This window comes from Lampetra fluviatilis, chromosome 19 (assembly GCF_964198595.1).
Source record: "Lampetra fluviatilis chromosome 19, kcLamFluv1.1, whole genome shotgun sequence".
Lineage (NCBI taxonomy): Eukaryota > Metazoa > Chordata > Hyperoartia > Petromyzontiformes > Petromyzontidae > Lampetra > Lampetra fluviatilis.
Genome location: NC_136293.1, coordinates 2,395,842 through 2,540,020, shown reverse-complemented (window position 1 = coordinate 2,540,020; position 144,179 = coordinate 2,395,842). Strand labels below are relative to the sequence as shown.

The 144,179-nt window shown below is 45.9% G+C and overlaps 2 protein-coding genes across 2 annotated transcripts in view; one reads left to right on the top strand and one right to left on the bottom strand.

Annotated features, from left to right (window-relative positions):
• CORIN (corin, serine peptidase) overlaps positions 1 to 50,005 on the top strand; it is a 55,369-nt gene extending 5,364 nt beyond the window's left edge. The window contains exons 4-21 of the mRNA XM_078864734.1: positions 6,897 to 7,087; positions 10,459 to 10,575; positions 11,521 to 11,628; positions 12,406 to 12,516; positions 12,975 to 13,091; positions 14,203 to 14,280; positions 15,512 to 15,743; positions 18,033 to 18,178; positions 29,549 to 29,662; positions 31,358 to 31,471; positions 33,263 to 33,373; positions 36,895 to 37,039; positions 38,922 to 39,044; positions 40,187 to 40,236; positions 45,198 to 45,381; positions 47,446 to 47,717; positions 48,900 to 49,165; positions 49,829 to 50,005. Coding sequence (XP_078720860.1) covers positions 6,897 to 7,087; positions 10,459 to 10,575; positions 11,521 to 11,628; positions 12,406 to 12,516; positions 12,975 to 13,091; positions 14,203 to 14,280; positions 15,512 to 15,743; positions 18,033 to 18,178; positions 29,549 to 29,662; positions 31,358 to 31,471; positions 33,263 to 33,373; positions 36,895 to 37,039; positions 38,922 to 39,044; positions 40,187 to 40,236; positions 45,198 to 45,381; positions 47,446 to 47,717; positions 48,900 to 49,165; positions 49,829 to 50,005 — 2,656 coding nt within the window. The remainder of the gene's footprint in view (positions 1 to 6,896; positions 7,088 to 10,458; positions 10,576 to 11,520; positions 11,629 to 12,405; positions 12,517 to 12,974; positions 13,092 to 14,202; positions 14,281 to 15,511; positions 15,744 to 18,032; positions 18,179 to 29,548; positions 29,663 to 31,357; positions 31,472 to 33,262; positions 33,374 to 36,894; positions 37,040 to 38,921; positions 39,045 to 40,186; positions 40,237 to 45,197; positions 45,382 to 47,445; positions 47,718 to 48,899; positions 49,166 to 49,828) is intronic.
• Positions 50,006 to 54,547: 4,542 nt separating this feature from the next.
• On the bottom strand, positions 54,548 to 116,454 carry LOC144937544 (phospholipid-transporting ATPase VA-like). Its single transcript, XM_078864804.1, has 22 exons — positions 115,674 to 116,454; positions 94,466 to 94,670; positions 90,751 to 90,836; positions 90,524 to 90,630; positions 89,114 to 89,245; positions 88,862 to 88,989; positions 86,924 to 87,176; positions 84,764 to 85,074; positions 83,846 to 84,037; positions 81,659 to 82,274; positions 80,676 to 80,782; positions 71,927 to 72,053; positions 70,567 to 70,643; positions 61,596 to 61,703; positions 61,059 to 61,353; positions 60,279 to 60,355; positions 59,512 to 59,637; positions 58,602 to 58,802; positions 57,967 to 58,047; positions 57,041 to 57,145; positions 56,344 to 56,531; positions 54,548 to 55,929 (listed from the first exon to the last, which is right to left on the bottom strand). Exons 1-22 carry the CDS (start codon positions 116,150 to 116,152, stop codon positions 55,167 to 55,169), a joined length of 4,764 nt encoding a protein of 1,587 aa, XP_078720930.1. The 5' UTR covers positions 116,153 to 116,454; the 3' UTR covers positions 54,548 to 55,166.
• Between the last annotated feature and the right edge of the window lie 27,725 nt (positions 116,455 to 144,179).

The following is a 144,179-nucleotide window of genomic DNA, read 5'->3' as shown; positions in this document are numbered from 1 at the left end:
GAACACGAGAAATGACAGGGGGTAATTCCCCTGCTGCGATTGGAAGTCCACCGACATCTCGTGTCCCTGACGAATCAGTCTTGGTCGTATTCTGCGAATGCGCCTGCAGCGGGGTCGGAAGGGTCGCCGGGCTTGAAGGTACCGCAGCCCTGGCAGGCGCCCTCCGAACAGGCCCACTCCTCCCCCGCGGTGTCACGGTCGGCCTGTCTGGAACAGGTACGACAGGCGCTCTAGCAAGATCAATGGACGCAGGCGGGGAAGAGTCAGAGTCAGCAGCAACAGACCCCGGCGGAATGCCCAACAGATGGAAAATGACATCCGATATAATAGTCGCAGACGCTCCCGAGTCGACCAAAATGCGCACGTCCACACCTTGTATGGACCCCGGTACAGTGGACGAACCCGTAGCGGCCGCGACAACTCTCCGTGCCAATTTGCGCCACTGCGTAACTGAATGACAAGGCCCCGTCGATGGCCTTTCTTTAACAACAACAATAGGATCGCGCAACACAGGTGGTGGGTGAGGTGTAAAGCCTTGCCGAGTGTCTGGTGCGTGCCGACATGCCTGTTTCGGAGGTTCCTTGGTCGGCTTGTCCGGTGTTGTGGGTTCCTGCTGCGGCGGACCCGGGAAGCGGGCCCAGCAATCTTTGGCGTAATGGCCCCTACGGCCGCAGCGGAAGCAATCGGCCTCGTTGCGCCGAAGCGCAGGTCTTGCATCCCGGCGGCCCCGTCCCGATGGCGTAGCGCGCGGCCCCGGCCATGGAGAGGAGGCAGCCGTCAGCTCCTGTGGACCCCGCTCATCCGGCACATAGATCGCCCTTGTGGGGTCCCACCCCATCGCGCCTCCTTCCTTGACGGGCCCACCCGTCCATGCCGCCACTTGCTTCCAGCGACGGAGATTAAACTGCGCATCCAGACACTTTGCTGCCGCCCGGGACGTGAGCTTCTCATGCCCACACACAGGCATGGGGATCCCCAGATCCCGAGACAGCTCCAGCATTTTCCCCAATATGAGAGGCTCGAGCAGATCCTGTGGCGTGTCAGGATATGCTGCCATGGCCAGCTCCAACACCGCACCCCTGAACGCCACGGGCGATTCTTCGGGTGCTCGTTGTCGTTGAGCGAATCGCCGATGCGCGTCGTCAGGTGGCTCATAGGCGTCGGCCATTTCCTCAAAAACTCCACATAAAGTCTTCTTCTTATCGGCCGTTATGGAACGGAAAAATCGAACAGATTCGTCGTCCAGTAGAGTCGGCAACACTTCCAAGGCCTCCGCATCGGTCCATCTTGCTGAACGAACCGCCGCCAAAAATCGGCAGGCGAAAGCGCTCCAATCGCCCCTGATAGAGAATTCCTTAACTGTAGTAAGGTGGCGACTCCGACTCCTCTTTACGCCGTCTTCCAATGATGGTTGTTCTGGAGGCAAATTCAAAATGGCGTCGGCCCGCGGCGTGGCCAAGATGGCGGTTTGGCGCCGCGGAGCGCGCAAGATGGCGTCTTCTTGCCGCATGGCCAATGGCGGCGGCAGGGCAGGCAACGTGGCGGCCCGTGGAGCACCTTCTCGTTCCATCGTCGTCCTTGGCGTAACGAGGTGACATAGATGCGCCAGGACGTCCTTGAGTGTCTTCAGTTGTTCTGCCACCTGTTGCCATCTTTGGTCAGCGTCCGATGTTGTTGACGGACCCGCCATCGCGCCGACATCTTCCACGCCCGTCCCCGTGCTCGCCTCAGCAGGGCTCTCCTCCACCACCCCAGCAGAATCCGTGGTCGGAGGGAATTCGTCGTCGTCGGACGAAGAAGCCGATGCTGGCGCCGGGGGAATTTTCTTCCTTACTTGCTTAGACATGCCGTTTCACTTCTGACCCCAGTGTAATAAAAGACTTGACCACGATCTCTGGCTCAGTGTCCTTTATTCGGTCCGTACTGCGTTCCCACACGGCTGTCTCTCTTATTCTCTCTGTGCTGGTTCCGATGTCACTCCAGTCCACATCAGCAGCCCCGCTGCTGTTCTTGTCGCTCTTGCAGCCCCACAGCAGCTCCGCTGCTGTACTCTCACACAGCTCCTCTCTGTGCTGGTTCCTGCTGCAGCTCTGACAGCCTCGTGCTGTCTCGCCTTCTCGTTGCTCCTGCGACTCTTGGCAGCCACCTCGCTGCCCCTCACACACAGCCTTACTGCCTATCTCTGTCTGCAGCTTTACACCTCCCAGTAGCTCCCTACTGTTCCCAGGGTTGGCTCCCGCTTCTGACAGTGCCCCCTCGGCTCGTACGCCCGCGTGGCCCCACACCTTTCCATTCACACCCCGACTGCCTTCTCCTTCCGGTTTACCCGCTTAAGGACCCCCTACCTTTCACCCACGTCACCTGGCTCCGCCTCCTCGTGACGTCACATCCGGAAGGTCGCTTTCGCCCGCATTACACACGTATGACGTCACTGTGCCGGGAGCGTTACTACCATGTGGGTCTACACACACACATGACGTCATCCCGGCTGGAGGCGGGAATGACGTCAGGGCCGTTGCTGGACGCGTGACCTGATCCCAGTGGGGGCCGGGGGTCTAGGGGGACCTCGGGGGGCACGTGGACAGCAGGGGGGGCTTCGAGAGGGTGCTCAAGGGGAGGCGTGGCCGGGGTGGGGCCCGGGTACGCCGAGGCCCATATAAGCAGCCGCCTCAGGAGGTTGGGGCTGTTCCTGCGAAGAAAGAAGACGCCTCGTGAAGATGCCAAGAAGAGAAGGCCTACAGTGAGCGGACTGCCAGCAGCCACCTGGCTGGGTCACGCTGGAGTAGCTAAGAGACAAGTGTGTGTTAGCTAGGGTAGGTCGGTGGTCACCAACCTATGTGTAGAGTAAGAGTAACTGTTAAGTAACCGTTGTGTTTATTAATAAATGAGTGTTGCCTCCCAAGAAGTGTGTGCGCCTAAATTTAACCCATTACACAGGTAACGAGCTGAGATTAGGAGCACACTCTTAAAGGGAGTGCTCCTAATCTCAGATGGTTACCTGTATAAAAGACACCTGTTCACAGAAGCAATCAATCAGATTCCAAACTCTCCACCATGGCCAAGAACAAAGAACTCTCCAAGGATGGCAGGAACAATATTGTAGACCTACACAAGGCTGGAATGGGCTACAAGACCATCGCCAAGCAGCTTGGTGAAAAGGTGACAACAGTTGGTGCGATTATTCGCAAATAAAAGAAACATAAAAGAACTGTCAATCCCCCTCGGCCTGGGTCTCCATGCAAGATCTCACCTCGTGGAGTTGCAATGATCATGAGAACAGTGAGGAATCAGCCCAGAACTACACGGGAGGATCTTGTCAATGATCTCAAGGCAGCTGGGACCATAGTCACCAAGAAAACAGTTGGTAAAACACTACGCCGAGAAGGACTGAAATCCTGCAGCACCCGCAAGGTCCCCCTGCTCAATAAAGCACATATACATGCCCTTCTGAAGTTTGCCAATGAACATCTGAATGATTCAGAGGACAACTGAGTGAAAGTGTTGTGGTCAGATGAGACCAAAATGGAGCTCTTTGGCATCAACTCAACTCGCTGTGTTTGGAGGAGGAATGCTGCCTATGACCCCAAGAACACCATCCCCACCATCAAACATTGAGGTGGAAACATTATCCTTTGGGGGTGTTTTTCTGCTAAAGGGACAGGACAACTTCACCGCATCAAAGGGACGATGGACGGGGCCATGTACCGTCAAATCTCAGCCAGGGCATTTAAAATGGGTCGTGGATGGGTATTCCAGCATGGCAATGACCCAAAACACACGGCCAAGGCAACAAAGGAGTGGCTCAAGAAGAAGCACATTAAGGTCCTGGAGTGGCCTAGCCAGTCTCCAGACCTTAATACCATAGATAATCTGTGGAGGGAGCTGAAGGTTCGAGTTGCCAAACGTCAGCCTCGAAACCTTAATGATTTGGAGAAGATCTGCAAACAGGAGTGGGACAAAATCCCTCCTGAGATGTGTGCAAACCTGGTGGCCAACTACAAGAAACGTCTGACCTCTGTGATTGCCAACAAGGGTTTTGCCACCAAGTACTAAGTCATGTTTTGCAGAGGGGTCAAATACATATTTCCCTCATTAAAATGAAAATCAATTTATAACATTTTTGACACGAGTTTTTCTGAATTCTTTTGTTATTATTCTCTCACTGGTCAAATAAACCTACCATTAAAATTATAGACTGATCATTTCTTTGTTAGTGGGCAAACGTACAAAATCAGCAGGAGATGAAATACTTTTTTTCCCTCACTGTATATACACACACATAAGTGTACGGTAGCACATGTCAGAAGGTCAAGGCATTGTCGAGCCAATGCTGTTGATACCATTGCACAAAACCACGTATTCCTTGCTTCTCTAACTATTGTAACCAACCTCCCAGGTCTGATCTTACAGTATTTTTTGCTTCATGCATTCTCCATCCTGCACGTTGCCCATCTATTGAAACTTCCTCTGCCCATATTTGTCTGCAAATTTGTTTTGGCCCATTTCCTTCCAAACCTCGGAGCTGCATTCTGTATATGGTTATACAGTCCAGCGTAAAGGTGTGTCACTGATTTTCAGATTCATCCACAAAAAATGCACAAATTCAGGTGTAGATAGAATATTTTAATTGATCAAAACACGTTTTGTGTTGGACTGATCCATGATGTCACATCCATGTTTTCACGCCAAAAGTGGTGAAGGCAATCTGCCACAAACATGGCCATCTTTCCTGCAACAAGAGGGTGGGATGTTGACCAAAATGCGATTTGAATGATGGCAAAAAGTTGTTTTTAAAAGGCATGTCCACATAATATTCGGTCTGCGTTTGGGCATAGTCGGCGTGAGATGTCCTCCAACTCTCAACAGACACGGACATGAGAAGTCTCAGTGTGAAAAACTGCAATCAGCCTTGTGTGCTGCAGTGGCATGCGTAGGGACTGGCTGATACATTTCATGAGCATACGCGGGGAAGGGGCTTGTTGTGGGAATTGCTTAATTTAGTTGCACGCTTTTGGATTGGGCTGAAGGATACCGCTGGTCATGGCTTTCCCTGGGTACATGGGGTGCCAACAGTCATTTCTCCATGGACAAAACCTTGCTTGTCATTATTAATAGAATATTGTACCACGATTAACCTTGGTTAAATTGAAATATAAATGTATAAAGCCAAGGACTGCGATGAATTAAAAGTTATTGGGATAAATGTACAACTTTGTAGATGCAGGTTATAACATTTGTATTGCGAGTTATTTGAACTGAGACTTAAAAAATCGGCGATAGTAAATCTTAAACCATGCTTGGAGTTTTACCATTTATCCTTATGGTGCCAAGCAGAGTTTGAAATGTGAACCATAAGGGGAGCACGTTGAATTAATTTCATATACAGTCTTCATGAACGAAATGATTGTTTGCAGTCCTAGATACATATTAATAATCTTGATTAGAAGCTTTCGTGACTGCAGGATTTCATACTCTTAGGTTATTTCGATAAAGTCACGTAGATAGAAAAATAAATAAATAATAGTTTACGACGTTTCGATCGCAACAAGTGATCGTCCTTAATTTGAAGACTTTACCGAAATAACCTAAGAGTATGAAATCCTACAGTCACGTAAGCTTCTAATCAAGATTGAACCGCCTCTATGGGGAGGTTTTCCACACAACTCGGACATAATTTCAACCGAGAAGATGGATGCAAAATTTAGCAATATTTGGAAGGACGTCATCAACCAGGTAAAGTGTTAACAGTTGTTTTAGCCGAATCTCTGAGTTGCATTACATTTCTAAATTTTGTAAAGTTTGATATCTAAGCTTCCTTGTCACATTTATTTTCTCTATTTCACCCAAGCCCTCTTTGAATTTTATCCCCACCTTCTCGCCCCTTTGCGGCCTCCCCTCCCCCCTCTATATAATGCCCTGTTACAAAGGCATGTTTCTCTCTTTCACCTGAGGACGATCGCTTGTTGTTGTGATAGAAACGTCGTGACATATATTTTATTTATTTTTCTATCTACGTGACTCTACCGAAAGAACCTAAGAGTATAAACATTAGTAATGTTTTGTTTTAGTATCAAGGAAAACGGCACTAAAAGTTGCAACTTTTACAGCGCCCAAAATAGTGCAATTCAGGGAGGGAGAAAATAGAAGTCAATGTCAGAAGATAATGCTTAACAGCAGCTGTCATAAATTGAATGGCGATAAAACTGACTAAGTGTGACATGTTTAATAGCTAAATGCACCATATAACATTGTAACTCAATGGATTCAAATTTGACGCCCTAAAAGTGACATGTTTGAAGGTGAACGTATTAAAATGTTTACGTGATTTAAATGTTGGCTAACACACCTATATATACAAAAATATGGCACGGAATGGGTAAAACAGTACTTATGCTTTATATACACATATGTTTAACTGTTATCGAAATACATGAATAACAACACAGAGGAATACCATATTCGTTTTTTTTTCAAAACAATTATAATCAACAGTTTTTTTTTATCAATTACTCCTAAGATTTTCCTTGCACTTTTTGTAAAATTTACATTTTATCATTTTACTTATTACGAAATTATCACCAATTCTGTTGCGTTTTCTTCCACGGCTGGCTGAGGGCTTGCCAACTGAGATGGGCGTCGTTGCAATGCACGTTTTGACCCCCTCCACATTTAGAATCAGCATCACGCGTTTAGAGCATTTGGCTGCTATACATTTCCACCCGATAAGCCACTTCGTGGAACTATCACGTGTGGCCAGGTCGCTTCTGGAAAAGAGCTAGATATCGTTCAGTGGGCCTTACCTGGTAAAATAAAATAAAAGTTTAAAAAGTGTAAAGAGCTGGGAGACACTTTGACTCGGCCTTGCTTTGTGCTGCTCTCCACCCGCGCCCCCCAAGCCTGCCGGTTCTGCCCTGCATGTCCTACTGTGACGCCGCCCGCTCCAGCTGCGAGAGGGCCTTCACTCAAGTTGGGCTCGGGTGGCCAGAGTTCCTCAGCTGCTCCCACTTTCACAATGACAGCTCCGTTGCCGGCGCAGCTGATGAGCACAACGCCTGCTTGGCTGCCCCTCAAGAAGTCAGTGAGGAAGGTATACGGGCATCGTTGTTGATGCTGTGTCCTCACAGAAACTCGTTTGCCTGGACTTTGCTCATGCTTTATTTTTTAAAGAAACTATTTTGTTAGTTGATAGGTCCAGAAATTATCGTGTTAAAATGAAAGTTAATTTAGAGATTAAATTAGTCACATGCGCATCCATTGCTCATCAACTCGCGCTGGCCAGCAAAGTGAAGTATGTATGTTGAACTTCTTTCGCACAGTAAGCAACTAACTGTGATAATCTGAGGTGCGGGGAAGGACTACAAACTTAAACAAAAAATCAGTAAAAAAATAGTTTTCAATGTATATTTTAAAGTGCATAGCTCCAGTGGCTTCCTAATAAGTATGGCCAAGAAAGAAGCATGGCCAATTAGGCACCATGACTTACACGGCATGGGCAGGCCCTCATCCACCAGTGAATTGACAAAGGTCTGTAAATTATCAATCTTTATTTTATGTTAAGATAATTTGCAGAAAAAAAGAGACAATGAGCATAACTTGGTTACGACCCTCACCAGCAACAAAATGCCTTTGAAAGGTTTGTTTGACACCACAGATGTTTCATGACTGGTGTGGTCACATTCGATATGTCATACCGAGCACCCTAGCCTGCAATCAGTGTCGTGGGAATAACACACTAATGAAAACATGTTGACATTCGCACCCCTCCCCCGGTCTTGGAAAAAATATCCTTTCTAATACTGTGATGTGTGGAAATTTTGCTCATTTGTTTACCGCCCTGGGTTAATGTATAGCTCCTCCTGGGAGAAGCGTGTGAATTGAAGTGTACGTCATTACAAGGCTGTCTGTGGACAGAGCAGACAGGTGCTGGTCCCTAATTGCGGCTGACGTAAGCAGACCTCCAAATATAGCTCCTTTTCGTTGCTGATGCACTGGCAAAGTGGAGCAGTTTTTTTGGTAATTTTCCTCACGGAAAATATGCCATATGGGTTTTAAGCAATGCTTCGTCGGCTGTTCTAATAATTTCCCGACTCCCTTGTAGAGTGAGGCATTTATTTTCTAAAATGTGCTGCATTGACTGGCATGAATTGCAGATTAATGTGAAGAGATGTTATAAAATACCTTCCACACTGGGCCAAATGGTACTAGCAGAAGCCTCTCACAGCCTTAATTGTAAGGATGATAATTTTAATTGACCTATTAAATACTGTAGCATCGACTTTACCTCTAGTTACGAATAAAATGGTGTGTAAAAGAATCCAAGTAAATGAGGCAAAACATGGCTATTATCATCATGGCATTCGTTCAAAGACAAGGTGTTGAATGACAGATAACAGTGAGAACCAGTCGTATTCAAGTTACCACTTGAGTGCGAGGGGGATTCAAGCCAAAGGATTTCACTGAAATTTGCCAAGCCCCACGCAGGCCACCTTGGCGCTGCCAGGCACCGGCTCATGCCTGCCTTAATCCGTCGATCGGCGAGAATCAGGACGAGGGTAATGTTGTGAGGAAACGTAGGTTCAAAGTGGCGAGGCAAATCAACGAAAGAGTATTTTGGGTTTTGGAAAAGGGTGTTTGCACAGTGCTTAACGCTTCGCTAGATTTAACCGAAGTGTACATAGCACACTGAGTTGACGACCAAAGGATTTTTCCACTGCCAAACACACATGGTTTGCCTCCAGACTTGTTTCCATCCAGCCGGGATTAAATGCCCCGTCGCCATCTGAAATTCGATACTTACTATGGAAATAGAAAGTGCTCATATTACTGCTATGATTTAGTGGATTGCTCACTCTGAGGGGATGCAAGTGATGAATTTAGTCATTTAATTCACAGCTTTTGCTTTTGGAAAGATCATAACCAGATGTGACAGTCACATTCAGGCCTCTGTGAAACAAGAAATTACTAACATAAAAAATAAGCAAATGCCTATGTTTTAACTCTGCTATATATCAGATTCATGAAGCTTGGTTCAATGTCACCACAAGAACAGCCTCATCCATTCACTTACAGGAAAAACACGAATTACATTCCCATTTTTTATACATTCAGCTGCAGCATAGTAATATATATTTAACAATTTATTTCCAGTTCATGAACATGTTCATGTAATTGCAGTTAGATAAATATTGCCATTTAAGACGGTGTATCACAAAGTAATTTTGATATCGCAATGGTAGAAAAATAGCTTGTTTTTTTTCTCATAGATTTGCTGCCTGTTTATCTCCTTTGGTCAGTCTGCTCATGGCAATGATAACCGATTGCCAACTATTTTACAGAGTATCTCAAGTCCAAAACAACTGTGCTCTACTTTTTTTAATTCGTGTATGCAACACCGTATAAAGCTGTCATATTAACCAACCCATTCTTCCTTCTAGTCCAGGACATGCAGGCACCCATCACGAGGTATTCTTAGTTTCAATCATCAGATTCTCAAGTTTCTCAAGTACAGATTGTAGGCTTTTCCCCAATGGCAAACTGATGTTAAGTAAGCTAGACTAATTCACCATCACTCTTACCTCACATTGCACAAATGGGAATACTCAGATTTAAGTTATGAGTATGCAATGAACTCACAACTGCAAGCCTTCACCAATTCAGTTTGTGGCAAATATAAAAAAAAAAAATCTCAAGAAACTGGACTGCAAGATGAATTAAGAAAGTGTGCTAATGTTTAAAACCACCTGCGTGTATGTTGAACTTCTTTCGCACTGTACGGGCTAACCGGGGGTGCGGAGGAAGGACAACAAACTAAACAAACTTTATGGTGTGTCTTGAACCATTGTTGGACACAAATAACTACAATTAAAACAAGAAATTGACTTTAAATTAATGCATTGAAGAGCTAAAAGTGTTACCAGACCGCAAAGAAAACACAGGGACACTGTGACCCACTACCAAAGTGGTGCTTCCCTGCGGGATGTGCAAATTGCGTACAGCTATCTATAGTACCAGGACCAATGCTGTTGACGCCACTATTATTTGAGGCCCGTGATTGTAAATAATGTAGTTTTGTTCCCATAAAATGGATGCACTCTGCAGTGACAGCTCCGTACCTGAAAGATTTGCCACATTCTTTATCTTCGACTGCTAAATTGCGTGTTGCAGTGATGGGTCACAAAGACTTACAGGGAGAATGACAATCCCACAGATATATTTTACTCTAAAACATTATATATATATTTGAATGAGGGTATGTTTCATTTAAAGGTTAGCAAAGGACAACAAATATACATTACAATTTAAATTGATTTTAGAAAAAAATCTTGCGGATTATGTTTTGAACACAAATCGATATTTGTGGTGCAGTATTCGTGATGTTACATTAATGTAAGACTCATTTTCCACTCTCCAAAAGGTTAACATTTACCCGGTGTCATTGTGGTGTTGTGTATGGGGCAGTGGGTCCGTGCCTTGCACAGGGAGGCTTCTGGTGCAGTTCAACGCTCTGCATCTCCAAGAAGCTGGTCTGCAACGGCTACAACGACTGTGGTGACTGGAGTGATGAGAAGCTCTGTTGTGAGCAACACAGTGGAGACACACGTGCCTAATATTTGTGGAACAATGCATTATGATAAAAAGTGGACATATAACAAAATAATTTATGTAAAATTTCAGGTCGTCATGCTCATCACCAGCCACGAACCAACCAATACTGGATTAAGACCCCCCCATATCTTTGTCATCTCTGTGGACCTGTGGTGCCACACATTATCTCACTCCTCCACAGGAGTTTATCCTTCTTTGGTGCATTCCCTGTTTTCGTTGCCATCCCATTACCAGCCTGGTCCCATAAAATGCTGTGTTTCCTGTGCAATACCTACTTTGCTTAGGCGTAAATGGGATGTACATAATTTTCATTGGTATTCTCGTTCATATATTCCTCTTTCTGTCTCAGCGTAATTTTTCCACACATCTTTCAATGCTTCTTTGCAAACCTTTCAGCTCTTGCTCCATTTTCTTTGTCTTAAAGATTATATTTCTTCAGACATTTCAGCATGTTATATTCTTTGGGTCTTTCAGTAAAGTCACAAAGATAGGTTAAAAGAAAATAACAAAAAATAACTAAAAACTACGATGTTTCGATCGCAACACGAACGCTTGTGTTGCGATCGAAACGTCGTAGTTTTTTGTTATTTTCTTTTAACCTATCTATGTGACTTTACCGAAAGACCCGAATAATATGAATTCCTGCAGTCACGAAAGCTTTAAGTCAAGATTTCAGCATGTTACCTTCCTGACATAAACATCAATACAAGTTTGGCGTATACATATATTATTTGTAAACACTAATTGCATTTGTCCTCAAGGCCCACATTACAAACGTGACCTTTGTTTCAATGGCCTTTCATCTGGTTGCGAATTAATGTAATCGACGGACGGATGCATTGCTAACCGCTGCTTGCATGCGGTGTGCATGTCCGTGGCTCGCGCTGTGCGCCGGTGGTGAACCGGGGGCTGCAGCGTGCGGAGCCAGAGAATTCCGCTGTGGCACGGGCCGATGCGTCTCGCTCTCCCAGCGCTGCGATGGCTTCAACGATTGTGGGGACCTCAGCGACGAGACTGCCTGCCGTGAGCACAATAGCCGATAGCTGATGTGGGAGGCAGTGGGGGAGGGGGGGATGTTTTCAGGCCAACACCCAAGGGTCAGTAATGCACGATATTGCTGGACGTGCACCACCGTGCATTCCAAGAAGCCATTTGGGACCCATGACCTCAGTTCTACCTCTTAAGTCGACCGCCTCTTGAGGGACATTCGCTTTAAGAGGTCTTGCCCCTGTTGCAGGGCTACACTTTTGTTATCACCAAGTGTGTACGTGTTCAGCATAAGAAGCCACTTTCATAACGCCCTCACATTATTTTGTTTACCCCGTTATTTGCAACGATCCCGTTGTTTGCAACGATCACTGTAAATGTCGTGATCTCCTCACAGTGAATCAAGCATCCTGTTGGGCCTGTAATATTGCACACGCCAGCCCTTGATCTTCGGGTGTCAAATCATAATGACTTTTGTCTTCAGTAGTCTTTGCAATTAGGGGAAATGTGTATAAATGTTTCTTAAAAATTACACATTTAAATGCTCTGTTGACTGTTCTATAACCTGTGGAAATAGTCGTGACATTGTGGTATATATTATGTTATATGGGACCTATATAGCCCAGTTTTATTTCACAATGTATCGAATCCGTGGGCGAAAAATCACACCCCTTAAGAAATAATATCGTTTGGTATGCGATGCGGACAAGGACGACGTGTATGTTGGCCACAGTTCCCGCAGGAAAGCCTTACATGGGCCCGAGACCGACGTAGGCTGCTGTGCGCTTCCCTCACCTCGGTGCGCATCCTCAGATTGCGACAACGCGGTGTGGTTCCGCTGCGGAGACGGAGTGTGCGTGAGCCGTGCCTGGGTGTGCGATGGAGATGCCGACTGCTCCGACAGATCCGATGAGCTGAACTGCAGTGGGTTTCTCTCTCGTTACCATGCACCACTGTCTCGGATCAAACGATTCCTCAAATTAGGCCGATGTTCTATTGAGCTGTGGATAATTCTGTTATTGAGCTTTCAACATGACGATAATGTGTGTGGGCTGAGCTTTTGTACGATTAGTAATGGCTAATGGAGGGCTACTAAAAAAACAGTCCTCATATACTGCCACAGTGCAAGTTCATAATTTACCATTCATCAGATTTCATTTGAATGGACGTTGATAAGCATTATGTGGACTGTGGTGTGGTGATGCAATGGTGTTTGTTAACCTGGACGAAGGTTAAATTCCTGTCATATACTGAACAAGCTTACATCTGTAATGAAATATATATATTTTTACTATCTTTTGCAAATAAACATTGAATTATACCAGTTATATTAAACCAATGAGAGACATTTCTAACCAAAGATGATGATGATACCTGTGCAGCGTGCAAGAGCCATGGCATGCAGGAGTGTGATGGCGGGTTGTGCATCCCTCCCTCGTACCTGTGTGATGGGGAGAGGGACTGTGAGGATGGGCGCGATGAGGAAGGTTGTGGTCCAGGTGAGCCTCTAGTTCTTTTGCTTACCTACACAAATGTGTCCTTCGTCGTGAAAATATAGGGGTAGGTGATGCACTTCCGATTAGCACGGTTAGTTACATACGGTGTGAAATAATTTCAACAAACATACATATAGCAGTTCCCTTGGTTAAAGACTTTGATTTGAGTTCATCCAGTTGGGTATGTATGTTGAACTGTCTTCGCACCATACGTAGCCAACCATGACACTGTGGCAGAGCAATTGGCTCTGAATTGGCAGGATGCGGGTTTAAATCCTGTTCAGAGGTTGCCTTGTGCCACGATTTCTCCAGAGAGGAAATAATACCCCCACCCATGTGGGAAATGGGTATCTTCCCATTGCCCGTTTGAAAGCAGAGGTAAGTTTGCTTGAATGTCGCTACAGCAGCGGTGGTTCTGTGAAGATCGTGGTCTCAGGTTCAGGACCACCTATGTAGATGAGGATCACCTGATGCTCATTTGTGTATGGAGAAACTTTGTCTTTTGAATAGATGTGCACTCAATATACACTCACGGTTGTGGATTCAAATTAAACCTGACATTAGGTCGGTGGGAATTTTCGAGATGTTATACCATATTATTCTGAAAGGGATGGTCGAGACTGGAAAACAAGTGTATGCCAGTTTTATGGTAATTCATCCTGAATCTCGTAAACATGGCTCAATTAAACAACACTTCCCTACTGGCTTCTCAATACCAGGAGAGAAGAAACCCGTAAATAATGTTTATTGTATGGTAAAACAGCCACCATAATTGACATGGCACGGTGAGCCTATCATTCAAAAATGGATTGTACGTATGTATGTTGAACTTCTTTCGCATTGTACGTCACGCAACCATGCTAATTGGAGGTCCACAAAGGGTCCTCAAGTTGCTCGGATTAATATTCTATTGACAGGAGGAATGCTGCAGTAGTTCACTCGCTCTGATATGAACAGGCAACACTGACTTCCCAGCCATTGCCAAAATCAGTGATATCTGGACCGCACATTGATCAGTGTGGTGCAGTATGGGTCACGGCATAGTAAGGCCTCTAGTCAGTAGTATCTCGACAAAATGGATACACGTGATTGTGAACGTATTTTTGCTTTGCAGCGTCACCTTGCACGCACGAGAGCCGGTTGTGTGACGGGATTCCTGACTGCCCAGACATGCGAGATGAGCTCGACTGCAGTAAGAGACCTCGTGCGGTGCGCGCGTAAACGGCAATCTGTGACAGATGAGTAGCATTGTGGGAATTGCATAGGTGGGAATTGTTACACCCATGGATTAACTTCTAATTACCAATAAGCCGCCCTGCTTGTGACAGAATTTCATTCAGCAGTTCAGTTATTTCACTAAGCTGTTACATAACTGGGCTTTAATCTAGATCATTGAATGGTCATGATCCTGCGTATGTACATAAGCATATACAGTATTGGTATGACTTTTCTACTTATGCTGTAATGTCCTCGTTACAAATAGTTTTTTATGTTCATACTAACAAACGCTCATGGAACTGAATTATATATCACAGCCTAGTGTTTGGTAAATGGCTCTTCTTCAGTGCAGAAAGACAGGGACGTAAACAGATTGGGGTCCATATTTATAGCCACACCATTTACAATGTGCGGCCTTCAATAAACTCTGAACATTGAAACACAAAACGTTGCCCCATAGGTAGTTGGTTTTGTAAGGGGATATTTGGTAAAAAAAAAAAACCTAAAGAATAATATTAAAATGTAAACAAAAATGTAAACCTGTTTTAAGTTCAAGGATAACCCATAACAAAAAATGTCAATCTTCTAAAGAGCTCCAGTGTACAGTATGGTACTCCTGAAAGCTATGTGCCTGGCATCAATGTGCAATTAGTGCATACCCCTGTGGAACGCAGATTAGCCATTGATTTTAAATGGAGGCATGCCCAGTTCGATCCTATGTGAGCCATAACAGCTTTTTTCGGTGGCTAAGAAAAACATTATTGATTCATGTCGACAATAATTATATGATACATGCTATATAAAAAGTTAAGGTGCAGCCCTGAAATTACTCTTGAGCATGTTCCCCAATAAGACATCAGTGTGAGGGTCACCACACATTTGAAACCATTGGTGTTTGACAGCACGATGACGATGGGGGCTGTTTTCACATGTTGAGAATTGTGGGGGGTTGCACGTCAGGGGCCGCACTAAAGGCCACCAGGAGCCGCAGTGGCCCGTGGGCCTTGCAATGAAGAACACTGCTTTAGAGGTTATTCTTGGTGTACTCTTCCACACTGGCCAGACGTCGTGGAAGAGGTGGGAGTACCCACACTTCACCCGACCGCACGTATTTATATCACAAGTCCGGTGTGCTCAGCAATTCACCACGGCAAGCGTCTCCCCTACATGCCACGCACATTTTTCCGTTTCATCTTATTTTTCAGACCTGTGTGAACCAATCACCCTGGAGTGGTGCCTGAACCAGCCTTATAACGCCACGGGTTTCCCTAACGCCCTGGGACACGGCACGCAGGCCGCCGCTGCTGCCAGCTGGGAGGCCGAGCTTCTGCAGGCCCTAACCCATACCGCCTGCCATCCGCACATGACCTTCCTCAGCTGCGCGCTGCTCCTGCCAAAATGCAAGCCCAACTCCAGCCACAAAATACTTCCCTGCCGGTCCGTGACCCCCCTCCTCTACCCTTCCCCCCAACCCTCCCCCCCAGCCCCCCCCGTTCCCCCGCATCAGAGACGGGAGTTCCTCGGCCAAAATTAGAATCAAACCTACGTAGCATCCCTTGGAACTGTTGACCTTCAACGTGTTTCTTAAATGCCTCTCTGTCACTTGTGAGTAATGCGCTAAAAGTTTATTAGAATTTGCAGCGACGATGCACTGTGTCTCTTTGAGGACATGTACGTCTGAAAAAAACAAGGAAGAAAAGTCATGCACACGCATGGGTCCTTTAACGCTTTGCAATGTCAATTTGTCCTTGGGGGTATATGATTGTTTAATGAATGCGTACAATCTGTATTGATATGGATCATAAATATGGGCATTAGAGTAACAAAATGGAACAAAAACTGAAAAATTCTGAGAGATGCATGCGTGCGAATGGGTTTGCTTGCAGTTACACTCATCAACCGATAGATGGACACTTGGATTCAAGAATATATGCGGGCTACAGATGTAAAATTGACGGTTCTGAGCTAGTGTACTTTTCACACTAATAGCATAGCTTTTGTCCAAAATGGAAAATGCTATTAAGCAACATATTTGTGATGCCCTTATGAAAAGTCTGCAAGGATGTGTCAGAAACTCACTGGCTGTACTGTCATTGCCTGGAAAACTTGCAGACCAAGAGATTTGAGAGTTTTATTGATGTATATGATCCACCAATCCTTTCCCTCACTAAGCCTTGCTTATTCAGGTGCTCCATCGATTTAATGTTTGACTGTAAAATATAAGTAAGAAAAAAGGTTGCACATATAAGAATACCTGATGCAGGCAGTGATGACAAGGAAACTGGAACTATTTGGACATACATGTAGGATGGACAACAGGGGAATTAAAAGTGTGTTGTTGGGACAAATGGAAGGAACTGGAAAGAGAGGAAGACTCAATAGAGAATGGCTTTGACGACGACATAAGAAGATATTGGTGCCAGAAATATGTGGCACGACTTGGTACAAGACAGAGGAAAGTGGAAATAAATGATCAAATATGCAGTGGACACCGACGGGCTATCTGCCCATGGATGATGATGATGTAAGATATTCAGATTATAAATGTGTTTATCTAGATGACATTTAAGCAGAGCACCTAACTTACAATCAGAAGATCCTGACTTTAAAATCCCAGTTGGTGGTTGACTCAACCTCTGCCTGGGAGGTTTATTTTATTTAGTTTCACCCAGGGTGAGAACTCAAGAGACCATGATAGTCTCAGTCTCATTTGCAAGAGTGACCTGAGGCATTATTCTGCCAGTAGGTGGTGTGGGGTGATGATTGCTGCTTCGTGTAATCCCAATCGAGTAATTTGCGGGTAATTTTCAATTTTGGCAACGTTTGACAATGATGCCAAATATTAACCCTTTTCTTACAAATGACGTCAGGGGATCATTATCGCGTTCACCGTGAAGCAGACGGAACGTATGGTTATGGGTCCCGCAGGAACGATCTGGAAGCAGCAGCGGCGCTCATGCGAAGCTGTTCCAGGCACTATGGGAATGAGCAACGCGAGTGTCGACTGTGATGAGACACACAGAATCCAGCACCCTGAGTCAAAAATACCTGACACGCGGCCAAAAAAAAACCTCACAATAACACAGCATCCAGGAACATTGGTATATCAGAAATCTGGTCTTTGAGCTGATACTCATTTTATTGGTGACCCTCAGCCTGTGGTGGAAATATCACATTCCTATGGTAGGAAATAGTCAATAGGACAGCCGCTGTTGATTTAGAGTCTATCACGGCCAAGTTTAAAACGGACAACCTCCTGATTGTGAGTTAAGTCCTTTGCCACGTGTCACATGTGACGAGGTCATAATAATAATAGTAGTTGCTGTATAATTAACGATCATCATCACGATCCATGGGCAGAGAGCCCTAGGTGTCCACTACACATTTCGTAATTGTTTCCACTTTCCTCTATCTTGTGTCAATATGCTCAAGTAGTGCACATCTTTCTGACGCCAATCTCTTCTGTCGTCAATTAACAATATGTGTGTAAAGCACCAAACCTTTTTCTTCCGATATTAGGAAGCCACTGGAGCGATGCACTTTTAAATCTAGATTGAAAACTCATTTTATTAGAACTGCTTTTTGTCTTTTAATTTGTTGTCCCCCCCCCCTGCGCGGTTGGCTATGTACGGTGCGAAAGAAGTTCAACATACAGTAACACACATGCAACTTGTCCAAAAACGAATGTGGGTGCCGGTCTCACGACGGAGGCCTCTCTGTGCGCAGGTCCCTGTGTGAGGAGGTGCGAGGCAGCTGCGAGAGGCACCTCTTGGCCGTCGGCTTGAGCTGGCCCCCTGAGGCCGAATGCGGGCGTCTGTCTCAGTGGGGGCCGCCGGATGCGTGCCTCCTGCCAGACGCCAACAACGCGGACGGTGAGAGGGGGGGACGCCGGTGTGCCACGCGCGGCACCGTGCGTGATGCTGGACGTCTGTGAGAAATAGCTTCGTAAAGCTTTAAAGATAATAGGTTGTACCCTTTCTGGCAATAAAACAGGAGGTGTTAAGACGTTCACACACCAAATATAAACCGTTTGCAAGGAATCGAGTTCGGATTAACCACACGTACTTGTGATGAACATGCAAACCAAATAAAAACCTTCTGATTTCTTGTAAAAGATTTTTATTTGGTGTTTGAACATCTTAACAACTGTTTTATTGCCAGAAAGGGTAAAACCTATTCTTAATTTTTCATACTTTGATACTGGCAAAAAAGGTCCCATTTTGTAGCTGCTCTCCCCGAGCTATAAATGCCCTGATAGTGGCATTGTCTTTGTACTGTTCGCCTTTTGGCGTTCTCTGGTCTGACACTGGTGAGACTAGGCCCTAAAGAAGGCTGTCTCTGGTGTAGGCCAATCAGTTTGAAAGACAATGCATATATTATCAGAGCATGTTTGTATGCATGCTCACCACAAGTACTGTGTGGTTCGTGCAGACCTGATTCCTTGCAAAAATGTTTCTATTTGGTGTTTAAACATCTTAACACATCCTGTTTTATTGCCAGAATGGGTAAAACGTAATCTTATTCTTTCATATTTTGATACTGGCAAAAAGGTCCTGTGATATCTTAACACCTGTTTTATTGCATGAAAGGGTAAAATGTATGATGTTTTATTACTTCCCTTCTATGTATGATGTTTTTCATACTTTGATCCTGGGAAAAAAGTTCCCTATGACAGAGCTTCGTCGATCATCGGATTGATTCCTCCTCCAGCTTAAATAAAGATTATGATTCTGATTGTAACGGGAGCCGAGGGTGGACGCGAGTGAATTAGCTTCACTGTGGTTTCCTCTCGCAGTAGCAACGGCACCCCCCAACTAAATACTACACTACCCGTGCGGCGATTAAACTGTCTCCTCCGTTCAACAATTAATTATTCTGTCTTGTTTCACAGTTTTGCTCCGTCTCACCGGTACCGTCTCATTTTTAACGCCTTTCATATCTGTACTGTTTTCATGGTCTAATTGAGTGTCTTGTCTTTATTCTGTATAATTTGTATTGTCTCTATCATTTGTACTGCATGTACTCTATGAAAAATATTTACTTACCTCTTTGGTTCTTTCAGTAACGTCACGTAGGTATAAAAGTAAATAAAAATAAATCACGACGTTTTGGCGCAACACAAGCGTCCGTCATCAGGTGGGAAAGCGTAGTCTGCTGCTGAGGCAGACTGTTTTAAAAGGTTTGAAATGGGTGTAGCCCAAGGGTCATAAAGAAGTGACTGGGGCTAGTGATCTTAATGTGAGAAATTAGCATGTAACTGTAAGATAGGAAAGCGGCCTCCTAGACGAGGACACAAAAGCGGCTATGTTACAGGTCGGAATAACAGTTCCACACTGCCAACCAGGGATGATATGTCTGTCTGTCTGTTGTGCATGGCCCCGCCCCACCAGAGGCCTCCCATTGGCTCGGTGGCACCGACCAATGGGAGCGGTGGGTTGGGGTTGGTAGAGGGGGGGGGTTAGTGGTGGGGGGGGGCACCGCCGCGACTCGGGGGCCAATGAGGAGACGGGCGATGTTTCATTCACAAAATTGAACTGGGGGAGGGTGGCTCCATTCATAAAATGGAATCCTTGAAAAGAAAATAGCGGATCTTCGTGTTTCTTTCAACATTCCCAGCCTTAAGGTGATTCAGTTGTGGGTGGGAGGGGTGGGGCTGGGTGGAGAGGGGAGGGTGGGGAAGGAGGGGCTGGGTGGGGAAGGAGGGGCTGGGTGGGGAGGGGAGGCTGGGGAGGGGCTGGGTGGGGAGGGTGGAGCTGGGTGGGGAGGGTGGGGAGGGGGCTGGGTGGGGAGGGTGTGGTGGGGCTGGGTGGAGAGGGTGGGGCTGGGTGGGGGTGGGAGGGGTGGGGCTGGGTGGGGGATGGGAGGGGTGGGGCTGGGTGGGGTGGGGCTGGTCACCCCTTGGTGCCCTTATAAAACTCAACGTTTAACTTGCACACTACACTATACACGACACGATACACTACACTTACAGTGAGGGAAAAAAATATTTGATCCCCTGCTGATTTTGTACGTTTGCCCACTGACAAAGAAATGATCAGTCTATAATTTTAATGGTAGGTTTATTTAAACAGTGAGAGACAGAATAACAACAAATCCAGAAAAACGCATGTCAAAAATGTTATAAATTGATTTGCATTTTAATGAGGGGTGACATAAGCTGTTGTCTCTTGATTCTGTCAGTGTGTTTTTTGACCTTGATAATCACTTTACAATGAAGAATTCATTGAACTTCTGTATCACTTATTTTAGCTTCCTTTCTGCCACAGCACAGCCAGAAATATCCACAGCGTAATCCTTGCCGGATCGTTCTGTGCTTAAATAGAGCAGGCTCTCCATTGTTCGGGGCACTGACATTCACAACACAATCCAGATTTGCTCAAAATCAAAATGGATCTCATAATTTGCTTTATTTGTATTCTGTGCACATGCTATGAACTGACATTGATCTATGGAAGTAGTCATGTATTATCTCAAAACTAAAAACAGGACTGGCATGTAGGTTACATGTAAATGCCATATACCTCTGTGATTTTGAACTATGGAACACTTTAGACAGCTTTGCGGATTGTACGGTCCTAGTATCCGTTCATCCTGAGGGCTTGGTGTACGTGCTCCAACTCACTGGCTAGGTGGTGCTGGTCGGAGATGCAACGGGCCCTATGGTGTAGTGTTTTTATACGGGAATTCTTCTGGGCTGGATGGTGGTGGGAGTCAGGCTTTAGATAGGCATCCGTGTGGGTGGCTTTCCTGTAGACCGAATGTCCCAACGAGCCATCAGGTATCTTCTCGATCAAAACATCCAGGAATGGTAGCTTGCCATCCTTTTTCACTTCCATGGTGAATTTGATAGACGGGTGTATGGAATTGATGTGGTCTGGCAGGCCATGTAGTCAGATGACGAATGTGTCATCTATGTATCTCTTCCACAAGGAAGGACGTAGATGCAAACTAACCGGCTACCTTCAGAGATTTGTTCATGAAGCCATCCAGATATATAAACACAGACACAACTTCAACCGAGAGGATGGGTACAAACTGAGAAATCATTGGAAGGACGTTATTAACCAGGTAAAGTCTTAATTGACTGATGTTTCCATCCTACCTGCCTATGTTAGCTGTTATTTCCGACTTTCTGTGTCTCTCTCTCTATGCCTCTCTCTTAGATCTCTCATGCTTACCCTCCTTTTTTACAGTTGCATGCTAATTTCTCACATTAACATCATGCTAATCTCTCACATTAACATAGCCACTTCCGTGTCCTCATCTAGGAGGCCGCTCTCCTATCTTACAGTTACATGCTAATTTTTCACATTAACATCACTAGCCCCGGCCACTTCTTTATCACCCTTGGGCTACACCCATTTCAAACCTTTTAAAACAGTCTGCCTCAGCAGCAGACTATGCTTTCCCACCTGATGACGGACACTTGTGTTGCGCTAGAAATGTCGTGATTTATTTTTTATATTTTATTTTATACCTACGTGACTTTACCGAAATAACCAAAGAGTATGGATTTCTGCAGTCACGAAAGCTTCAAATCAAGAATATTTACTTTCTTTCTCAAGTCTTTGTACTGGCTGTATTGTATATGCTGTTTGTCTTATCTCTCCTTTCCCATTGTATATTTTTAGTTTGCAGTCCTTTTTTGTCCTGTCTAGTTCATTTTGATCATTACCCTTCATGAGAAATCTGCATAATGTGTATGATTTATAAATAATCGAATAGATGAATCTGCCTTGAGCACAGGAGTTGGGTTGAGTTCTTGCATTCATACCAGATACACCCTAGGGAAATGTTTTACAACCAGAGCCAAAGTGATCTTACAAAGCAGAAACGATTTCGATTTAAAGCTTTCGTGACTGCAGGGATTCATCTTCTTGGTTCTTTCGGTAAAGTCACGTAGAAGGGAAGTAATAAAATAATAAAAATAAAACATAATAAAACAATTCTCACGACGTTTCGGCCACAACGCAAGCAGCCATCCTCAGGCGAAGAATGAAACACCCCAAGCTTGGAGCGTATATTTAAGCTGGGTTAGAGGGGGGGGAGGTGGGAAGAAGAGCGCCTAAACAAAATAATTTGCATATCAAGAGGAATTCAGCATATGGAAAATGCGTAGGAGGTGGGCGGGGGGGGTTCCAAATCAATACTATGCCCGTGCATTATGCAGGATTAGCAGCATCAAAGGGGGGGGGGGAAGGGGGGGAGCATTAACAAAGGAAAGGAATGTTAATAGTATGTAGCTGTAGTTACTAAACAACCACGTAAAAAAACTACAGTATAAACTGCATGACAAACTAAAGTATAAACTACATAGCATCATCAGTAAACTTACTATACTCTACAATAAGCTGAGTTACTAACAGTAAGTAATACATGAAAAATTCTACGTTGTAAAAAATTATATAATATGCTTCCATCTAAACTTTATTCTCTTACATCACACGCGTCTATACCGTACTATATACTTCCATAGGCAAAACCAACATTAAATTACATACTGTATTGCTATAAACCACCCTATACCTTATACATTTTTAATATAACACTATGTATTATTCTACCCACCCTAATGTGTATCTGAAGAGATGCCGCGACTCTAAGGTAATACCGAACGCATTTACACTAACATCTGCTGCTGTAACTTCTTCTAATGCGAAACGAATTCTGTCTAGAACTAGCTTAGCTCTTATCTCAGAGAAAATCAGACTTACGCGCACCGAACTAGATCAGTTAGACAAGACACTCTACAAATCACACTTATCCTTGAGTGCAACAATGTCCACATCGGATTGGGAACATGTGGAAAAAATGACTGCCTCTTCAGCTGCCGCTATGTCGACTAAATGTAAGGACAACTTGATTTCCAAATTCAACCGCCTCTCAAACAAGAAACCGGACCCACACATTGAAAAGCTAGATGTTAACAAAGTCGTAATTAATCGCAGTAACAGTCCTATTTCTGAAGGTTTGAAATCCGTTTTAGCTAAAGGACTAAACTTTGCAGTCACACCTAGACACATACCAGTTAATGATATAATTGCTCGAGTAGATGTAGCTCTCAAGGGCTTGAGTCACATCGCTGCAGACGTAGCAAGATCGGAAATCTCTGTAACCCTCAAAAACGCTAAGATGCCAGCTAGCAACATCAGCAAAGATGAGCGTTTTGAATTAGCTCAATTAAAAAAGAGGGATGACATTGTCATCCTCTCAGCCGACAAAGGCAATGCCACTGTCATCATGGACAAAATAGAATACAACAACAAAATTCAAGAACTACTCACCGATGGCAGCTATACAAAAATAAAAAGAGACCCCACCAACAGCCTCGTCTCCAAAACCAACAACATCATTTCTGCTTCAACCACATTAATTGATCAGACCAAACAGTTCTCGTTGAAACCTTCTGCAGCCAGGCCACCAAGATTGTACGGCTTGCCAAAGATACATAAAGAAGATACACCTCTTCGTCCCATTGTCTCTACTATCAACTCCCCGACTTACAAACTGGCTCGTTTTTTGTCCGAAATCCTACGGCCTTTCACTGGAAAAACCACCTCTGCAGTACTAAACTCTACTGACCTGGTATCAACAATCAAGGGGATTGCCCTGTCCCCAGACGACCTGCTTGTCAGTTTTGATGTGGTTTCCTTGTTCACCAAGGTGCCTGTGCCTGACACCATCGCAATCATTGAAGACTTGGTTCATCAAGGACTGAATGCTGGGGTACCCCCCCTGGTGAGACACTGCTTAACCAATACATACTTCACCTGGAATGGAACCTTCTACAAGCAAATTGAGGGCACCCCAATGGGCTCCCCCTTATCTCCGGTTGTAGCCAACATCTTCATGGAGAAATTTGAGACGGACGCCATCCAGACTGCGACTCTACGCCCGACCTTATGGAAGAGGTACGTAGACGACACTTTTGTCATCTGGCCACATGGCCGGCCTGCTCTAGACCAATTTCTCGACCATATCAATTCCATACACCCAGCCATCAGATTCACCATGGAAGTCGAAAATGATGGCAAGCTACCCTTTTTGGATGTCCTAATCAAAAGGAGACCTGATGGTTCAATGAGCCACTCTGTCTACAGGAAAGCCACCCACACGGATGCTTATCTAAAACCGGATTCCCACCACCATCCATCCCAGAAGAATTCTCTCATCAAGACTCTATATCATAGAGCCCAATGCATCTCCGACCATGAACACATTTCCAGTGAACTCAAACACGTACGCCAAGCTCTTAAGGCTAATGGTTACTCCGACTACACAATCCGCAAAGCCATCACTCCAACCACCAAGAAAGATCCTGTTGAGGAGCCTTTCAAGACCATCACCTTACCCTACATTGCTGGGGTCACAAAAAAGATCTCCAAAATCCTGATTAAACACAAGATCCAGGTCCGATTCAACACAGTACATAAAATCCGTGATCTGGTACCGTCTGTAAAAGATGTGGTTCCAGACATACAGTACCCTGGTGTCTACAAACTAAGTTGCCTCTGTGGTAGCAGTTACATTGGGGAAACCAAACGACATGTCTCGGACCGCATCCGTGAACATAAAGCTGACCTGAAACACTGTAGGACAAACACCTCAGCCGTGGCAGATCACTGTTACAACTCAGTGGGCTCACATGACATTGACTTCTCCAAGACAGAGGTTATCTGCAAGCCATCTGGCTATCATGAGAGATTCGTACATGAGGCGATCCACATTTACAAACACAGAGACAATTTTAACCGAGAAGATGGATTCTGGCTTAGCAATCACTGGAAGGACGTAATAAACCATTTTGATACACATTAGGGTGGGTAGAATAATACATAGTGTTATATTAAAAATGTATAAGGTATAGGGTGGTTTATAGCAATACAGTATGTAATTTAATGTTGGTTTTGCCTATGGAAGTATATAGTACGGTATAGACGCGTGTGATGTAAGAGAATAAAGTTTAGATGGAAGCATATTATATAATTTTTTACAACGTAGAATTTTTCATGTATTACTTACTGTTAGTAACTCAGCTTATTGTAGAGTATAGTAAGTTTACTGATGATGCTATGTAGTTTATACTTTAGTTTGTCATGCAGTTTATACTGTAGTTTTTTTACGTGGTTGTTTAGTAACTACAGCTACATACTATTAACATTCCTTTCCTTTGTTAATGCTCCCCCCCTTCCCCCCCCCCCTTTGATGCTGCTAATCCTGCATAATGCACGGGCATAGTATTGATTTGGAACCCCCCCCGCCCACCTCCTACGCATTTTCCATATGCTGAATTCCTCTTGATATGCAAATTATTTTGTTTAGGCGCTCTTCTTCCCACCTCCCCCCCCTCTAACCCAGCTTAAATATACGCTCCAAGCTTGGGGTGTTTCATTCTTCGCCTGAGGATGGCTGCTTGCGTTGTGGCCGAAACGTCGTGAGAATTGTTTTATTATGTTTTATTTTTATTATTTTATTACTTCCCTTCTACGTGACTTTACCGAAAGAACCAAGAAGATGAAAGCAGAAACGATTATTTAGTTATTGTATTCCAAGACATAAATATAGTTAAATGTATCATACACGGTGTTGAAATGTTAATTACCTCACCTGGTATGCGGGAGGTCGTGGGTTCGATCTCAGCCCTGACGATGCCTGTATATTTCAAGTTTGCATGTTCTCCCCCTTGGTCGCGTGGATTTTTCTTCTGGTCATCCGTTTTTCCCTCCACATTTAGAAACGTGCGTTTCGAGTGTTTGGCTGCTGGAAATGTCCACCTGATAATCCACTTCGTTGAGCTATCATTGTGGCCAGGTCGCTTATGAAAAATAGCTATATAGCTGTGGGCCTCACCTGGCAAAATGTAGCTTATAGTTTGACATATTTGTATGCATTCATTTTTAAGGTCAGGCAAAGGTGACATAAGCTGTTGTCTCTTGATTCTGTCAGTGTGTTTTTTGACCTTGATAATCACTTTACAATGAAGAATTCATTGAACTTCTGTATCACTTATTTTAGCTTCCTTTCTGCCACAGCACAGCCAGAAATATCCACAGCGTAATCCTTGCCGGATCGTTCCGTGCTCAAATAGAGCAGCCTCTGCATTGTTCGGGGCACTGACATTCACAACACAATCCAGATATGCTCAAAATCAAAATGGATCTCATAATTTGCTTTATTTGTATTCTGTGCACATGCTATGAACTGACGTTGATCTATGGAAGTAGTCATGTATTATCTCAAAACTAAAAACAGGACTGGCATGTAGGTTACATGTAAATGCCATATACCTCTGTGATTTTGAACTATAGAACACTTTAGAAAATCAATTCATTGAGATTTGTATTTTGGAAAAAACAATGTATTTTGGAATCGTTACATGAATCCCATTGTTTGTTGTGGTTCTGTGGATATTAGAATAGCCTGGCCTATGTACTCATGTGGGTTCATGCATAACTAGTTATACATAACAGCAAAAAACGGTATAATTTTAGTAGGTTCGTCATACTTCGAAATAATAACGTTCACATGGATGTGCAATGTTGGCAAAACGACGAATTATGGCAGCGCTGAATATTTTGTGCATGTTAGTTGTATTTTATTTATGTTTTAACATCGCATTTCTGCTGCTGTATGCAGTCTGTTCACACTGGGGAGGTCAAGGGGTGCCAGAGGGAGCCTTTCAGCTGACCACACGTTTTCAGACCCTCCGGCAATAAAGCCTAAGTTTACTGACTTCCTGGGTAATACCGTACTTCTTCATATATCCTGCACAAGCCTTCTTTGACACGCAAATCTTTGAGCATAGTGCAGTGCCGAAACGTAAAAATGTGAACGAATGACCGCCTGGTGTACGATTCGAGCAACCAACTCCATTTGGTCAGAACATGTCTGCTAATGGAGGCTGCGACGTTTTCGGTTCAAACGGCCCAGCTACCAAGGGGTCCCGATGCATTAACAGACATGGTCAAGAGATGGCAGTAAAGTCGTTCAGGAAACGTGGATTCTTTAGTTGCGTGCAGGTGTTACACACACGGCATACCTATTTGACGTGGTGGCACATTTTTTTTAGTGCACATCGTCTTGTTTTTATTGAAAATTGTTTCTCAATATACAAAGTTCTCATTTTAACTGTTGTCATTCGAATGTCTCTGTAGTAATAGCTGCTAACATATTAGGGGAAACTTTTTTTTCTAATTATTTTGGTGTCTAGAATTAAATGTCTTAGTCTTCAAAAAAGGGAGTATAATAAATTATCATGCAGTGATAAATCTCGCAACATTAATACTCGAATGTGCTGTTGTATGAAAATATATAGTACATATATAAACAGTGTTATCAAGGAATGTTGGCTTTATGGACATTACAGTTATGTAAGGGTATGGATGAAGGATGGGGATTTGGTTATTATCGGTGAAAGGCAGCGTTGGCCCAGTTTCATTTTTTCTCTGCTCTTTGTCTGCGGCATCACAGCCTGCGGAACTGTCCACGGTGTTCTTCTTCTCCCCGGGGGTTTCGCACCCAGCTGTGGCTCTGTCAGCCCACTCCTCACTATGTGACTGCAGATAACTGGAGCGGTCAATTCACCGTAAGGGAAATAATTGTGGAGCGGTTCAGCCTCGCAGATAATAATAGGAGTTGTGGATAAGGGAGGGATAGATAAGAGTAGTATCGTATTTCATGCTTTTTAAAATACCATTTGACCGGTTTATAAATGAAAGATACAACGTTTAAGCTTGTGATATATGTAAGCTGTTTGAATATTTATATTATTATTTGAATTTATAGCATTTTCGTAAAAAAAAATTCCGTGATTCATATTTTTTACGTTTTGGCATTGAGCATTTGTATTCCTTCCATGGCCCTGCACAATGTGTTCGCACATTGTCTTGGCAAGCTCTGACCAGGTTTGAATAATGAGCTTAACGTTTCAACGCCCATATGCAAGGCAAGAAATCTGTGAGTTATTTGGCGGTGTGGCTACCCAGAAAATCCATGCTGCTACACAGAGGAGCATAATAGATACTCACGCTTGTTTGCGGGCTCCATTGTAACTCATACCACAGCATTGCAGGAGGGACAGCTTCTGGATTTTATAAAATTGAAGGCACAATCTACACCTCGAATTAGCACGGTTGGCTACGTACTGTGCGAAATAAGTTCAACATACGTATGTACATTTGAATATTAAAGGGTGGTCCAGTCTAACCTTGTTGGAAATAGCCTATTATACTCACGGATAACAACGCAGTTGTTATAAGAGAATGTTGGATTTTTGGACATTATGGCAAGGTGCCCCCTGCAAATGCCTGCTCATGCCTCTGCTGCTAGAAGGGCCTTCAGGAGAGGGCTCTATGTAAAACCCCCTTTGTAGGGTATTCTGGCCTAATCTCCCACACTGGTCAGATGTCTTGACAGAGGTGGGAGCACCTACACTTGACCTCATCACACGCGACCTGCCCATGAACGAACTGGCGTACAAGTTTCGGGTGGCACTGTGGCAAGATGTTAACTACTTCACCTGGTATGCAGGAGGTCATGGGTTTGAACCCGACCCTGACACCTATATATTTGGAGTTTGCATGTTCTCCCCTTGGTCGTGTGGAGTTTTATCCAGGTCCTCTGGTTTTTCCCCCCACATTAAGAAACATGCATTTAGAGTATTTGGCTGATATCGCTCTCAACATAAGCCACTTCGATGAGGAATCAATTGTGGCCAGGTGGCTTCTGAAAGAGAGCTATATAACTCAGTGACCCTTACCTGGTAAAATAAAAGTTTGAAAATGTTTTCATCGTTTATTCTGCTGGGTGAACAGAGGCAGGAAGGGGATTTAAGATACTTAATTATACGAGAGGAGTATCACTTGCATCATTATATAGAACTCAGTAATAGCGTGGATTCTCCGAATCACCCTGAACTTGATTCCGAAATCATCCTCGTGTGTGTTTATAGGGCCTTGCGTTCTGCCGTAATAGGTGCCCGCTAACAGCACGTGCCCCACCAGTCTATTCAGGCTATATGGGGAATATTTGTCTGTGTGTTCATCTAATCTTGCCACCATTTCCCATCCCCAATCACAGGAAGCCATTCTGTAACTGTGACTGATGATAACGACGATGATAGGGACACGCACAGTGGCACAGTTCCCTGTGACATACACACACACAGAAAACGATGTACTGCCAGCACCCCCCCCCTTCGTCCCCTGCGAGCGAGCCGTGCCTGGCGCCCGCGTGTCTTTCAGCCCGGTGCTCTCCGCTGCTGCATTTCCGCTGCGCCTCGGGCCACTGCGTGTCCGCCGCCCGGCGCTGCGACTCGCGCAGCGACTGCGACGATGCGAGCGACGAGCAGGACTGCGGTACGTGCGACGCCCGCTATACAGCAACGCTCACTGTTGCTACATCGGAGTCGCTGGGAAGGGGGCACACTCTACTACAAGCAAACTCTTGATTTGAAAGTCTCTCTCCTGTAGTAGGGACACCACCACCATCACTGTGTGCTGTGAACAGCTTCGCTCAGCGCATCCTCCCTTCAGCGATGGTAGACCGCGGTGGCGAGATGTTAACTACCTCACCTGGTATACATGATGGTCGTGGGTTCGATCCCAACCCTGACGCCTGTATATTTGTAGTTTGCATGTTTTTTCCGTGGTCGTATGGATTTTTCTCTGGGTCGTCCGGATTTTCCCTCCACATTGAGAAACATGCGTTTAGAGTATTTAGCTGCTATACATTTCCACATTTAAAACATCCTATACATTATTTTTTATTTTACCAGGTAAGGCCCATTGAGCTATGTAGCTCTTTTACAAAAGCGACCTGGCTACAAATGATAGCTCAACGAAGTAGCTTATCATGTGGACATTTATATCAGTCAAATATTGATAAGCCACTTCGTTTAGCTATTATTTGTGGCCAGGTTAGTTTAGATACCATAAGTGGTGCTTTGTGAAAAGTAATCGGTGTTTTTAAGTTCCTGCCACAGGAATGTGAAATGTATAAAACTGGTTCAATGCTATAACAATAGCCACGGCCTTTATTGAGTCACATCAATCATATTCACAAGTTCAAAATGAAGTGATATAAGAATTAGAAATCAATTCCTAAACCTGCCACTTTTACAACAGTACGTGCCAACACAAATTCTGCAGAAAATTCAGTTGGAAATCAAATGAAATGGATCAAAGGCATTGATTGCTAGAAGCTCAAATGCATTTTGGGTGTCAATATCAACTGTCAATATTTTAGTTTGTTTAGGGTCCCTTACGTGCAGCTGAAATAAATCTGTACATGAATTCTGTGCCAGATTTTTAGGAATGTAAACTCACCGAGGTAAATTCTCATGCTTTGAGGAGGGAACTGTTGTGGTAAGGATTCATATAAAGCATCCATCTTTATTATCTTTGAACCATCAAAAGCAGTGACAATGCTCCACAGTGCTCTATATTGATTTTAACAATAAATATCCACATAGTAGTGCAAGAATCCCACGTTTTGAATAAAAAAATATGAACGTTTTAATTACAGCACTGGAATTGTATTTGCAAATGTGTTAATAATATGTAAATGCCTTATACAACTCAAAATAATATACTCCTGAATGCTGCGAATAAATCTAGAGTGAAAAGATATTAGCTCCTCCAAGCCTTCATGTATTGTGTAATTATGAAACGTGTAGACCCATCTCTGCTTTGCCGTAAATAATAAAGTTTGTCTTGTGCGGATTTATACGAGTTTGAAGTTCTCATAAATGAAGCTGCAGGCTTCACTTCAAGCGTTACGGATTGAGCGGTTAGCTCACAATATCCTTGATGGATAAAGCAGTGTTTCTGGATACCCACTCTCCGCGTCGCTGCGTATGCTCCAGCTGCGTTCATCCAAATGAAAGGAAGTCCTCAACGCGGCGGCCCATGTTTCACAAGCCGATGATTATCCGGGATGGCAAGCATATAAATGAGGACAAAGCAATACACTTCATTTTTGCATTTTGCCACGGAACTCCCAGGGGATATTGTACACTAACGGAGGCAACCGTTATTGTGTTTCTACTGCAGAGTGCGCTCAGAGAGGGATGTGGGAATGCTTCTCCGACAAGAGCTGCATCAATCTCGACATGCACTGCGATGGCTTCCCAGACTGCCGGGATGAGGAAGATGAGAAATTTTGCTGTAGGTTTGTGTTGTATTACAGTACAGTATTAATGTCACGTTTCTGAAGGCGATTCCAAATGCTCGTGTGTTGAGCTGTATATTTATATGTGCATATTCACAATATTAATAACCCCCCACAAGCATCATTGCTCTGGCATTTGAGTGTTTACCACAATTTTCAAAGAGTTGTGTCACATTGTAATAAAAATAATCAAAACGCCTAAAAACATTTGTTCAGCATAATTCAATATTATCTCTGAATATTATACTTCACATGAGGTCAATACGTTAAAGAAGCTGCAATTAATTGGTGCACTTCATTCAACGCAACCACAATGCAACAACGTCTGAAAGTTCTCTTATTGCATAATTGAGTGTCATTGACTGCATCGCCATTAACCCCTTTTGAACGTGGTTGATTGTAGACATTGTGAGACATTGCATTTTATGTAATAACTTAAAAAAGACGGATATTTAGTTATTCATACATGATTTTTCGGTTAGGCCACGTAATGCTCTAACAACATTGGTGTTGTTAAGACTTTCACCACCCAATGCAGCCAACAATATTAACTGCAAGGGTTTAACTACGTGACACTTATTATTACTGCAGCTCACTGACAAGTTGAATAACATGCCTAAAAAACTAATATAGCGATTTTCTTGCAGTTAATTTTGTTGTTAATATTTTGATGAAACATTGCAATGTATTTTTTTATTTAAAGCTTTCGTGACTGCAGGGATTCATATTCTTGGTTCTTTCGGTAAAGTCACGTAGAAGGGAGATAATAAAATAATATAAATATAAAACAATATATTGGTTCTTTCGGTAAAGTCACGTAGAAGGGATATAATAAAACAATATAAATATATTGTTTTATATATTGCAATGTATGTATGCATTTTGAACTTATTTCACACCATACATGCTAATTGGAGGTGTACGACATGAAACAAATATGTGGATTTTTTTTTATTAAGATGTTGTTAGAAGTCAATCGTAACATTTGTACCAGTTATTGGATCTCTAGGTCTCCCCATAAATATAAATGAAAATAAATCTCTGGATTTTTTCTACACTGCTTTTGTCAGTGGCTGGCTATGAAACAAATAAACGATGTTGCCCACTCGTAGGAAATTGCAACAATTCTGTTATATTACTCTGATGAGCACGGTTGGCTGCGTACGGTGCGAAAGAAGTTCAACACACATACATATACGTAATAATCCGCGTGTTGTTTTCTGGGATGGAAAAATCGCACAACCTGGAAAACGATGCTCAGATTACAAGTGGATGTATAAATACGTGATAAACAAGGAGTTGTTGATATTGGAAAAGAAACCAAACACACAAAAGTGCAGCGTGCCTGGCCAGCTTCGGATTCCTGCCGTTCTCATAATTCATAATGCATGGTTTAGTTCACTTCTCTGAATCTTAGGCATTCCCAGTGAATCGTAGGATTCCTAACCATGGCCTATCTTGGCTTAACAACTCGTGAACATATTAATGCCTTTCAAACCCTCGCCAGTGGTGAAAACATTATTTTTAACTGTCACTTAATGTCTTTGGAATTGCTTTTTTGTGTTTAGTTTGTTATCCTTCCCCCACACCTCCGATTATCACGGTTGGCTACGTACAGTGTGAAAGAAATTCAACATCCATACTATAAGGATAACAGAAGGGATCTGGAGTGAACACAGAAAAACACCCAATGATTGACTGCATGTTTGTGACACATCCAAGGTCCTCGGTTGGCCACCATGCGGTGCTTCGCTGTTGTACCAACACCGGTCTCTTGTGTGTTGCAGCCCAGTGTGAGGTGGAGGAGGTGGCCTGCCTGAACCACCAGTGTGTCCCGCAGAGGGCCTGGTGTGACGGCGAGAGACACTGTGCAGACGGATCTGACGAATGGGACTGTGGTGGGTATCAACGTTGTGTCCTAAGGAGCTGTGGCATGGGCAGCATGGTTGCGTGGGTCACATGGACCACATGAATCCCATTTGTTAAGCCAATTACTTTTACTGTAATGGTGGTGTTTCGGGGCCAATGAACTTATCATGTGAGCGTGTATCATGTATCATCTGAGCTACCATGTCTTTTGAGGTGTGCACAGTAAGACAGTGGTTTCTGTTTTTGAAACTATCCAAACGCAACTCCCCTGTGAGGTTTTTAACTTTAGAAAAAAATCTGGCATAGCTTCTGTCGTTAGACCTAATCTTGAAGTCTCTCCTTGGATGCCGATGCCTTGGTCTATTCCAGGCAGCAATCTTAAAGGAGCTCTACTGACAGAAATGTGCAGGAGCTTTGTAGTCTGATGCGATGTTTTAAATTGCATGGTTTGTACACTGGGGCTTGATACATTTATTATAGAGTGCAATTGTCTGCCAACTTTTGGTAAAAAATGGCCAAATATGCAGAAAATATCAATTTAGCCATTTCAGTCTGTCAAACAACAGTCGCAACATGCAAGGGGACACCCTTAGTAAGTGCTATTAACAATACATCGCTGATGATGAAGCAAATTAATACCCATAAAAATATTATTTTCTTCTAAAGGCTTTGTGGGGAAACCTCAGGCATTTTTGCATAAATAAGGTAAGCGGTAACACATTCTCATGACACCAGACTTTATATAATAAATGAGATATTTTGACCGCAGCAGGCTATGCGAGTTGTGTTTACATAACTCCACCTTGCGCTCCTCCTCCCCTTGATGGGCGCCTCTACTCAAGGCCTTCTACACGTGGTGAGAAAATTCCAAACCAATGATAAATATCATCTTGTTGGAGTCAGAATGATCTCTAGTCACAAGTTGGTTCCCCAATGCACGGGCCCCCAACTTGTTTTCATGAGTATTAATATTCCCTGCTGCCCTGTACATACACATTCATTGATATTCATTGATGAGCTCGCAGTGAGATATAGTTTCTTAAAAATGCACCGAGTCCTGAATTAGTATAATATACAGGCAGTCCTCGGGTTACCAACACAATTCGTTCCTGAGACATGTACGCAAGTCGAACGGTTCGTAAGCCGGAACACAATAATGCACTATTTAAATTCCCATACGGTCAGAGTAACACTATAAAACAAATAAAATAAAAGTAAAAACTTTTATTTTCACTTACCTTGGGTCCTGATACTGGCTTGTACTGTCGTCGGAAGGGGGCAATGAGTCATCACAATTGCACACACACGGGGCATGCGCACACACACACAGACACACATCCCAATGACAACGATCCTCCGTGTAGCCTTCACCAGGCTGTTGGGGCCAAGTTATGTTTGCGAGTAGCGCCTATGAGGGCCGGCACGATACACGAGGGGGGTCAGTGGCCAGGGCCACGCCTGGCCGCCTTTTTTTTACACGCTTTTATTTAACTCACTCTGTTGTCGTATCCTCAAATCTTGTTACTCAATTTTAACCCACTTCCCAATGTGGTATCGACTGCAAACTTGGTATACTTATGTCATACTGATGACAATACTATATTCTATCATTAAAAATAAAAACACATTTTTAAACCATCTTTTTAATATTATGTTTCGGCTTGGGTCTAATTGTCAACGCTCAACTCACGTTGGCTGTAAATCACATTATGGCAAGCCTTTTGGGCCACTTCCTGGAGTCGTGGAATTATGCCATTACCAGTACGGTACATTTCATCAAAGCGTGTTTTTAAAAAAGTATTTCTAAATATTACTTTGACTCCCCAGTGGTGATGTTTACACACGACACCAGGTACTACTGTTGGCCGTGAGCAAGAATCGAACTCGGGTTTCGTAGCTAACCGCGACACTACCGCTCCCCACACACACATCCATTGACTCCTCGCTCGAGGCCGACTCATTACATCTCGCGTGGGATCGCTCCTCTAAACAAAATAGTTCCGCGGTTCAGTTTGCAAGTTTGCGTTTTAAGTATTTTTTTTCTATTTCATGAAAGCTGGTTCGTTATTACGGTCGTTTGTAAGTTGGTCGTTCGTAAGTCGAGGACTGCCTGTGATTGCATTGTCCAAATTATAATTCTGCTGTCCAATGTATCGGCAACTCATACAATGTTCAATGGTTGGTAAAATTATTTTAGCTCAATTTGAGTCGCAAGTGGGCTAATACAAACCTAGCTGCTGCTTGCCCTCCCAGCGCTTGTAAACATGGTACCAGTTGCTCACTTCAGACTAATTTAAGCTGTTAGACAGGACCGCACTGCCTACAGAGACCAATTAACATTCGTAAAAGCTGACGTCCTCGTAGGCTATATGGTATTTTAAACTTGTGCAATATGTCATAAACTAGATGCCACGCCACCCCGTCCATCAACACGACGATCACGTGGGACAATGGGATGTCGACTATTTCTCATTCGCGTGACCAATTTTGGATAAGGTTTTTTTCCATGGACTTTCTGTTGTCAGCACTTTCTACGAATATAGCAATGCCATAAATACGGTGCAATGCCACAAATAAGGGGCATTTCTGTGTTTTTTTACGATTGGTACATCACATTTACTGTGGGTGGCTCTGTCACAACAATCTGGGGAGCGCGCGCTCAAATCCAAAGCTGCTGCGCAAGCGGCGTACATCACTGCGCAATAGTTTTTCATGCGGAAAGCGATGAAAATGATTTCTGCCTTGGCCAGCGTGCACATTAGCTGCTACGCCGATTAATAAACCACATTAGCGTGCCTGAGCCCCCTTGTGGCACGGTACTGATGGATTGCGTATGTATTGTTTGTCACCGTTCCATTACTGCAGCAACAGTAAACACTGGCTGGTGCCAATACACTGATTGAACAATATCACGTTTGTTTAACGGCAGAAACGATTACCAAGCGCTGCATTCATTGTTGATGAACGTGTTGTTTGTAAACGCCTAATTGCCCATGGTTCAGGCATGTGGTGGAGAGATTTGAGCATATGGCTTGCAATGGGAAGATTGATAATTTAAATCCCACTGGAGGTCAATTAATTATTTTCGGGTCAACACAACGATTTTCATTTTGTGGGACGTTCAAGCTGGCTGCCCGGTCGACAGTCTCGCCCCCATCCTAGGAATCTTTCCAACACCAGCATCACTCATTGGGCCATTAACAGAAGATGATTACCACCCCGTGCTTGTTAGTGTAATACACAATAATAAAACTCCGTTTAACACGGACGTTTATGCGAACGTATCTCAAGACGCCGTAGATACTGTGGGGATGTGTACATGACATGCATTGAGGGACACCTTTGCCAGTGCCGGGGTTTGTGAGAGGAAGACTGTCCTCGTATGGGATCACGGAAGCTGCCACTTGAGAAGTGAGAGTGGAACCAGAAGAGACGGGTGCCGGAATACCTATACAAGTTGTCTGTGGATGTGTAAACCAACAGTGGGGGGAAAACTTATCAGGAAAATAAAAAAAGTTTTAACTCATGCAATCTGTGATGTTTCGAACAGTGGGGATGTCGGACCACAACGCAGAGGTGACGCCTGGTCCCCGGAGCGCGCTGCTCGTCCACAGACACGCACAGTCGCGCGGGGTCTGCGCGGACGGGTGGAGTGTGGCGCTCAGCCACTTGGCCTGCGCTCAGATGGGTTTCTGGTGAGAGTGGAACACTTGGCGTGACGGCCCTTGGTGACTCGGCAACACCGATTCACACGCACACCCACACACAAAGAGAAATATCATCCTTGTAGTCTTTAACAGAATATTGGAGCAAGTACTGTTTGCAAGTAGCACCCATGAAGGTTGGAACAGCACACGAGGGGGTGGGTGGCCAGCGCCACGCCTGGCCGCCTTTGTCTCCCTAAGTGGCGATGTTTACACATCGCACCAGTCACTCATTTGAGGCTGAGTCGACCTAGAGGAGGAAGGCCTAGGACCGGTTTAGATAATCGTCACCAGTGTTGGTGGCCGTGAGCGGGAATCGAACTCGCCGGGTTCGTAGCGCAGCGCGCTAACCACTATACTATCGCTCCCCACACACACAAAGACAAATATCCACCATATTGGTGCAATGCTGTTAGCGAGTAGCACCTCCACACACATACACATCCAGACGTAAAAAAAAATCGCTGAACACAAATGACACGCAGCTCGGTCTTTCGGCGTAGGCTGACTGGCGAGCGGGAAAATTCAAGCAACATCAAAACTGGACGGGGCAGAGCCACATGTGGCCCGGCAGTCTGTTGTACACAGCGACAACAACACAGAGACTTTACATAGACTGGTAAATGGCTGATTGTATAGGCATCTAAGCCGTTGACATTCAGTACGTGGACTATATAGGTTTTAAAGAGTATATTTCAGTAGTAATTCATTGTCGGGTCATATCCTGCTTTGACATGTTTTCATGAATGTTTTCAGCTTAAATTTATTAATTTGTTTGAGAACGCACAATGCGACGACTTCAACATTGTCTCCATGAGATTTGGTGATCCTTAAAATAAATGCTCTCTTTACTCAGAATTCACCCTTTGTTCGATCACCCCTCTTCCATATAAATATATAACCAGGTAAAATGTAACTGTGCACAAGCAGATACAATTATTTAAACCTTTTCGTGAAAGCTCTTGGGCGTAAATATATTCCAATGTTAAATTCAACATTCACATGTGATTCACACTCTACTATCATTTAAAACATGTGCACGGTGTATTTTTTGCAAATCCTGCTGCAGTGAACTGCACAAAACAGGTTCTGCCTGGCAAGTCTGAGCGTGGGGCTGAAGAGTGACATAGCTGTCAGTGTAGTAGAATATTACAATTGACAAAGCCTCTTTCCCTGTCCCTCTGAAACTGGTGCAGTGTGTATTGTCTACCACATATGTTACGGGCTCTAAATAAAATCACGTTTGATCCATAGCTGCCAGTTCTAAATATAATTCTGTAGACACATCATCATTGTGACTGTGCTGGTCAACTAGATTGTATTGTGCAAAATTTAAAGTTGAAAGCTCTAAGCACGTAACACTAAGTATAGTTGACGTAGCGTATGAAGTGCAGCTGTCTTGTGGAAATAACCATGTGGGGAAAATGTGACGTTTTTGTTCAGCATTTTCTTCCTACACAATATTCTACACTTTGCTGGACCGCAGCCAACACTCGTGTCAGAAATGTGCAAAGTGCAAGCCTGTTAATGCTGGCACAGCTGAACAGCATGGAGAGTTGTAACTTACATTACAAGAGGAAACTGCTAAAGTAAGCCATGCACTGTAGCTATTAAGACCCTAAACCATTATTTATGAGGGCAGACCAATGTATGTGGATCACATAGCCCAAATACCAAATAATAATTATAATAATAAAAATCTTCATTCAAATGCCCTCAAAATTACCAAAAAATATAATTATTATGATTGTCAAGCTATGGACATATATCTTGTGAATCCGATAACACGATAAGTTGTGATGTTTGATATCTCAAATAGCATTGATTGGTGTTTTGTTGCTGTTGTTCTGTTGCCGTTGTTGTTGTTGTCCAGGGGCGAGGCAGACACCCACTTTCTTCAAAGGGCAGTGAGGAAGAAATTCTTGCCTCCTCTGCACCTGACACCTGGATGGCATCAGACAAACACCAGCACCGTTCAGGCCGCCCTGGCAGAGGGGTGAGTATTTGCTGATGCAGCCCCTCCCCACGCACGGGCGTGAAGGCAAGGTGACCCCACATTCGTTTCCAAACCAACCCGTGCCATATCGCTTTAAACGTATCACCGTGCCTCTGGTTGCCTAACTTGCTCACACACCTGGTTGCAGGCAGACAAAAAAATTAATAGCAGCCAAATACTCTGAACGCATGTTTTTAAATGTGGAGGGAAAAACCGGAGGACCCGGAGAAAAATTCACGCGACCACGGCGAGAACATGCAAACTCCAAATATACAGGCGTCAGGGTTGGTTTCGATCCCACGACTTAATGTGTACCAGGCGAGGTAGTTAACATCTCGCATGCAGTAAAAGTGTCACCATCCCAAAATGAGCAATTGGTCATTCCTATCTCCACTGCCGACCCTGAACCATTGGTGAAAATTGCATATGCAATGGAGAGGAACACATCTTTCCACAGCGTACACTCCCACAGATAAATAGCAAATGACAAACGGCACGTACTAAGATGTGTTCATATTGCAGAGGGACAATTTTCCGGTGGTTGCTCTGGGGCTCAAAATGCAGGTGCTCCACTCACCTGCTGTGTAAGCTTCCATCACTCGATGCAGACACTCGCATATTCACACATCTCGTCCTGTGTATACCGCTGTATATTTATAAATAATAAGAATAAAACATTGTTGCTGTGAAGAATTCTATATTTGTGAGAAAGATCATTGCCACTTGAAATCAGGCAATCGGAATCGGTAGATATATTCAAATCTGCTTTGAAAACCCATCTCTTTACTGTGGCCTTCCCTCTTTAGTTTGGAGGCTGCCCTGGTTCTCTTTTTGTTCCCTGCTTTTCATGCATTGTGCATTGGGATCCTAGGATTTATGTCAGAATCAGAATCTTTATTCATGCTGGAGGAATCCGATGAGCTATGAAGCTCTTTTTTCACAGATGTCCAGGAGATGTCAATTTAATGGGCCACATCCTGCCGACGGGACTCACAAAGTAAAAACTGGCCCAGTTTTTATTTTATTTTAATAAAAGTTGCTGGATAACATTGGTTTGGAAGGCCTTCTGGATGATGGACCTTATCCACTATTTTGTTTTATTATGTCTTTTTTATTTCAATTGCCACCTTTTCTCTCCCTAGGATTCCATGTGACAGCGAGAGCATAGTGTCTGTTATCTGCCACAGAAATGGTGAGTTTAAAAATGTAATCATGTACATGTAGGCACTGTTTTACTCTTAATATTTCATGTGCAATAGAAATGCTCGACTCTTGGTGCTTATGGACGGCTTGTGGGGATGCTGTGAACTCACTCGTAAAAATATACTGCGTTGCTCCGAACTTTTTGTGGAACCATTAAAATAATGGCCACATCATTAACCTTCTTGTTCGGTTAACAACCTGTGGATTCTACATTGTACTATTCGTTATGCACGCCAGTGGCTACACGACTGCAATCTCATCTTCGTTGCGAGACAAATTGTCACAACGTGCTGAGAGTCAAGCACACGTGACAACGCATCGGTTTGTCAACTGCTGGCTCTCGCCACTGCTGTCAGAAAGGTCCACCGTGAAGGGAGCTCCAGGGAGCACCCTTCCGAGGGTGTCTGGGCCTACTCTTCCACACTGGCCAAAATCTCGATTTAAAGCTTTCGTGACTGCAGGGATTCATCTTCTTGGTTCTTTCGGTAAAGTCACGTAGAAGGGAAGTAATAAAATAATAAAAATAAAACATAATAAAATAAAATAATTCTCACGACGTTTCGGCTAAAACGCAAGCAGCCGTCTTCAGGTGAAGAATGAGACACTACCAAGCTAGGAGCTTATATATAAGCTGGGTTGGAGGTGGAAGAGCGCCTTAACAGAAAGAATGTGCATATGAAGAGGAATTTAGCATATTCATGGGAAATGCGTAGGAGGTGGGCGGGGGGGGTTTCAAAGTCATATTATGCCCATGCATTATGCAGGATCAGCAGCACCAAGGGGGGGTGCAGGGAGTAGCATTAACAAAGGAAAGGAATGTTAATGATATGTAGCTGCAGTTACTAAACAACCACGTAGAAAACTAAAGTATAAACTACATAAAAAACTAAAGTATAAACTGCATAGCACCATCAGTATACTTACTATACTCTACAATAAGCTGAGTTACTAACAGCAAGTAATACATTACACTTCTACGTCGTAAAAATTATATAATATGCTTCCATCTAAACTTTATTCTCTTACATCACACGAGCATATACCGTACTATATACTGCCATAGATAAACCCAACATTAAATTATATACTGTATTGCTATTAACCGCCCTATACCTTATACATTTTAATATAACACTATGTATTATTCTACCCACCCTAATGTGTATCGAAATGGTTTATTACGTCCTTCCAATGATTGCTAAGCCAGAATCCATCTTCTCGGTTAAAATTGTCTCTGTGTTTGTATATGTGGATCGCCTCATGAACGAATCTCTCATGATAGCCAGATGGCTTGCAGAGAACCTCTGTCTTGGAGAAGTCAATGTCATGTGAGCCCACTGAGTTGTAACAGTGATCTGCCACGGCTGAGGTGTTTGTCCTACCGTGTTTCAGGTCAGCTTTATGTTCACGGATACGTGGTTGTTTAGTAACTGCAGCTACATATCATTAACATTCCTTTCCTTTGTTAATGCTACTCCCTGCACCCCCCCCTTGGTGCTGCTGATCCTGTATAATGCATGGGCATAATATGACTATGAAACCCCCCCGCCCACCTCCTACGCATTTCCCATGAATATGCTAAATTCCTCTTCATATGCACATTCTTTCTGTTAAGGCGCTCTTCCACCTCCAACCCAGCTTATATATAAGTTCCTAGCTTGGTAGTGTCTCATTTTTCACCTGAAGACGGCTGCTTGCGTTGTAGCCGAAACGTCGTGAGAATTATTTCATTTTATTATGTTTTATTTTTATTATTTTATTACTTCCCTTCTACGTGATTTTACCGAAAGAACCAAGAAGATGGCCAAAATCTCTTTGAATAATTTAGAGTACCAACACTTTACCCCACCGCATGTGGTCTGCCGAGGGATGGAGGAGCGGTCGATTAAAGAAACTTGCCCCATTGTTTTGAACCAGCGATGTCTACATTGCAAGTACAGGGTGCTTCGCAGCAGTGGCTTTTTTGGCCGGCCATCGAACAAAGGCTGTCACCACATCGCGCGCTTTCAGATGCACTTCTGCAGCCGTCTGAAACGCTCTTCCTTCCAAAATTCGGAAGCCACTGGAGCTATGCACTTTTAAATCTAGATTGAAAACTCACTTTTTTAGAACTTATTTTTGTTTTTAAGTTTGTTGTCCTTCCTGCCCGCACCTCCGATTAGCACGGTTGGCTGCGTTTGGTGCGAAAGAAGTTCAACATACATACATATTAGAGGTTTTTTTTAGGTTAGATCACATAACTATAAATATATCATTAAACCCGCCACCACTCGACACAGCCAATTAATAAGGGTTGTCACACAGTGGCGGCTCCTGCAAAATCTCTCAGGGGGGGCAAATGTCTGGATGATTGATAAGGATAAGGTCCACCCATGCAATGGATAAATTAACAGCTTAAGCATGTAAAGGCAACTTCACTTCTTTAATATTAATGAAAAATAAAGTGACTCTTACAATACATCTTGTTTGTTTCTATCTCACTATTATTACAATCCACTCAGTTTCTTTTATTAAAGATTCCACTAGGTGGCGACAAATAATATTGTTGACTGAAACGTGCTTACCTATGATGACGTAAGCACGTTAGTGCGAGCCCTCCCGGAAGCCATAGAGAATGCATTGCAGCGCCCGCCGTTCGAAAAAAAACATCTTTGAATGTAAGTCTATGGGAACACTCTGGGCGATTCTCAGCCAGAGTGAAATCGCCCAAAAAGAGGCGGTACTCCACAGAATGTGACATGACGCTGATTGGACTATATCCAGAGGCACAGTAACGGCTGAGATTGGTGGTGCGTCGCCCAATCGCCCTAATGAAGAAACCGCCCCTGTTGTCACATCAACAGAACATGCCAATTCGTTACTAGTACAGCACACCGGTGTGTTGAAGAGTAAATCCACAACACTTACAAGGCCAGTAATTACAACTAGCCTCATCTGGCGACAGCCATATTTGTGAAGAAATCCTCCTGTTTCATTCTTTAATAGAGGGGTTATTGTAAACCTCTCAGATGCGAAGGCCAGAGGGGGCTGGGGGGGCGGGGTTAAATGTGAATGTTGTGGATTTACTCTCCAACACACCGGTGTGCTGTACTAGTAACGAATTGGCACGTTCTGTTTTGCGCGATAAACCTTACTAATTGTCTGTGTCAGGTGTGGCGGGTTTAACAACACATCTATATTTACGTGATCTAACTCAAAAAAACGTCGTATGGATAATTTTGGGGTCGTGAAAGCCTACGTGTTAAACATACATACATACCTAGAGGTGGTTTTGAACATTAACACACTTATTTAATTCAGCTTGCAATTCAGTTTCTTGAAAAAATTGGTCAATATCTGCCTAAAAACGTTATTGTTAAAAAGGCCTGTAGTTCTGAGTTTACTACATACTCAACTTAAATCTGAGTACACTATTCCCATTTGTGCAATGTGAGGTATGAGTGATGCTGAATTAGTGAAGCTTACTTCACACTTGTTTGCTATTTGCCACACGCATACATCTTGTCCTCACAGGGGTTCTTCACCAATTACAAAATGCTTTCTGCCCACATCTATCCATCCCCGGACGCAGGGGAGCAACGGGGCTATGCAAGATGCGACTGTGGGCCCCCCTCCTTTCTCCCAACTCACTTTTAATGAAATAGCCACGGTTGTTTTTCATCCATATACATTAACTAGCAGTAGTACCCGGTGTTGCCCGGGTGAAAAATATATTTCTTAATAACCTTACATATATACACACCCTCACCACTCACCGTCACCATTCACCCTCACCACTCTCCCTCACCACTCTCCCTCACCACTCATCCTCACCAATGACACGCTCACCAATCACCACTCACCACTCACCCTCAACACTCACCCTCAGCACTCACCACTCACCCTCACCATTCACCCTCACCACTTTCCCTCACCACTCTCCCTCACGACTCATCCTCACCAATCACACCCTCACCACTCACCATTCACCCTCAACACTCACCCTCACCACTCACCCTCACCACTCACCCTCACCACTCAACCTCCCCTCACCACTCACTAATCACCACTCACAATCGCCACTCACAACCGCCCTCACCATTATATTTTTGCCCCAGTCAACGCCGGATATTTCCCATTCGTAGCAATTTATATCAACTCTATAAGCAACTTATATTAAACAGGAAGCGCGATCCTAAAGTAATTTACAACCTTCGATTAGTCCTTTGTGCGATTCAAAGAATCGATTCCTGGCATGTTGGGGGTTTACATTTTGAATGATAGAGTTTCATTTTCATTGTTATTTTATTTGTTATTTTTTCAGGAGTTTTTAATTACATTTTTGCCCCGGTCAACGCCGGATATTTCCCGTTCGTAGCAGTTTATATCGACTTTAAGCAACTTATAGTAAACGGGAATCGTCCGAATCTAAAGGAATCTACAACCTTCGATTCCTTTGCGCGATTCAGAGAATCGATTCTTGGCGCGTCAGGTTTAAAAGTAATTACACAGTTGTTTTTTCATTGGTATGTAATGTTTGAAAGTTTTCATAAGATTTTAAATGTATTTTCCCCCCGGGCAACGCTGGGTATATCGAGTTTATACCACAAATGCGTGCGCATATTTTTAACGGGAATTAAAAATGGCGTCCACCCGGCAGCGAATGCGTCGCTACCCGTTGCCAGGGGCAACCGCCGTCCAATGAAACTGCGTATGGTCCGGCGACACACAGACACACACACACAGACAGACAGACAGATTTGCGATTTTATATATATAGATATGTAGACTATAACGAAATACAGTATTATTGTTCTCATATTTTTTGTTAATTTTCTTCACGTTTATTTTACTTGTTTACCTGTTGATTCGGGGGCCCCGTTGTGTCCGACTGGAGTTCCCGCTATGCGTCGCATAAACGCTGCCACACATACCCCATTAGTTGCGCTCCTGCCCGGGATGTGCGCGCAGACTGTGGCCGGCGCTCAACGTCGTCGCCGCGACGCATGAGCAAGAGAATCCTGGGCGGCCGAGCGAGCCGCGAGGGGCGCTGGCCATGGCAAGGCTCGCTGCGCACCGCGCTGAGGCCCCACTCCTGCGGCTGCACTCTCATCCACCGCAGATGGGCGCTCACGGGGGCACACTGCTTCACGCGGTGAGGGGGTTCGCGGACACACATTCGCCCGCGGGGTTACACTGGTGATGGAAGATCTGTGACGCTGAGCGTGCCCCTGGGAGACGGACGTCAAAGCAATGGCTGGTTCGCCGCTTCTTATCGCGCATTGATGAGTCATGCGACGAGAGGATGACTGGGTGACACGTCGCGGGGGTGCCATGCGGATGTTCCTGTCTTGCCCACAGTATATCTGCGAAGCTGATAATCAAACAAGCAGATACTGATGGGGTTTCATTCCCAAAGTGAGCTTACGCACTGCTTATACTACAGCTCTGCGGTCGGCTTCGTATGGAAATTCGTGAGTCCATGTGCAGGTCTGAGAGCTGAAGCACAGCCTCAGGGGAAGCCATATTCAGTGCCTTCACTTACTGTCTGAGGAACGCAATGGTTCACAACGTAAAGTCAAGAGGGCTCAGCATGTAAGAGTTTGGTGTGATGCCCATTTCACTGAATAATCATAATAATTTAGATTTCCAAACTGCGTTACACCCAGAGGTCACGGTATGCTGATAGTGGCCAGTCTCTCTATAGGAGGACGATTTTTTGTTACATTTTATTTACATCTGTGTTAGAGCACTGGATCTGCAAATTAGAATAGAACAGTACGAGTTAGTATTTCACTCGGGCCATCATCCCCGAATAATACGAGTACCACTTTGTTGGAGGTGAACATCGATTGTCTTCTGGAGAGGCTGGTCCCTGCTATAGGAATGTGGAATTTCCACCTCTAGTCCAGGGGCCATCGATAGAGATGAGTACCCCTCCATGCTCATTTGAGCAGAGAGATACTTATATTCGCTTGACACACACACTCGGTTCAGCAGATTGTCATCTTAGTCCTCTTCTTTTGTTATGACGGGGAGTTTTTCAGTGGAGCTGGTCTGCCCTGTCCCTCTCCTCCTGTCGTGAATCCTTGCAAGCGGGACAGCTTGGCGAAACAGACGACAATAGCAACAATCAAAATTATTAAGTTCGGAGACGATGACTAGAGACCCTGCGTTGTGTTCTGTCCTCTGGAGAAGTGGGCGACTCCACAACAGCTGAGCACCAGGGGTTTGCGAAACGGCAAAACTTTATTTCAAAGTGTTCTTCAGTAGGGCAAATTGCATATCTGAAATAGTGATCAGAAACACCCTCCACGTCACAACACCGCTTCTCAATTCCTCAGCACAAAGTCCACCCAAATATAAATTGGGGGCGTGACTCGTACTCTACTCGTGTATTGTCGCACTTGGGGTCCAATCCTTGATCACCATCGCCTTTTCTTATAATAACCAGCAGAGTGCTCAATCATACGTGTGATTCGTCACAGGCGAGCTCACACCGACTACATCAGCAGAGTTCATATTTTTTTTATGTTGAGGTTGGTGGGCCTGTCAATGAATGGCTTTCGCAGTAGACTGCTGAATAACATAAATTTTGCTAGCAAGTGATTGAAACAGCGTAGTGGCATAACTATGCAGTTCATGGTTTGAGATTAATATCTAACTATTCAAACTATTTGTATTTTACCAGATAAGACCTACTGAGCTATACAGCTATTTTTTTCAGAAGCGACCAGGCCCCAAATGATCGGACAAATAAGTGACATCATGTGGACATTTTTAGTAGCCGAATACTCTAAACGCATGTTTCTAAACGTGGAGTTAAAAACCTGAGGACCCGGAGAAAAATCCACGCAACCACGGGGAGAACATCCAAACTCCAAATATACTGGCGTCAGGGTCGGGATCGAACCCACGACCTCCTGTATACTTGGCGAGGTAGTTAACATAAGATTGGTGACTGCAGTCACACTGAGAAATAATCTTAATTGTCCGTTGGTGGAGGAGCAAATAGCTGCATCTGCCACGCAATGTTCAGATGTAGCTCAATACAGAGCATTGTTTGCTGGGTAAGTTTAAACCAGAAGGACACTGGCATTCACTGAGCCTCAGGATTGAACACGAGCCCTTAGAGAGCGTGCGCGAAATCTCAAGGTGGATCGCGGTACTTTCGTGTGGCCCACCTTCAGCTTCTGAAGCAGTTCTCCGCCCTTGTTAGGCAACATGACCCGGAGGCCTGGACGGCCGTGTTTGGGGTGAACAACCTGGGGCACCTGTCGGCATTCCGGCAGGAGAGGAAAGTGCGGCGCATCATCCGCCACGAGCGCTTCAGCGCACGCACCCTGGACTACGACGTGGCGCTCGTGGAGCTGCGGGAGGAGGTGTGGGAGAGCCCCCACGTGCAGCCCGCCTGCCTCCCGCACAGGGGTGTCGGCGTGCCAGATGACACCTACTGCGTCATCACGGGCTGGGGAGTCACCAGCGCCAAGGGTGAGCACGGGGGACGCAGCTCAGCATTTCTCGCAGGCAGCTCGTCCACAAAGTTGCGCTGAGAAGGTGCTGGTGTTGGTGGTGCCAGGAATTCTCCTTGAACCGCTGCAGTCGTCGGGGGTGAGGGTACACATATAATCAATTTAATCATCATCATCCATAATCCATCAATGGTTAGGTGAGGGCATTCCCTAGCTATCCACCGGCTCTTTCCTTTAACCAAGGACTTCAACAATTCTGGTTCAATAACCTTGCACAGACAAACTTCACCACTCATTTAATTCAATCACATAATGTTCCGATATTAGGAAACCACTGGAGCTAATTTTCAATCTCGATTTTAAAGTCATTCCTTGTGACTGCTTGTTGTATCTAGTTTGTTGTCCTTCCCCCACACCTCCGATGAGCACGGTGGGCTACGTATGGTGCGAAATAAGTTCAACACATACATACACACATACGTGCTGTTCTCCAGAGAGTTACACGATTCTGACCCCGGATGAGCGCGTACACATGTGCGTCACATGGCATTGCGCAAGATGGCATCGCGTTCTTCAGGAGCTGATATGCCAATGTCGAGTTCCGCTCGCCATGGCAGGGCATTAGGAGAGAGTACGTGTAGCTTTGCTACTCACACCTCTGTTTGAACGAGCGCAGACCTATAATGTGCTACCACTACAGTAATGCTACCACATTGGACTTACAATGCACAGGTCGTCCGTTTGATGTGACCTCACAAAACGGCAGTCGAAACGACGAGGCAAGTTTCTTAAATCCCCAGCCTCTTGCGTCGTGTATATTAAGAGGTGTGCATATACACGGGCTTTCCCAGGTATTGTTACTTCTTTCTTTCAATAAACAGATATGCTCACAAGAGGAAACTAGTTTTTAACAACTTGAGCAGGATACTCCTACAAAAGAATCTTGAGACTCGGCGACTATTTTCTACATAAAATTTCAAATAATTGTACAAAAAAATGCAACGTTATAGATACCAGTCTGCAGACAGTGACTACATTCTGAAGAGTTGTATCCCAACGGGCTCCTACCTGGTTAAGTAATGGGGGCATTTCATTGAATGCCTCATCGGCTGCCAACAGATGCCACTGCTGTAAAATAATGCAAAGGATCTCTCGTGACTGTGAAATCCTGCCGTGGTGCGTGCGCCTGCTTCTGCTCTAGTTGTCCCGTCTAAGCTGCAGGAGGGCGAGGTGAGGATCATCTCACCCAGCGCCTGCCAGGGCTTCTTCCCCCTGCGCCCGCTCACGCCGCGTATGCTGTGCGCCGGCTACGAGGCAGGCTCCGTCGACTCCTGCATGGTGAGACGACGGCGCTTCCGGACAACCGCTGTGCATGCACCCGCAAGACAGGCGCGGGCAGCTCTGCGGCTGAGGAATTTTCCTGAGCGATGCACAGCTCACGGTCGGGCAGGTCATGAGACAAGTATTGTATGTTGAACTTCTTTCGCACCATACGTAGGCAACCATGCTAATCGGAGGTGCGGGGGAAGGACACAAAACTAAACAAAAAAAGCAGTTCGAAAGAAATGAGTTTGCAATCTGGATTTAAACGGTGCATAGCTCCTAAAATCGGAAGGAAGAGCATTCCAGAGGGCCGCAGAAGTGCATCTGAAAGCACGCAATGTAGTAACTGTCTTTGTTCGATGGCCAACCAAAAGCTGCTGCGAGGATGACTGGAGTTCGTGTGATGATTTATAGTCCTTGACGAGATCAGCAAGGTATTGTAGTTAATTTGTGGCGAGCACTTTGTGTTATTCCGTCGACCCAAGGTTACTCTTGCAAATGGGACTCATCCTCATCTCTCGAGTTCTCACCTGGATAAACAAAGTAAACTTGAGCTTGAAACCATTCATCATTGAGGCGGTTTAGCCAGATGCATGAGTCAGGAGCAGCAGAGTGGTGCATCGCCGTATGATCAGTCCTCCTTCGTATTTGTGAATCGGGCATTGCTTCGTCGTTATATGTTCCACGGTCTAGTCTGGGTAAACAGTCGCACGCTGACGGGAGAGATTTAACTTTCCACTTTCCGCTTCAAGTATCCGCATCTGCTCCCGCCGCCGGTGTGACTTTGTGTGGCTGTTGCTGTGGCAGGGTGACAGCGGGGGCCCACTGGTGTGCGAGGAGACCGACCGGCGCTGGACGCTGTACGGCCTCACCTCGTGGGGCTCCGTGTGCTCCTCCAAGTCGGTGGGACCGGGCGTCTACACCAACGTGACGCAGCTCCTGGGCTGGATCGAGAGGCACATCTTCCTGCACACTTTCTTTTAAACCAAAAAAAAACGACAGCTGATCCTAGGAGGAGAATGGCCGTTGTGGGCCTCAAGTTTTTATTTTATTTCGCTCGTTATATTCGTCATCCCCCCCCCCGCCACCTTGGTTAGAGAAGGAACCCGGTTGTTGCACCAAAACTAGCCCCCGTTCAGGGAGGAAGGACTACCCAGAGGGCGCAATCCCTGGACACACAGCAAGCCTTACTCTGGAATGTTCGTGTGCCCTCTGTTATGGCTGTTGATCCGGGTCCGTATGTGTACCGTGATTAATCGGAGGTGCAGGGGAAGGACAACAAACTAAAACACAAAAAACTGTTTGAACGATATGGCTTTTCAATTAAAAAAAATATCTTCTTGGTTCTTTCGGTAAAGTCACGTAGAAGGGAAGTAATAAAATAATAAAAATAAAACATAATAAAACAATTCTCACATGTTTTATTTTTATTATTTTATTACTTCCCTTCTACGTGACTTTACCGAAAGAACCAAGAAGATGAATCCCTGCAGTCACGAAAGCTTTAAATCGAAATAAAAAAAATATATATAAAAAGCAGGTGACGCAGTGTACCGCTGCGGTTAGCTGGACGCGCAGCCGAGTATTTAACGATATTTGATCATTAATAGCCATTTTCGATCTAATGCTGGATGAAAGAGTCCCCATGTCACCTGATGATGACGTATGAATCAACGATGGCACCGAGCCAGACATGGAATGAGATGGTTTATTGTAAGGAATGCGCGTAGAGAAGCTTATATTAAGGTACATAAATACAAACAATGCTCACATAATTGTTGTCATGGCAGCTACCAAATATTGTACGATAATATGTATTTTTTAAAATATAAGTAATAGTGTGTTTCCAACCACATTTCAAGATACTGTATATATATATCATTAACAAAATTCCCAACGAATTTTTAGATTTTGGAAAGAATAATTCATGGTGTATTAGTTTTAGCAAAAAATTTGAGAATTTTAAGTCACCGATTTGTGTTGCTTGCTTGCTAGATATGGAGCGTTGCTGAATCTCCAATGAACTCTTGTAAAATATCTTCTCATTGTTGGAATGTGCACATAATACAGGGCCTTTCAATGCGATTAGAATGTACATGCTTAAACGGAGAGATAGCATCCATCCCTTCACGCGTATACATATCATGCGTAGTGTGCTGTTGCCCGCACCAAATAAGTTATATATATGCTCTTATATAATAGTAATGCCCTTTATTTATCCAGGAACACCTCAATATTTCTCAAGGCTTTTTCAGGAGGGCCCCACTTTGGGTGTTTGCTTCACTTGAGGAAAATGGGGTACACCCACGCACAGGCACAAGCGGGCAACACGCTAGAATCCGTACCGCTTGCTCCACGAATTGCTTGCTGTGCTGCCGTAAAGAGGCCAGCGCGTAGCTCGGCGGGTGTGTTGTCCTCTTCACTGGTGGTTTTTTTTTTACAGGAAATGCTCACGTTTATTTTATGTTCGCCCACACTGAGCACGCGCTTCTGAAGCTGTGCGATTTTATGGCGTCACAAAAAGCCACGGAAAAAATTACAAGCGCAAGTGTAAAAATTCAAACAACTTTATTCTACAAAATATATTATTTTTTATTACACATGCAGATTTGGATGCGTAAACCAGTTTTGGATCAACAGTTAACATTCCATAAAATTACTTTAACGCAACAGTGACTGTAAAACCATTTTCCTTGTAAACTTAGTGTTTATAAAGGTCAACAAATCTCCAGTACAGAAAACCCAACATATTGCCAATTTCATTTCATATAAAACCCTTAATATTGTTTAAAAAACTTTGTTTCATTTAAGCACAATATTACACAAACAGTAATCCTTCATTGTAAACATTATTCATAAGCATTCTGAAGCTGCAAATGCACCAGAACTCTTTTGTTTTTTACATTTTACCGCCATTGGCGGTTTCATGAATCACAGTGACAAATATACAAAGAAGTCCTCCAAATAAAATTAATATTTGATATCATGTTGAAATATTGCATAATTTTCTTTAAAACCAACATAACATCGACAACTACCACTCTCGGTACTGCTTTCAAACACGTACAGTATGCTTATCATTTTGTTTAAGCATTTAAAGCATTCATATGGTAACGCACATTTTGGTTTGTATAAAGAACTATAATTATAACAGAGCAGATTATTATAAATAACATGGCTTCAATCGTCCCACAATACGGATGAACATTTTGCATAGGTGTCCTCTTTATAGCCCTTAGAAAACATTACAATTCGGAAAACGCTAAGGCACATCTGTACTATATATTATAAACGATTGTCATATAATCTATGTTACCTGGGCCCTATCCTGACTGGGGATCATCAACCCAAGGAGTCCATAGATGTCCTGCTATAACCGGTAATGTTATGACCAGACACTGGTGTTAAACGCTATCATTTCAATGCTGTCAATTTAAAACCTTTATTAAGGGGAACCACCCATCGATTAAATGTCTGCCAATGGGAAACGAAACTAAAAATATTGTATGTATAAAGCAATGAACTTACCTCATATTGTTGCATACAGAATGTGCAGTAAAACCTCTTGAAGCCGGACTGAGCCATTATTCGAGTTCAGTCGGAAAGGCAGCCCCGAAATAAATCGATAGATAGCTCGGAAACCAAATCTCCTCCAGAGTTACACTCTCGTTTTTGTTCCTTATCCTTTAATAAACATTTTTTTATTTAATTTAAAAGGAATCTTTTTCACAGATCAACAAGTTTTACTTAATTTGTTTGGGAATTTAATATGAAATACCAAGGGTGCGATGTTATCCCAAGTAGACCACGTGGTAGACCCGTGCAACCTGTGCCTCCAGTCATCCACACGCCCTGACAGAGCTCTCCCTGGCTTTTAAACATCTGCATTTATTTAGTTTGCAAATAAACTCAAAACATTCTTGAAGCTCATTCTCAGCCTTCCCAATCCAGCGAACCTCAATCTTCACCATCATCCTCTGCTCGATGGTGGAGGGAAGTTACTAAGACTAACCTGTACATTAGTAACTTTTTAGGTGTTATTTAACTGCGAATATTCAACTGTATACATTCAGTTGATTTTTTATGACGTTATTGAGCGCAATTAAATGTGTTAGGTGTTTTGTGTGAATGTAATGTGCAATATACTATACACTTTTTCAAAATTGCAGCACGTTCCTGACATCCCCATAGCTTGAAATTCCCTCCGCCCAGTCAGACTTGTCGAGGTTCTAGCATCACTGTAAGCAGCTGCTCTAACTATGACGAGTGACAACAAAGACGTAGCTTCGTAAAACATATAGCAATAGACATTAAATTGGTGGGATTTCAAAAATGCAGACAATGTAATGTTGCTGACCAATAAAAAAAAATACACGCAAATGTTAACATATACTGAGTAATTGTCAGGAAAGAATGTCTCAGCTTAGCGTGGAGGTGAGCCCTATGTTGGCCCAAGTCCTCATGCCTACCCTCCTTGCGGGAGAAGCTGTGTCCAAGCCCCATCAATGAGTGGAACCGGGCTAATGGGACAGCCAGTACGTGGCCCTTTGTACAAAATAGAATACACTGCAAGTTAATCCTCATCAGTGATTGTTCGTCTTTCAAATCACATCTTATCAGTTGGAGTGCGATGAGTAAATGTATTCAAGCTCAATACAGATTGGGCGCTAAACACAGTACGTAACTGCAAGTTGGATTATGCTGAAATACACGGGGGGTTAGGGATAAATGAGCCCCATCTCGTCAGGTCTCGGAAGCAAAATGCACGGGTGAGCCTGCCTGGCGAAAAACAGGTGCTGTGGACTGCTGTGGGGGCCACATTGTCAGCAGATGGCAGGGCAACAAAATATTTTGTTGTACCATATTCTACTCCCAACACCTCGGCTCTCCGTCATTTTCCAACTCAACCCGACGAGCGTGGTGAAGTGTCGTCTGATGACCCCCATGGCCTGCACCACATGGAGAGGCCCACATCCAGCAGGTGAATGAAAAAACAGCTGGACATGCACATTGGGTAAATGATTGTGGCCTCTCAATGATATGTGTGTTACTTAGTTCGTGAATTTAATATTAAATACCAAGAGCGAAGGTTATCCCAAGTATGCCACATGTTCGACTCTTGCAACCTGTGCACTGGCAGGAGCACATTCTGAATGCATGTTACCCCACAAAACCTTAGGACGCTGTTTTTGCAGGGAACGGATGAGGTAATTCATCGGAATATCTTTTCAAGATGAAACATTCTGATCCACGCACGTGGAAATCGGATGAGTTAAATAAGTACAGTCACATAGAAAACATTTTAAATTCACGAGACCATTTGTATTAGATTGGTTTTGTGGCTTCCAATGAAAATATTCTTGATTGCATATTGCTTAACCCATGAAAAAAGAAGAAGAAAAAATTGTTTAAAAAAATGTGCCTTGCATGAAGGCACAACGTAGCAAAGAGTTCCATTCTCTTTGCTAAATGTCGACCACTTTGGCCAAACGACATCTGCTTGTAAATTAAGGCCAACGTGTGCATTGCTTACTCAAAGCAGGCATTGCATTTACAATATAAATATTCCTAGCATCAGGTACGAAACATTCCTGTAAGACAAACTCGTGGTACAGTGATGGGCACCGCAGTGCTGTGTGTAACACGACAGAGCACCGCAGTGCTGTGATGCAAATTACCGTTTTGCAATTTCACGAAATGTTTATGCAATTTTGCTTTAGTTAGAATAATTTGCTTTGTTACTGGCCCTATCCAGTCGCCACTTTTCGCATTCCACTTCAACTGATAAACTGTGACCCATAGCTGTGTGATGTTACTATTAAAAGGTGCAGTGATATGGGAAATACAGAGGCACTTATTTTTCTGGTTTCAGCATGTCCGTTAAGTTTGCTCAGACAACATTAATTTGATGAATAAATACTGTAAATCTGGAAAGATTATGCTTTGGCCCCGCTGTGCTAGGAAATGACAGAAATCTTCATTCTTTACCACTGCACGTGTGTAAAGCAGTCAGTTTGCCTTTCTATAACGAAAACAACTTTGCCTTGTTTGGATGTGTCACGCTAATAAAATGGCTTTGTTGATAAAATCAGCAAGCTTTGTCCAGGTGTTTTGTACGCGTAAACACGTTAAAGAGTCGCCAATACTACAGCTTTGAAGTGGACACATTTTCATAAATACTCTCATCCAAATAAACAACAGTCTCTTGCATTTCGGGCAGGCCTAGTGGATCGAGAATGACCTCCTTACGCTTTGGGCTCCCCGTGTTTAGCTTCACAAAGTTAGACATGGCGATAGTGTCTCCTGGCTCAGTCGCTCTCCCATTGCTGGCAATGTGGCACAGCTGCTCCTTCGTTCTGCCTCTGTGCCCGCGCAGTGAAGCCCTCGCCGAATTGGTTGTTTGCGTCGTGACAGTGTCTGTGTCCGACAGAGGGGTTCCTGGCAATGTGTTTGTTTCCTCGCTCATTGGCGGGCTCTGAAATCCCGAGTCGGCTTCAGAGGTGCTGACGGAGTGCAAGTAGTTGTGGTGGTGGTGAGAGGACTGCACATCCCACACCGTTTGCAGCGCTTGTGGCCGCTTTGCCGTGCCGGTCTCAGGAAGCGGTGTGTAGTCGTTGCTTGGTGACTGTAGGAAGTCTTTCTCGGCGGTGGCGGCCTCGCACCGGCTGTTTCTGATGGACAAGTTATCGAGCGCAATGCCCGAGTCGGCGGCAGTCGGGGAGAGCATGGGAGATGCGCACTGGACTCGGCCCATTTTGGCCCCGAGGGGCACAGGGGCGGGTCCGGGGTCTGGGTCAAGACCGGCCCGCAACACACCCTGCCGGATGTCATCGGGCAGCTTGTCCAACTGCCGCCCGCGCAGATTCTCAGATGGAAAGCAGGAGCCTTCCAGTGTCCGGTAGACAAGCCTGAGGAATGGGAAGTCGGTGAAATACACAGTCGTGCTTTAAATATTAAGTGTGTAACAATGAGTTCGTAATTTTAATCTCTCTCTGTGATGTCCGTGTTCTGGGGTTCATAATTTTTTTTTTTAATGTGCAACAATGCAACACCACCGAGCGATTCCAGGGCCACAATCAGATTTAGTGAATTAATTAATATATGTATATTGTGGTGTAATGTAATGTCTGTAGTGGCAGCAGGGATCGCTTTAATCAATTACAAGCTATACGGTTTAAAGATGATTGATTCTCACGCACACAGGCCATTCGATCTGTATTACATCCAATTTCTGTGTAAAAATTTTTTTTACAAAAAAAAACGAGGGCTTATTTATCGGTGCGAGGTCAAGCTGCAGGGTGCGGCGAGTAAAGGGCGATTACCTGGGCAGCAGTGCGACCAACGGCGTGACGACGCAGACCAAGTAGAAGAGAGGCTGCGTCATGAGTATCTCCATGATCATGTAGGGGTTTGAAGGAGCGGCGCAGGTGATGCAGATGGCGTTGTAGGCGAGCACAAACAGGAAGTAGAGTAGCAAGCTCAGGGCCATGCTCCCCCAGTGAATCCACGTCTGCAGGGAGCACACAGGGCACAACATACATGAGCCTCATTTCACTCTTTCCAGTCTGTGTATCTATGTATGTTGCACTTCTTTCGCACCGTACGTCGCCAACTGTGCTGATCGGAGGTGCGGAAACACTCGTCACTTATCATCATAAAGCCCCTTGTGGGCGACACGGTGGCAAGATGTTAACTACCTCGCCTGGCATACAGGAGGTCGTGGGTTCAATCCCGACTCTGACATCTATATATGTGGATTTAGCATATTCTCTCCATGGTCACGTGGATTTTTCTCCGAGTCCTCTGGTTTTTCCCTCCACATTTATAAACATGCATTTAGAGTATTTGGCTGCAAGAAATATCCACGTAATAAGGTTACTTCTGAAAAGAGCTATATAGGTCAGAGTGGGCCTTACCTGGTAAAATAAAAAATAGTTTAGTTTTCGAGTTTTTCGGGGAATTAAACTCCTGAGCATCCGCCATCAAATAACACGAACTATGAACAAGCGTGTGCCGTACCCAGGTCTTGGTTTCGATCGCCAAGTGCAGGAGAATGGAGAAGAGCGAGACGGTGGTGATTGGTGTTCCCCACGTGAAAATGTCAATGTCGGATCCACGGTAGGCCTTGAGAACAGCGCACACACACAGTTAGGGCAGTCGTTTGTGTGACCCCACCGTTAACTCTCTTTCCCTTACCGAACAAACCTTCTACCTGGCCATCCTGGGGTACAGCACTCAAATGGCAAATCCATGGTTGGTAGGCAAGTCCGTCTTAACACTTCCAAGACTATTGAATTAGTACCACTTTGTGAGAAAATTATCAGTGGTTTGAGAAAATACTGGTGCTGGTCATAGAAATGTGGAGTTGTTTCAACCACTGGTTTAGGGCCACCAACAGAGATGAGCACGTGCCCATGCTCATTTTGAACAAGAAGCTCCTTTATCAATGTGGTGAAAAGTTTACTGAATGTTTTGTGGAGTAGACTGTTTTAGTAGATAGTATAGGCATGCATCAGCATGTTTTAGGAATGTAATGATTTGGTTAAAAATATCTAAACTTGACCATTTGTCATGGCAGTGCATTATAATTAAGAATGAATAATTAAAAACCATTTGCCATATTCCAATTTAAAAAAGTCTAACTTTGCACGTAAAGTCTTTATTAATATCAATGTGAACGAAAGAGTCAGAAAGTATAAAATACATTTTAATCATTCATATTTACATTATCCTATTATTTTCACTGTGTGAGCAAAACTGATGGTCATCATCATACGAAACAGGACAGAAAAAAATACACGTGATTTTTCACTTGACGTCGAATTCTGCTGAAGCACACTTTTGAACAATGCTGTCGCGCTGAGCAGTGGGTGTAATTGAGATGTGTTGAAGAAACGTGTGGTAGTGGTGGTGCTGGTGGTTTAGCAGGCGAATGGAACGCTTACCAAGTAGGGGAGGAAGAAGCAGACTATGCTCTGGTACAGCGCGTCCACCATGGTCACCCAGAACAGACTTGGTCGGTACGCCTACAGGGAGCCCAGCAAACACAAACCCGTGTGTCGTCAGTGCTTCACGAGGGTCTGAGAGGGCTGCCCTTCTCTTGCCTCTCCAGCACATCTCCGTGGTTTTGTTTGTACGCTTTATTTTGCTCAATCAGCATAAGTGTAACATTAGCATATCAATTATACATCGACCATTGAACTATTTTATTAACGCACACAAATTCGAGGCGTACAACATGAGCATGAGACTCGATCACCTCATACGTCATTACACACGTCTACAGACTACGTCGCGTGGTACTGCGGAGGTTTTCGTGGTCGTGCCGTTTAGCTCTCGGGCTCATTTTTGCGTCGTTGCTGCGCGTCGTTCGGCACAATGTCCACTGTTCCGCTCCATGCCCTGGGGAGCCTCTTCGGGAACCGAACACGCACCCAGCGTGCAGAGCCGAATGCCAGTTCGGTTCCGGAGGAAGTTCTCGGCAACGTAGAGCGAAATGTCGGACACCGTGCCAAAGGACGCGCGGCGTGAGACCTGCGAACGCAACGGAGAGCCGTGGCACAGTGTTTGCCGTACGCACCAGCGAGTTCTGGCCGTTCTGGTACAGGTGAGGTCTGGCCAGCAGCGTCTCGGCAGAGACGTCCTTGTCGAGCACGCCCGTCACCAGGGGCGGCAGCGAGCAGAAGAGCAGATTGAACATCATGAGATACCACTGGTCGATCTGAGATGAGCCTGAGAAGCCACAGAAGAACTGGTACCAGAAGAGCAGCGTCACGAACGCCTGCGAAGGGGGAACGCACGCGCACACGCACACGTTAAATCCACGCCAACTCCATACATGCACAGTTGCTACTGAGGAAGCGTAGAACTCACTACAATGACATGCTGGCACGATTATGTATGCATGCATGTTTAACTTCTTTCGCACTATGTGTAGCAAACCGTGGTGATCGGAGGTGCGGGGGAAGGACAACAAACTAGACAAAAAAAGTAGTTCAATTTAGAAAGTTAGTTAGGAAATTAGTTTTCAATTTATTATCAATATCACTGGTCATATTTATAATTTTTAATATATATTTTTTGTAATTTGAAGTAATATCCATTGTACAACAATCCAGTTCATTGTCCTAGTAAAATCAGCCTGTTTCAACCTCTTGTGGAGTGGAGGATAACTCAGAACTTGGGTCCTCAATCAGTTTGTGTGCACATTAGGGTTGCCACCTGAGGTACAATAAAAAATCAGGATGTATTGTGGGATATATATGATGTCTTAATACCAGAAGAGGAGAAACATGCATGTAAATGCATTGTCTTTTGAGTGGTGTATTGGCACGCAACTGATTTGGGTACGAACCTACGACCTCCTGTATACACGGCGAGGCAGTTATCATCTCGCCACCGTGACGCCCAGAAGCTGCCTTGGTGAGAGGACGATGCTGGAGAGTGCGTGTGTGTGCGTGTGTGTACGTGCAGAGTGGGCAAGCTCGTACCGCATTCTTGTAAAAAAAGTAGAGCACCATGTTGGCCAGGCGGTCATAGCACCAGTGTCCGTGCACCAGCAGCAGCTTGTGAAGGTGTCGGAAACGTGGCATGGCATAGTCGCTTGACATCACCGCCTGTTGGGAAATGAATCATAAGGTGGCTCATTTTAGCCAAGGAGTTTGAAATAACAGAGATTGCTGCAGCAATCACACGTTCATGTGTACCCACAAATACACTGCAGTGGTTGGTAAGCCTAGGTTTAGAGTTGTCAACATGAAAAAACAAAATTTCTTATTTAAATGTATTACAAACATCATTCAGTTTATCTCAGAAGCTAAGCAGCTTCGAGCCTGGACAGTGCTTGGATGGGTGACCACCATGCAGAGAGATTTTTTTCAGCGGACGGCAGTGCAGAAATATCCACTGTAGTATTGTACTATGATCCCTGCCTTCATGAACCTACAATGGCCAGCATAGTGAAGCATGGCCAATTAACCCTGATGACTTGTATGGTGTGGGGAGGCCCTCATCCAGCAGTGATAGGGCAAAAGGGCTGTGCATGTACACATCCTATTTCTCAAATTAACAAATTTGAATCCATAAAACAAATGTCGGTCCATTGCAGCTGCAATAGACAACCAGAAGATGATAAAATTCGATTGAAATTATATTATGAGCGGCTACGCTTTGCTCATTTGTGTTTGGCTTGGAAGCATATCACGCAGCATTTCCTTGAACATTCACAGATCATCTTCTTCACAAACTTCACACCAACCTGCATTCCTTCTTGACCAGAGATTCCCACTCCCACATCGGCCACTTGGATCATGCTGACATCATTGGCTCCATCCCCTGCGGGGCAGTGGAAGGAAGACAGAGTTGATGTAGCAATGGTCAAGATGGTGTTAAACAAGGTACAACAAATGCGTACGTTATTCACCCTCATATCAAAATTAAATGCTGTGGAAGAAGCGCTTAATAAAGGTCGACATTCATTTCCCCGTTTGCCAAAGTCAGTTTATATTGCTACACCTATCATCGAGCTGAATGCCACAACTACAACCTGGGAGAATTGGAAAATTTGGAGATTGGCAGATTGGAGACGCAATAATTGGAAACATTTCAGCTCAATCCTAAGAAGTCAAAACGTATATACTATCTGTGATTTAGAATCATTGAAATTTGTGGAGGTAATACATTTATGCATTTGTAAAAAAACTATTCTGATTTATTAGCCCATAGCCTAACTCATGTGTAGTCTGAGTGGCAATTCCAATCAGTATTTTTGTAAAACAGGCAAATTACTGCTGGAATATTTTCTACAGATATTGTATTGTCATTTCCTTCTTATTTTAAGCATAGAAGTGGTACCTTATGTGATATTATGTTATTTATAGACGGCCTTCGATCAAGGCGCATCTGCTGCCAACAAGTGAAATCCGGCCCTGAAACTTTTGTTAAAAATAAGCAAAAACAAAGTGTTTCCTGATATTGACCCGTTCACCGTCATTATGTTCAATGTCACAGCGGTGTGGGCGTGCGCACGCGCGCTTACCGATAGCTAGCGTCATGACCTTGAGCTTCTCCCGCACCAGCTTCACCACCATGCTCTTCTGCAGCGGGGTCGAGCGGCAGCAGAGCACCGAGCGGCAGTGGTGCGTCAGCTTCAGGAAGTTCTCCTCCAGGTCCTTGTTGAGTGCAAACGACAGTGTCTTGCCGTCGATGACCAGCCCGCGGCGTGCGGCCACCACGGTACCGGCCATCACAGATGACAGTGCCACGTCCCCCACGCTCAAGCTCTTGTTCTCGATCATCTGAAGCAACTGCTTCAGCAGCGCGTCGCACGCCACCTGTAGACGCAAGCAAGCACAACGTTCGATGTCGGTGCTGCCCTCTGCTTCTCCGGTCCTCCTCATCGGACAAAGACGGTCACTGCATCGCGCGCTTCTGCGGCCGTCTGGAATGCTCTTCCTTCTGACATTAAGAAGCCTCTGGAGATATGCAATTTTAATTCTAGATTGAAAACGAATTTTTTTAGAACTGTCACGGAAGTCGTGGCACCTCTGGCTGGTGAGCTGGCGAGGGTACCCACCAGGCTCTCTGTGTTGAGAGTGATGATTTCGTCGCTGGCGTCCAGAAGTTTGCAGGAGAACGCGATGTTGATGGCAGTCTCCTGTTTGTCTCCTGTGAGCACCCAAATCTATCGTAGATTCATGACAGCAACAGAAAGAGGCACACGGTTTATATGTGCATTGTTCGTACAGTATATTCAATGCCAAGCACACAAATGTATTTATCTTTGAAGAAACTTTGTTGTGTAATCAGAAATGTGAATGCCAACAATTCAAGAATGTATGCATAGTGTTATATTGTCCATATTTTCACCTACACATGGATTACAGTAAATACAGGTGATTCTTACAATAGCTGAGTAACAGCACACGTAGAAGTAGCATATAATGCCTTTGGTACGTTGTTTAAAAAATGTAACCAAAATATTTTTTGCAGTTCGGATATTTATCTGACGATACTCCTGCTAATCCATAATCAGTGTATCCTTAGGGTCGTCAACTCCAATCCAGAGTGTGACCTGCGGTGTTGTGCTGTGGTAGTGTCCCTCTCACACTGTGAACGATATGAGTTCAAATCATCATCAAGGGGATCTATGAAACTATTTTTTTTATTTTACCAGCTAAGGCCCACTTAGCTATATAGCTAGTTTTCAGAAGCGACCTGGCCACAAATTATCGCTCAACTAAGTGGCTTATAATGTGGAAATGTATAGCAGTCAAATACTCTACATGCATTTTTTTTAATGTGGAGGGGAAAAAATCATAGGACCTGGAAAAAAATCCATGTGACCACAGGAAAAACATGCAAACTCCAAATATACAGGCGTCAGGGTCGGGACCAAACCCATGACCTCCTGTATACCAGGCAAGGTAGTTAACATCTCGCCACCGTGGCGCCCTACTCAGCACATCATTCCTCTCAGGCCAATATAATAGGTACCACATTGTGGAAAGAATATCCTGGTCCCTTACATAAATGTGAAATTTACACCATTACTTCAGGACTGCGAATGAAAATTGCTTAATATAGTGGCATTGACCTCTTGACTAACAATCATTTGTGTAAATAGCGCTGAAGTGAATATTATTTGAAATGCCTCGAACCACAGGTATCCCTTGTGTAGTGGTGATACGCGCTGGGTGTATATGTCGTGTGCCAGCGCGTATGTACGGGTGTGTGTGTGGTGACGCGCGCTGACGGGGAGGAGCAGGCGTCAGTGCGCGGGTGGGGGTAGTGCTGCTGATTGGCTGTGTGCCGGTGACGCGCCCAGAGGGAGTGATCGGGTAGCAGCGCGGTGTGATTGGTCGGGGAGTGGAAACACGCGCTGAGCGGAACCGGATCGTAGGGATAGCGCGTGGGGATTGGGTAACTGAGGAGCGGTGCCGACGTTGAGGTCCGCATCCGCTCCGTCTCCCGGGAAGAAGGGGTATATAAGGTGATGCACAGAGGAGCAGGGGGCAGAAGTGGAACCATCTAAGAATGAAGACGAAGGTGCAGAGATAGAGCCCGGAGAGGAGAGTAATGGAGAGTAGAGGAGAGTAAGGTATAGTGTGTAGCCAGCGAGAGAGAAAGGTCTACACGAGCTGAGTAATGTATAGTGTGTAGCCAGCGAGAGAGAAAGGTCTACACGAGCTGAGTAATGTATAGTGTGTAGCCAGCGAGAGAGAAAGGTCTACACGAGCCGAGTATGCATACGGTGTAGCCAGCGAGAGAGAAAGGTCTACACGAGCCGAGTATGCATACGGTGTAGCCAGAGGGAGATGCAAAGTCTACACGAGGCGAGTGGAGAGTGTAGCAGAGGCGCAGAGTCTACACGAGGCGAGAGAGGAGTGTAGCCGAGGCGCGGAGTCTACACGAGGCACAGAGAGCCGGCAGCACAGAATCCAGAGTCAAGAGAAGCGCATTGTGAGAAGAGAGGCCACGCGTTGTATTGTTACGAGTCAAGATTTAATAAAAGAAGTGTGTTCCCGTCAAGGAGTTTCCTGCCGTCATTTTCCAATACTTCATCTGGCGTCAGAAGTGAAACGGGCTTCCAAGTATGGAGACGAGGAAGACCCGTAGGACCCACGGGATTGACCGCGAGGAAGACCTGGACGACTCGGGGCCGCTGGTGGCGGGGGGTGAGGAAGAGGACTTGCCCACGCTGCAGGGTCCGTCGACGGCGCCGGCCGAGCGACCGGGGACAGACGCCGGGCTTCGTGAGGCGCACTCCCGACTGGCGGAGCTGCTGCTCGCCGCCGCGTCCATCTTGGCGGAGATCAGCTCGTCGGGAGGAGCGGGGACGGTGGGGGACATTTTACAAGGTCGCCCCGCAGATTCCCGCCAAAACGAATGGGGGATTCCCGCCATTGCGCCTGGGCCTACTTTTGGCGGGAACGGCGAGCGCCACGTGGTGGTGGGTTCCCAAGCGCGCGCATCGACGTCATCAGCGCGCGAGGGGGTCCGCCATCTTACGTCTGCTGCTGGAGCCGCCATCTTAGACACCGACGGACAGGCGGAGAGGAACCACGAGGCGGATGACTTCATTTTTCAGCAGCGCCTGCCCACGTTGTCAGCCTTCAAGGCGGAAGGCGGAGACTGGGGCCAATTTCAGCGAAGGTTTTTGGCCCATCAAGAGATGTCAGCGTGGTCCGATGCTACGGCGCTGCGGGCATTGCCCGCCATGCTGGACGACGATGCGCTCGCGGCCTTCAGGGCTGCACGGAAGTCGGACCGCTCCACGCTGAAGGATGCGCTGGGGTTGTTGGCCAGGGTCTACGGGCCTCCCTCTACGTGCCGCCATCAGTTCTACGCAAGACGGAAAGCGGCCACGGAGACCGCGCTGGCCTATCGCACGGCGTTGCTGGCTCTTGCTGATGCTGCGTTCCCTCGGATGGACGAGGAGGGCCAAGACGCGATGGTTTTGGAGCAGCTGCTCAAGTTGGCGCAGGACCTGGGGGTCCCTATCAACACAGCTGACGAGATTGATATTTCTTCTTTGAGAGTCGCCACGAGTATTCAAGCGCACGAGGCCCTACAACGGAAGCAAGGCGTTGGTTGCAACGCTGCTGTCGTCGCAGCCCCGGGTTTGGTGGTCGCCGAACCCCAAGTCGTCAGCCCACGAGAGGAGGCGTTCGCCACGGGACGACCAGGGGACTGGAGGCCGGGGGCCCGGTCGCCTCTGCGATCGGGCCGAAAGTCGGAGCAACCAAGATCTACTCCGACCCTCGTCACGTGCTATAACTGCGGCCTCCGGGGCCACGTGGCGTCCGGGTGCCGCGCTCCGCGGCAGCGCGCCATGGGAGCTCGGCTGGACGACGACCGAGAGCCCAAGTCATCTCTACAATCCCCGGCAAGTCGCGGCACCTCACACGCTCGGCCTGTTTATTCGGCACACATGGGACGCCGCGTTGCGGCGGAGGAGGGCCGGTTAAGGTTCGGGGATTCGGTTCGGCGAGGGGGGTTCGGCCGGGACCAGGGAGACATTGAATGGGCGGAATTGGGGCATAGAATTGTGGCTGCTTCGGCGGGTTCGTCCGTTGTTACGGGATCTATTGATGGGGTTGAGATTAGGGTGTTAGTGGACACGGGGGCATCGGCAACTATTATATCGGACCTCATTTATAATATTCTTCCGGTCCAATGTCGTCCGCTGCTTCCAGTGGATGTGCCATTTTACGCCGCTAATGGGGGATCGTTGGGCATTATCGGTCAGGTTAGGGCGTCCATTTGCATTGGAGATATCAAATTGTCGGGACCCGTTTTCGTTTCGTCTTCTTTGGCAGTTCCGTGTCTTTTGGGCACTGACTTTTTGGCTAAAATGCCCATTAAAATTCTTATCGATCAACGATGCATTGAACTGCCATCGGGTCGCCGGATTTCATTTTTGACGGGCCCTACTGACATTCGGACGGCGTGCGCTACGATACAAGCGGTGGCGACGCAGACAGTGCAAGTGCCCCCGGGTTCACAGATGTTGATTCCCCTCCGGTTGCGGAAACCATGGGTGAGGGAGGCTTCGGGACAGAGTTTGCTTTTGGGTCCTTCTAACAAGGCTGTCGGGGGTCTTGATTTATCGGTGGCTCACACTTTGGTGCGGGCTGACAGGGATCCGTTTGTGATGGTTTTGAACGCGGGGTCGCGACCAGCTGTCATTCCGCAGGGCACCGTGCTGGCTCACGCGGCGCAGGTCCCTGGGGATGATGGGTTGGTTGCGCAGGTGGGCTCGAGCCCCGCGCGGAACGTTGAGCCAAGGGAAGACCTTGAGTGGGTCCATTCGTTATGTGCCGCCTCGGACGATTTGTCGGCGGCGCAGTTGGGTGCGCTGCGCGAGTTGCTCATTGAATTCTCTGATGTATTCAGTAAACATAAGTATGACATTGGGTGCACGGATTTGTTGCACCATCACATTGAAACGGGCGATGCGGCGCCGGTCAGGCTAAATCCCTTCCGACTGAGTCCCGTGGAGAAGGAACATGTTCAGTCGGCTGTTAACGATATGCTAGAAGCCGATATTATTTCGCCCTCCTCTAGCCCGTGGGGAGCGCCTATTGTGCTGGTTAAGAAGCAGGACGGGTCCCTGCGATTCTGCGTTGATTTCCGTCGCCTGAATAAGATCTCTGTGGCTGACGCGTATCCGCTCCCCAGGATGGATGAGTCCCTCGATGCATTGTCTGGTGCGCGATATTTTTCGACTCTTGATTTGTTATCGGGGTTTTGGCAGTTGCCGCTCGACGAAGAGTCGAAACCTAAGACAGCATTTCGGACTCCAGGGGGGCTGTTCCAGTTTAACCGGTTACCCATGGGACTTCACTCCTCTCCAGCGACGTTTCAGCGGCTTATGGAGCTGGTTTTGTCGGGCTTGCAGTGGGATACATGCTTGATTTATATGGACGATGTCATTGTTTTCAGTAAAACGTTTGAGGAACACCTCCGGCGATTGAGAGGGGTGTTCTTGCGAATGCGATCGGCTAAGTTGAAATTTAAACCGGCCAAATGTCACCTCCTTCGTAGGTCCGTTAGATACTTGGGTCACATTGTCGATTCTTCGGGGATCTCCACCGATCCCGCGAAGACGGATTGTGTCGGTTCGTGGCCGACACCTACGTCCGTTTCTGACGTGCGTAGTTTCATCGGGTTTGCTTCTTATTATCGGCGGTTCGTTGAGCACTTCGCCACTATTGCAAAACCCTTGCACGCTCTAACGGCGAAGGGAGTGAAGTTCAAATGGGGACCGGAGGAGGAGGCCGCGTTTCGCTCCCTCCGGGACGCCTTGGTGGGTGCCCCACCCTTGTGTTATCCCGATTTTGCCAGTCCCTTTTTGCTGGACACGGATGCTAGCAACACGGGCATTGGGGGGGTGCTATCCCAAGTCGTTGGGGGTGTCGAAAGAGTTGTCGCCTACGGTAGTAGGGTGTTGTCTCCGGCGGAGCAGCGCTACTGTGTCACCCGTCGCGAGCTGCTTGCCATTGTTTTTTTTGTGCAGCAGTTTAGGCCATATCTTTATGGTCGTCACTTTACAGTCCGAACGGACCACGCGGCGCTACAGTATTCATTGAGGGTCGCCCAGCCCTCGGGCCAGTTGTCGCGTTGGTTGGAAGTCCTCCAGGACTATCAGTTTACGACTACGTACCGTAAGGGGTTGCGACACACGAATGCCGATTGCTTGTCGCGGTTGTTGCCTTGTGATGAATGCGCGTGTTTGTCGGGATCGGCGCGCTGTAAACCGACGCTTGCGGGGGAGATGGGGGCACTGGCTGCGACAGCGGGCGCACCGATCGGGGATGATTCCACTGCCTCTCAGGGTCGGGACTCGCTGCTCTCGCTGTCGCTCAGCGAATGGGGCCGCCTCCAGATGGCGGACAGCTCGCTGCTAGCATTGCGCCGCAAGGTTGGGGGTCCCGAGGGGGACCAGGAGCGTACCGGCTCCTATGTACTTGAGCGGGGCGTGTTATTGAAATGGGACAGTTTGTCCCGGCGGAACGCACTCGTGGTGCCTTCCGCTGTGAGGGGGAGGGTTGTCTTGGCGGCACACGAACGCCTCTTGCACTTGGGGGTTAACAAGACGCTTGCCCTGCTTCAGCGTGACTATTACTGGCCGGGAATGGGAAGTGATGTGGTGCATATTCTGAAGGGGTGCGTTGAGTGCGCCAGGCGTAAACCACCGGCCGTGGCAGCTAATCCACCGCTGCAATCTATTCAGGTCTCGCGTACCAACGAGCTCGTTGCACTCGATATTTTGGGGCCCTTCCCAGTCACGCCGAGAGGGAATAAATATTTGTTAGTGGGGGTCGAATACTTTACCCGATGGCCTATGGCGTGGCCTCTCGCTAACCAGTCGGCAGCGGCTGTGACGGATGCCTTCGTCCAGGGCTATGTCCTGGACAAGGGGGCTCCCGAACGCCTGCTGACCGACCAAGGTAAAAATTTTTCGAGTAAATTGTTGCAAGAGGTGTGCGATCTGTTGGGTACCAAGAAGGTGCGTACCTCCCCGTACCACCCGCAGACTGACGGGATGGTGGAGAGACTCCACAAAACCTTGACTTCCATGCTGTGCCAGCAGGTGTGCGAGGCACATGTAGATTGGGACCTGCAGGTCCCGGGAGTCCTTGCCGCGTATAGAATGGCCCCCCATGCAGCTACGGGGTTTTCCCCATTCTATTTGATGTACGGTCGGGAAGCTGACCCGCCAATAGAAACGCAACTTGGCCTGTCCGCTCCACGAACTAATTCTAATTTGGCAGAACATATTAAAGTTAATATTCACAAGCTGACAGAGGCAAGGGAGGCCGCGCGGCTTAATTCGCGGGCTCGCCAAATTGCTAATGAACGGTTGCGGGCACGGAAGGTGTCCATGCACGAATGGAAACCAGGTGACAGGGCCTGGCTGCATTGCCCTCAGGCACCCTTGGCTACGTCGCCTAAATTGTTGAGACCGTGGAGGGGACCCGTGGAGGTCGTGCGCGTTGCACGGCCCCAGTGCGTTCAGATAAAGTGGGGAAGGCGCCGGTGGTACGTTCACCCCTCCCGACTGAAACCGTTCTCGCCTCCATATGGCCTCCCCTTGTGTCGTGATGGCCGGGCGTGTGACGTGACCGGCGACCCAGAGGGGGAAATGTCTCTGCCTGATCCACACGTATTTTCGCCTGATCTGCTCCCAGGTGTCTCGGAACTGACAGCTGCCGATCACCGGCGGCCGGATCTCCGCGGCAGGGCCGGCCCTTTCAGGCCCGTTCCGCGCCGTCTGGAGCAGCCGGAACCGCCGGACGGTCGTCAGTGTCCCGCCCCATACGATGGACCAGCCAGACGGACTCGCGCCAGGTCGTGCTACTTTGCATGACCTGCCTCGTGAGGAGTCGGGGCAGTTGGAGCGCCTCGTCACTGCGTGTAGTCGCAGGGACGTGGGGCGCGTTCGTTTCGAATTTGCTCGTATCGTGTTATTGTTGACTTTTCGGGTTCATTGTCAATCTGTACATAGTTATTCTTGTTGTTGTTGTTGTTGTGTTATGTTACGGGGCACACTCGGGGGGTTACGGGGTTTTTTTGTTGGTTGTCGTTTTATCGTCGCGGTTGGTTGTTGTTAGCAGCCGGGCCGGCTGCGAGCTATGTGGGAGGGGGTGATGTAGTGGTGATACGCGCTGGGTGTATATGTCGTGTGCCAGCGCGTATGTACGGGTGTGTGTGTGGTGACGCGCGCTGACGGGGAGGAGCAGGCGTCAGTGCGCGGGTGGGGGTAGTGCTGCTGATTGGCTGTGTGCCGGTGACGCGCCCAGAGGGAGTGATCGGGTAGCAGCGCGGTGTGATTGGTCGGGGAGTGGAAACACGCGCTGAGCGGAACCGGATCGTAGGGATAGCGCGTGGGGATTGGGTAACTGAGGAGCGGTGCCGACGTTGAGGTCCGCATCCGCTCCGTCTCCCGGGAAGAAGGGGTATATAAGGTGATGCACAGAGGAGCAGGGGGCAGAAGTGGAACCATCTAAGAATGAAGACGAAGGTGCAGAGATAGAGCCCGGAGAGGAGAGTAATGGAGAGTAGAGGAGAGTAAGGTATAGTGTGTAGCCAGCGAGAGAGAAAGGTCTACACGAGCTGAGTAATGTATAGTGTGTAGCCAGCGAGAGAGGAAGGTCTACACGAGCTGAGTAATGTATAGTGTGTAGCCAGCGAGAGAGAAAGGTCTACACGAGCCGAGTATGCATACGGTGTAGCCAGCGAGAGAGAAAGGTCTACACGAGCCGAGTATGCATACGGTGTAGCCAGAGGGAGATGCAAAGTCTACACGAGGCGAGTGGAGAGTGTAGCAGAGGCGCAGAGTCTACACGAGGCGAGAGAGGAGTGTAGCCGAGGCGCGGAGTCTACACGAGGCACAGAGAGCCGGCAGCACAGAATCCAGAGTCAAGAGAAGCGCATTGTGAGAAGAGAGGCCACGCGTTGTATTGTTACGAGTCAAGATTTAATAAAAGAAGTGTGTTCCCGTCAAGGAGTTTCCTGCCGTCATTTTCCAATACTTCACTTGTAAAAGAGATTCCTGGCCTCACTTTGCTCTTATCTCGCTATAAATGAAGGTCATCATTCTCATATAAACTCTGCTGATGATACCCAGAAGGTGATTGTTTACCTAAACCAATGCTGCTGGTTAATATAAGTCTAGGAAGTCATGAGGCAGACAGAACAAAAAATATTTCTTACGACATCGATTAAATTACTTACCCACAATGCTCCACTTGTCATACTTTATTATTATTATTATTATTTTTACATGCACTGTCATAGGAACAGATTAACTTGGTGAGATAAAAAAATATATAATTTTACATAACTTCCTATGCTTTTCAGACTAAGAGCTTTTGGATTGGCGATTGGCCGATGAGCGGCGATTGGCTGATGAGCAGCGATTGGTCGATGAGCGGCGATTGGCCCGACGAGTGGTGATTGGCCTGATATGAGCAGTGACTGCATCTGAAGAGGCCTATGCAGAGAGGGTGCGTGCAAGCGAGTGCAAGGTGGGCATGCACCTGCAGGCCGGCGTCGCGCAGGGCGGCGATGGTTTCCGGCACCCCATCTTGCAGCCGGTCCTCGATACCTGTGGCACCTGCAGCACCGCACCGCACCATCGCTCGTCAGCTCGCCGGTTGCACTTCGCCGCATCGATGCTCACCGTTTGACATCATAATTCTCATGTTTTCCCTGGCTCTTAACTCGTAATTTGTCATTTTGCCCAAGGTGTCTATGAACCTAAGACAGATGTGCAACCTGATTGTTGCATGTTGCAAAGCCTACGTTTGTGAGTATTCTCCGTAGACAAGCAGGTAGAGTAATGGCTTCATCACCATCATAAACTAACATTGAGATCATCCACCACTGGGTCTTCCAGACCAATATTTTTTCGTTGTTTAAAAACAAATGCTGCATCAGTTTCTACATTGCAGTCTCATCAGGAGGGTGCAGCCGATAAAAAATAATGCCATGTATTTACAATGCCGTTGCTACAGGTCAAGCATCTTCAGCCTAGTGGTATTTATTTAAAAGGCCATGGCTTCCTGAAAAGACTCAGAGAGCTCAAACCTGGCCCAAAGTTTGCACAGTTCACACAAATACTACTGACAAAAATTGGTGTTCAAGGCCCATAGTTCCGTGAATTGGTCCATGAATTTTAATATGATTCCATATAGACACATCACAGCAATTGGTCGACTTACTCGGCACCATGCCTGCACAATTTTGTATCCCTTGTGCAGGTGTTTACAAATTAACATTTTATGACTGACATGGCCTGGCTTTAAACCCACATCAGATGAGCAGTGATCAGCAATGTGCTAATCACTGCTCATCTCAAAGCACTAACCTATAAAGACAAAGATGCCCCTTATAAAATTAACAGACTGTTGGGGCAAGTGCAGTTAGCGAGCACATTATGAAGGGTTGGGTGACCAGCACCACGCCTGGCCGCCTTTGTCTCCCCAGTGGCGATGTTATTTACACACCGCAACAGGTACTCATTTGAGGCTGAGTCGACCTAGGGGATGCCCACGACCGGTTCAGATAATCGTAACTGGTGTTGGCCATAAGCGAGAATCGAACTCGGGTCGCAGGGTTCGTAGCGCAGCATGCCAAGGCCCACACACCTCCAATCAGCATGGTTGCCTATGTTCGGTGTGAAATAAGTTCAACATACATACATACAAACACACACAAATGCCTACAAACACCCTGTCCCTAGCACAGCTGATGTCTGAGATGAGAAAAAAAAACCAAGCCTCTCCACTCGTCGGTAGCTTCCCCCTTTAACGGGTGGCACTCATCCAACTGCCTCGGACAAAAACCCCGCGGGGAGCGTGGAGTGGCGCGGGCACAGGGGGGGCGGGGGGCACCCACCGAGCAGCTGCATGTCCCTCTCGAGTCGCAGGGCCGACTCGAACAGCATCTCCTCCCTGCAGTCGATGGCCGCCTCGGCCTCCAGATGGCTCTTGGCCCACGTCGCGTACTCATCTTCCGTCAGCTCCTGCGCGTTCACACACAGCGCAGCCACACGTTCCATGCTCACCTGCGCTGCCATGCGTGCGCGCGCTACGACACGCGCTTCATACGTGCCTGTGTACAGACGTGTGCGCGTGCTTGTATCAAAGATTCCCCCGTGTATCCTGAACAGATTGTTGGGGAAAGTGCTGTTTGCGAGCACCTATGAAGGCTGGCATGGTACACGAGGGGGCGGGTGGCCAGCACTACACCAGACCGCCTTTGTCTCCTCAGTGGCAATATTTACACACCACAGCAGGTATTCATTTTGGGCTGAGTCGATCTAGCGGAGGCCCAGGACCGGCTCAGACAATCGTCACTGGTGTAGGCCGTGAGCAGAATCGAACTCAGGTCGCCGGGTTCGTAGTGTAATAAAGGACTCTTTCTCATATGTCGATCTCCGTTGTCCTTTATTGGGTTCGTAGAATCTCGTTACCACGGCGTCCTCGCTCAGGCCCGCGTCTCTCCCGACGATCACTCCACAGCGACTCTGCTGCTCCGATATGCAGTCTCCCTGCTGCTCCGCCTTGCAGCCACACCGCTGCTCCGCTCTCCAGCTTCACTGCTGCCCCGTATACAGCTAGCCTCCCACAGCCCGCTAGCTCTCTGCGTCTGACACCGATGGCTGACGGTGTCGACGTCTCCTACCGCGTGGCAACCGCGCCACTCTCCCCGTACTGCCCAGCGTGGCCTCCTCCCGTTTCACTCCGTCTCCACCCCCCGTTCCCCTTCCGGTTCTCTCCCTAAATCCTCTCTCCCACGTGACCCTGACTCCTCCTTCTCCCCACGTGACCCAGACTCGGCCCCCCCTCAATCCTTGCTCGCATTACAAGACCCCCCCCCTCTGATGAAAACCCAGCCGTCCCCGGCTGCAATAAATATAATAAAATAATGCGAGCAACATTTTAACCATCTGGCATCACTGGACAACGGAGAATATAACAACGATAACAAGAACAACAAGAACAATCAACGAAAGGAAAGGGATTTGGAACGCGTGCGGGTCGCCGGCCCGTCCCGAACGGGCGGCGGTCCCCCCACAGACCGAGAACGCGACGGGGTTTTAAGATCGACGGGAGTAGAACCGCCCGCCGCTGTTGGAGGCCCGTCAACGCTAAGGTCCCGTTCCCCAGAGAGACCCAAGTCCGGGGTCTCTGGCAACCGTGTCTGTGGTGGGGTTGGAGGGGCAGCGGGGTCAAGTGGCCCCGTCGCCATGGTAGGCCCACCCAGAGCAGGATTCGCCGCATCCACCTGCGTCACGGCTGGTTCGTCTGTAGAAGGCACGACAGGCGCGCTTGCAGAGTCAACAGGCAAGGGCAGAGGTGCGTCGGGTGCAACAGACACCGGCAAGGCAACATCAGGGGATGACGCATCCGTCCGCGGGGCCACGTAGGGCTTCAACCTAGACGTATGGACGTACCAGCGCCGCGATCTGAACCGAACCCGCGCGGACTGCGGGTTAGGGACTTCAATAAGCTTAACCGGCCCTTGCCATGGTTTGTGAAGCTTAGGGGAGGTCCCCGGCCACACCTGCAGGCAGTGCAGCCATGCCATGTCCCCCACTCGCCAGGGGCATGTACCGGTCGAGCGCCGGGCACAACGCTCGTTTCGCGCCTGAGTCTTGGCAGTAGCCAATCGGGCCCCCTCCCGTGCCTCGGCGACGCGTGGAACAGTGTCCTGAATGTACTCGGGGAGAGGTTTAACAGGACCCTTCGCCCCCGTACCCAGCTGTACTTCCACCGGCGGCACATTCTCGCGGCCGTACATTAGAAAAAATGGAGAATACCCTGTGGATGCATGAGGCGTCATCCGATACGCGGAGAGTACCCCAGGTATATGCAAGTCCCAATCAGCTTGTTTCCCGTCAACCGTGTGACATAGCATGGCCGACAGCGTCCGATTAAGCCGTTCCACCATGCCATCCGTCTGCGGGTGGTAAGGAGACGTACGAACCTTCTTGGTTCCCAGAGCAGCGCACACTTCCACCAACAATTTAGCAGAAAAATTTCGCCCCTGATCCGTGAGTAGCCTCTCCGGCGCCCCTTTGTCCAGCACATATCCAAACAGGAAGGCGTCCATGATAGACGCCGCCGACTGGTCGGGTAAGGGCCAAGCCATCGGCCAACGGGAAAGATATTCCACCCCGACCAGCAAAAATGTATTACCCCTAGCGGATGGTGGGAAAGGTCCCAAAATATCCAGCGCCACCAACTCGTTGATTCGAGACACCTGTATAGACTGCACCGGCGGCACATAAGGGTTTTTAGGCGGCATCCGCCGGGCACACTCGGGACACGCCCGAATGTGTCCGACGACATCCGTCGTCATGCCGTGCCAGAAGTAGTCTCGCTGCAATGTTAACAAAGTCTTCTGCACCCCGAGATGTAATAAAGTGTCGCCGTGCAGAGTCCGAATCAATTCGTACCGTAACGACGACGGTACTACCAGACGCCAGCGGTCATGCAATCCCTCCCTCCACATGAGCAAACCATCCCAGAGAGCGGCCCCCGGCGTCCCACCGGACAGCAATCCCCCCGCTCCCTTCGCAGCCCGACTCCGTAAAGCCCCCAACGAGTCGTCAAGCAATTGTTCGCGAATCCATACCGAGCGCGGCAGGTTCAGAACCCCATCGGCCGGTTCTGGGCACACCGGAGCCCCAGGCACCTCGACAGCTGACACGACAGGCCGAGGGGGTAGCTGAACCGGCGACCACCTATTCGTACCCGACGCGCAAGCGCAAGGGGACCCCTGTGGTAATCTGGAGAGCGCGTCCGCATTCGCGTGACGCGACCCCTTCCGATATTGAATGTCGAAGGAAAATTCCTGCAGGGTCTCCAGGGCATATTGCAGAGCTGCATGGTCCGTGCGCACAATAAACGAACGGCCGTATAGATATGGCCGATATTGGCGGAGAAAATAGACAATAGCCAATAGTTTGCGGCGAGTAACGCAGTAGCGGGTTTCTGCCGGGGACAGCACACGGCTACCGTAGGCTACCACGCATTCCACGCCGCCCTTGGACTGTGACAGAACGGCCCCGATCCCGGTGTCACTAGCGTCCGTATCCAGAATAAAAGGTCGATTAAAATCCGGATAGTCCAATGTCGGCGCCGTCGCCAACCGATCGCGTAGGCCCTCAAACGCCGCTTCCTCCGGCGGACCCCAACTGAACCTTCGACCCTTACCCGTAAGGAGGTGCAAGGGCCTAGCGATCATTGCAAAGTTCGGAACGAACCTGCGATAATATGAGGCGAACCCAAGGAAGCGACGTACGTCCCCAACCGAGGCCGGGGTTGGCCAGTTGCGGACGCACGCCGTCTTCTCTGGGTCCGTGGCCACCCCGTCCTCACTGATGTGTCCATCAACCGCTGAAAAGTGGCGGGGGCCGCATTCAAGCCCATTGGAAGGCAATTAAACTGAAACAATCCCTGCGGCGTACGGAAAGCCGTCTTTTCCCTCGAGGACTCATCGAGGGGAAGCTGCCAGAATCCCGAGGAGAGATCCAGTGTTGAAAAAAACTTCGCCCCGGACAAGGCATCGAGGGAATCATCCATACGCGGCAGGGGGTACGCGTCTGCGATGGACACCTTGTTCAATTTTCGAAAATCGACGCAAAATCGCAGTTTCCCATCCTTCTTCTTCACAAGGACTACCGGCGCGCCCCATGGACTGTTAGACGGGGATATTATGTCAGCTGCCAGCATGTCCTCCACTGCACCGTGGACCTGATCCCGCTCCGTCGGGCTCAACCGATGCGAGTTCAACCGAATCGGAGCGGCATCCCCCGTATCAATGTGGTGGGAAAGCAAGGAGGTGCGTCCCAAGTCAAAATCATCCGAGCTGAACACGTCGGAATAGCTTAGCAACAGCGCGCGAAGTGCGGACCGTTGCTCTCCGGTCAGGGATGAATTCTCCCCGCACAACTCAGCAACCCAACGATCATCCTGCCCTGTAGGCACCAAAACCCCGCCTACCATGTCCCGGCGGCCCCGGTTGTCATGGGCCGTGAACGCGGTCGTGGCGTGAGCCAAAACCGTTCCGGCCGGGACACTAACATTATCCGCACTCCCATTCAGCACCTGCAAGAACGGGGGCTGGCCCGGCCGGACAATCGTTTGTGCCCCAATCAGCGCCGAGCCACCCGTTATAGCCGTGGACGGCGATAACAAAACCCCCGCCGCTCCCTCAACGCCAGGTACTGGCTTCCGATATCTCAACGGGATAAGCATCTGCGAACCAGGTGGAATGTCAACAGATACCTCGGACAGCGCCTGTACCTGGCAAACAGGGGCAGACCGGCCCCATGGCGACGGTAAGAACGAAATTTTCCACCCCCCCGGAAATTCAATGCAATTTTTATCAACCCTTATTTGAATGGGCATTTTTGCCAGGAAATCAGTCCCCAACAAACAGGGTACCGCGAGGGACCTAGAGATCAAAACGGTCCCTGAAGCCGACACCCCCCCAATCGATATGTTGGCGTCCACCTGGCCCACAATGCCCATACTTCCCCCGTTCGCCGCTATGCACGAATCATAAACCGCTTGCACTCTCCCTGGCGGAATGCCCAAAAGATGGAAAATGACATCCGAAATAATGGTCGCGGACGCACCGGAGTCCACCAAAATACGCACCTCGACCTCCTGTGGACGACCCAGTAGCGGCCGCAACTACCCTCCGTGCCAATCGCCGCCATTGCGTCAGCGAGCGATACGGGTCAATCGGCGGCACCTCGTTGTTAACGACACACGGACCGCGCGGCGATGGTGATGCATGAGGTGACAGGCCTTGCCGGGTGTCTGATGCGCACCGACTTGCCTGTCCTGGCTGGTCTTTTCGCGCGACGTCCGTGGTCGAGGCCTCCTGCTGGGGCGGCCCCGGGATGCGAGCCCAACAGTCCCTGGCGAAGTGGCCCTTACGGCCGCAGCGCGCGGCACCCCCTCTGTCCCGACGCTCCCGCGCCGGCGGGCCAGACCTCGGCCCCGTTCCCCCCCGAGCAGGCCACTGGGCGGAGGCAGCCGTCAACTCCTGCGGACCCTTGTCGTCAGGAACGTAGACCGCCTTCTTAGGATCCCACCCCGTAGCACCGCCTTCAACGATGGGGCCCCCCATCCAAGCTGACACTTGTTTCCAGCGTCGGAGATTAAATTGAGCATCCAAGCACTTAGCCGCAGCACGGGACGTCAACTTATCATGGCTGCACACCGGCATGGGGATCCCCAGGTCTCTAGACAATTCCAGCATCTTGCCCAACATAAGGGGTTCCAACAAATCCGGCTCTCTCGGGGTATGTTGCCATCGCCAGTTCCAGAACGGCGCCTCTGAAAGCCACCGGTGATTCTTCAGGCGCCCGTTGCCGCTGTACAAATCTATGATGGGCATCGTCCGGAGGCTCGTACGCATCCACCATTTCCTCGAAGACACCCTGCAGCGTCCTCTTCTTATCGGCCTTGATGGAGCGGAAGAACCTGACGGACTCGTCGTCGAGAAGTGTTGGTTAGGACTTCCAGGGCCTCCGCGTCCGTCCATTTGGTGGATCGTACGGCCGCTTGAAAACGGCAGGCTAATGCGTTCCAGTCGCCGCCGATGGAGAATTCTTTGACCGTTGTTAAATGACGGCTGCGGGTCCTTGATCCGCCGTCCTCCGCCGATGGTGACTCACGCGGCAGCAACAAGATGGCGTCACTCCGCAACGTGTGCAAGATGGCGGCTTCCCGCGGCGGAGGGCGCAAGATGGCGGCTTCCCGCCGTTCCTACTCGGCCACGCCCAAGATGGCGTCTTCGTGCCGCGTGGTCGGGAGGGCTGATGGCGACGGCAAGGCCCCGGCCCGCTGTTCCCCGCCGGGCCTCCCCGAAGTCGTCGCCGGCGTCACAAGGTCGCACAACTGCGCCAACACCGTCTTCAGTGCCTCCAGTTGGGCCGCCACCTGTCACCATCCTTCATCAGTGTCCACTCGCGCGGATGGGCCCACCGAGGTGGCCACGTCCTGCACGCCCGGACCCCCGCTCGTCCCAGCGTCGCTTTCCGCCTCCATCGTCGGTAGCGCCACCGCTGGAGGGAGGTCGTCGTCAGAAGATGCTGCAGAAGATGGTGCAGGGACGTTCTTCCTTCTGAGCTGTTTTGACATGCCATTTCACTTCTGACACCAATGTAATAAAGTACTCTTTCTCATATGTCGATCTCCGTTGTCCTTTATTGGATTCGTAGAATCTCGTTACTACGGCGTCCTCGCTCAGGCCCGCGTCTCTCCCGACGATCACTCCACAGCCACTCTGCTGCTCCGATATGCAGTCTCCCTGCTGCTCCGCCTTGCAGCCACACCGCTGCTCCGCTCTCCAGCTTCACTGCTGCCCCGTATACAGCTAGCCTCCCACAGCCCGCTAGCTCTCTGCATCTGACACTGATGGCTGACGGTGTCGACGTCTCCCACCGCGTGGCAACCGTACCACTCTCCCCGTACTGCCCAGCGTGGCCTCCTCCCGTTTCACTCCGTCTCCACCCCCCCATTCCCCTTTCGGTTCTCTCCCAAAATCCTCTCTCCCACGTGACCCTGACTCCTCCCTCTCCCCACGTGACCCAGACTCCGCCCCCCCTCAATCCTTGCTCGCATTACAGTAGTGCAGCACGCTAACTGCTATACTAACGCTCCCCACAAATAGTGACACACACACACATGCAGACACACATACGCTGATGTATAGTTTAGTCCAAGCGCACCGCTACCAACGTGAACCTTGTTATTTTTTAAGTGTGGGTACTCCCACACCTTCCAAGATGTTTGGCCAGCGTGGAAGATTAGGCCAAGTACCCTCGAGAGGGCTCTATTAAAGGTGGACCGAAATCAAAATTATGAACTAAAGATGGAGAGAAGATCAGTTTAGAGCACTATTGGGAAGCTGAACTTAAAAATGAAGATGAACGTATCGGTGTGATTATTACTCAGAGGCTGTGACATGCATTATAAGCACGATCATTCACGACACAATTTAAGAAAAAGTGAAGAGTGTGGAAAGAAGCACGGAGAGATGCGTGCTTGTGCATTGAGAGATGGAACGAGGCACATGTGGATTAGATAACATCCGCAGGTGGGCAATGACTTCATTCAAAATGTGAAGTGAGGGGGTTTGGGCAGTACCCCTTGCAAGATGGGATGATGGCTGATGGCCACGATAATCGTTGGAGTGGCAGCCAAAGAATGGAATGTGTGCGAATGTGAGCACACTGAAGAGATGGAGCAATGAAATTAGTTCACGTGCAGGTGCGAGGTGGATTAGTACTGGACATCACAGGATTGTGCGAGTCGCGGCAGCTTGAGGAGGCTTTAATACGGCAGTACAAACATACAAGTAGCCATGCGTACCTAACTACGTGTGTGTGCATGCGCACATGTACAAACATTGTGAGGAGCGGTAATGCAGCAGTTAGCACGTTGCACGACGCTCTCAGCGACCTGGGTTCCATTCCCGCTCATGGTCAACACCAGGGACGATTATATTATCTGAACCGGTCTTGGGCCTCCCCGAGTTCGACTCAGACTCAACGGAGTACCTGGTGCGGTGTGTACACATCGCGAAGGCGGTTGGGCGTCTTACTGGTCACCCAACCCCTCGTGTGCTGTGCAGGCCTTCATAGGTGCTGGCTAACAGCACTTGCCTCAATAGTCTGTTAAGGCCTACACGGGGATCTTTATCTTTGTTTGTATGTATGGGAACATACAACTTCCTTTTTCGCTTGAATTTTAAGCAAAATTGCATTGTGAGCCAGTACACAAATATATATTTACGTCATGGGTGAAGCATCCACTGTAGAAAGGGCTTAGAAATAAGTGTTGTGTTTGTGTGGGGCCTCGATCGATAGCGTACAATGTAAGAGGGACAGATAAGAGCAAGTTGTCATGGAAACATCTGCCGCTTTGAGATTCGAGTTGTAATGGGCAGAGGTCAAAGGTGTCACTGGTGCTAGACCTGCCCATGAAGAGAGGACAGAAGGCGCCCAGCAAGACGAAAGCTATTGCCAAGTGATCACAATTCAATTGTCCAAATCGAATTAAAGCTTCTCCGACCTATGCACATGTTTGTGAAACGAAGCTGAGGCAATAACTACAGGCAAGACAAATATATTAAAGGCAGAGAGAAAGGACCGGGGAAGGTGGGCGGATGTTATAACCTTACGACAGTAACACCTGGATATACGAAGTAGATGCGTTTCTGGAGCTTCGTATAATTTAAACTTCGTATACCGAATAACGTATAACATTAGGACTATGATGATGCGCTCCCATCCTTCGTAACTTACCATTTCATACTATAAACACTTAATAACTTCCCAATGAAAGACACATAATGAATAAATATCATTTTATTCTTATTCCTACGGAATCGTAGATCGATTTATTTATCAATTTCAGTGTATATTTTGTTGAGCTTACTGCATAAAATAATGGTACACAAATCTAAACATCGTGATACCAAAACTTCGTTAATTGAATACACGCATATCGAGGTGTTACTCGAAATACATTGTTCCACCGACAGTTAAACCTGCCCATTGTACTTCTTTGCCACCGATTTCCATTGTATTATAATATAAAATAATTGAAAGTCTTACCCGCTTGGCGATGCACAATGTCCGCAGTCCGTCCATGGCGTACTGGTTCAGGTCGGCCTGTGTCCGTGCGTGCATTTTTGCCTTATCTTTGTCTTTGTCAGAGTTTCCTGTCATTAGAAGAAAAATATATATAACATTCCCTCTCAAGGAACTGCCACTCAGCTACAATTGTCAGTGACTGGTGAAATGTCTTGATAAAAAAATAATCTTATATGCTTCACAATTATCTAAGCCGCATTTATTCACAAACAAATACAAAATATATTTGTAGTTATTTTGCGCTATATTTATTAAATGCCTTTCAGTGTGTGTGTGTTTTACATGCATTACTGTATGTCAACATATATGACCTCGTGCCAGCTACCCTTCTACATGACACGTGGCCTCAAATTTCATCTAGCCTGGCGCAACCGCCGTAGTCATGTCACCGCCACTTAGAGGTGAAATGTCGGTATGATCTAATGATGAACCAAAAGCGGTAAACCTAATCTTAAATTCTTATGTAGAATTTGCCAATGAAACATGGCAGATAAATTATAACAATTACTTATTATATAGTATATTAGTTCAAAAACCCATGCAGTCAAATACAATTGTATTAGTTTTAATTTTTTACGGTTGTTCACCCAGGACTGCCTAACAGACTCAGGAGGGTCAGGCCAAGTTTTTATTTTGTAGTAGGGGCGATGTTGTGTCATCCCAAATGAGTATTTTTTTTAACACGGGGATGTTTGGCTAATGCCAGTTACATGGTGCATGTGTTGTTAGCTATGGGAGGAATCAGTAGCTCTGGGTGAAACCCTTATGGAGCAAGTTGAGAGAACACACAAACTCCACGCAGAAAGACGTCCGAGTCCGGAATCGAACCCCGGGGCCCTTTTTTTGCTGCATTACCGCCACGTCGCCCACCCTATCTTGTCAAGGACCACAGGCTGCGGCCCTGAATTGGCTTGATGCTCATAAGTGCCGCCCGCCATGCTCACCGGTGCAAGGCTTCAGGATGTCCATGATGACGTTGTCGGCCCCCTTGGTGTACACCACCATCTCGTACGTCAGGGGGTGCCGCACCACCACCGACATGCGCTTGCGCGTCGAGTCGAAGGCCATTACGTGCATGAGGTCGAAGGTCAACCTCCCCACGTACGGCACGTCGATGGTGACCTGGTCGGGCGATTTTGAGACAAGAGTGAAGTTGTAGGCCCTCGCTGCATACACTAGCGCGGCCTCGTCTGGGCTCTCTGCTTCGTAGCGGAGCTCTGCCGTGGGCGGTACCCCGTTACTCATCCATAAAGGACACTCGTCTTCCTGCGTAGGGGAAGGAGTGTTCCACCCAAGCCCCGGGATTTCCAGGCTCGTAGGCGTGCCAGCCGCCAGTGGTTTGGCTGCCAGCGGAGAGCAAGGGGTTGGTGGGTGAGACACAGGCCTCCCCGTCTCCGCTTTGGCCTGCAGGTTGTCACGGTAGGCAGCTGGGGAGCTCTTGTCCGCTGCCTTTGAATGCAAACTGAAGCTTGAGCTGGGAGTCACAGAGCTGAGTCGCAGCTTCTTCAACATTTCCTCGAGTTTCTTCATCGGTGATGTTACTGCTGACGCTTTCTTCGTCTGTACGCAACGCAATCGAGGCAAAATTACTAACGTGACAAGCGACGAGTACAACATACTACAAGAGCAAATTTCAAAAAGCACTGAAACTCAAGTGACAATGCGTGACACTGAGTGTTAAAATAATTATAATAATGACATTATTTGTATTTGATAGGGCCTCCATTATACCAAGGCATCTCAGAGTGCTTTACACATGATGACTGATAATTTGGCAATTCGTTAAAATGGAATTACATTTAAAAACAACCCCACAAAAGAAGTTAAGCTGAGCAATTAATGCACTACATCTATTAAACATTGATATGCACTTGGTACAGACATTCCACAAGATGTATTTTATTTTCGTTGCATCAAGCTTTTTCTAATTTGCAGGTTTGCAATAGAGGCACATTACATGTGCCTCCTATTATCCATGGTCGCTGTAGGGTCTGCAAAACTCCTGTTAGCCTCGGCCATATTTCTTCCTGTTATCCATGAATATTTGTGATTTTACCCATGATGCATAGCTCCCTATACTCACAATGTTTCTGTGGCTTAGAGGGTTTCCACAGGAAATGTGTCCTATTCGTGATGTGTTTACCCCACAGATAAGACGAGTAATATCATGGATAATGAGGGGGATAATCAGATCCATGACATTGGTACACCTTAGCGCCATGGATAAGAGGAGCTTTCCTTTATTAAAGATTTGTTTTTATAGAAATTACATTCTTTGGATGTGAATTGTTGTGCAGACTAGTAATCCATTACCTTGGAGCGAGGTTGCTAATTCAAGCAGAAATTGAACTAACATGTTTTTGAGGCTCTAATGTAACTAAATAGGAAGTACATCAAGTAGGGTTCTAACATGCCATTTGTGCAGTGTTTGAGTGATCTTACATTGTAAATTTGAGTTTTTTCTAGATTATTTCTACATGAAAAAAATACTAAACATTGCACTGGCTCAAATTATAAAAAGAGGAAGGACCCTCCTGAAAAATAATGTTTTACTGGTATATACCAGGTAAAGCCCACTGAGCTATTAACTCGTTTTCAGAAGTGACCTGGCCACAAATGATAGCTCAACAAAGGCTTATCATATGTGGGAATTTATAGAAGCAGCCAAATAATATAAATGCCTGTTTCTAAATGTGGAGGGGAAAACCAGAGGATCCGGAGAAAATTCCACTCTACCACGGGGAAAGCATGCAACCTCTGAATATACAGATGTCAGGGTCGGATCGAATGCACAACCTCCTGCATACCAGGTGAGGGTGATAACATCTCGCCACCCCGGCACCCCAACAGACAAAACCCCGCCTCAAATGAGCATTGTCATATCCCAACAACGGTCCTCAGCTAATGATCGAAATTTTCATCACAAAATCTATTCGATCCATAGGATGACCACTGTATACCTCCCATGAAGTAGCGCTCATTTTAATGGAGCTGGTAGAATGACCGGTCGAGTCTATCCCTGACCGGGATTGTGAGTCGATCACTCTGACCGCTTCTCATGTGGCAGGACTGACTAAACGGGTAAAGGAGCATCGTTTTCTTCCGTGCTACATTCGGGTCGAGTCTCTGACCTTGATGCGTGGTTGGTTCGGAGACGACACCACGACGGTGTTGCAGATGGCAAGCGTGATGAAGAAGTCTACCACGTTCGCGACGTCCTCGGGAATCACAAAAGTGCCGTTTTTGCTGGGGAGAGAGTTGAGATTCTTGAGGTACATTCTGACTCGCGACTCCAGCTGGGGATCTGGTGTCACATCTGTCTCCTACAGAACAAAAACACATTTAAGAGCAAATCAATCCCCTGTAAAAACCAAAGCGAATCTATGTAATGACAATGCTATGTGTTGGACACAGTGAGCAAAGACACAGCAATTATGTACCTCTGAATGAGTATTATTATAGCAGTGGATGGCAACATGATGCATTCCAGATTTGCTGTCGGCACAACTGTTCTGCATGGTCTTGGAGCATGTGTGCCTATATCAGGTGTTGTCCATACAATTGTTAGACATTGATGTGACCATGCTTCAATCAGCCACAAATGTACTTCAGGTGTGAATAATTTTGCGTGTGACTAAAACTGAACATAATTCCACCATCCAATTGCATGTCATCCACACTCCCCCCCCCCCCCAATACCCTAAATGATCGATCTGATTTATTAACAACAAAAAGGCAGCCATGGCCAATGGCAATGTATCCCTATATTGGGATGTTTGGCCAGCTCCGCTAATGTGGTTATACAGATGGGAGGAAACCGACGCACTCAGGGAAAACGCATGCGTGAGAGGGTGGGTAACACTCAACCTCCGTACAGATGGAACACGGATAAAAATGTATCTGCTTGCTGTACCGCCCGTACCCTGGAAAGCCAGGAGGTGGCGACCTCACGGCCCCAAGCGGGTAGGGAGGGACTTTCACGAATTCGCGCACGAACCACCAACCCTCGCTGTCTCCGCACGGCGCCGGACGCCCGGCGCGCAACTCACCATTGGGCTGCTGAACGCGGCCTCCTTGGAGAGTACGCTGGGCTGCCGGCGGTGGCCCATCTGGCAGGGTGTGGAGCGGGCGCCGGGGGCGGAGCGCGTCGAGTGGGCACTGGGCGTCCTGCGCAGGCTGCGCCGGTGCCGCAGGGTGCGGTTGCCCGCGTGCCGCCCTCCAAAGGCGCGTGAGGGTAGGGTGCGTGCGCGCTGCGATGCGGTCAGTGCGGTGGGCGGCGGCTCACCCCGCTGGAGCGAGTCGCCCCTCGCCCACTCGTCCCCGTCGGACTCCGAGTCCTGGTAGGCGGCCAGGCGCTGCGCTGAGAGGGTCGACAAGAAAAAGGAATGGAGGGTGGGGGTCCGTCAGTGAGGGCATGGTGGGAATTGTGCGGCCATCACTGCGTGGCAGCTGCCGCAGGGCATTAGCGGGGCGCTGGGTTTGCAGGTCGGACGTCGTTAGGATGGACTCGGCCCGTCATTCATTAAAATGAGCACTACTTCATGGAAAGTGTGCAGTGGTCATCTTATGAATAGAATTGATTTTTGCGATGGAAGTGGAATGTCGGTCAATAGCGAAGGACCGTCATTGGGAGATGGCAATAGTCATTTGAGGCAGGTTTTTTTCTGTTGCGGTGCCGTGTTGGCGAAATGTTATCTCCCTCGCCTGGTATACAAGGAGGTCATGGGTTCAATCCCGACCCTGACGCATGCTGTATATTTTGAGTTTATATGTTTCCTTCGTGGTCCGGGTCCTCCAGTTTTTCTCTCCACATTTAGAAACATGCGTTTCGAGTATTTGGCTGCTGGACATTTCCACGTGATAAGGCACATCATTGAGAAAATATATGTGGGCAGGTTGTTTATGAAAAAGAGCTATGTAGCTCAGTTGGCCTTACCTGGTAAAAATATAATAGTTTAAATAGATTGTTTTTATTCCATCTCCTTGGCAACAGCAGTTGAAACAATGGTGCAAGTTTATTAAATTGACCCCATCTCCTCAGTCTATCCGGCAATATAAATGGGTACAACCACAGTTAGCCGGTCAGGAGGTCGCGTGCGGTGGGGCTAAGTGTGGGTACCCCCACCTCTTCCCAATACATCTGGCCAGGTGTGGAAGAGTTTGCCAAGCACGTACAAATTACTGTATCAAAAAAAATAATTGTGACTGCATATGAAAGTTAATTAACAGTGCGTGCACATTTTTCTATCTTGACTTAAAAAGCACAAATATTATTTAAATAAACGACAACTTACGTGTATGTTCTGTAACGTTTTACTGCTCACAGTAACACAAACATGCATCGTATTCGGCGATGTCCAAGCCACAGTTTGAGTTTTTGGAGATGGACAGGCATCACATGGGGCTAATGTCCACATTAAACCACTGTCCTTTGTCCTGTTGAGACCATGGGTTTGCATCTGGATGATGAGATAGTGTAAAGGTGGCTCCCCGGTCTCGGGAGTTTGTTCGCCTCAGCCTGATCACCAGTGAATGCACAATAAATATTGCACGATGACTGGTTTTCACTGCAGTTGGCCTGGCTTAGTTTCCAGGATGTATATTTGCATACAAACCCAACCACATGACTCTTTGGAGATCACTGAAGAGCACAGCCTGTTGTGTCTTTGTGCGTGTGTATAAGAGAGGAATAGTAGTTTAGCGCTTAGCACACTGCGCTACAAACCCGGTGACCCAAGCACCATTTTCGCTCACGGCCAACACCAGTGACAATAATCTGAACCGGTCCTGGGCCTCGCTAGGTCGAGTACCTATTGCGGTGTGTAAAAACATCGCCACTGGGGAGACAAAGGCAGTTGGTTGTGGTGCTGGCCACCCACCCCCTCGTGTACCATGCCAGTCGTAATAGGTGCTCGCTGACAGCACTTGCACCAACAGTCTGTGAAGGCTACACCAGAGATCTTTGTCTGTATCTGTGTGTGTGTGTATAAGAGGCAAGCTGAAATGACACAAGAGTATGATGCGTCATCTTCTTGGGCCTTTTTCTGTCACGTCATCTGTCAGAGCCATTCAATGACACGACGTTACCGTCTGCTGACTCGGGGACTTCCTCCAAAAGGATGTTGATCAAACCTTGCACTGTGACTCTGATCGTGCAATAATGATGCGATTGTTGATATACAAATGGTTGGGCAAACTGTTTGACATACCATTGTTACTGTGCGAGTACTCTTTTCCGGCAACAGTGCAGCGGCGGAAGACCATCTTGTTCTCGGTGAGGGTGCCCGTCTTGTCGGAGAAGATGTATTTGATCTGGCCGAGGTCCTCAGTGATATTGAGGGCACGGCACTGGAGGGGTGTGTCGCTCTCTGGGTCGTACAGCTCCTCGTCCTGGTGAATGAGGTAGATCTGCCCAATCTTGACGATCTCGATGGAGACGTAGAGCGAGATGGGGATCAGCACCTGTGTGGGAGTGGGGCAGAGTGAGTGGAACGTATGTAGGTATGTATGTTGAACTTATTTTGCACCGTACATAGCCAACCATGCAAATTGGAGGTGCGGGGGAAGGACAATAACATAAACACAAAAAACTGTTCTAAAGAAATTAGTTTTAAATCTAGATTTAAAAGTGCATAGCTTTAGTGGCTTCCTAAAATCGGAAGGAATAGGATTCCAGAGGGTCGCAGAAGCGTATCTGAAAGCGCACGATGCAGTGACCGTCTTTGTTCAACGGTTAGCCAAATGCAGCTGCGAGGATGCCCGGGTTTGCGTGATGGTTTATGCTCCTTGATGAGATCAGCAAGGTATTGTGATTAATTTATGGCAAGCGTTTCTGTGCAATCTTCCATTAAGGATCATCTCTAAACTAAACTAATTTCATTGTATCAGGTAAGACCCATTGAGCGACCTGGCCACAAATGATAGCTCAAAGAAGTGACTTATTACGTGGACATTTTTTGTAGCACATGTTCCTAAATGTGGAGGGAAAAATCGGAGAACCTGGAGAAAAATCCCAGCGACCACGGGGAGAAAAATCCCAGCGACCACGGGGAGAGCATGCAAACTCCAAATATACAGGTGTCAGGGTCAGATCGAACCCACGACCTCCTGCTTACCAGGCGAGGGAGAAAACATCTCGCCAATTTCATCTTTGTTCTTCGGAGCGTCATACTTGGGATTTTTTAACTATTCACAAATGAGCAGCAGCATTCTATCTTGGGGAGGAAATGAGTTCTTGGACAAAACCCAGCACATACTCAAATTGCAAGAAGAGACACCTGCTACCTACATAATGTACTGACAGAACAGTTGATGATTCCGACAACTAAAGAATTTCCACCATGCGCTTGTGCCTAACCAGCTGAGATATGTACTCAGCAAGGTCGGACCGCAGACATTTATTTCTGTATATATTATATTCAAAAGGTGCGAAAATTATTCCACATTCTTATAAAAGAGCAAGAACATCCACCACCCAATGTAGCCAATGAAATCAAAGTGTTTGGGTAGAGGATGTGAACAATACATTAACTTGGCCAGAGTTTTTTTTTTTAATCCTTTATATTAAGTTCGCTTGCTTGCTTGCGTGCTTGCTTGCTTGCGTGCTTGCGTGCTTGCTTGCTTGCTTACGACCGTGCAAATCTTTCGGTCGTTTTTTAACCCACTTCCCGTGATCCAATCGAGCTGACATTTTCCACACAGACTCGTTGTGCGAGACAATTAATGTTCCTGAAAAAAAATTCCCAAAATGTTACACTTTTTAGGCAAAAAATATGTATTTTACATATATTCAAATAGAACTCATTCATGGCTTTGGCTGAACGTAACAGTGTAAGAGCCCAGAGCGTAACCCCTCCACAGGCTGTGGCGGAGTAGCGCAGTTGGTAGCGCCCTCGCTTCCCATGCCAAAGGTCGCGGGATCGATCCCCGCGTCCTCCACAGGCGAATATATTTTTAAATCCTTTATATTAAGTTCATTGCCACGCATATAAAGGATTTATAGTGAAAAACTTTGTTTTTACGGGTTATACTTATTAATCAGCTGCAGTCGAAACGTGCTTGTTTTCTTGCACAGCTTTGAGCTTCCAGGTTTACACACATCCACTCTGCATAGTTTTCGCGGCAAAAAGATGCTCCATGCTACCTACCTGGAGAAGGATGATCATGGTCCAGAACATGTAGAAGCCCGACAGCACCGGCGAGATGTGATCGCCGTCCTTGTTCGCGACGTCGAACGGCGGATTTTCCTCATATCCAGCCATCCAAAGGCCATGAGCTGCAGCAGCAAAGGGGGTCGCGAGATGAAAAACAGCCATTGGTTCGGGGCTCGCTTCAACCCATACTGGTGGCACTGCCAGATGTTTATAGGCAAGGTCACCCAGAGAGAGACAAAGACTCACCAATGGCAATGAAGAGGCACATCACGATCAGGATGACCACACACCAGATGATGTCCATGTTCATGTTGCGTTCCAGTTTGCTGCGTTTGTAGCGAGGCCCGTTGTTGTTCAGCATGGCCTTCGTCTCGTGACCTGTGCAGATTAACAATGGGTGATATTAACAACGGTAATAATGCACAGCCCTTTGTTGGTTCACCACATTGAAAAATACAGGTTAGTGAAGCGGGAGGCCGCAGCATCAGTTCAGACGTCACTCATCATTTAGGGCTTTGATGAGATATTATTCAAGTAATATTGATTGGCAAGTTGATTACCAAAATTGTTGATTTTTGGGTTATTACATGCATCAACACAAACCTCAAAGGTAATTTCAGGTGCCTTATGTAACTATATATAAGTCCATTAAATTGATTACAGTATATATTTTGTCATGTAGATCTGTATAGATGAAAGTATGCAACTCGTGCACATAGGAAATGCTTTTCATGAGTATTTTGACAAAATGTCAAAATGTAAACGTGAGAAAAATAAATGATGCATAAATAGATGAATGTATAAACGGGTGGATGCAATTACAGAAGGAAGCATGCCTCATATAAAAACGGGCATTTATTTAGTCAGTATTATTTTATAATGAGCTGTTAAGAGCAGTGGTATTCACTAACTAGCCTTTTGCCCGTCCAAGGACGGGTGCTCCATGTCGAGTGACGTCACCAGCTCAAGATTATTAATGTGGGGGGGTGCTCCATGCGGAGTGACGTCACCCGACATGATTATTAATGACAGGGGGGGGGGGTCCTTGTGGAGGACCCCACCTGTTCATGATTATTAATGAGGGGGGCTGTTCGATGTGCAGTGACGTCACCTGCGCATGATTATTAATGAAGGGCGGGTCCATGTGGAGGACGTAACCTGTTCATGATTATTAATAAGGGGAGCTGGTCGACGTGGAGTGACGCCATGCGCGTTACACACTGACATTCTTGGGTAAATATAGTAGTCAATTTTCAGAGGGGGGGCACTTTTGCCGATAAGACATCAGTCTTGATTTGAAGCTTTCGTGACTGCAGGAATCCATACTCTTTGGTTCTTTCGGTAAAGTCACGTAGGTAGAAAAATAATAGATCACGACGTTTCGATCGCAACACAAGCAATCGTCATCAGGTGGGACAACCGCAGCAAGAAAAAACTGCTGAAGACATCAGTGTTAGGGCTGTCACACATTTGTAGCCATTGGGGTTTGACAGCAGCTGCACGATGATGATGGGGGGGGGGTGTTTTCACATGTTGTGTATTGTCGGGGGCCGCACGTCAGGGGCCGCACTAAAGGCCACCAGGGGCCGTCAGTGGCCCCTGGTGGCCTTGCAATGAAGAACACTGTGTTAGAGCTTGCAGTGGCTCTGATCTTACCGCCATAAACCACGATCCCCACCACGTACTCCGTGTTGCGCACCGTGCATCCTCGCAGCAGCAGATTGTCCTTGCTGAGTCCGACCTTGCGCTCGTTGCTGTGCAGCCTGTGGAGAGACGGCCAATCCTCAACCCCTCCACTCGGCACACTCTCACAACAGACACTTTACGCGCACTAGATCCGAATAAGGTGATGACGTGCCTCCAAGACCACAAGGAATACTCACATGAAACCTTTAAATTTATTGAGGTCGTTGTTTGGCCTCTCACACTCTACGGTGCTTGTGTACTTCATAGGGTCGAAATCGCACTCCTGCGCACACACGCAATGATACAGGTAGCAACATAAAAATATAATATAAGGGATCATAACATTTTTTTTTTATATATAAGGCCCTTCCTGAGGCATGATGCATGGCCTCTTGCAAGGGCAACCTGGGTTATATCAAAAGGCCCTTTTAATACAAGAAAGGCATCACAGTAACGATGATACACTCTGCTACTCCTGACACAATCATCTGGCTCATTGTGAAATGCAGAATATTCGAATTATTTAACACAAATTTTACTAAGAGTGAGGTGAATTGCACTTAAATATTGAAATATACAAGAAAAAGTTACGAGATTCGCCACATGAACTCGACAATGTACACGTTGTCCTTGTTGTATCCATGTGCACTAACCCGCGCCCATAATATTGGTATCCTGCGCGAACTTTGCTGGAATCAGTCACCCTTTGCAGAGTGAACACGTTTTTATTTATTTTCCTCGCTCCCCTCGTCGATTTCAAGTAATCACGAAACAAGCGTTTTAATGAAGCGCTTTTCAAGTCAATGAAGGGTGCACATCTGGAGCCCCGCAAATTCTAACTTGAGATCTTCACAAGCAAATGTGAAGATTATAAAAATATGACCTGCACAGATTGCGTCAACAGCAGGGAACTCAATGAAATAATTTCTGTTTTCAATCGTTCAGCCTGTTGTTGTTTGGATTGTCGCCATAGAATGCAGTGATGGGAGGTGTTAGGTAGCCAAACTCAACAGACAAAACCAGGAAGTAAAGGCTCCACATGAAAGAAGTTATGCCAATAAATACCATGCAAACAGGTTGTTCAAAACTTCTTTAGAAAGCCCACATTCTTTCGTCTGAGACACTTTATCCAGTGCCAATTGTCCTTGACAGTTCACAGAACTTCAAAAAGTCGTGAAGCTTAGAATTGACTTCGTAAAACGCCTCGTATCCAAATATATTGGTGGACAGATGAAGTTTAATTGATGCGTAGCTCAATAAAAAATTAAACAACTAAATCTGAAAATTATAAAATGTTACAAATTTATTTTATTTTAGGTATCCTCGATGGCTCCCACCTTTTCCACTCAAACAAAGACAAGTTTCTTAGCCAGCCTAGATCTATGAAAACTGTGCAGTAAAACATATTACAGCTTAACACAGTAACGCCGGTACCGGATCTATATGGGTACGAATCAATACCGTGCACCACAGCACAGATGCTGATTCCCAGACTGTCTGGACAGGTGGCGACTCAGCACACTCTGGAATCCAATATTTATTTGCATTATCAATCATGTAATGCAATGTTTACACTGACGTAGGCCATACAATCGCTGGATATCGCGGGTGTTTTTAAACGACGAGCGAAGTATAGTTCTAGTTACAATGACATGTTAGTTAGTACTTGTATTTATTATTATCGATGCTTATTTAGTTTACATTTTAAATCATTATCTATTGCCCAAAAATCTAGTTCATGTGCAGGATTTATCTCAGTAGACTAGCAGGCCCCATAATTACGAAATCCGAGATGTAAACTCCTAGCCAGGGTCAGTGAAATGAGTAGCTCATCAATGGCCTGGCACTGCTTGGGTTGGATTTCAATTGCTGTCATCCTGTGGATATAATAATGTTGCCATAGGAAGGTAGAACTCCCACCAATGGCTGTGGATGCAGCAATTGAGATAAGCACCTGCCTGGACTCACTTGAGAAGGGGCATTTAAACCTGCTGTCATTGCTGTTTTAGATACTGTGCGTTGCTTGTGTAGCTGACCTCAGATGACCGCCGTGACACCTGCAGCTGTACTCGCTGGAATTTACAGGGTTTGTTTTTTGCACCGTACATAGCAACTGTGCTGGATGTGCAGGGAAGGGATAAGACACTAAACGCGAAAAAAAGTTCTAGATGCTCTAAAAGATGTAGGCTGCAGTGATAAAGAACCAACTACATCTCTGTGTTTAGTCTATCTTAACCCTCACAATCCACACTCCCTGCACCACGCAAGATGATTTCTGAATTAGTTTCTGTTTGAGAATGTGAGCCACTTGGTTAACTATTACGTTTCCCGTAAAAAAGGATCAGGATTTGATTGAGATTAATCTTACACACTATTTCCATGTGATATATATTGGCATTGTTACATAAGAAAAACTTGTAGTATATTTGTGTCACTCCATTGCTGGATCAATGCCTCCCCCATGCCGTGTTGGTCATGGGAGTTGTTTGACCATACTTCACCACGCTGGCTAGTGTGGATTACTGAGAATGGGTCTGCTGCCGTTAATCTTCTGTCAAAAAAGTAATTTCTCGTCTCCTTGGGCAGAAATCTCGTGATCGCACTATTACATTCCTGTGCTATAAATTGCTGCCAAAGTGATACATTTTAACGATGCAGTCATTCAAAACGACTTTAAAACATTGCGAGTTGAAAATCAACGGTGCTGCTATCCTGTCCGTGAAACTAACCTACATTTTCCAGATAATATTTTTTCACAGATAAAAAAAAAATTGGCAGATGAGCAGTGGAGCAGTGGATCACACACTGGGCTCTGAACTTAGTGACCCGAGTTTGAGTCTCAGCCAAGAGTAACATCAGTGGTGAGTGACGTATCTGCCAGCAAACAAACATGTGATCAAATGCGAATTATATCAACTAGCATTATTATTGATACAGTATTTTTAAACTGAACATATTGTCAGACGGTGGCATTTCCACCACTAGCTTTAGGCCACCGCCTAAGAAGGCAAGCAGCAGCCAGCAAGCAATACTCATAAATGGGTGGGAGACATTTACTTTTGCCTCGTCTTAAATTTAAGAAGCTAAATCGTGAAAACAATAAGAGGTCACTTAGTGAGCCATGCACGAACACTGACGTAAGGCAGCGATTGGATAGGAAAGAGCGAGGAAGATGGCATGGGTGGAGAAAGGCCTCATAAGCAATCCTCGCTGCATGTGGGCCACAACTATTTATAACTTGCTGAGGAAGGTTATGACAGATGCGTATTTCACGATGCAAGTGACGTGCCTGCGTGCGCATTCAAGGATATCCATTCTGAAACATCCTGCTGAGTGGGATACATTTTTACGATGACTCGTGAAACTCCACATATTAATCTTAACAGTTGTATGGAAGGCACAGTGCAAGAGGGCCCTTCACGGCTGAACCTCGTGAGTTTCAAGGTAAGCGTTCTTGAATGGGGTGGCGAGAAGAGTCCTCAATAATGCGTTGGCATGAATGTATTCCAACTCAGAGCACAACGGATACCACCAGTGTTGTTGTTTTCTCAGCACAATGTGCTCTTTCCCTTTGACCTCTGAGCGTGGCAACATTATTATAAGCATGTGTTCACCTGCACTAAAAAAATGGCACCCGACACCAGCAACGAAGAGACGCGCACAGTAGACCACAGCGCACGGCTCGACTTGGCTCAAAGGATTTGCATTTATTACGCATTAAAAGCCTCAGCGATTCATATTGCCTTCCATCAAATATTTTCTCCACCCTTCCATCGCCCTGCCGTAATCTAGCGAAGGGGACCCCCAGTGGTAGGTGTCCCTGTGCGGTACAAGGTGTATGCAGGACCGGCCTACAAACGGGCATGAGCCTGTCCATTGGGGCAAAAGCTCTGGGCAGTGAGCGTCACTCACCAGGTCGGCAAAGCCTTTGACGAGCTGCCGCAATTTGAGGTTCGTTTCACCGTCCAGATTGGCCGTCTCCAGGTGGCAGAGCCCGTCGGGGTCGCTGGAGGCCAGCAGTAGCACGTCGGCTGGGATGATCTCATTGCAGCGCAGCTTCAGGAAGTCCCCGACGCGCACGTCCTTCCAGCAACTCTCGACGAACCCCTGCTGCGCCCTGCCAGGACCATGTCACACACCCACCCCGGTCCACATTAGTTAAGAGTCCTGTGCATGGCACTGTGAATAAGTCGAGTAAAAAATATTACAGAAGTTCCAATGCTCAAACAAGCAGTGCACATCTCTGTTGAAACCACGCGGCAACGTTGGCGAGCCTCTTCACAAGACAACCGCTGCTTGCTTTACGTGAAGCGGTGCTCGCTATATGGACTCGCAGTGATGATGAGCTATGACAAACCCTCGACAACAAGCAGCATGGTTCCCTTGTGGACTGCGACGCAGTAGCAACTTACTGCAGAGATTCACAGTTCGAACCCTTTATGGCTGCAAATAACAATGCAAACTGTTTATAATCCTTTGCACGTGGTGTTTGAGCTCAGTTTTTTGTGTTACATAGTCTTTTATGTGTAAAACTTAAATAAACAAGGTCCTCGACTTATGAACGCCTGACTTACGAACATCCGCACTTATGAACGAGCTTCTATAAGATAAAAAAAAAATCACCATCCGACTTACAAATGTGAACTCGCACCTACAAACCGGACCATGGAACTATTTCGTTCGCCAAATGTACAATATTTATTCTTATTTATGAGTTTAACAATGCTTCTCTTTTTTGTTCAAACATAACACATTTTATAACAATGACCACAAAATATATTCAAATACAGTACATACATTATTGTGTTCCGACTTACAAACCGTTCGACTTACGAACGATCACCAGTTGAGTCAGGAATGGTGCGTTCTGCACACACCTACGACGGGAATCTTAAAAAGCAGAGAGTGCAGTGGGCACCACTACAAGGAAACTGCCTCTACAGAAATGTTATTGCTTCAAGAGTAGTGATCATTAGCACACAATCACCTGTGCATCCAGTATTTTTTCTTTATATATTTGTTTGTCGAGATTTATTCTTAATTGCTTGTGCGTAACAGGTACACCTAGGGACATATGCATTAACTGTCAACTCTAGGACAAACTGACCCGAGCCGGCTCTGACCTCTACAACTGACTAAACCTACTGGGTAATTCAGACACCCCAGTGCGGTGTAATTCACAATGTGCCACATGCTTGCCAGTGCTCGCTTGACGGATAGCACCCTATTGCTTTAGAATATCAAAGCACCACCGTTTTCACAGAGTTTTAGTTCCACGTGATTGTCTTTCTTCAGCGCTGTACTTGGAAATTGGTTTAATATTCATGAACATTTTCAGTTCATAAGAATTGTTATATTGAGTGATAAATTGCACCAATAATATGAACCAAAATTATCCACCAAAAGGAAGAGTGTTGAGTATGATATCTCATAATAAAGCAAATGTTCTCCGGTGATTGCTTTTCATGCATGTCTTTGCCAGAGACCTGAATATTGATGAATAGCGTATTCAGCACATTCGCCGAGAAAACATCGTAAATACTTAAAGGTCGCACATTCACGGTCGCCTTTTATTTTGTGGTGGGTCACAGCAATCTGCACACGTCAGAGGATCACAAACAACCCAAATCCCTTTCAGTCGTTTTGGTGATGTCAAACGGTCATGGGTGGGCAAAGGTTACCATTCCAAACACTGTAATCAATGAATAGAAACCAATCACGTGTGTTTTTTTTAAGCTTGCTTGATGGTCAACTTTTTTTGTGAGGGTTGCTTCAAGCCAAGGAAATAGCAGTTAACAATCGCGAGATTAATTATCTGGTGCGTTATAAATGTCATTATTAACTATTATTAAATGTCATTATTATTATTAACGGTAGTTATTACACTGTCGTGTAAACAGTAGATATATATGTATCTGTGTTTAAATTTGCATGTAATTTATATTTCCTCCAAATGTTCGTGTAACGTAAAATTTGATTGGCAATAATTGTTCAGATATATGCTTCAAATATTACAGAAGAATCATGAATTTTGTATGGATATGCATTTACTTGTGTGATTGCAGGGAATACAAAGGAGAAATCACAGTGGTTGTCTGGCTTGAACACCTGAATGTGAAAATTGTAGTTGTTACTCTGCATCTTCATCAGCCATATGAAAGAAGATTGGTGGGAATATTCTTCCATGTGTATGTGATGCTATCAAATTATAATTTGAAAGAAATACATCACAATAATGTGCGGCCCTTTGTCAATTTTCTGATGGTTGAAGGCTCCCTATGCCGCATCAGTCATAGAGGTTGTGTTGACCAAACTCCATCATGCCAGTCAGTGAAGGTTGGTGAAGGGCGGGCCCCAGGACTGATTCAGATATCACTCGGCACTGATGTTAGCCATGGCTGGCAATCGAACTCAGGTTTGCATGTGTACGAATCAATGCCAAAAGTTTACATAGGCTACGCTGCTGAACATGTTCACTTTGACAAGCTCTGCCACAATGCGCCCTAATTTTAAACATGATGCTATGGAAAAATGAACCTTATGGCGGTACCCGGGGTCCTGAATAAACGGAAGTCAAAATCATATTTAATTAATGTATTTTTGGCGACTCCATCCCACCGCGCACATGAACGCCGCGACCCACTTGGCGCGGATCGTTCTGTTGTCATGTCGTGTCCAAGCGCAGCGAGAACGAATGCGCCGAAGAGCTGAACAAGCGAATGCACTCTATGCTCGGGTATGGGCAGGATCATAAGTGTTATCCAAAGCTGCTCAAACTACCTACACGACTTAAGTCATTTATTTGTCATAACAGTCTGCATAATACACGGACACTGCTCTCTTAGCTTCATTCTTTTTTGTGACCTACCAATGTCTGCAGCCAGGATCAATCGATGACAATCCTATTACCTGCAGATATTTAACAGATGAGATGCGTTGCACCGTTAATTTCTCCTGTTTGATAATACTTCTCTTTTCCAGTGGCATCGGTGCAGATAGGTTTTTTTTTGCGGTTAAGCCAGTCCTCACATACTGCTCGTATTAACGCGGATAAGAGGAGCGGCGACCCACTACTCTGTTACAATGTGAACAGCCCATTGAAAACGAGTACTATTGTATTATTATTACACGCTTTTATTTAACTCACTCCGTCTGTTGTCGTATCCTTAAAAAATATTGTATCTAAATTTTTACCCACTTCCCAATGTGCTATCGACTGCAAACTTTGTATACTTATGTCATACTGATGACATTGACTATATTCTATATATTTTAAAAATATTTTTAAATATTTTACACGCTTTTATTTAACTCTCTCTCTCTGTTGTCGTATCCTCAAATCTTGTAACTCAATTTCAACCGTCTTTCCAATGTATCGACTGCAAACTTGGTATAGGTATGTCATACTAATGACAATACTACAGTATCTTCTATCATTAGAAATTAAAAATGTATTTTTAACCAATATTTTTTACGGGTCTAATTGTCCACGCTCAACTCACATTGCCTGTAAATCACCACGGCCCCTTACGCTGTGGCAAGCTGCGGGGCCACTTCCTGGAGTCCTGCCATTACGAGTAGGGTACATTTCATTAAAGCATGTTAAAAAAAAGTATTTTTATATTACTTATTATTATGTACTGTTTACAAAGTGTGTTCACAAATCCACACTGAGAAACACGATAATTGACAGAGGGGTGTAAAAAAAATCGATAGTGTATTTAAATAGAGGTACTGCAGGTAAGTATTTTTCAGTTTTAAAGGCATAGTTTAACAAGACAACACATGCCACCATCCTTCAAACCCATTGGTGAAAAAGAGCAAAGTTTTTGTTTACATTATAATCTAATGTTTATGCAAGAGCCGGGGGCTGATGGGACCCCGGGGTTCCGCCATAATGTTCAAATGTTTAAATGTATGTAAAAAAGTGAAATCCATTAATATAAACGAAATTCAATACTTGTAAAGGATTTGAAGACATTTACCACATTCCTGTGCAGTAAATTGCGCGTGTGTTCGGCACGCCATAAAATTTACACCGGTCGAGCCAAACCTGCCAGGCAGCATCGCTGCAAGGCGGAAGGAGTTCACGAGGCCACAGGTAATTTGCATTGCGAGTCTGCGTCACAAGGACGTCACAACACCCTTCCCAGAAGTTGAGCAATAAGCCGGCACTTTCACGCATGCACACCCATGTATGTACTTTATATATGGAACTGAAAAAATATGTTAGGAATCTTACTGAACTGCTTAATCATGAAAAAATGACTTTGTGAATAGTTTTGCAATAATTTCCCCATAACATTGTATTGTCTGGTTTAAACTTTTCAGCGTACAGGTATTTGGGCATACGGTCACGCACTTCTATACCTGTGATTTGGGTGCTTGGCAAGTGCAAAACCGATAAAAATCCGTGTTGTTAATAATTGTATTATGATTTAGAAGATTATTGCAATCTCTCTTTCCAAACAATTTCACTCATTTCCTATCTTCCACCATATACATAACACGTGAATGTCTGTATGCATAATATATGGCAGACTGGCAACATTAAGTTAAATCATTTTAAAAATCTCACAATTGGTAAAATATTATTGAGGATGTATTTTTCTATTCATCAGAGATGAATGGCAACCCATGCTTCTTTCAGCTAAGAGAAATCATTACACTCACCGCTCGCGCATGTGCGGTAAGCGGTGTTTCTCTTACAAGCAACGCAGGTGGTGTCACCTTTTGAGCTATTCTAATACAACGAGAACATTAGAAGCCAGACAGCATTCACATATGGTAATTCGGTATTATTATACATGCCTCATTAACAGCTCTGAGCAACGCCAAACTCGTGAAACCTGGTTTAGCCATGCAAGTTAGGAAACGGTGGAATTGTATAGCACAAGCACAATGGTGAGTCTAGATGCTGGGCAGATAACACGAGAACAGAATGTCTCACACTATAATGCCAAAAAGTAGGTTAATATGCCAAGTGTAATAGTTGCTAAATACATGCACAAAACAATTATGCCTGTCCATTGCATGGGTATGAAATGGGTTTTGCTTTGCAGGGGCTCATGTAAATGTAAGTGTAAATGCAGCGTCAGGGCTGATATTTTATTGAATTAAAGTTTTCTTATTTTCCTTGGCACTTTCGCCGAGTTGATATATAAACATGAGATGTAACAATCTCTCAAACGACAGCTCATTCAATGCAATTGATGTGGTGGTCTCGAAGGAGTTCTTCGGACAAACATGCGTGCTTATTCTCCTTTCGTATGGTTGCTGTAGATGCAGGACAACATTCACCCTTGCTTTCGCACACAGGAGAGGCGCTTATAACAGAGTGCCCGTGTTCCGACATGTCCTTATAAAAAAGTGGTGTTTTAGCATTTATAAGTGTTATGTTTGGTGGTGTTTTAGCAAACATAACATTTCATAACTAGATCTATTATGCGCACAAAGAATACACTTGTTGGAGCGCGAGTTGGTTTGTCAATAATGTGAAAGGAGAAGTTACCGCAAATGCGAAAAGAAACATAAAGCAAAGTAATTGTGAGCTGCTGCCTCAAGTCAATGGGCATTATTGTGCATGTTCAACCGGTGAAATACGTGCCATCTAGGATGTGTATTTACCATAGACAAGGTGCAGTTTCTTTGACGATGCTTATTTATACAAATATAGGGTGTACGCATGATACACTTCCACAACACAACTACGACAGTACTGTACTAGCTTCCAATTGCAACGACGACGGCTAGTCTTGGAAACTTGGAGTTAGTTTACGTTATCCATTGTTGAATTGTTGTTATGATTATTCAACAACGTTCATGGCTAAATTGAGTGCCAGCAAGTTAAGACTCACAACATAACCGTGCACAACCCTTCAGTGTCACTTCATACAGTACCATGTAGAAATCATTTAACGTTTTTTTTTACTTCTGTAATCTTCGGGAACTGTTCCACATCCACCTATTATATCGGTGACTTTCATGTGAACGTGCAGTCGGATTGGAAGTCATCACCGCTTTATCAGTGTAATCGGAGTCATGAAGGCTGCACAACTTTTGTCTACGGGCTAATTGTGGGTCCTGTATTGCACGAAAAACATTTGCCACAAGGCCACCACTGTGTAATGGGAGATGTCAAACCACTACCTGGACAGATCTGCTTACAGCTAAAGCTTCTGTGAATGGATTCTTTATAAGGACTTAATAACAGAACAAAGTTCTCTAGTGGACGGCAAGTCTCCCTTTTTATAAAATCAGCACCTGCTTCACAGTTGTTTGCTTAACTTCACAATCAAGTTATTTTAGGTAAATCATAAATTTCTTTGTAAATGATGCAATATGCAGTAATTGCAGTTCCTAAGTTTATGCACATAAAGTTACCTGTTTACGGCACTTTATGCCTTTTATTTTAGTTGAAATGTATATTTGTATGCAATGTGCAACCATTGAAACTGATTTCCTTAAGTATAATATAGTATACACGATTGCCAATATTTACATAATGATACCGTACGTTTTTTTCAAGTAAACGAATACATATATGTCCATTCGTCACTGTCAACACCTTGTGGCTTGCCTGCAATAATAACAGCACAATCATTCACAGCCGTTTGTTGGTCCACTGCCTATTGAAGTGTCCCCCACACAGTATTGGTGATTGGGGTTTGATCATAGTTCACCAGGATAGTCAGTTTAGGTTGGTGAAGAGAGGGCCCAGGGATACTTGAGATGTTTGCTATGGCTGGGAATTGAGCTCACGTCACCGGATTCACAGTGCAGTGCATGAACAGCCGTGATACCCGTTCCACCAGACATTTACTTTATCTCTCCGTCTTCCAATTGTGGCGTTGACAATTGGCGGCTTGTCCCCATGTGACCATAGGATTACCGTATTAGCAGTGGTAGTAAGTTGCGGTAGTCTGGTGGTCTTGGCCCAGTCACCAAGGGATACTTTACAACAGGCTTGGACAAACAATGTGTGTTCTATTAATGGAATCGTACTCCATCCTGAAAGTACAAACAGCGTTTGAAAAATGGCCATACATCTTCTAACGTAAGGATTGCGGAAATGAGGAAACCTGGCACGTTGATGGCTCTGAATGATATGTGTGGGTGGGGAATTACAGGAATGCAAGAATTGTTTCATTTATCAGACAGTGCACGTACAAAAGTGTCACTGGCTTAGATCATTTTAAAATATTTGAATACTTAAAGTGTGTGTGCATTTAGTTGGAAGGATGGGGAGTGATAGTGTTGCAATTAGCGCGCTGCGCTATAAACTTGGCGACCCAGATTTGATTCCCGCTCATGCCCAACACCAGTGACGAACATCTGATCCGGTCCTGGGCCTCCCCTTGGTCGACTCAGTCTCAAATGAGTACCTGGTGCAGTGTGTAAACATCGGCACTAGGGAGACAAAGGTGGTCGGGCGTGGTGCTAGCCAACCATCCCCCTGTGTACTGTGCCGGCCTTCAGAGTTGCTACTCGCTAATAGCACTTGCTCCTGCAGTTTGTGAAGGCTATAAGGGGGATCTTTGTTTCAGTTGGAAGGGCTGCAGGGCACCAGACCGTTGACCAGGTTTTTGTTTTTCATACCAGGACATTTGTTTTGGCCTGGGTAGATTCTCACCAGTGACACTTGACCTGGCAGTCTGTAATTTCGGATGAGAGTGATTTGCTACTATGTGTAGGGAATAAATCAGATGCAATGTGAAATCGCTCAGCAAGTTTGGGACCCAACATTAACAGCACCCACGGTCGCACATTCTATTTATTCAATGATTTCATCCATATTCGCTGGACCCTGCTAAAGCAGTGTGGAGTTTACACCAGTGTTCTTCATTACAAGGCCCGCGGGCCACTGGTGGCCCTGTTGGTCTTTAGTATGGCCCCTGACATGCGGCCCACCGACAATCACAACATGTGAAAACAGCCCCCATTGTCATCGTGCTGCCGCTGTCAACCCCAAATTTCATCAAATGGGTGGCGCCCCTCACAATGATGTCTTATCGGCGAGAGTGGCCTCCCTCTGAAAATGAGTGAAGAACACTGGTTTGCACATGTGGTGTTTGTAAAGAATAGGGTCGTTTGGTAAGGCCTTGAAACAGACTATACTAATTCAATACATCACAGGAAACTGTTGAGACCATTGACTATGGTGTGGGGAGTCAAACATCTGAGATGAACAGATGACGACTCTTGTTTAATGATGTGGCAGGAAATTGTTGCACTGCTACAGGAAGTTAAAAAGGTTTTTGGGTGATATATTGATCTGATAGTGTTCTTACAGCCACAATTTGCAAACTTAGAATCAACATGCATTTGTGATAAGATACCGAGTAGTACAGGACTGTATTTGCTCAAAAGTGTCCTTCGTAAACTGTAATTAAACAAATGTGTAGAGTACATCTATGTTACTGCATTTATAGATTATAAATATATAACTAGTCTTTACCATGTGAATACCAATAATGTTTCGCTCATGAAAATTTAATATAGCATAAAGAAGGAGAACCAGTACACTACAGAGTGAAATATGTAAATATTCGGTGGAATGAATGAAGTGCCTCCGTTGTGAACATCTCCTTTATTTTCGCTGTGCACAAAACTGTTCCACCTGCACCGTCACCCATGTTCACATCTGACCACAATGTCGGGTCATTTCCATCGGCCCAAATGCAGAGCCACCGGGAGCGTCACCTGGTGTTGGGTGGCCGGACAAAACACAATTTCTACAGTGATGGAGCTAAACATTAAATTCCCCACGTTCACCTCTCGGCAAATGTGGGCATTCAAACGATCACCGGTATGCATATTGGCCTGCTTTCACACTGCAAGTAGCCAACCGTGCTAATCAGAGGTGCTAATCAGAGTAAACCCAAACGGTATGAAAAGCAATGTAGATGAAGCCTCGATGCGAGTAGATAACACATTTCGCACCTCCGATTTTCAATTCCCCACGTTCACCTCTCGGCAATGTTTGCATTCATACGATCGCAAGTATGCATGTTGAACTTCTTTCACACTGTAAGTAGCCAACCGTGCAAATCGGAGGTGCAATCGGAGCAAAACAAAATGGTACGAAAAATAATGTAGGTGAGGTCTCGATGCTTGTAGATAACATTGAAAGCTTCAGCGTCATCTGAAAAATACCACAGTGGGCAGCGTTTCACTTTTGTGTTCCCACAGCTATGTCCGTCACCAATGCCACAGTGGCAAGATGTGAACTACCTTGCCTGGTATACAGGAGGTGATGGATTCTATCCCAACCCTGACGTTTGTTTATTAGGAGTTTGCATGTTCAACCCGTGGTCACGTGGATTGTTCTCCGGGTACATTTAGAATCATGTGTTTGGAGTATTTGGCTGCTATATATTTCAATGTTGACGCCTGCAGAGTCAACATTGAGTATCCTTCCACCGTTCACGTGGGTTCTCTCTAGGCACTTTGCTTGGAAAGGTATTGAGAACCAAATTTATTGATTTGAAAAAGTGAAATAAAGTAGTTGTGTATGGTATATCGGGATATATTCCCTGTGTTCACCTCTCGGAAATATGCGCATTCATACGATCGCAAACTTGCACGTTGAACTTTTTTTGCACCATGCGTAGCCAACCGTCATAACCAGAGGTATTAATAGGAGTAAACCCAAACAGTACAAAAGGAATGTCGGTCAAACCTCGATGTGTGTAGATAACATCGAAGCTTCAGCATCACCTGAGATATAATGTATGGCATGTACAGGATATCTGCACCTCTTATTAGCAAGATTGGCTATGTACGGTGTGAAAGAAGTTCAACACACATACATATTTTACACACAATGTAAGTTATATTACAGTTATTAATTAGAGATCCACAATGTGTATTTAAAAAAAAATAACTGTCGTCAATGTGCGGACACATTCCTTGCTAGATGACAGGCACAATTACACAATCTCGGATTCACAATGCAGCCATAGTCATGAGGAAATCAGTATAGCCACCTTGTTACTGAACTATAAACTCAACATTGACATTAGACACGTATTACGCATGGGGCAGCACCAGTTTAATGCAGCTGTCAACGAGTATGCACGCATGAGAGAAAGCCCACACCCAGTGACAATTTAAAATCCGGTACGTAATACAATTTCCAAAAGAAAGACGTGGCACACAGAGAGGGAGATCTCCCAAAAATAGATGCGTGATAGTTATTGACTTAAAATGAACTTAAATATGTGCCCTTTGAGAAACATGTCAAAATTTAAACTTAAAGAAGTACGTGTGTTTTTCATGGTTATGCTACCTCTAGTTTAGCTATTATGTAACTGCCAATTTCAGAAGGACCGATATTTGCTCATGCTGCATGTGAAGCAAGTGGTATAATGGCAATGCAAACACATGTACTCGGTCTCGCATTTGCTGAAATGTTGGGAATGTGGACATTTATTCATAGAGTGTTGAATGGACACGAGCCACCTTCTGTATTCAGCGAACAGGCATGGTCTGTGTGTGGCGGCCTGTGACGACAGAAGGGAAGGCTGTGTCTGGTGGTGTACTTTGCGTGCTGGAGGCTGTAACTTGCTGCTGCGTGTTTGTTTGTCGAGGAGCGTATGCGGTCAATGCCATCTCATTGCGCAACTCTGGTTTCGGTACAACTTTCTGACACTGAGTTCGTCTGTGCTTCCTGTGTAAACAGGTAAACTGAGTTGATATATGGGAGACCAAAGACAGGTTCAGATACAACGTGCCACTTGTTCTGGATGGGAATAGAACCCAGATTGCAGAGATCATAGAGTTGTGCACAAACCACCTTCAGCTGCCCACTCTCACACCTCAGATTAGCACAGTTGGCTACTAACGGTGCGAAATAAGTTTAACATACACACGTATGCACTCCCTAACATACACACACAAGGTAGCAAGGTAGCTCCAAAGGACAATTCACCAATATTTTTTTTATGATGCAGTTGAACCCATACCTCGCTGCATCTTGAAAAATCCCACATAACAGCTATGAGCAGCAGATTTACAAGACTGTTAACCACAGTGATCGTAAAAATGTTCAGCCCATATTTCTAAACCACTACGATTAGTCTCTGAAAAAGTATTCACAGTTCAGCCCAAGCCAGACCCAGCTTCAAAACACAAGGGTATATAGTACGGAGGCCTTGACATCCACCCAACAATTTCATCAGCAATCGTTTTGCCCATGCAGTAAACACCTCAGCCGTGGCTGATCATTGTTTTAATGCGGTGGGCTCACACGATATAGATTTTTCCAAGACGAAGGTACTCTGCAAACCCACTGGCTATCAACAAAGATTAGTTTATGAAGCCATCCAGATATATAGACAGACACAATTTCAACCGAGAAGATGGGTACAAACTGAGCAATCATTGGAAGGATAGTATTCACCAGTTTAATTCATAACCGGCTGTGATGTTTCCATCCTACCTTCCGATGTTAGCAGTTATTTTCGACTCTCTGATTTTACATTATCAGGTTCACACTAATACAGCCGCCGTTTACATTGACATGCTAATCTCTTACTTTGACATGCTAATCTCTCTCACTTTAACATCACTAGCCCCGCCCACTTCGTTTATCACCCTTGGGCTACACCCATTTCAAATCTTTAAAACAGCCTGGCTCAGCAGCTTTCTCCTTTTTTCTCCTGATAACAATTGCTTGTGTTGCGATCGACACGTGATATTTTTCATTATTTTTATTCACTTTATTTTCATTTCTATTTATTTTTATTCTATATAATTTTTACTCACTTTATTTTCATTTTTATTTATTTTTAGTATTGTATTGTTCTATCTAAGTGACTTTACCGAAAGACCCAAAGAATATGAATTCCTGCAGTCACGAAAGCTTTAAGTCACTTTTTGTATATACAGTACATTAAATATAACCGCACATTAAATACAATATTTACAATGGAAACATTCTACGAGATGCTCCGCTCCAACATGGAAGTATTTTGTTGTTTTTAAACTCCATGACTGGACAATTTGATATTTATATAAAATTCGGTCTCACCTAAATGGCCCCTTTCCTGCAATTCCGATTAGTATGGTTGGCTACGTTCAGTGCGAAATAAGTTCAACATACATACGTACATTCCTGAAAATAGCGTCAAACAGGGCATTCAGCATTCACTTTACAATATTTGCCATGCCTTACTTGGTAATTCCCTGCATTTTTACACCGTACCTGTCAAACTCACATCATTAAATCATACAAACTGGCTCAAGAAAACAGCGTCTTAACTGCAGGGGCAGGATCTACACCTAGACCAGTGTTCTTCATTGCAAGGCCCACGGGCCACTAGTGGCCTTTAGCGCGGCCCCTGACGTGCGGTCCCCGGCAATACACAAATGTGAAACCGCTCTGTGCAGGCAGTGTGGCTGCCCTCACTGGTGTCTTATCGGTGAAAATGAACCCCCTCTGAAAATTATTGAAGAAAACTGACACAGACAGTCGTACTGCACTTCAAAACCAGGTCGGGGAAAACACGTTCTGAGATGCCCTTCTCGTGTGATCTCGCAAGTAAGAGCTAAATTATTATTTTGAAGCGCGCACACACACCCACATCACACACTTAAAATAAACTACATCATGGGACCTCCTTTGCAAGTACCAAAATATGATAATAGGTTTTTTTCCCCTTTTATCTGGCAACAAAACAGGTGTTAAGATGTTAAAACACCAAACTGAAACCTTTTACAAGGAATCATGTCTACATTAACCACAATGCTTGTAGTCAGAATGCAAAAAATTACTCTGATAATATATGCATTGTCTTTGAAACTGATTTGTCCACACCAGAGTATATTATCAAGAGTAGGTTTTTTTTTTGCATTCTGACCACAAACATTGTGGTTAATGTAGACATGATTCCTTGTAAAATCTTTCAGTTTGGTATTTTAACATCTTAACACCTATTTTGTTGGCAGATAAAAGGGGAAAACCTATTATCATATTTTGGTACTGGCAAAGGAGGTCCCATGATGTAGATGCTCACCCCGAGCTCACAATACTCTGATAGTGCATTGCCTTTGGGCTGTATGCCTTTTGGCGTCCTCTGGTCTAACACCGTTTGAGACGAGGCTAAAAAAAAAGCTGTTTCTGGTGTGGACCAATCAGTTTCAAGGACAATGCATATATTATCAGAGTATGTTTTTTGTTTGCATTCTGACCACAAGCATTGTGGTTAATGTAAACATGATTCTTTGTAAAAGGCTTCAGTTTGGCGTTTTAACATCTTAACATCTGTTTTGTTGCGAGATAAAAGTGGGAAACCCTATTATCTTAATATAAACTATTTTAAAAATTGAATTAAAAAAACCACGGGGTCTTCTTTTTCTTCAATGCAACATCCGTTTTCCACTTATCACACCGAGCCTGAAACTAAAGGCAACCTTGAGGCCTTTCATGCGTTTTGTTTTCTTAGCAAACAGCCCAGATGCTTCGACTTTGTGCGGGAGGGCATTGGTAGTCTACTGTATAATAATGCCATGTGCTTGCTTTAAACGTGGAATGTTTTCGTCCAACTGGCTCCAGAAATTTTCTGATCTTAATTTGTGCACTAAATTATATTCTCGCAATGTCGTTAAGAGCACTCAACCACGCAAAATTTTCTTCTTTTGTTTTAGTTTCTGTGACCTCTGTGTTTTAGACTTTCATGACTACAAATATAACTTAATGGAGCAGGCAATAAAATAATTAAGTGTGGAATGCTCAAACACGGGTTTTCACTAGAGCTTGTGTGGCATGTTACACCTGTTGTGCTTTGTAGCCAAACCTGATCCGTGAGAATTCTAGAGTTTACTTGAACAGATTCACACAAAACTTTTCATCACATAGCTCTAAACAATATATTTAAAGTTTAATCAGAGTATTTATACAACTGAAACGAATCGATAAGACGGAATGTTCCATTGTGACAGTGCATTTACGCTGCACGATGTCCTGGGATGGAGTGCAGTTTTCATGGCAGCAGGAGCTGCACGGTCGGAAATTCAGTCCGGGTCATGGTTAACTTAGCTCTGTATCTATCCAGAGGCAGGAACAGGAGGTTGCTACTTATGATAGAAAGTCAACAGGAGTTGGCATAAGGTACGATGGATCTCCGGCATAAGAATGCTAAATGTCGGTTCTGGACCATCAACTGAGATGCACACCATTCATTAAAGTAAGGCAACAGTGGCTTTCTGTAAGTTGTATACATGCTGTATATTCCAAATAATACGAATTAACATAGTTTTGTCAACCCACTGCTGGATCGAGACCTCCCTATGCTCTGTCAGCAATGGGGGGTTCGTCATAATGTATATCACGGAACTATTCTGTGTGGGTTCATAGCAGATTCAGATTTCACTCGCAATTGAGATACATCAAACTCATGGGGCCTGGTTCAGTCCAGGGCACTAACCATTGTTCCACCGCTCGCCCTTATATCCCATACAACAGTTTGTAATTTTAAATTAATTATTGAAGGTATTTAACAAATCGGGTGTTGTTTCAACACTTTTTATTGCAGGATGTCTCAACTTCTCGAATTAGACCCTAAATACAAAGGCCAGTCATCGGGGTAATTCTTACAAATGAATTCTAAAATATCCTAAAAATGCTATTACATTATTTTTCTTGCGAACAAACTCGTATAATTAAATTGCTATACTTTTCTAAGAATATAATAAGTTTAAAGCACAAATACACCGCGGTGGTAAGATGTTATTTACCTCGCCTGGTTATGCAAGAGGTTGTGTGTTCGATCCTGACCTTGACGCCTGTATATATGGAGATTGCATGTTCTCTCTCCCAGTAGTCACGTACATTTTTCTCCGGGTTCTCCAGTTTTCCCTCCACATTTAGAAATGTGCGTATAGATTATTTGGCCTCTAAAAATGTCCACACGATAAGCCACTTCGTTGAGCTATTATCGGTTGTGGTCAGATTGCTTCTGAAAAAGAGCTGTATAGCTCAGTGGGCTTTACCTGGTAAAATGCGTTTTTTTTCAATAAATATTAGAATACATTTTGTCAAAGGTGTAACGAATACATTGTGTTCTCATGCACGATGGATGTTTGCCTCTTTGACCTGAATAACTTCACGTGTATCTACAAAGTGCCTGGGGCAACTTTGGTTTGGAATATTTTCTTTCACCTGTGCACAAAAGAACACTTTCAATGAATGCCAATTAAGAGTGGTTTCAAGGCTACTTCAAGAGTCCTTTTTGGAAGTAATGTTTCTTTGCATTACTGGTATCCAGGATATCACGCTGTTTGTTTAGCGTGACGACAGCTACTGAATAATAAATGTCTGTTATACATTTACTTAAAGACCCATGTGAAATATGACGATTATAGCAAATCAATATTTTTCACAATAAACGTTCAAGTTACAACATTGCGACATTTCGGAAGGAACGCCGCAGATTTAACTGCACGCTGTAGTACTCCGTTCAACACCGTCGATTTCCGTCCTTTTTTCCCTCGTTCACGACCCATCTGATTTCATGAGTGATCAGCAACGCCACACGACTATCGCCCATTCCCACACACTCCGTCCCATTCCTTCAAGACAAATATCCCCCGTATAGCCTTAACAGACTGTTGGGCAAGTACTGTTAGCGAGCACCTATGAAGGCCGGCACGGCACATGAGGGGGTGGGTGGCCAGCACCACGCCCGGCCGCCTTTATCTCCCCAGTGGCGATGATTACACACTGCACCAGGTACTTGAGGCTGAGTCGACCAGGACCGGTTCAGATAATCGTCACTGGTATTGGCCGTGAGTGGGAATCGAACTCGGGCCGCCGGGTTCGTAGTGCCGCGTGCTAACTGCGAGTCTAACCGCTGCCATACCCTTCACACACACAGAGAGACAATGGACTTATGTTCGGGTGACACATTACATTCATATCATAAATATAGCACTGTACTGTAGCTATATATTTTTAAAGCGGCAAAGCTGTGGTGTTTGTAAAAAGATTGGCGAGGGGCCATTTGCATCTTTCGGGGGAGGGTGGAACAAGATATATATTAAATTTTGATTTGTTTAGGTTTGGTTCATGCAGCTCATTTCTATATCTGAACCAGTTTGCACAAGAGATGAACTCTCATGCCATTATACTGGGAATGCCTTAAAGTCACTTCTGGCAGATTACGCATTAAGCTGTTGTGAACACACTTAAACAACGACCGTTTTGAGCTCCTATTGCAACGTATTCCTGCTTTCCCTCTCAAAGATACCGATGGGAGGTGAGGATTAGGTTTAGTCTCTTACAATACCACCATTGTATTGGGGCTTAGTGACCTTGGATTTGTTAAATCAGTTTAAACGTAGTTACCCTTTAACTGGTGTTTATAATAGGGTAGTTCCAGGAACATCAGAGCGGCCTACTAACGCCCATTCATGTGTATATTACTTTTGAAAAACTATGTGTAACATTGTTAAATGATTAAAAATAACTTATCACACAGAGACAAATATCCCCCACATATCCGATAACAGACTGTTGGGGCAATCATTATTTGTGAACACTAATAAATGAGGCCGGTACAGTGGGATGCCAACACCACACCCGGCCACCTTTGTGTCTCCAGTGCTGATATCTACACATCACACATTTTGGGCTGAGTCGACCTATGGGAGGTCCAGGCCCGGTTCAATTATTCACCACTTGAGCGGGAAAAGAACTTGGGTTTCCAGGTTTGTAGCACAGCGCGCTAACCACTGCGCCATCGGTCCCCACAAGCACACATGCACAAGACAAATACAAAGACCCCCAATATATTCTTAACAGGCTGTTGGTGAGAACATGCACACACGTGTACACACAAACCAAATAAGTGAAGGTTTCATACTGGGCTGCTGGTGAAGAGAATAACTGCTGAAACTAAGCAATGTGAAATAAACCCAAACACACTCTCACCTTTATACTGACAATTTTGTTCCAACTTTGCAATGCAACTGAAATGCAGACATTTATCAGTACAGTCGTTTGACAGAGTCCAGGCCAGTCACGTGAGGCAGGGGAGGGGGAAACGTTTTAAACAAAAGCCAATGTGGAGGCAAATGTGCCATATATAATAACGACAGCAGTGCACCGTAATCCAAAAATGTGCTCAATTTTAACTTAAGTCAAGCCAGCCACATAGCTCAGAGTCAATGCAGCTGCGCTTTCAAGGTTTGCTGTGAGGATTAACCGAGTGTAGCTTTTCAGCCAATGTAAAGTATTCAATCTAAGCGCATAACAGGACTATGTAGCATATGGCAATGGCGTGAGCGCACAAACCAAGGAGGGTGTATGAATAGCACGTGTGCGAATGTGTGTCCGTATAGAGTGTTGCTATATTGCATATGTATAGTTTTCATGATTAACACTGTTGCAAAAAATAGTGTTTATTTTAGAAACCAGTAACAATACCTATTGATATTTTAATTATAAACTAAAACTAAACTACTTTTATTTTTGCAGGTAAGGCCCACTGAGCTATGTAGCTCTTTGTCACATGGAAATGTATAGTAACCAAGTACTCTAAACGCATGTTTATAACTTTGGAAGGAAAAACCGGAGGACCCAAAGAAAAATGCACACAACCACGGGGATAACATGCAAACTCCAAATATATAACAGGCGTCAAGCTTGGGATGGATCCCACGGCCTGTATACCAGGCGAGGTAGTTAACATCTTGCCACCGCGATAATTATTTATGACTGAAGGCTCTTGATTCTATGAGACTTGAGATGACAATTGTTAACATTTGTGCTCTGGGCCACCAGAGCCACATTATGAGCTCGATGGCAATGCATGGCGCAAAGTAACAATTACATTGTCATTCGAGCTGGGTAATTCCTACAGGAATTGTGTGATTCCTCTGTGGGTGATTTTCATCCTAAATTTTTTGATAATTGAAATGATACCCTAACAGGGGTTCTACCATGGCAGGTGTGTGCAATAGAATGATATTCTATTGGGACTCGATTGCGAATCTAGCTTGGCTAAGAGTCAACTATGCCTTCAATTATGTTTGGCATTGTTGATTCCAGCCAGCAAGAATGGTGATTCAGCCAGAATGGTGATTCAGCCATAATGGTGATTCTGACTGATTCTGTGTGTCCTGGGACCACAGGCCTTCCCGTCTTCCCTGAACGACAGAATCGGGGTAGGGTTGAGCTAATTTCACAGACTTGGTGTTGGTCATCGTCCGTTTCAATGGTGGTTCTGGCAGATACCGACGAGTACTAATGGTCAATGCCTACGCAGAACGTTCCGATGGCTTCCGTGAAGTCTCTCCCCCTGCCCCATGATTCCAAGATTTTACCGATGCCAAGGCCCAGTTAGAAATCTATTGGAATGTAAGTGCGATTGCAGGCTATGAATCGAGGGAATCTCGCAGCTCTAATGATGATGTACTCCGTTGCAATAAACTGATTTCTAGCAACCTCTGAGATTTCTGACCACAGCAGAGGCATCTTTAGCAACCTCTTCCTTCCATCTACATGTGGGAAGGATGTGGAGTGCTCTAAACATTTTCCCATAACAATCCATTTTTATTATTTTTTTAGAACTCCTCTGTCTATGATAATGGACTTTGGACATAATCTCAAACAATCACCATAATTAATTCCTCATTGTCGAATAGGTGACATAACACATCAGGTAAATGTATGCCCACATGTATTTGTGCTGTGCCATTGGATGCAACCAACTAAATATCTCATTGAAAAATATACTGAGCGGAGTTATTGAAGATCAAGTTCAAATGTACTATTAGTAGTGGTGTACCGGTCAGGGTTTGCAAAACACAACTTGTAATGGACATACCACCTGCTCTGCAAATCATTACCTGTCCATTGCTTAGAGCAAACACCGTGCTCTATGTAACACGAAGCAGTAATGGCAATGACTCTGGTTTGTCAATCAACGTGTAATCGTTGTATTTCTCAAAATTAAACAACAATAATACTCCGAGTCGATATTTTATGATGACAATTTTCACATATGACTGGTGCCAAGCTGCATTTTTGAGTAAAACCTCTCAACATCGATATTCCGAGTGAGAAAAAGCAATATTACACGTAGCCGGAAGAACTGTTACTGTTACACCCATGTAACCACGACTGTAAATAAACACGCGTGCATTGAAGTGCTCATGGCAAAAGAAATGTCTAAAGATGACTTTTAGTTCTACCCAGAACACGGCACAATGAATACAAAGACATTCTCCACTTGCGTTACTCGCAGGCGTTGTCAATGTATCTGAAAGGGTGGCTGGGTAAGTGGGTGGCTGGGTAGATTGGTGTGTGTGTGTATATAAGAGTTGCATAAAAGGGCTCTTTTCGGGTTCTTTTTTTGTTGGCAAAAAAAATAAAAGTCACGAAAGCTACGCAGAAAAAATGTTTCACTATTCCCTCTCTCAACAAATGTTGGCCGATGATCATTGTACTCCATCTCCATAGGCAGCTCCATGTCAAAGGTGGGGGATGCCACATTCTAATCATGGTCAGCGTGACTAGAACAACCCATTGCTGACTTATTACAGGCACAATATAGCTTAGTGCATCAACTACAGCAGAAATGTGGGCTGAGTCAACAGGGGCTGGGATTTTTTTCATTCTGTATCCTCACCACCAAGAACTATGTGAATCATGAAATGTCCGGATTATAAGTGAATCACCATCATCATCAGCCATTGCTGGTGGAAAGCTTCCTCACACGATCACCATCCTTCAGTCCTGCGATGCCACAATCCATCTCAATCCTGCACGAGCTGATCTGATTAGAACAATAGCTCCGTGTGAGGCTGTCTCATTCGGGCCATGTATAGGTAGATTCATGCCCCAGCATTCCTGCTTGTGAGTACAAGGCTTTCTCTTACATCGATATATCCTTGTGTGTAGAGGGCCAAGTGACATTACCATCGTACCGAGAGCTTTGTGCAGGAAGGGATGCCCATTGTGTTCATCTGGGACACGCTAAGCTATAAATATTGATTATATCTCAGATGACAATGGGGAAATCCTCTTTTCACACTTCTCCATGTGTGTGCGCTCTCGTGTGTTGGCGAGGACCTTTGAAGGCCGAAACTATACACGAGGGGGTGGGTGGCCAGTACCAAGCCCGACCGCCTATGTCTCCCTGGCGGCGATGTTTTTACACACCTCATCAGGTACTCATTTAAGGCTGGGTCGACCCCGGGGAGGCCCAGAACCGGTTCAGATAATCGTCGCTAGCAGCACTTGCCCCCAACAGTCTGTTGCAGGCTATTACAGGGGATCTTTGTTGTTGTGCGCGCGTGTGTATGTATACACACGCGCGTATGTGTACACACGCGCGCGCACATCACGCACGCACCACGTAACGTGGCGGCGCTGTGGCGAGACACAGCGAGTCCCGGTCACTCGGCATCGCGCCGGAGAGTCGCACCGAACGTGCGGGCGGGCGCACGAGATGACGGTGCGGAGATGCAGTCGTGAACCTCCAGAAATACACGACATACCTTTAAAGAATACGATCGGTTCAGATTGAATATATATTTTTTGTGTTCAAATTAAATATCACGAAATGTGACACAGGTCGTTGCTACAAAGAGAGATGTAATGATGTGTCCGTGTCTCGACGGGTCCATTGCTGCATGTCCTGGATATAACAATGCTCCGATGTGCAGGGTATTTAATGGCTCACACTGCATATTCGAGGTTGGAGGAGACATGCGCGTAACGAGTGGGGTAGGAAGGGGTGCCTTGCCCCCCCCCCCCTCTTCCCCCCTGGTGGACAAAGCTACGAGAAGGGGCCCCCCTTGACGACCACCATAAGATATGTTTTCAACCACAGTGTAAAACAACACTTATTTAAAACGCGGTTTATTTTGTTTTATCATGAAAATGCTTTAATTCAAAGGTTCCACATTTGAATATAATTAAGAGCAGTTAACTTTTGGCGACCGTGTGAGAAAAATCAAATATTGCCCCCCACCCCAGCCCCCCGCATGACCGATTGCCGGCACCACCTGAGCTAATGATGTCGCTGCTACGCCACTTGTGTGGAGAGCATTGCACATTTACCGCGGGCCTCAGTGTCGGGGTCACGCAGGGTCATGCGGAGGAGCCGCTTACCTGCAGTAGACGAGGCAGGGCGCGTTGTTGATCTCCCGGTCCGAGTGGTAGCGCCTGTAGTCCTCCCACAGGTCCTTGACGGCCGTCACGGCCAGGATGAAGGCCACGGGCAGCACTGCCAGGCCGGGCTGGAAGGCGTTCACCACAGGCACGAAGTTGAGCAGCACGATGAAGACGAAGTAGACGTTGGCGAAGCGGTGGAACTGCTCGAATAGGTTTTTTGGCAAGAAGGACCACACAGTGTACTTGGTGGTCTTGATGGCGTTGCTGGCGAACGCGCGGTTGGGGTTATCTTTGCCGCTGTCGATCGCCTCCTCTAACAAGATGTTGGAGAGGATTCTGCGGGTCTTGCCCTCGGTCGTCTTCCGCTTGGGCTTGAAGCGGTCCGCCCGACTGGGACGCTGCGCTTCCTCCTCGCAGTCATCACCGTGCGCCCTGCTGCTGCTGGCGCTGGTGGCCGCTTCTTGCTGGCTATCCATGAGTGCTCACTCGCCGAGTCGTGCTGTGTACCCTCGCGGACAAGGCAGTCGCATAGCGTGCCCCCCCCCCGTCCCTTAGTTGTCACCGCTCGCCGATTTGCTACCCTTGCATCACGCGTCTGTCACGAGCTTTGACATCGTCGAGAGCGCAGCTTGGGCTTTGCGACCGAAGACGGATCTGTTCAATCAAATGCCGAGTGAGAGGCGAGTGTCTTCCAAACTCAATGTACGCGCGCTGCCGTGCTCCTGACACGTGCCATCATGGCCCGAGTGCGGTGGAGGAGATTGCGGAGGCAGCGCTGGCCCGCAGCGCAATAGCGGGCATATAAACTTTGGCGTCACTCTGCCACGTTGCGCGCTCGCGCGCGACCCCCCGCCCTCTCGACATCCAGAGCTACGCCCTCTGTGAGCAAGCCCAGCTCGCTCGCTCAGCCACCCCACCCACCCACTCACCCACCCCGCCTCCCTCCCTCTCTCTCTCAGTATCCCCCCCCCCTCATATCACTGCACCCAGCACTTCACTTCATTCACCTCGCCTCTCTGAAAACATCGCAATGTGTATATGTTGAACTTTTTTCGCACCGTTTTTATCCAACCGTGTTGATCTGAGGTGCGGGGAAAGGACAACAAACTTAAACACAACAAGCAGTTCTAAATAAAAAAAGTTTTAAATCTAGATTTTAAAGAGCACAGCTCCAGCGTTCCAGACGGCCGCAGAAGCGCGCAGCTGAAAGGGCGCGATACGGTGCCGATCACTTCGCTGAACCAAATCTCTCTCTCTCTCACCGTGAGCAACCGCCCGTCACGTATTCGTCAGCTGTGTGTGTCCAGGAAAGCCTCACTTTCCAGCCCGAAAGGAGCTTGCTGCGGTCTAATGGTCAGCACTCTGGACTTGCAAATGCAGCTTAAAAAAAGCGATTTGGTGATGGCGCGTTGGCCAGCGGTGCACAATCAAACATACCGAAAAGATCGCAACACATTCGTCAGTAACACTGCCTTAAAATAAATAATAATTTACACTTGTAAAGCACCTTTCACCTGGATGTCACCAGGTGCAGAGCTAAAACAGAATAAAAAATAAAACTATAAAAACCCAGTGACAACCTAATCAGAGCACGCAGGCTCGTGGTAGCAACTGAATACATCCAGAGCAATAAAAATAAGTACGTGAAAATGCCTATACATATGAAGCCCGAAACGTCGTTTTTTTATATATCCCTTTAAGGCAGTGTTATTGACAAATGTGTTTAATTTTGTGTTATTTGCAATCCAGAGGTCAGTCGCTGGTTCGATTCCATCTCTCGGAGCGGCAGTCGAAACAACAAAGAAATTGTCTTAAACCCCGCCTCACCTTCCACTGGGCAGTATAAATGGGTACAACCACAATCGATCGGCGGGTCGCCATGTGTGGTGCGGTAAAGTACGGGGACTCCAAGACGTATGGTGAGTGTAGAAGAGTAGCCCAAATACCCTCTGAAGAGCTTTCTGGAGCTGCGTGGACTCCCCTTCCGACATACATTGTGGAGGAGTTACGACGGTGGTACGTGTGTAATGATGTAACTTCCATGTGTGTCTATTATTTGATGTTTTTTTGTATCCGTTCGACCGGCACATACTGGCCACATATTACGAATTATGTTCACGATTGCGGGGGTCTATTGTGCCCATCAGTGTTAGCAGGCATAGCAACTCATCGTACAACCCCTTTAAACATTAAACCGTGCATTCAGCCCCTCTGCTGATGCTGTACCTGAGGTCTGTACCAGAGGTCACCAGCTTGTATAGTCTATTCTGGACAGCTACACTGATAAAGCGCGCACGTCGCCCTGTGCTTTAGACTTTAGAGCGCAGCGCTTCCCACCAGCCATGGAATGGCTATACGAGAGGAGATTATCGATGAAAACACAAACAATAGGAATACATTTGTCACATCCTAATCAGCCTCGAGACGCAACAGGTGCGGCGGTCCCACGACGTCTGTACCCGATTGATCACGAGACGTACATGATGACTTAGTGCCCAATCCACAAAGATGACGGAGACGTCATCATGGCGATACACTCCGCTGCTCCTGATGCAATTATCTGGCTGAACCACCTCAATGCTATGCATCAACATCAGCTCTTGGGAGCTCCCATTGAAGGGGGAACTTTGCTCCGCCCGTCGGTTAATCGGCCACGCGCATCGGTTAATTGGATCCGCGCATCGCCCCCTCCACGCGTTTCGCATTGTGCTCACATAGCTCGTTTCCCATTCGCGGTGAATCCAGGTTGATAATTCACGTGTACAAGTTGCACGATCGGTCCGCAGAGTGTTCTGGGTGGTGGGCGTTCGGGTGGTTTATACCGCGTGTTCGTGTATGTGTGCACAGCTGCGCATCCTAAAATGGGACTCTCTCTCTCTCTGGTCCTGTGGATATCTCCCAGCCTGACTCCTGCTGCGGTGAAAAGCGTGGATTTGTGTATTCTGCCCTGCCCAATGTAATATGGAAGATATATATTGAGGACCGAGCCTTGGTCCTAAAAACGTCAAATCAGCAATCAAAATAAATCCCCAGAGAGAGCCCGATGGGACCGAGTAGAACGAAAAACGCACCAGTGAGGTGCAGTGACATCAACATCGTGAGCTGTGACATGTTGACCGTGCTTTCCAAATTAGATGTTTACAGCTGGCTTATAAGGACTCTCTGTCTACTCTCTGGTACTTCTATGTAATTGCAGTAATTCGATGTGCTCTCTTAGGCCAAATAACAATGTATGTCACTGCCACATTGTCTTGATTTTAAACAAGTGGTGTTTTTGGAACCACACACACACACTAGTTTGTGAGCAGCATATGCCTTTATAACCAAAGAGTGTTTGGCAAGGTTCCCATGACACGTTATCATTGCTGTTGACATGACGGCCTTATGACCTGGTCACAGAGCAGTAAACCTTGAACATGAAGTCAAGTGTGATAGATCACTGGCTTTAAAAAAAATCACAGTTGCTGACCACAGACCCGCATCGTGAAGCAGCCAGCAACAACAAGTACATTTCACGGGGTAACGGACACATATATCTTCAACTTGCCTTGCCACAGTATTCAATTGAGCAGCACGTTATAAATTGCAATGGGAACAACTTGCCACAGTTACAACAGCGTTCAAGCAACATCGCTCCCTTATCCTAGTCAGTGCCTGTGCAAATATTGCACACAGGAAATAGTTGCTTGCAAAAACGTCTTATTATCCCCAGGTCATGCATGTGTGCAAACTACACGACACATTCCTGCGGAGGGAGCTGGTAGGAACGTTGGGTTGCTCGGTCAATGGCCAGGGTCAACGGCGGCATGGTGTATTCCGCAAATATGGCCGACTGTGAGGGCGGGCACAAGCCGGCGTGAGTAGGTTAAACGTTGAGTTTTATAAGGGCACCACGGGGTAACCAGCCCCTCCCCACCCAGCCCCACCCCTCCCACCCCCCACCCAGCCCCACCCTCCCCACCCAGCCCCTCCCCACCCTCCCCTCCCCACCCAGCCCCTCCCCACCGTCCCCTCTCCACCCAGCCCCACCCCTCCCATTTTTGGATGCACGACGGACGGACACAATGATCCCCTGTGGGCTGGTGTAACCAGGAGGTTCCTACCAGTATTAAGTCCTCAAATCTGCAGGCCATTCTACAGCTCGTTATGGTAAAGAAAAAAATACCTGGTCTCAACCAGATGGCGTTAATTACAGCCACACTTTACCATGGGGCAACTATGATTGTGCCGAAATAAGTCCGTGATATACAGTTGTGTATTTCAAATGGGTCTTGCTCGATTCTACCTACTGGCTGCGTTTTACATGACACTATAGTGTACAATGTTTTTTTTCATACATTTTTATGGAAAAACGGCCAGACATTACAAAGAACGTTTATTTATTCCAGATGTTGCATGAGTCACACACGAAACAAGGATAAATTGTACTCGCTCCCTCTGTTTAATATAACTGCTTGATGCAAAAGTGACTTGGTTTGTGGATAATTTGAAACAAGTATCTGTTGTTTAAGTCATATCCAAACCAACTAGCATTCTGTGCAAGGATGGACATTTTAGTAAAGTAAGCGCATAGGAAACGCCACTGGAAAAAAAACAAGCACAAATAAAAAAAATAACCACATCCATCTCACCAACCATCACCATTAATACTGAATTGGGATAGAAAATAGGGTGCAGAAAAGGACAATATTTTGGTGAGTGCAGTTTTTGAGTCTGCAAGAGCCCATGGTCCCATATGTTGGGTTACCTGTACATGTTCTAAGACACTATTAATTACGTGCCAGCCTTATTAATAAGAACTCGAAAACAACGCTTTCCCTCACAACCGTAAGACTTAGCAGACTGTTTTTGTCTCCGTGTTCACGCATACACATACCTGTAAGTGCAATGGAAAGTAACATTGCAATAATAAACTCACATTGTGTCTTCTCAGTATGTGTCTGGCATGAAAACATAAGTACGCACCATCATCTATTGTGTTAGGCTACAGGATACACTGGATAAACAATATGTTCTTTGTTTAACAAAGAGAAACCTTAAAGTTATTCATATTCGACAAAAGAACTGGCGACTACTTTCGGTCAGCTCTCTGAACTTTATGCTGTCAGAGAAGGAGATGCGGTCCCTGACACCAAAATGCTATGATGATTATGATGACCAGGGACGGCCCAAGACGAGCTGCCAGCAACTGGCACCCTAGGCGAACCATGCAATCGGCGCCCCCACCCCTAAACCCCAAGGGCAGATCTAGGCTGAGGTTTTTGGTAAATTGGGAAACATTTTGCCCATATTTTTCGTTTAATGCTTTTTAAACATATTTTTTTTAAACAGAGGCATAATTATTCGGTTTGTCCGTCCGTCTGTCCAACCAATATATTCTCAAAAGCGTTGAAAAATCAATTATAATTTATATTCTCTCTGTACGCGCACGGGAATTAAAATAATGAAATCTTCGTTATTTTATTTGTATATTTTTATTTGTATTTTTTTAAACTCAAATTTGGCGCCCCACTTAACTTGGCGCCCTAATCGACCGCCTAGAGTTCGACAATATGGACGGCTCACCCCTGATGATCATTTGCCCGAGTGAATGTCATCATGAGATCTTTAACATCTACCGTGCAGCAGATGGCACGTCTCAAGCGAACTGGTCGGGTGGCGTGCTCGCTCCTGCAGTCCCCTATTCAGACGAGTTTATAAACAACCTATAAACAAGGTGTCACGGGGCTTCCTTTATTTACTTTTGTGCGTGTTCATCACACGTGCACGAAAAATATTTCACTTTGGTTTGGTTCCCATATGTGTACAACACCTAAACAATTCTTCTTCTTGGTTCTTTCGGTAAAGTCACGTTTCGGCCACAACGCAAGCAGCCGTCCTCAGGTGAAGAACCGGTCTGTCGGAAAGACAGCGTCTGACCGGTTCTTCACCTGAGGACGGCTGCTTGCGTTGTGGCCGAAACGTCGTGAGAATTGTATTTTATTATGTTTAATTTTTATTATTTTATTATTTCCCTTCTACGTGACTTTACCGAAAGAACCAAGAAGATGAATCCCTGCAGTCACGAAAGCTTTAAATCGAAACCTAAACAATTATTATCCTTGAGGGCTATGCTTAATGTTGTAAGCCCCTCCTTTCGCCTTGCCCCTCTCCCCCTACTGTGTGGATATACACGGAGGAAGCTCCCATGTACGGAACGGGTGAGCAACTGCAGAGAGATGAGACCTTACACGCGTATGTTTGGTTTGTTTATTATTTCTGCTGTGATGTAGTTTAAAAAATGATAAATGAAGTGAACAAAATTTAATGTATTAATGTCGTCAAAACTGCCATATAGTACTGATGCACAGCGATGCATTAACTAGTTGTATAACTGATGTGCTGTATCCTTAATTCTGAATACAAAACCTAGAATATCCATTCTCTCAGTATTAGAGCACATGTCCCTTTTGACATCACGCTGATTAACACGAATGACGGACTCGGTTACCTGGCATCTTGTGTCTTCGAATTGAGCCACAATTATTCGTGTGTGGGTGTTTCGTGCACTGCCCTCTGAACCCCATTGCTCACATCAGTGGCGAGTCGTATCTGAACAGATCCTGGGCACTCCAGTTACTACGATACAGCACTGACCAGCCTGGTGAAGTATGGTCTGACAACTTCCATTGCCAACACAAGGCCTTCATCCAGCAGTCCATTCACAGTGGGCTGGAAAAAAATCCTCAACATTTTTTTCGTCAGGACATTCAGGCTGTAGCAGGACAAGATTTTTTTCCAGGCCCGGCATAATAAAATACTGATTGAGCTAACTCATGGCCAGAAGCCCAGAACCAACGACATTAATTTAATCAGGAAAACAGACTGGTTTAATCCCAATTGATAATTTATCAAACAAATACACAGATGGAAGATTTGATTATTAAAGAGGTTGACAACATAATTAATCACAGAAGTGATCTGATGGAAAACAATTCCACATGTCCTTTTTATAGCAAACATTTAGTTTGCGTTGTTAGTTTATTGGCTGCATTCTGATGCTGCGTATAAGTTGGGGACAATGTGAGCGAGGACTGGTGGTCATGTGAGTTTTGTTGACTTCAATGTGCTCATGATAAGCCAAATTGTATAATGAAGCCGTGTGTGTCTAGTAGTCTGGTGTGGGCAGTTTTTAACCCCACTTATTATTTCGTATGGCTGATGTACATGGTGATCCGGGTGTCTTGTGACCCCCAATTAATAGACCCCTAACATTGATTCCTTTGCTTATTCATTTCTGTTCTCACACCCATTGGTATACAATAATAAAAAGTTTTAAATAATTAAATGGGGGTCACAATACATCTGGACCACCCTGTAAATGCAGGGCAACAATTTCCATTTCACATTCAGGTGGTCAACCCACAACCACATCAAGAGCAGCGGAGTCTATCTGTGTGATGTCTCCTTCGTGTTTGGGGCGTTGCATCGTTCTACATTGTTCTACGTTGTACCACGGTCTGTTTTGGATGATCACAGTCGCAAACTGCCGGGAGAGTTTTGAATTCGCCATTTGTGCATCAAGTATTCGTATCTGCAATGGTTTGTGCAGGGGATGCGGTTTCAGATGGACCATGAGCTTCGCGGAAGATCAAAAGCAGGGATCTTCTGCGTTGGGTCTTTAACCCGACAAATACACAGTATTCATCAACTCAACAGAAAAACAAGTCCATAGCTACACAGTGTTTGCACTTTGGATTCCCAGGTGGACCCGAGCAGTTTGTTCATGAGGCATTTTCTGCTGACGATCACTTGAGCTACTTTAATCAGTTGGTGTTTGTGAGTGTGCGATATAAGGTACACTTGCGTGGGATAATGTTCAAGCCGCTGACCACTCTGAACGACGTTGTGCTGACGTTGCCTCTGAGCGTGCTGTGAGTGGAAACCACGTTGACCGCGTTGATGTGGGGCTCGCTATTTTGTGATTCGCAAATCTTCCACGATACAAATTCAAGGAGGTGTGCAGCTAAACACTTCATTCCTCCGTGAGTTTCCGTCATTTTTTTGCAGAGATGAATTATTTCACGCAAGGCCGTAATTATAATATATATTGGGGGGGGACACACACCCCCCCCCCAATATTCAAATATGCTCAAAATGCCCCCCCCCCCAAATACATTGCTATAAAAATTGCTATGCTATGTAAATAAAAACAACAATTTGCTAAAAATTGGCCACAATATCTGGACTTGTCTCATATAAATCAATGCATAGATTTCTGTTTATATGATTGTGGTTATGGTTGTACTTTATTCATCCCTAATCTCTGCTATTACATACAATGAAACAATAAATGGTAAAAAAAAAAGTAAAAACAGAGCAATGTAATACAATACACTATGTGTTAGTGAATTTTTAAATATTCTAGGCAGGAAATGAGTTTTCAAATTTAGATATTTTTCTGGTTTCGGACCCCCAGACACCCTGGAATATGTGGTCCCCCCCAATGTTGACTCCGTGGCTATGGCCTTGATTTCACGCAATTTAGGAGTTCTCACGAACTGCGACAACGCCATGAATTTTTGGATTCATGGACATACGGAGCATGGATTAGAGGAGTTATATTGCCCTGGCCTCAGTCTCAGTTTCATTGTGGATGCAAACCCATAAAGCCGACATGACCTGAAATAACTTCAATAATAACATCACTTACCACGAATAGCATCACCGCATTTTTTTGTCTCCTGCCATTTCCTCCGAGGTTTTGTTTCTGCCAGGCTTTGAGTTGCGTGCTATTTTCCGAACAGCGTCACGAACGACGCGAAAGAAATATGTCGCGGCCTTTCAGGCAAATTGTTGGAACGCCTTGAGAGCGCTGCTGCGTCAAGATGTTTAGAATTGGCATGGTTGCGTCTCAGACACGCGGCGGGGCTGTGATGAACCTGCCCCGTGTCTCGAGGCAACTGGAGAGGCACCGTACATTACTTTTATTGCCTTCCGCTTAACCTTATCAGAGAGAGAAAACCAAATATTAATCGAATCTGGCCTTTTGTCATGGGTTAACCATAAATCATAGAGCAATTACGTGTTTCTACGTGTCAGTATTATAGGCTCTTTGCAGCCAGTTGCTGTGACGGCATGCAAATATCAGTTGCTTGACTGACGGGTTGGTGAAACTATGATATGCCCGAGGTAAGACATCAAGTTAGTTGCTGACGTATATTTGTGACATTGTGGGTTGTGCAAGAAAATACTTTTAGTTTTAACGTGAAGAGGCAGATATATAGATAAATATAATCTGCTTACCTATTTTAGACTTTATATTCTCCAGAAATTACGCTCATGATTATTTTGCATCACCAAGTAATTGAATGTTGCGTTATTATATAATTTGTGACAAACAGATCCATATCTTACTGAGAGGGTCCTTGCCCGTAACATGTGGCAGCTCACCAGCATTTCTTCAGATAAGCATGACTGCTGATGAGACACTGTATGTCGAAACCGTTCAAGAGTTTGCTTGGACTGAATCAATGCAGCTCAACTTAAGCCCTGCCAGAAGGCCGTGGGGCCGATGGAATGTGTATGAAATACTTTTATATACTATGTGGAGACAGATATATATGAAAGAGATATATTCTGCGTATCTATGTTGTGAGCCTTGAGTATTTTGCCCTCTTGAGCAAAGGCGCTCTACACAAACCCAGGTTTCCTCCTGCACACAAAATGCAATGCCTTTCGTGAGTCTTGAGGTATCTATGGGGAGATAACTATTATTATGATTAATTGCAATTGGCACATTGATATTTGGTGACTGCCGTTTATAGTTACATGTGACCCTTTGCTGTGTGGTACATATTACATCAACCAAATTACAACTCTTTTCTATCTTAAAATATATTTTCTGTTACACCGTATTTATAGCCGTTCTTGTTGTATTTTGCATCGCCTTAACAAGTTAATGCTATTTTAATGGTTAACACCGAAAATAACTATTTGATATTGTGAATTAAACTCTTCTAAGTAAACACTATGAATTAAACAAATATTTCCTGCACGTTACAAGTTACATATGCACTATCGGCATCCGAAGGAGACATTAGAGAGGACGACCACCGTGAATATGCAGCAATACGATCAGCTCGTGAGCAGAAGCGAGATGGATAATTGCATGACGAGGTGGTGAGGAATGGGGTCGTGTTCATCCAGCAGTGGATTTGATTGGTACTAAAGCTGCTGCTGCTGCTGATGATGATATACAGTAATACCCCGGTTGACATCAAAATACGTTCCTGAAAGGTGCGACGACTACCTAAACGACGTAAAAATCAAGGCGATTTTTTCCACATCGCCAAAAAACTGCACATTAATAATATATTGTACTCTACAGCAAGGTACATTTATTTATGCGCGACGCAAAGTAGTTCACGTCCAGGGTAGGTGGACTCGAAGGCTGAGGCGACGGATACGAGAGAGGGCGGACGATGCTGTCAGCGACGTACTGTAAGTGCTGGGTTGGGGCGACGCAAATCGGTCGCGGTGTTCATAATGTATTTGCGAAACGCCTCTTATCTACCCTCCTGTGATCCTCTGTGTCTCGTATTCCTTCCCACAGAAAATCACATTTTCTGCACATTGAAAGTATCGATTGTCCATGGCTATACATGGATATCAGTGTGGATAACACGATAAACTTTTGCATATTGATAGCATCTGCCAATAATGCACCCGCTACAGGAGTGTTTCACTTTATCTGCATTTGTTTCGGGTGTCAGGCCGGCAATCTACGGAACAATCATAGCTATGCGAAATGAATTTCAACTGTCACACAAAACGGTGTTCTGGTGGAGTAAAATGTACCTTTACAATTTTCACCCAACCAATTTGCATGTGCGTTTTGTTGTTGTCATCAGCAGTTTTGTTGTTGTTATCACACCTGCATAACAGCAGGTGCTACGACACGCGCACACCATCCTCCCTTTGTGGTCGTGAATGCAAGGTCTCCATCACAGGCTTGCTCCGTGTGTCGCAGCGTCAGGAGCCGGAGCACAAGTGGTTGGTTGCTTTGTTATCGAACGGCAATGGCAGGGAGATGCCCAATTCACGTGGGTGGGCGAAAAACACCTTTTTGTTCCGTAACATTATCGAAATGTCACAGGACAAAGATACGACAGCGCGTGACGTGTGTTCACGTAAGAAACTTTCTGGTAACGTTCACTGACAAAGTAAAAAAAAACATATCTACGTGCGGATAATACTAAGAATATTCGGCAGAGCAATTTGGGGGAAAGGGTGACAGAAAGGGAGAGCTGATAATTAATAGGGCAGATAGGCGTTTCACTGCAATCCTACTCTACGTAATAGTGTATTGACGAAAGGGACGGTTATTGATGAATGTGTTGAGTCATTTCGTTTGTCACTTGTGTTTGTGCACCTCTGCCAACGCGCCAGTGGCATAATGAAATTAAATTTCGATTTAAAGCTTTCGTGACTGCAGGGATTCATCTTCTTGGTTCTTTCGGTAAAGTAACGTAGAAGGGAAGTAATAAAATAAAAAAAATAAAGCATAATAAAATAATTCTCACGACGTTTCGGCCACAACGCAAGCAGCCGTCCTCAAGAACAAAGAAGATAATCAAATTAGTTTGCTTCATTTTGAATCCGTGCGCGTGTACGATCGTCTTCAGCAGCCGTGATTTGAGGCAGAGAAAATGTGTTCTTCAAAGGTGTCAAATGGCGCCTTTTATGTGCCTTGCCATTCGTTGAAATACTGACTTCATCATTGAAATGTGTAGTTTACAGTATAGTATACCATACATAATTATAAAAACCCAGTGAATTTATACATCATAAAATAATCGTATTACGTATGGCTGATGTAGATGGAGAACAGCCACAGTGGGCAAGCCAGACAACCGTGTCAGAAGCAGCGGAGTAGTGTATTCTGTGATGTCTCCTCAGTATTTGTCAATCACATAGTAACGTAGTGAAATGCAATGGCACAGCATTAATGTAGTTCTAAAAATACAGTACAGTTATGGTTCTGCTAATAGATTTGGTGTCTGTGAGAACATACAAGCTACTGACATATTCGATGTGAAAAGAATAACAATGCTTTACAACATTTTCCGGATAATCCACAAATGTTCTTCTGATTATCAACGCTAACCTGCGGATAACTGAATGGATTTTCCACGCATCTTCACTTAATCTGAACAATGTTACAACAGTAACAACATTGTTCAATGGTACTGTTGTAATATTGTTCTTCTCGTGGTGTTGTGGTGAGATGAGCGTCCCCCTTGGAAGTGTGGAAATGCCACGACCAGAAATGCAGATACTTTGATAAATGTGCCTAGATTTGCTGAGATATGCAGAATAAAAACGCAGGAAACAATGGGTTTTAATTTTTATTGAAGGACAATCGGTTTTACTGATTTGATTCGCATGTTCTTATTAATTAACATTCATACTGATTTGTTTAGCATATAAATTGGCCTGCACCCAGCTCTGACTGACATTCGTTATCTGGATCTCAACAAAGCTGGTGAGTTAAACAGTCCACAGGTAAATTATTCCTTTGTACAAAGACCACGTCATTATAAACACAATGGAATTAATCACTTATTGTTAAATCTAGTTTTTTTAACTACTGTACATTAAAACCGAGTTAATGATTGTGTTACCCAAAAATATACTTTGTTTGCTCGAGAAGACGCCTCCTACAAAATGTGCCGCCGAGTTGAGTGTGCTCTCAGACTTCAACTTAACAAGATCATTCGCACCTTGCAACATATTTAATTTACTTTCCGCTCACACTATAATCTCAGATGTAGTAATTTAAGATTTTACTGTGGTGCATTCAAAGTTTAGATTATATGTGCGTTTATATTTGGGGATTTTCTTAACTCGGTTGTGTTCCTTACGTGCACTCAAATTGTAAAGAGGTGAACTTATAAACGATACCATTTAAGCCAAATAACATACACAAAAACTCAACGCATTGTCAATAACATCGACAGGGCAGAGGGGTCAAATACATCTTAGTGTGTGCTCTGAAAAGGGTTATTACCCGAAACGTCGTCTATCATTACTTTTAAGGCCACTGTGTTATTGGTAAATGTCTTCAGTTATTTTGATATTTGTTTTTATGCCAATGCAGCATCACCAAATACTTAGTTTAATTTTAAGCCAGATTAATTTTAAGGCCACTGTGTTATTGGTAAATGTCTTAAGTTATTTTGATATTCGTTTTAGGCGCTGTGTATTCAGTGATCTAATTGTCCAGGACTCCTCTTTCTGGGTCTGCATATACCATACAGATCTATCTTCATGGTGCATAATGTCAGACTGTGAAGCTCGTTTGTTAAATAAAGGGATGGCCTGGATGCCACTTGCACTTTGATGAGTTTACTAAATAAAATTGCAATAACATAATTTAATGTGTGTGTCCCTGGAGTGTTAACTGGGTAGTTAAGCTGTTTTAAAAGGGCTACCTCATAAAATACATTGTAGTATACAGTATATGCTTTATATTCTTTGTTCTTCGTTTTAACTTGATAGAAAAAATACGTGAAGAATATTGTCACGTGGAAATACTAACTTGTGTTAAATATTATTTGGGGAACGTGTGAATCGATACAATACATCAATACATGGTCTGGTGTTGAGTTTTGGCCACTTAATTTTTAATGATCCATGGATACAGACACATGAGAACTGTTTATGCCATATCTTATGACAAGGTATCCTGCTTACATTGTAAGCGCACTTTCATAATTTATGTGCAAGGTTTCTTATATGCACCACGTGTCTATGTCATTGTGCATGCCACCCCGTGCCGTGTAGGTCATGAAAGGTTGTTTGACCATACGTCACTAGTGCAGGTTAGTAAAGGGAGGCTTAGGACCGATTTAAATATCACTGGCCACTGAGGTTAGCCACAACCAGAACTGGGTTCATATAGCGCAGCAGAGTGAGTAGAGTCAGCACAGTGAGTAGAATATTCAACTATTCAACTATTTCCATTTTACCAGGTGAGGCCCACTGAGGGGATGATACTCTTATGCAGCGACGGAAGCTCATTTCATGCTAATCTCTCTCCATAATCTTGCTCTCCATAATCTCACCCATTAACACAACTGACGTGATTGCGTGCAGGGATGGAATTCCTTTCCAGCTCAGACCCCGCCTGCTTGCCCTTCGCCACATATATAACCTCTTGTTGTAACAGCTCTCTCACTGGTTCAGCAGTTCCACTGCTGGATTATTTTTTCCGCCTGAGGATGACCGCTTGTGTTGCGATAGAAACGTCGTGATATATTATTTTTTATTTTCTTTGATTTTTCTACCTACGTGACTTCATCGAAAGAACCAAAGAGTATAAATAAATATTGTACAGTTTTTGAATGGAATTTCAGTGCATCCATTGTAGCATCGCCATACATACACACATTATCTTTGTTTGTTCGTGTTGATTGTAGAGAAAGAACTTTGTTACTTCCTTGTAACTGAACTTACTACAGTTGTGTAATTTAAGCCAGTCTGTTGGACTTCATCGATAAGGGTGAGTGTACCAGTACTGTCTGTATCTAGCGCAGTGCTGGGCAACAGGCATACCATGTTATAACTAAAACATATTAATAATTATGATTCCTTTAATTTCCCAGAGCAGCCTCGCAGAGGCTCCACGAATCGCCTTTGTTCTGTCATACCAATGTAGTATTTCATGTTTTTGTGAAATCGTGGTAGGGTAAAGTGTGTAGGTGCTCCTACTTTCTTCCTAGACATCTGGCTAGCATGCAGGTGTAACTCGCGACCAGCATTAGGTAGATCACATAAATCGCGATCTAACCAAAAATCTATATAATAGATAATATTGGTCGAGAAAGCCTACGTATTAAAATGTAAAAACCATGCTCTCACTAGAGTGGCTCTCTAGAGCCCCCTCGAGTTGAGGCCCTTGTGCCAGTGATGGTATGAGCAAGACATTGCAGGGCTGCTGCCCCTTTACCTATTGAGTGGCTAGCATGTCGGCTAGTTCGGTTGTCCATGCATGTAATAATACATAAAGACTTCAGTATTTATAATGTACCTGATCAACCAAATTTAAACGAGCTTGAAAGGAAATAGTATATACTCGCAGTGTTTCTCATTCCAGAGAATGACCCATGCGTGGGGATGTTTTACAATGGTGAACTCGCTTGAAAATGCCATGCGGGCTAAACCCACGGGAAGTGTGTGTGTGTGCGTGTACTATCTTCACGAGACGAATCCCAGAACAAACCTTCGTCTGCCAGCCCTGTGCAATCGTAGAATACTTGACAAATGGTTTACAAAACATATTCCATTCGTGTAGGTTTTTTAAAATAAATATTCGGCATTACCGTTATACTGTAATAAAAAAAGAACATCCTTTTGGGAATATTACGTGACTTTGAGTCAAGTAAATGAAGGCTTTGGTGTGTTTTCGTGAATGCTGACTGTGCTAATTTGTTTCAACATCTGGTTCCACTTCATAGACGATGCCCACCGTTACAGGGTTTGGGCGAGAAGCTGTTTTTCTTTTTCATGCTGCGAAGGGGCGCACAGTGTGGTGTGAGCAACTTGCCCTTTTTTCCTGGGATATATATGAATTTTCTGACCAAACTATTGTAATAATAACTATATTAACTGGCCGACAGGTAACACTTGTTTCACAACGACCAGGTCCCGGGTTTGATTCCTGACTCGGGCACTGTTCTATGTGGAGCAGTATCCACGGTTGGCTACGTACGGTGTGAATGAAGTGCAATGTGTAAGGATTTACTCCAAATTATCACGGTTATTCCCATGGCTAAATAAACAACAATATAACTGGTATTGCTCAAACAACCCAATGCTGAAATGTATCTGAAAAGTACATAATATAGATTACACACAGAAACAGCATCGCCCCCGACTGTGAATATTTGGCAGGAGTCTCTAAAAAATCAGTGGCGGTAAAGTTATTCTGGGTAAACAAGCATACTAATAATACACAATAACTATTTTGTAATTGTAAATATAATTTAGAGAGCATTAATAAACAGATCAATATCAAAATTGTTTAATAATATTTAAGATATGTTCATATCCGGTATCTATATATATAAAATCGCGAATCTGTCTATCTGTCTGTGTGTGTGTCGCCGGACCATACGCACTTTCATTGGACGGCGGTTGCCCCTGGCAACGGGTAGCGATGCCTTTGCCGCTTTCATTGGACGGCGGTTGCCCCTGGCAACGGGTAGCGACGCCTTCGCCGCGGGCTGCAGTTTCATTGCACGGCGGTTGCCCCTGGCAACGGGTAGCCACGCCTTCGCCGCTTTCATTGGACGGCGGTTGCCCCTGGCAACGGGTAGCGACGCCTTCGGCGCGGGGTGGACGCCATTTTTAATTCCCCTTAAAAATAGGCGCACGCATTAACACGCGACTCTGACGTAAATTCATCAAAGTTTCACGTCCTCTTCACTCCCCCCCCACCACAATGTGTGCAATTACTATTATAGGGTCGGTAGATTCTAAAATTATAGCGATTAGACAGTATTATTGTAGCGCGGGGTGGGGGGGGGAACGGCACCCGTACCCAGCGTCAGCCGGGTGGGAAAATCAGGCGAGGCCGGAGGCTCTGCACGGTGCTAGGCCTCGACACCCACCACGCGACTCTGAGGTAAATTCATCAAAGTTTCACGTCCTCTACAGAGTCGTGAGGGAGGGAGAGCGGTGAGGGAGGGAGAGCGGTGAGGGAGGGAGAGAGGTGAGGGGGGGAGAGCGGTGAGGGGGGGAGAGCGGTGAGGGGGGGAGAGCGGTGAGGGGGGGAGAGCGGTGAGGGGGGGAGAGCGGTGAGGGGGGGAGAGCGGTGAGGGGGGGAGAGCGGTGAGGGGGGGGGGAGCGGTGAGGGGGGGGGGAGCGGTGAGGGGGGGAGAGCGGTGAGGGGGGGAGAGCGGTGAGGGGGGGAGAGCGGTGAGGGGGGGAGAGCGGTGAGGGGGGGAGAGCGGTGAGGGGGGGAGAGCGGTGAGGGGGGGAGAGCGGTGAGGGGGGGAGAGCGGTGAGGGGGGGAGAGCGGTGAGGGGGGGAGAGCGGTGAGGGGGGGGAGAGCGGTGAGGGGGGGAGAGCGGTGAGGGGGGGGAGAGCGGTGAGGTGGGGAGAGCGGTGGGGGGGGGAGAGCGGTGGGGGGGGGAGAGCGGTGGGGGGGGGAGAGCGGTGGGGGGGGGAGAGCGGTGGGGGGGGGAGAGCGGTGGGGGGGGGGAGAGCGGTGGGGGGGGGAGAGCGGTGGGGGGGGGAGAGCGTTGAGGGGGGGAGAGCGGTGAGGGGGGGAGAGCGGTGAGGGGGGGAGAGCGGTGAGGGGGGGAGAGCGGTGAGGGGGGGAGAGCGGTGAGGGGGGGAGAGAGGTGAGGGGGGGAGAGCGGTGAGGGGGGGAGAGCGGTGAGGGGGGGAGAGCGGTGAGGGGGGGAGAGCGGTGAGGGGGGGAGAGCGGTGAGGGGGGGAGAGCGGTGGGGGGGAGAGCGGTGGGGGGGGAGAGCGGTGGGGGGGGGAGAGCGGTGGGGGGGGGGAGAGCGGTGGGGGGGGGAGAGCGGTGGGGGGGGGAGAGCGGTGGGGGGGGGAGAGCGGTGAGGGGGGGAGAGCGGTGAGGGGGGGAGAGCGGTGAGGGGGGGAGAGCGGTGAGGGTGGAGAGCGGTGAGGGGGGGAGAGCGGTGAGGGAGGGAGAGCGGTGAGGGAGGGAGAGCGTTGAGGGAGGGAGAGCGGTGAGGGAGGGAGAGCGGTGAGGGAGGGACTCAGCCTCAAAACGAGTAACTGGTGTGGCGTATTAACATCGCCACTGGGGAGACAAAGGCGGCCGGGCGTGGTGGATACAAGTCCCGGGCGAAGCCGGGTAGTACAGCTAGTTTTAGTATAACAATGGTACATCGCCACCTACAGTACAACATTCTACAGGCACGGTTGCAGTCTGTCGTGAAACATTGAGTGTAACCTTTATCCAATATACTGCAATTGCAATCGCGTAGTATTTATGGTTGTACTGAATTACAATAGTTGTATAACAGTAACATAATTGAACACTGTACATTATACACACCTACAAATACACAGCCAAAAGGTGAAATATTACTTTTAAACAACTTAACTAAAGCTTTAACGGCTTTTCCTTCTAACTGAAAATGTGTTTTCCTTTGGCAATGGCCAAAGAAAGGTGAGTGTGGATGTGAGTCATTCTAAGGTCCGTCAACGAATATGCAAATTAGAGAGGATAAATATTGTGAACCCCTCTGTAGCCTGAGAACAAGACTGCGCTATCGTGGTGTGGCGAGCGCCAGCCATTGCACGATCCTGAAGTTCTGAGTGTGGTCCTTGAAATGATGTTGAGTTGTGCTGCTACTCTGAGTAAAGGGGTTCTTTAACCTTTTCACGATTGCCGGTTGCCCATGCAGTATCTACACCCTCACCCGGTGTAGGCAGCAAGATATATAAACCACTGCAAAGATTTGAATCGACTTCTTTTACGTGGCTGTGTGGCAAAGCACGTCTCTCGCAATGAAGAGGGTAGTAGCAACGTCAAATCTTGGTTTGAGGCAGACACAGCCCATCACACATTAGGAGATAGTTAAAACGAGTGATACGTTGTAGGGAGTTTACTATTCTTGTTGTTTTCATACATTGGGCCCGGCCATAGAAATGTGGAATTACTGCAATTTGCTCAGGGTCGCCAAATGGAGACGTGCTCCGACTCGGTAGGGAGACAAACTGTGAATATTTATTTGTGACTCTACCACATTGCACAAAATTTCGAAGAAAATTATTTCGTTTTAGTCATATCGTGTCCATCGTTAAAAGGTACAACATTAACCGCGTGTTCTTCATGCGTACACAACTTCCTTTGCTCGAACGTGTTGTCCGTCTGTGGAGATCTGCGCTGTACAGCGTCGCGTAAACTGTATTTACCGTTTGTCTTGTGCCACGGTGGTGGACCTTAGCCATGTTACTGCAGGTGTGACCGTGACACGCACACCTTTACAATTTGATCATCCTATGGCAGGCTGTGTTTTACCTGTTAATGATTTACAGCTAAGACCGTTTGACTTGTAAAGTGTACAAGTGCTGCAATGTACACTCTCTCTACGCCCCACTTTTCACACGTTCAGAAAAGGGCAATTTCCTGCATTTTAAAGCTCTCGTCTCAAATCAAGTTAATAGTTTATAAGGTGATGTCAGTGTGGATATATTTAGTTTCATGACAACAGGAATAGAGTTACAATACACATACAATACGCGTCTTTTCAGCCAGGGACATCTGCTTCATGGGCTCGCATCTAGCTAAAATAAATGTAGTTTCCAATGTAGACAAAAGTATTTACAAACATGAAACATGTATACTATTGTATGAAGAATGTAGGAAAATAAATATTAAGAATATTAATAGGTGAGTCGGAATGAGTGACGCACGCTTTTACCAAAGTAATTGTCAGCGACAGAAGAGATTTGCAAAACATTACGAGAGACACAATGGCATAAATATGCATACACATTAAGCATTTGCGGATGACAAACAAAGACAAAGATCCACCGTTTATCTTTAATAGACTGTTGGGGAAAGTGCTGTTAGCAAGCAGCTATGAAGGTCGGAACAGCACACGAGGGGTGGGTGGTCAGGACCATGTCCGGCCGCCTGTTTCCCTAGTGGCGATGTTGACACCACACCACGCACTCATTTTGAGGCCGAGTCGTCCAAGGAAAGGTCCACGACCGGTTCAGATAATATAATCATCGCCGATGTTGGCCGTGAGCGGAAATCGAACTCGGTTAACCGCTTTCGTAGTGCAGTGAATGTGCTGATGGTGAGGTCACAGCGAGCGTGCAGAGGTGGAAATGTATGTACTGTATGTTGAACTTATTTCGCACAGCCCGTAAAACGGAGGTGCGGAGGAAGGATAACAAACTAACACACAAAAAAGCAGTTTAAAATAAATTATTTTTCAATCTAAAATTTCTAAGTGCATAGCTCCGGTGGGCTTCATACTATCGGTAGAAAGAGCGTTCGAGACGGCCGCAGAAGGCACGAAAACTGGACCCGACTCCCTCGAGTGTTTCTGCAGGTTCTGGCACTCACGGTGCCCCCCCCCGCTCCTGCCTCAGTGAGGGGCAGTGTTGACACAGATGGTGCACAAGCTGCACTGCAGGTCGAGATGGAGCCGTTCTGTAAGGGGACGGGTGCATGGTCCCCCCGGGTGGGCTGCAGTGTGTGAAAAATGGCTTCGTGGTCATTGAGCCACTTATTTTGGAGGTTACGAATACAACTCGTTTGTGCAATTAGTGAGAGCGAAATGAACCAGTTTGAGCGTGATTGAAGAAAATAATGGGGAACATGTTTGATTTGGTTTGGTCCTGTGATAGATATCCATTGTAATGGATACATCTTACTTTGACAAACCTAACTAATTGGCTGTGTCGGATGGTGGCGGTGAGTTTAACGACGCATTTATATTTACGCGATCTAACCCAAACATTTATTTTGTGGATAATATCGGTGGCAAAAGACTACGAGGCGTTAAATCGAGTCCTGCTCTTTGTTGCCGTAATACTCTACGCACTCTTATCAGATAAACTTTGATTGAAACGCTCTCAAAGACAGGTGGTCGTCGACTATTTTTCTTTGTACATTACAAAGACGTGAGTGCTCGTCCCTCATCAGCATTTCTGCGGTTTGTGATTGCTCCTTTCCACATTAACGTCGTCTGATAATTATTGTGGAGTCATCATTATCCATTTCGAAGAGTGACATTCACGCGCATCGACACTCCTTTAGCCCAGGGGTCGGCAGACCTGCGGCTCTTTAGGGGCTGCTTCGTGACGTCATTTATTTAGGACCACCCCCATCTCGTATTCGCCACAAGCATTACGGCACTTGAAATATTGAGGCTTTTTTGTCACCGAATTAGAAAAAAGATGACTTGTTATTTTGGCTGCCTACGCGTGCTCTAACACGTCCTCCCATTATATGCTCTTTTTATTATCTCTACCCCTGAACTGATCTGTGGTAAACAATATTATCATCACCATTATAGCCATGAGCCTGGCTTATGTATGGGTCAGAGGATCCAATCGGAAGTGGTGGAAAAATTATTCTTGTTGTCCACACTTACTCGCAAATGAGTCATCCGAAAGCAGTCTTCCAGAAGTTCCAGGGGAGAGTAGAATTTTACTGAGGGATATTAACAGGTAAAGGAGCAGCCCTGCAATTTCTCACTCACGCCGCCACTGCCAGAATGGCCGGCACTAGAGGGGGCTCTGAAAGCAGTGGTTTGAAACTTTTTTTTGACTGAAAACATAATATGTTTGACCCTTTCTGGAAATAAAACAGGTGTTAAGATATTCTAACACCAAATAGATATCCTTTGCAAGGAATCAAGTATTGCATTAACCACACGTACTTGTGAACATGAAAAAAAAAATTCTTATAATATATGCATTGTTTTTTAAACTGATTGGCCTACACCACAGGCAGCCTTCTTAATGGCCTAGTATAACCGGTGTCAGACCAGAGAACGCCAAAAGGCGGACAGTACAAAACCAATCCACGTATCAAAGCATTTTTTGTTCGGGGTGAGCAGCTACATCATGGGACCTATATCATGGGACCTTTAAGAGCAGTGTTTCTTAACCTTTGTTTGGCTACCCCCTTGTTGAATTTTGTTTCAACCGAGTACCCCTCTGCCTGACCCAACATGGTTCTGGAAAATAAATATATGAATAATGAATATCAATATTTTTTACCAGTTGTCCATTTCATGAGGTATCCTAACTATCTTGTAACTGCAAGCAAATAAAACAAAATCAATGGAGGCTCTGCTCGCATGAGGTAAATTGTTTGCGCTCGCTGGTTACTCTTGGAAACCATATTGTTTATGATCACTGAGTTTAGAAAGGTCTTTAATAGCGTTCTAAGTTACCATATGGATTTAAATGTTTAAGTAGTTATTTTATATTGGCAGATTCATACGTGATTATTCAAAAATGATTATAATGTCTGACATCGTTTCACACATTTACAAATCGCCTCACGTACCCCCTGGGACATTGCTATGTACCCCGGCTAGAGGGCCAATCGAGAGGACAAATGGGACCGGTCCACGCTTCCACGCCAGACATACTTGAGGAGGTGGCCGGGCCCCCACACTTTACCTCACCACACGCGACCTGGTGATTTGCAAACTGTGCTCAACCTGTTCATCCTGCTGGGTGGACAGAGGCTGTTGGGGGGGGGGGGATTCAAGGAACTTGCTCCATTGTTTCAACTGCCGCGTGTGGAGATCAAACCGGTGACAACTAGCTTGCAAGTCCAGTGTGCTGCATACCATGGCAGCTTGCCTATTTCTATTACTCACGATAATAGGTGGGTAAGAAGCCACGGGATGTGGTGGTCTAGTAAATGCGAAATTCATCAAATTATACTCAGATTATATTCGCTCAGTGACAACTTTAGGTGAATTTAGCCCTTTAGCTGCAGATGACACATGGCTTCTTGGAAGGACGGCTTGTCTAGGTAAACATACCAGCATCGTGATATGTTGTATGGCAATGACAGGCTATACCCTCTCTATTAGTGAACTGATGGCTACAGGGTTAAGCAGGGGGTTAGAGAACAGCGGATTGCTACTGCTGCGTTTGCAGACCGTTCTTTAGCACACCGTGATGGTCTGCGGGAATTCCTCATGGATACTTCTCCGCATTGCATGAGCCCGATACCAAAGTTGGGATAAAATTGGGGGAAAAAGAGTAAATATGAAGAACACAATGACAATTTTTTCCTGATTGTGTGGGGTTACTACGCCTATTTAGTATTTACCAACGAGTGTCACTGAGTCTCATGACTTTTTCAGGAGGGCCCTGCCAAGTTTTTTTTCCAGTCAAGGATGATACTGTTAAGTGTAATCCCAATTGAGTAATGTGCATGTAATCGTTTGGCATTTTGATGTTTGGACAATACCTGTTATAATGTGTGTGCGTTTCTTTGCTATGGCATGGAAACCGGACAACCCGGAGGAAACCCATGTAGAATAGGAGGAAGACATAGACACTTCACAAAGGCACCCATGTCAGGAATCAGACCTAGGTCCCACTTGCTATTGGACCACGGGTTACAAATGCGCCACCCTGCTGCCCCCCCCCCTATCTAGCCCCCCCCCCATCTAGGTGGGGAGTAGATTGAAGGATAGTGGCGGAAACGAGGCCAGAGTTTGCGGAAGGCAGCTCGGCTCGGTTTTGCTCCACAACTAGTCAAGGGTAACAGAGAAGTACGAGGAAGCAGAGTACTGCCTAAAAACACTAGTTCATAGTAGATGAGTCGTGTCCAATTAATTCAGGAGCTTCTGGCCATTAGCGGTAGGGTGCTGGCTGCTAAGGGCAGCAGGTGAATATAGAGGGCATATTGCAAGTCAACCGTGACATTTATCCTTACAGTGGCTGTTAACAAAATTATGAGCTGCATTTCACGAGGACTGTTTAACACTACAGTGAACCCTCGTGGAAGCAAGTGGGTGGAGACGATTGCTCTTGACACTGTGAACATGTTTGTTTTTCCCAAAGAACATTCGTCTCTTCGTTATTTTATGAAAGTTAGTAGAAGCATGATATACTTTTACTGTGGTGGAAACCTCTCATGACATTGCTAAAATTCATCCAACATTAACATCAGAATAGACCTACCAGCAGTAAACCATGCCCATTTCATTATGCATGCCCATTTTATCGCTTTATATTACAGTACCAAAATGCTGTTTTCATAATATATATTGACGGACAAATAATGAGTATTGATTGTTCCATATGTATTTAAGGTAAAAGTGGCTCCATGCTCAAACACTGAGGTGATAATAATAAAAAATTATGACCCTGAGCCAGTGGTAGAAATTCCACACTTCCATAACAGGGGCCAGTATAATGCACAGAACAATCCCTATTGATATTCCATAGGATGGGACTTATTGGAAAGGATTTGAGCTCAAACCTTCTATGTATTTGAGGGACTATGCCACAGCACCACTCATTGAGATATAATGTTATATATGATAAAAAAAAATTAAACAATGAGACGGACAAAAATAACGCTTTTAAGGACTACCAATGGGCATCCACATATCTCTTACATAAGAAGTGTTTGATCTAAACAGATTATAACCGGGTTTAGATAAAAAGGTGTAATTCATTAGGCATAGCTGCTTATGTAGTGACTGTGAATGTCACTGTGTGGTGCCGGGCCTTCGAGGCCATGACAGATAATGTATATTTTCAACATTTCTTGCGGCATCCACTAATTGATCTTTTGCTGTTGTTGTATACATAGGGGTCTTAAGAGCTCTGAAGTATTGAAGCACTGCTTCATTATGAGCATTAACTTCATTCTTCGTTGGATAGATTCGCAGAGCTTTATATATGGCAAACTCTCCAATTGGTTAGTAGTAGGTTTTTACCCTTTCAACTGGTACAAAAACTGACACCTTTATACTATGCATCATGTTTGCAATAACCACAACACAAGCAGTCAAAATGCAAACAAAAAGAAACAACTCTGATGATGATAATGATATGCACTGTCCTTGAAGTTGATTGGTCCACACCCGAGACAGCTTTTCTTAGAGCCTAGTCTCCATTGGTGTTGGACCAGATGACGCCAAAAGGCGTACAACTCAAAGAGTGTGCACTATCAGAGTATTGAGAGCTCGGGGTAAGCATTTACACTATGAGACATCTTTACCAGTGACAAAATATAGTAGTAGGTTTTTACCCTTTCAACTGGTACAAAAACTGACACCTTTATATAAGGCATCATGTTTACAATAACCACAACACAAGCAGTCAAAATGCAAACAAAAAGAAACAGCTCCTTCCTAGCAGCGGATTTAGCCACACCAACCTCACAATAATAATAATATCCAGGGGCCTGCCTTGGCTCCTCCCACCCTCAACCGGTAAATATGTAATGTAGTAACTTGGCGGGAGATGACCTTACGGGTAGCACACTCTTTATTAGCACCAACTTATATTACACGGGTGGCTAACTGCAGCCTAACCCACGGGGTTCCCCTGGCTACACCCACACGGGCTCTTACGCCCCGTAGCTTCTCGGAACCCACCCGGCTGGGGTGTCCGTCTCGACTCTGGGTCCCACAGCCTCGTCCCACATGGACGTCAGACCACGGGTCCCACAGTCTCGCCTCCGAGCCACACAGGGTCCCGGCACTTACAAGGACAGCGGGACTAGGGGTCTCAGGACCCTACCTCTTCAACTCCGTCTACCTCTTCAACTCCGTCGATCTTCAACTGGTTATCAACTCCCCGAGTGCTCCCGCGCGTCCCCCTTTATAGTCCTTCATGCAGACGTCGCTGAGAGCACCCACGATCCTATTTCCCACCTTGTGTCAGCGCGCACAACCACGCACCCCGCGCCGCCCCGTGATCTATCACTGTCGGCGCGCGTCAACACCACCACTACATCACCCCCTACCACATAACTCGCAGCCGACCCGGCTGCTATAAAACATTTTTATTACCCCCCCCCCCCCCCCGTGTGTGCCCCGTAACACAAGCAACAATCACAACAACACAACACAACAAGAACTCCGCCATCCGCAAGAATCAGAACATGCCACCGCAACAACAAGAACAATATGTACAACCCGGCGAGCGACAACAATAAATGTGTATGCAAAAAAAAAAATGACTCGTGCAGCGTCCCTTCATTTCCGAGCGCCCCTTGAACGGGACATTATACTGGGCAGAAGGGGAACGTGGCGACGAGCTGCAATCTCGGGCCCCCCCTCTTTTATTTATTTATTTATTTTTCATGAAAAGTGTCGTGTCTTAGCACAAGTCCGCCTGGCCGGTCCGTCGTATGGCACCAGACGCGGTTGACCGTCCGGTGGCGCCGGCAGTCCAGGAAGGCACGGGGCAGGCATCGGAGATCCGCGCGTGCCTCGGGGTTCCGGTTCACGACGGTCAACAGCCGTCAGGTCCGAGACACCTGGGAGTGGGTCAGGTGGAGACACGTGAGGATCAGACTGCGACACATCCCTCCCCGAGTCGACGGCCACATCACACGCTCGGTCGTTACGGCACAAAGGGAGGCCATGTGGTGCCGCGAAGGGTTTCAGCTGGGAGGGGTGTACGTACCAACGGCGTTTTTCCCATTTAATCTGGATACTCTGGGGTCGCGCAATACGCACGATTTCCACCGGTCCCCTACATGGTCTCAACAATTTAGGGGACGTAGCCAACGGTGCATGTGGGCAGTGCAGCCAGGCCTTATCGCCTGGTTTCCAATCGTGCGTATACACCTTTCGTGCATGCAATCTTTCGTTAGCGATCTGGCGAGACCTTGAATTCAACCTCGCAGCCTCTCGCGCTTCAGCCAGTTTGGCGATATTAAATTTGATGTGGTCGGCCAATTTAGATTTCGCATGTGGCTGGGAAATCCCCAGTTGGACATCCATGGGCGGATCGGCCTCCCGCCCATACATGAGAAAAAATGGGGAAAACCCCGTCGCCGCATGGGGGGCCATTCGATAGGCCGCGAGTACCCCAGGTACCTGTAAGTCCCAATCAACCTGATCGTTGCAGACCTGTTGGCACAGCATAGAAGTAATCGTCCTGTTTAGACGTTCAACCATTCCATCAGTCTGCGGGTGGTACGGGGAGGTACGCACTTTCTTCGTACCCAACAGGTCGCACACCTCGCGCAACAAAACGCTCGACAAATTATTTCCTTGGTCCGTCAGCAAGCGTTCGGGGGCGCCTTTGTCCAAAACATAGCCCTGGACAAAGGCGTTCGCCACTGCCGCAGCCGACTGGTTGGCGAGTGGCCACGCCATGGGCCATCGGGTGAAGTATTCTACGCCAACCAGCAGGTACTTGTTACCCCTAGGTGTAGCGGGAAAGGGCCCCAAGATGTCGAGCGCAACCAGTTCGTTCGTGCGCAAAACCTGAATGGATTGTAGCGGTGGATTAGCCGCTATTGGTTTCGGTTTTCTTTGAGCGCACCCCACACATCCCTTGAGGATGTTTGCCACGTCGCTCCCCATACCCGGCCAATAATAGTCCCGTTGGAGTAGGGCGAGCGTTTTATGAAATCCCAAATGCATGAGTCATTCGTGAGCAGCCAGAATGACCCTACCCCGCATAGCAGATGGCACAACGAGCGTATGACGCCGGGACATATTGTCCCACTTCATCAGGAGGCCCTGTCTGACCACCCAGGAACCGACCCGCATCTCCCCCCCCCCGGGAGCCTCTGCCTTCCGACGCAACGTGAGTAGGGAGCTGTCGGCCATTTGGAGACGGCCCCACTCGATAAGAGGCAACGTGAGTAACGAGTCCCCGCCCGTGGGAGCGGCGGGCGCGTCGACCCCCGGAGCGTTAGTGGTGGCGAGCAAAACTTCCGCGGGGACGGCGACAGGGGGTTTACACCGCGCCGATCCCAGAAGACATGCGCATTCCGAGCGAGGCGACAACCGCGACAAGGCATCCGCATTTGAGTGCCGCAATCCCTTACGGTAAATCGTCGTGAATTGATAGTCTTGGAGGACCTCCAGTAATCGGGACAATTGGCCGGAGGGTTGCGCCACCCGCATTGCGTATTGGAGAGCCGCGTGTTCCGTACGAACAGTAAAATGACGGCCGTAGAGATACGGCCTGAATTGCTGTATAAAAAACGATCGCTAGCAATTCACGACGTGTCACACAGTAGCGTTGTTCCACAGGTGACAAAACTCTGCTACCGTAGGCGACCACCCGTTCGACCCCCCCGACCACCTGTGAGAGCACTCCCCCGATACCCGTGTTACTGGCATCCGTGTCAAGCAGGAACGGTTGCGTGAAATCGGGGTAACACAAGGGAGGAGCCCGCACCAAGGCGTCCCAAAGGGAGCAGAACGCAGCCTCCTCTTCCGGCCCCCAGTGAAACCTTATCCCTTTAGCCGTCAAAGCGTGTAGGGGCCTGGCTATGATGGCAAAATGTTCGACAAAACGGCGGTAGTAGGAGGCGAATCCTATGAAGCTGCGGACTTCAGTGACTGAGGTTGGCGTTGGCCATGAGCTGACGCAGTGCGTCTTAGCAAGGTCTGTAGAGATCCCTGAACGGCCAACGATATGCCCCAAGTACCTGACCGATTCCCGAAGCAGGTGACATTTAGCCGGTTTAAATTTTAATTTAGCGGAACACATCCTGAGGAACACCCCTCTCAATCGCTGGAGGTGCTCCTCGAAAGTCCGGCTGAAAACGATGATATCATCGAGGTAAATCAAACAGGTGTCCCATTGGAGTCCTGACAAAACCAATTCCATGAGCCTCTGGAACGTGGCGGGAGCGGAATGTAAGCCCATGGGCAATCGATTGAATTCAAATAGGCCTCCTGGTGTCCGGAAAGCGGTCTTTGGTTTCGATTCCTCATCGAGGGGCAATTGCCAAAATCCCGAAAGCAGGTCAAGCGTCGAAAAAAACTGTGCTCCCGCCAA

Bases quoted from the DNA above. Each gene is read 5' to 3' on its own strand.
- LOC144937544 (XM_078864804.1), bottom strand. From the start codon at position 116,152: ATGGATAGCCAGCAAGAAGCGGCCACCAGCGCCAGCAGCAGCAGGGCG. The intron at 80,783-81,658 runs GTGAGCATGGCG...TTCTAATGACAG, and splicing joins CATCCTGAAGCCTTGCACCG to GAAACTCTGACAAAGACAAA. The intron at 56,532-57,040 runs GTACGGCACACG...TGCTCCCTGCAG, and splicing joins CGATCGAAACCAAGACCTGG to ACGTGGATTCACTGGGGGAG.